This window comes from Rhinatrema bivittatum, unplaced genomic scaffold (genome assembly GCF_901001135.1).
Source record: "Rhinatrema bivittatum unplaced genomic scaffold, aRhiBiv1.1, whole genome shotgun sequence".
In the NCBI taxonomy this organism is placed as follows: domain Eukaryota; kingdom Metazoa; phylum Chordata; class Amphibia; order Gymnophiona; family Rhinatrematidae; genus Rhinatrema; species Rhinatrema bivittatum.
In genome coordinates this window covers 483,990-628,168 of record NW_021821488.1, presented here as the reverse complement: position 1 = coordinate 628,168, position 144,179 = coordinate 483,990, and the positions used below count along the sequence as shown (strand labels likewise).

Here is a 144,179-nt window from a genome sequence, read left to right as displayed (position 1 = left end):
AGGCAGCCTCAAACGTAACCAGGAGCATTGGGGAAATGATTGCCCTTGATGACCAGCCCTTGCAGCTAGTGCAGAACGTGGGTTTCAAGCGTTTCTTGAAGGTTGTACTTGCAAATTACAAAATCCCGTGCAGAACCACATTTAGTAGAAAGGTCATCCCCAGCCTGTACAAGCAGTGTCGCAGTCGCTTGCAAGCACTGCTAGGTAAGGCAGACGGAAGAGTGCATTTCACCTGCGATATCTGGACCACCATGAATGCTGTACACTCTTACCTCTCTCTGACAGCACACTGATGGGATATGGCAGAGGCAGGGGCAGCCAGCAGCTCTATTACTGAAGAAGTATCAGGGTGGAGGTGGGCTTTACTGCACACCCACCTGAAGGACCAGGCCCATACCGCTGCCAATATTCTAGCATGCATCAGAAAGATGCTGGAGGGCTGGCAACTACACCAGCGAGACAGGAAAACGAGGGCAGGGTTTTTTGTCACAGAACGGTGCAAACATGGTTAAGGCAATAAGCGATGGGCGGTTTAAGAACATCCGATGTTTTGCACACACTCTACATCTGGTAGTGAAGTCAGGTCTGGGCTTGGAGTCCAAGGACAAGGAGAATGAATACCTGCATAGGTTAATACAGAAGTGCAGGAACATAGCAGCATACTTCCACAGAAGTGACAAGGCGGGGCATGTTCTCCGACAAAAGCAGACTGATTTGGATATGCCTCACAAGCGTCTCATTCAAGACATTGCCACCCGGTGGAATTCCACCTTTATGATGCTGGAGAGGTTACTGGAGCTGCAGACACCCCTTCATGAACTTTCTGGTACAATAGACATAGGTGTGCAGAATCCCCTAGGGCATCACGATTGGTTAGTCATGAGTCAGCTGGTAAAAATCCTGCAGCCCTTCAAGGATGTCACGGAGGAGCTGAGTTCCAGAAGTGCCACCTTGGCTGACATCATCCCTATAGTTAAATTCCTGGATGACCATTTGGAGGCCTTTAAACAGCAAGAGGGAATGACTGCTGAGGTGCTGCAGTGTCTGGACGTTTTGCAGCAGCAAGTGAAAGACAGATTAAGGCCTTTAACAGACGACCGCACATACATGCTCGCCACTGTCTGTGATCCCCATGTGAAAGGTAAACTCACCCTACAGACCAATTGTTTGTCATTTGTGAAGGAGCTGCTGTTAGCTAAGGTCCATGAACAGGAGCGCCATAGCCGGAGACAGATTAGGCTTGAAGCAGAGGTGGAAACAGCAGGCACGTCACAGAGTTTTGCTGCTAGCTCAGGCTGGCTCAGCACTGTGTCAGTGACAGATAGTACCTCCTCCTTCATGGCAGAACGCCCAAGGCATGTTGGCCATAAAGATTCATCACTTGTGCAACGGGCGAGAGAGAAAGTAGCTGGACTGAGTGACTCTGAGCCCTCCCAAGCACAGGAGGAGACAGCAGCACAGCTGTCAGTGACACAGTATCTCTCAGAGCCAATAGAGAACATGCAGACAGATCCGCTGACATATTGGGCACACAAGTCCACTGTCTGGCCACACCTAGCCAAAGTGGCTGAACGATATCTGTCATGTCCACCAACCAGTGTGCCCAGTGAACGTGTCTTTTCAATGACAGGGGATATCATGAGCCATCACCGCTCAAGGCTGGCACCAGAGTTGATGGAAATGCTAGTGTTTTTGAAAGTAAACCTGCCTTTGCTTGGCTTTCCAAATTTTCCCTGTGAATGGCAAGATGAATAAAAGCTATTCAAAGCCTTGCAGCAGCTCCAATTTTGCCTCCTATGCTCCAGATAATGTAAACACTGCAGCACATGTTCCTGACATGAATCGCTGTGCCTGACCGTCTACTGTGCAGGCCTTGTGTTCCTACCAGTGTTTGACCTAGATAGCTGCGCCTGTTCATCCAGGCCTTGTGTTCCTAAAAGTGTTTGACCTTGATAGCTGCGCCTGTTCATCCAGGCTTTGTGTCCCTAGGTGGGATTGACCTCTATCCTCGACTGCTGCGCCTGTTCATCCAGGCCTTGTGTTCCTAAAAGTCTTTGACCTCCATAGCTGTGCCTGTTCATCCAGGCCTTGTTTCCTAAAAGTGTTTGACCTCGACTGCTGTGCCTGTTCATCCAGGCCTTGTGTCCTAAAAGTCTTTGACCTCGATAGCTGTGCCTGTTCATCCAGGCCTTGTGTTCCTAAAAGTGTTTGACCTCGACTGCTGTTCTTGTTCATCCAGGCCTTATGTCCCTAGGTGGGATTGACCTCTGTCCTCGACTGCTGCACCTGTTCATCCAGGCCTTGTGTTCCTAAAAGTGTTTGACCTTGAAAGCTGCGCCTGTTCATCCAGGTCTTGTGTTCCTAGAAGTGTTTGACCTCTACGGTACAAAGACAACATAGGTTGATATTGCAGATTTGGACTTGAGTAGCAGTATTCTTATTTCTGAGAGATCTTCCATTTCCTTTGTCATCAGCTGAAGTGTGTAAGTACAGTCGGAATTCACTAGACGCCAATGGAATTCACTAGACGCCAACGATATTCACTGGACGCCAATGTAAACACCGGGTACACCCAACTCTAGGGGCTGACCCGTTCCAGGGAGTCCTTCCCTGCACAAAGGAAAGGGAATTCTCTCCTGGGCCAGCCTGTCTTTCCCCTATCAAAACCACATGGACCAGACCAGACTACCTCCACTCTGCCAGCCTGTCTTGCCCCTATCAGCTTTCTGCCACTCTGCTTTGCTGCCATACACCAGATGACTCACTTAACTCCTTATGGTGTTCTTGCCACTCTCATGGTTCCTCAGAGTGTTGGTGCTAGTCTATCTGCTTGCTATGTTCACCGTTCATTGTGCTGTTGGATGTCAATGCCACTTGTCTTGCCGCTTTGCCTGTCGTGCTGCCTCTGATGGTTCATGCATCTGCTATCGGTGCTCTGTTTTGAAGCTGTGGTGTTTTTTTGACATTCTCACTGCTGCTTTGTGCCTCTGTTAAAGCACTCTTGCCACCTCTGGTACCCCATTGCACCTTTCCAGTGCCTTAGGCTATTCATGCCACTTAGGTGCCACTTTGCCACAGTCTAAGTACCTTGGAGCTCTTTTGTTGTTGTGATGATTGCTCCCCAGAAGTTTCATGAAAATTGATAAGAAAACCCCAATTCTGCAGCCAAAAATAGGCTGGAAATCCTTCCCCCATTGACTTTAATGGGACGCGGGAAACGTATCGACAGATTGGCAACTTATGGAATTCTCCATACTTCCATATTGAACGGAATCGACCCCCAACGAAAACGTATCACCGATTCAACGAAAACGTTTTGTCTGCACATCCCTAGACACAACAGCTTCCTATGTCCCACTGCATGGATTGGACCAAGCAGACATCTTTGTTCAGCCATGTGGCCCAGGTCCCAACACGGCAGCCTTGTTTCTTTGATAGCGCGCCTGGGCCCCTGCAAGCACCTTTGTTTCTTTTGCCACACAGCCTGAGCCCCAAAGCGGCAACTTCATCTCCTTCACTGTGTGACCCAGTCCCTGATGAGGTAGTTTCATCTCCTCTGTTGTGCAGCCTGAGCCCTGACACAGCAACTTCGTCTCCTCCATCGCACAGCCCAAGCCTGATGTGGTAGTTTCATCTCCTTCATTACACAGCCTAGGTCCAGACCCACTCAATAGCCTTCTCTGTGCAGCTGTACAGTCAGGGACTGATGCAGCATTTTCCCTTGTTCCATCGCGGGCCTGGCCAGGAATTGAAAAAACATTTGTGGGGCCAATGAGACTTGGGGCACGGGCCCTGTGTGCCTGAAGCAAATGATGCCACTGAGTTGAGAAATGGGAAAAATATAGATGTTAAATAATGTGTTGGGAAAAGCAGACCCCAGTGGGACCTCAGTAAGAAAGGGGAACTCGGATCATTTGGAAACATTTATATCCACCCTCTGAAATCGGTCTGACAAAAACTCATTTGACTTCCTGATCTACTTAGGCTCCAGCTATCCCATCAGCAGATACAATAAAGATTTGCTCTGAGGTATATCTAAACAGAAACAACCTTTATTTTCTGTTGTTAACAGCAGACAATGTTTACAACAATGTTTCAAAAATACTGATAAAATCAGAAGTTCATAGGCTTCTACAGTCAAGCTATAACAGTATATCCCTGTCTTCAATTTAGAGCCAGAATAAATGGGACACACGATCCCCAGGGCCAGTCTCTCTCCCCAGGGTACTCACTCCAATAGATCTCAGCAGGCAAGTTCTTGATTGTAGAAAGAGCAGGCAGGATGCTATACCATACCTTAAAAAATAATATCCAAGCCAAAATAGAAAAAATCATAAGAACACAAAGAAGAATGAAAACTCCAAGTGCCACAAATTATTTCTCCATCTATAACCTCTGAGTCAATGTCCCGTATCCCTTCCTGATGACAGGAAAGTAGAATAATATCTTGTCCAAAATAAGTAGGAATTTGGTGGTAAAAAAAAAAATTCCTCTCTTAAAAGAATAAAAAAAAATTCCTTAAAAAACATAGTTCTTCTTTCTCAGACACTACAGTCCCCATTTTCACTGGCGGCAGGACGAAGAAGCACTCGGGCAACTGCAGACCCCACTATAAGTGGTTGTAGAGAACAGAAGCCCAATGTCATTCCCCTCAGGCATGGGGTAACAACCCTCCTGAGCTGAGAGCACGTAAAAAACAAGCCAACTCTCTGAAAAGACAAAACATCTCTTCTTCTCTCAAAGGTCAGTACTACTTCCAGGTCTATGAAGGAACTGGCAATCAAGGCAAAATCCAGTCCCTCTGAGACAGGCTGTGAGGCCTGAATTTAGGGGACCTCCAAAACTCTCCTTCCTTAAAAGTTAAAGAAACCAGAGATATGTAATCACTGTGATTCTGGAACTAGGATAACATTCCAGAGACCATATCTCATATTTCTATTCAAAGGTGAACACTGTAGCTATTCTATTAGATTTATTTCCAGGGTTTTCTATGTGGGTAGAAAGTTTCGTTTCAAGGCTCTCACATTGCTCTTTACTTTTCCCATAGTTAAGTCTCTTGCACACAGCACTGATAATCTCAGCATTAGAGAATATTAAAGTCAATACTCAATAAGATACCTGAGGGTTGTTTGGTGGTTTCCAACATTTCTCTTTACTGATAAAGTACACTTATGTATTTAAAGTCTTTACAGCTGTGTATTTCATTTTCATAATACTTTCAGTAAACTTGTGACTTCTTAAAGTCTTTCTTAAATTCAGATGTTTCAACAATTTAATTAGTTCTTTTAGTTACTTGATTTCTTCTCTCTCATTGGGTTCTAGAGAATGCTTTTGTGCTGCCCTTCCAAAGTAGTTGAAGTATCAAAGATGTACTTTAATTCCTACTTCTTGTAGTATCAAGGGTGATGCTTCTTACTCCTATTTCTCCCAAACTTCATTAGATATTCATGGGCCCTGGATGTGCTCCATCTCCTCTCCTTCCCTCCCCTATCTCCTTCCTCTTAGGATGGCTGGAAGTCATCCTCTCTTTTGATTTTTATGATATCAGCTTCCTCTTGATAGAAGGAAGCCTCCTCCATTGTTTAGAAGAGAGAACTCAACAATTGTGCAATGGATCCTTCGCTTAGGTCATCCTTAAGGCCTGTATGAACCTTTAGTTCAGTTGGTGAGAGTGCAGGTTGGTATATGGGGGCCTGGAATGGCCGTCCCCTTGGAGGGTCTCTATAGCAGCTCTCTACAGAGAGCTTGGGAGGCAGCCCCTTTTGGTTTGCTGAAAGTTAGGAGCTATTTAGGAGTTTTGCTTGAGTTGGTTTTTCAAGCCCAGTTAGACGAGCTAGGCAAACTGTGCCTAGTGGTCCTGACCAGGGTTGGGAGGGGTTTCTTATTCAGTCCCTGGCTGGTTAGGATTTTCCCTCTGGGTCTATTTTTTCAGGTTTAAGATTTTAGATGATAGGAGCCTTGTGAAAACCTATACACCTCCTAGGCTCAGGGCATGGGGAGCCCTGTGTCTGAGGCTGTACAGGTTAGGGAAGAACTGCCATCCATGAAGAAGGAGGTGTCAGTAACCTGCTGATTTCAAGATCCACGAGGAAGTTTTGGTTGCCCTTCCTTCCTGTTTGAAGCAAAGAGAGCTGCTTGCTTCAAGGGGATCCCTCACATCAGGGATCCAGAAAGAAGAAATAAAGAGACTGTGTAAGAACCACAAAGATCCAGAAGATCTGCTAATCTTCAGTAAGGGAAATCTCAAATCACTGGGGACACCAATCCAGTGTTTTCACCACCCTGGGGAGAGAAAGAAGAGATACTTTCTATGCCATTGACCCTTTACCATTTTTACCAGATTGGGTTTTTGACCATGCTAAATAGACCCTGCCCTCCCTGGGAACTCCACTTAACCAAGCCTTGGAGGATGGATGTTTCCCCGGCCCTGGAATATGAGTCCTGCACAAATTGATGGAAAAAGACTATAAGAAAAGAAACAAGAGAATTCTGTGGTACTACAGTTGGAAGGACCGACAAGCGTCTGCGGGGAGGGCCCCCTTTAACATGGCACTTGCCGGAGGGGCACCCTCCCCTGCCTTCCCTGGTGGCGTCCTCATGGTACCCGCAGCGTCGGGCTGTTTTCCCCAGGAGAGGACCTGGGGAGGAGAAACGCGCGCGATGTGGTGACATCACCATGTTGGCGCGTCGAAGCATGGTGACGTCGGCCTCGTGTTTCTCGCAATGTCGAGGTCCTTAAAACCAAGGTGAGCATCGGGCCAGCCCTCTTTGCACAGCCAGCGTTCACGTTTAAAGGTGCGATCGGAGCTCGAGTGAAGAGGCCTACGTTAGGAGTCGCGTTTGGAGCACGAGGGCTCATCGGAGGACGGGAGGAGAAGGAAGGACAACAGGCCCAAGTGCGGGAGTAAAGAGGCAGGGAACTGCCTTTTTTGCCGCGAGAGGCTGCAGGCAACAGGCAGGCCGGCAGAAGGAGCTGGGGCACACAATGTGCCCAACAGAAGGCAGGCCAGGAAGAGGCCAGAAAGGATAGGGACCTTCCAGCACTCCCTCCCACAACCTGCCGAAATGTGAGTAAAAAAAAATAAATTTAAATTTTCCCCGCGATCGCCATAGAAGTAAAGAGATGGCTGAGGGAAGAGAAGATGCACGGGGGAGAGCAAGGCAGACCAGGGGAGAGAACCGGAAACCGAAGGAGGCAGAACCCCGAGAAACGCTGGCGGAATGATCCTCGCGTACGGGGGAGGGAGAAGAAGGATCCGGAAGGGGATGCAGACCAGAGAGAATGAGTACAAAGGGACGGGGAAAAGAAGGACCGGCCGCAAGAGGAAATAAGGCGCAGACGGGAAGGAGCAGGAATGGACAGAAAACGGCGGCAGGCAAAGGAAGCGTGATTGAACACGGACGTGACGGAGGGCAAACAGGAATGCAGCCAGACGCTGGGTGGTACGGTCCACCACAGTGGAGTTGGCCCATGTGGTCCACGATGGGACCGACAGGAACAGGATCACCAGCTCAAGGTCCGACCACGCACGGAGGATAGGAAGGAAATCTTTACAGTCCCGCCGCATGGCAAACAGCATGCATGCTCCCCAATTCCTCCGCATTGGCTTGTCTCCTGGGTTGCAGACCATTTGGTATATCCCTTGCTTCCTCATGTGCCAGCTCCTTCTGTCCTTCCGCACCCCTCGCCTTGCCACCTCCTGCAGCTGTGCTCCCTGCCACTGCTGTATACCACGGCGGTGGTACCTGCTGAAGTGAGCAATCTCCTTCTCCTCTACTACTACTACTATGTATAGAAAAAAAAAACCTGTGGACAATCTGATTTTGGTTGCAAATTTGTGATTCCAGCGTCTTGTGCGAGGCAGTGAAGAAAAAGCAGAGACATTTCATCAGAACAGCATGGCCAAGAAATCTGAACCAAATCTGTTTTTCCTGGGGCAGCCTAACGAAGATGATTAACGATGAAGCGTACACAGTACAGACCCTCGGAGGCCAGTGAATGAGTGATACAGTAGTACTCACCTGTGGACCCAGTCGTATTTTTGGGAAGAATTTGGTTTTCTGTCATTTTTACGAAATGTGCATTCTGAATATTTATATTGTGTACAGACCAGGAAAAATGCATTTGCTTTTATTCCTCCAGTGTTACACTGCTGGCAGTGTCTGGCTTTTTGGGTTTCCCAGTTCAGCTTTTGCCTACTTTTTCTGTTTCTGATTTGTGGTCAATTTTGTATTTGGTGAGGGTCTGTCTGCTAGCAGGTAGTTTCTGTGTCAGGATCTGTAGCAGTCCAACTTGTTCTGTTTTCCAATCTGCACTCCTACTACAAGGTAGGGGTGTGCATTCGGATTGACCGCATTAGTAAAACGCAACTCATATTTTTTTTTTACTTAAAAAATTGATTCGACATAAACGATTGGATTTCCCACATATCGAACATAGATATGTTCGATATGTGGGAAATCGCGATTGTTGAGCCAAAATAAAAATATAAACCCCCTCACCCTCCTTAATCCCCCCCCCCCCCGACTTACCACAACTCCCTGGTGATGGAGCGAGGAGTGAGGACGCCATTTCTGCAATCCTTGGCGAGAAGCATGTGACGTCGGCGGCACGTCGAGTGACGCCGGCGTCACGTGATTCCCGGCTCGTTCGCGCCGGACGGCTCGTTCGGCCCAAAAGAACTTTTGGCCAGCTTGGGGGGGCCTCCTGACCCCCCCAAGCTGGCCAAAAGTTCTTTTTGGGCCGAACGAGCCGTCCGGCGCGAACGAGCCGGGAATCACGTGGCGCCGCGTCACTCAGACGCGGCGTCACGTGATTCCCGGCAAGTTCGCGCCGGACGGCTCGTTCGGCCCAAAAAGAACTTTTGGCCAGCTTGGGGGGGCCTCCTGACCCCCCCAAGCTGGCCAAAAGTTCTTTTTGGGCCGAACGAGCCGTCCGGCGCGAACGAGCCGGGAATCACGTGACGCCGACGTCACGTGATTCCCGGCAAGTTCGCGCCGGACGGCTCGTTCGGCCCAAAAAGAACTTTTGGCCAGCTTGGGGGGGCCTCCTGACCCCCTCAAGCTGGCCAAAAGTTCTTTTTGGGCCGAACGAGCCGTCCGGCGCGAACTTGCCGGGAATCACGTGACGTCGCGTTTGAGTGACGCGGCGCCACGTGATTCCCGGCGAGTTCGCGCCGGACGGCTCGTTCGGCCCAAAAAGAACTTTTGGCCAGCTTGGGGGGGTCAGGAGGCCCCCCCAAGCTGGCCAAAAGTTCTTTTTGGGCCGAACGAGCCGTCCGGCGCGAACTCGCCGGGAATCACGTGACGCCGCGTCACTCGACGTGCCACCGACGTCACATGCTTCTCGCCAAGGATTGCAGAAATGACGTCCTCACTCCTCGCTCGATCACCAGGGAGTTGTGGTAAGTCTGGGGGGGGGATTAAGGAGGGTGAGGGGGTTTAAATTTTTTTTTTGCACATATGTACATATACCCAACTCATTGGATTTTTTTTATGTCCATATTGGCCGCAAGTGGGACCCCCTTTCGGACATAAAAAATATGAACATAAAATTTTGCTCTGCACATCCCTACTACAAGGGTGTATTATATTCTAGAGTAGTGAGCATGTGTGAGCCTGAGAGAGAGTGTGTGTGTGTGTGAGGGAGCCTGCGTGTAAGCCTGAGAGCATGCGTGAGTCAATGAGCATACCTGTGAGCCTGAGAGAGTGCATCTATATGAGAATGAACATGTTAGAGAGGGTGTGTTTATTTATACTTTTTTGGTATCTTTATTCTGTATTTGGTAAGGGTCTATGTTTTGCATGTGTGACCAAGGTAAGGCATTCTGAAAGTGGGCAGTTTCTGTGAAGGAATCTATATCAGCCTGGCTTGTTTTATTTTCTTAATAGGAAGTGATTTAGGGCCTGTTTGCTTTTTTGTAGATAGATTTGAGGTCAGGCAGTTAGTGCTATTTTGGAGGTTTCCTATATTGTAATTGTAATTCAGTTTACTCATGGCTTTCTGAGGGCCCAAATGACACACAACACATGTTACAATAGGCCTAATACCATATGGGTTCCAAGTATCTGCATTATTAAGTCAGTAAGAGCTCAACTGCATATTTTGATCACTAAATTTAATGTTATTTTAGCACATTAAAATTACCCAGCACTGCTTATTAATATTTGTAGGGGAAGCTGTATAGGCAGAATCTGCATATAGAGCTGTATAGGCAGAATCTGAGCACACAACCATACGGAGAACATCCAGGGCTCCTGGTTATATGGGGTTTATTTTTTTATGATTTTCTGTCTAAACTTTCCCACATTTTGTTTATAAGTACAGATTTCTATATCGCTCCACATATATTCCTTCTGACTGTCTCATTGGTGAAAATGTGCAAACCAGCTTGACCTTAACTCAAATCAGATAGATTTCAGACAAGTTTAAGGTTGACAAATTGAATTTTCCCCACCTATTCCGCAAATATCTGAGAATAAAGTAAAGGAAATCTGCCAATTTATATATGGGTTTGCCATATTGGAGGTTCAGATACCCATTGCCTTTGATGTGCTTGTTTGTACAGAAATAACTGTTATGTTTGTGGACCCTTGGGCCGGTTGGGACAGAAGGTGGAGTGCTGTGAGGACCCACAGCAAGAGTCCCAACCAGGAGGTGGTTTGGAGACCCGGATCAAGCTTAGATACTGGACTACGGTGAAGCCTTATGCGACCAAAGACTCCGTACCTACTGGCAGGATGGCTGACGTCAACCCCTGGTGATAGAAGAATCTTCACCCTGGATACCGGTACTCCCCCGGGAGGAGCCCTTAGGAGTCCGGCCACTGGGACTTTTGGAGATTCACCCTGGAAGCAGAAGTCCCCCCAGGAGGAGCCCGTAGGGACATGACCGCTGGGACTTAGGCAACTCCTTGAAGGTGGAAGGTGGTCCGGATGCAGGCGCCTCCTGCAGGTTGTGGGGTCCGGACGGCTGGCGCCTCCATCAGGTCGAAGGTAGTCCAAGGTCGATTCAGGAGTCGGATTCCAGAGACGGTCAGCAGTCAGTCCAGGGGTTCGTATCCAGCGAGCGGTCCGCAGCCAATCCAGGGGTCGTAGCCAGAACACGGTCCAAAGCCAGTCCAAGGGGTCAGAGCCAGAGCACGGTCCAAAGCCAGTCCAAGAGGTCAGAGCCAGAACGCGGTCCAACGCGGTCCAAAGCCAGTCCGAGGGGTCAGAGCCAGAAGAATCAACAGCAAGGGGAGCAGGCAGAAGTGGACGAAGACAACCAGGAACGCAGCAACCACAGGACAAGTCCAGGAGCCTTGTTGCAAGGCGTAGAAGAGAGCTAGTAGCAGGATATTAGTATCCTGAGGTGTCTGACGTCATCCTGGGTTCAGCTGAGGTTTTTCCCGCGCTGGCCCCTTGAAACTGGACTCCTCCCCACGCGCGCGTCAGGGGGCGGGGCCAGCCACGTCGGGACGTCGGCGTCTCTCCCGAGGAGAGCATTCTTCTGGCTTTTGCTATCGCCTTGTCGCATTGTTTCACAGACTTCATATCATAAGACACTATAACCCCCAGGTCTCTCTCCTGCTCCGTGCACATCAGCCTTTCCCCCCCCCCCCCCCCATCGAATACAGTTCATTCAGATTTCCACTCCCCATATGCATGACTTTCTTGGCATTGAATCTCAGCTGCCATATCTTCGACCACTCTTCCAGTTTCCTTAAATCCCGTCTCATTCTCTCCACTCCTTCCGGCGTGACCACTCTGTTGCAGATCTTAGTGTCGTCCGCAAAAAGACAAATCTTACCTTCTATGCCTTCCGCAATGTCGCTCACAAAGATATTGAACAGAACCGGTCCCAACACCGATCCTTGCGGTACACCACTTAACACAGCTCTCTCTTCAGAGAAAGTTCCATTTACCATCACACATTGTTTTCTGTCCGTAAACCAGTTTGCAATCCAGGTCACCAATTCGGTACTCACTCCTAAGCTTCTCGTTTTATTCACCAGTCTCCAGTGCGGAACCGTATCAAAAGCTTTGCTGAAATCTAAGTAGATGATATCGAGTTCTCTTCCTTGATCCAATTCCTTGGTTACCCAATCAAAAAAGTCAATCAGATTTGTCTGACAGGATCTTCCCCTGGTGAATCCATGCTGCCTCTGGTCCATCAATTCTCCAGACTGTAGATAGTTCACTATTCTCTCTTTCAACAGTGACTCCATTACTTTTCCCACCACCGAAGTGAGGCTAACCGGTCTGTAGTTACCAGCCTCCTCTCTGTTCCCACTCTTGTGAAGCGGGACCACCACCGCTTTTCTCCAATCACTCGGCACCACTCCCGTTTCTAGGGATCTATTGAACAGGTCACACAGCGGACCCGCCAGCACATCTCTGAGCTCCTTCAGTATCCTTGGATGAATCCCATCAGGTCCCATGGCTTTGTCCACTTTCAGATTCTTTAGCTCTTCCCATACATTTTCTACTGTAAAAGGGTTTTTGTCTATTCCACTTCCTTCCAGTTTCTTGTACTGTAGAGATGGTCCTTCTCCAGGATCCTCCTTAGTGAACACAGAACTGAAGTATTCGTTTAATATTTCTGCCATTTCTTCGTCTCTCTCTCCACGCATTGATCATATCCACCTTTTAATTTCACTATACCACTTTGAACTTTTCTCTTTTCACTGATGTATCTGAAAAATGTTTTGTTATCATTCTTTATCTCTGGCAATCCTCTCTTCCGCTTGACCTTTTGTCGACTTGATTAGTTTCTTCGTCTCCCTCAGTTGACTCAAATATTGTTCTTTGTTCTCATCGCTTTGGGATTTTTTATATTTCTTGAATGCTGTTATTTTAGCCTTAATTTTGTCAGCCACCTCCTTTGAGAACCAGATAGGTTTCATTTTTCTTTTGCTTTTCTTTACATTTTTAACATATAGAGTAGTTGCCTTGGTAATTGCTCCTTTTAGATTGGTCCACTGCTGATCCACATCTCTCTCGTTCTCCCAGCCTTTTAGTTCTTCCTCTAAGTACTTCCCCATTTCTTCAAAGTCCGTGTTTTTGAACTGTAAAACTCGGGTCTTTGTGCTTCTTTTCCATATTCTTTAATTGATATTAAACCATACCGTTTGGTGATCACTGGTGCTGAGGTGGGTACCCACCTGGACATCAGAGACATTATCTCCATTAGTGAGCACTAAGTGGGTTCAATTACCATTTGTTTGAACAAAGTTACTTGCATGGCATCCACTATCGCTCTACTATTTTTAGATTCTGTAGATGGGATTTTCCAGTCTACATCTGGCATATTAAAGTCTAGGGATGTGAATCGTTTTTTGACGATTTAAAATATCGTCCGATATATTTTAAATCGTCAAAAATTGTTAGGGCCACGATACAATACCAATTCCCCCGATTTATCGTCAAAAAATCGTAAATCGGGGGAAGGGGAAGGGCAGGAAAACCGGCCCACTAAAACACCCTAAAACCCACCCCCGACCCTTTAAATTAAATCCCCCACCCTCCCGAACCCCCCCCCCCCAAATGCCTTAAATTACCTGGGGGTCCAGTGGCGGTCCGTAGCTAAATCGGGGGAAGGGGGGGGCAGGAAAACCGGCACACTAAAACCCCCTAAAACTCACCCCCGACCCTTTAAATTAAATCCCCCACCCTCCCGAACTCCCCCCCCCAAATGCCTTAAATTATCCTGGGGTCCAGCGGCGGTCCGGAACAGCTTCCTGCTATTGAATCGTGTTGTCTTCAGCCGGCGCCATTTGGCCATAGACCAACACGATTCAACTGCAGGAGGTTGTTCCGGACCCCCGCTGGACTTTTGGCAAGTCTTGTGGGGGTCAGGAGGCCCCCCCAAGCTGGCCAAAAGTCCCTGGGGGTCCAGCGGGGGTCCGGGAGCGATCTCCTGCCGTGAATCGTTTTCCGTACGGAAAATGGCGCCGGCAGGAGATCGACTGCAGGAGGTCGTTCAGCGGGGGTCCGGAACCCTTAGTTCCTTGTAGGCAGTCGTACATGTATTGGACCATGTAGAACTGATGATGTTGAATACGCGCGTTCAACATTGCGTTGTGGTAAACTCGTTTTGCAAAGTCATCGAGACATTTATTATCCCTGCCTGGTGGGTTGGAAGCATGAGTCTTGGACCATTTAGACCTCTACAATTCCAATTCTACTACTATCGATTCGTGTGGTAATTGTGGCATTGAGTATGTTGAGGGTTTCTGAAGTTTGAATTTCAGATCTGTTTTCCTAGATACTGCTGGAAGTGCAAATGGAGTTTCCCAGGATTTTTGTAGAGCTCCATGTAACATGCTGTGTGGGGGTAGGGATGTCGGTTCACCTGGCATGTCAAATATTTTTAGGAGGCCCAAGGTTTCCGCTCTAGGCTCCGGTAACCTCTGTACCTCTAATTTCAAAATTGTTCCCATCTTTTCCACGCATTTCGGGTAAGATAGGTCTTGTGGGGTGAGATCTTGATCTCCCATCGATGGTGGTGGTTTCTCTGTGGTTTGTATGGGTTTCTCTTTGTCCTCTGGAGGCAAAGTGAAAGATGATTGCAAGGTCTCAAAGAATCCCGCCAGCGAGTGAGAGAGATCCCAGAAAGCTTTCTGTGTATTGGGTGGCATCGATCTACGGGTGCCCGAGTTGTCCGTAGGACCCGAGTGTGTGGGTGATGTCACTGGTCTGGGCGTGACCTTGTTCCGTCAAATTACTTGCCGAAGATTTGGATTCGGCTCTTGATGATGCAGTTGAGGAAACATGCATCGATCTGAAAGGGGAATGAATAAAGTCATCCTCTGAATTGGATGCTTTGGAACATGCGCTGTCCCTAGCCCGGTGCGAGGAATTGAGATGTCTCAGTGAATGTTGTCATTTGTCAGAAGACGTGATTCATCTAATATGCCTAGAGCTTTCCTTACTGTGGGATGTAAGACTATGGGACATCGAGTTTGACGTATTACGTGCATGAGAGGACTGAGTTTCATTCGAATGTTCTCTGCGTCGTTTGTGATGTCGATGCCCCTCATCATGTGTAGTTCTGTGTCTCCTTTTTCTTTCTAGCTTTGATCCCTCGGCACCGATTCTGGCGTCCCTGCATTCAGCGCCGACGTCGGTCTCTCCTTCGGCGCCGACCCCAGCGTCCGCTCCTTTGACGCCGCTTCCGGCGCCCGTTCTTTCTGCGCTGCTTCCGGCGCCCATGCTTTCTGCACTGCTTCCGGCGCCCGCGCTTTCTGCACTGCTTCCGGCGCCCGCTGTGTCGGCGGCGCTCCCGGCACCTGTGCTCTTGGCGCCGCTTCCGGCGCCCTTTCTTTGTGTGCCAATCCCTGCGCCGATTCCGGCGGTGTGATATTCGCCGCCGATTCCAAAAATTCTGAAGCGTCTCCTTGCGCCGATGGTGGCGTCCCTCTAAACGAATCCGAGCTCGATGTCCGTTGCGGTGCCGGGAGAGAGCGCTGTGAACTTTGTCAGCCTGTAGAGCGGTGTTTCGATTTTGAAACCTGCATCTCTGGCCTGACTTGAGTAGGTTCAGTAGACCTATGACACCGCCGTTTGTGCACTCTTGGTGAGGGCCCACGAACTTCTCTTTGGGATGCCTTACCTCCGTTTCCGGAGTTCGGTTGGCTGCATGAAGAAGATCTCCTTTTTAGAAACGATAACCTTGATTCCTGTCCTGGAGAGGAATGGGTCGTTGAAGGCCTATTAGTTAACGTTAACTCCATCATTCTGTAGGCCCGATGTCTTCTCGCTCGCGGGGACATGCGAGCACAGAATTGGCAGTCGTCTTGTTTATGCCTCGGTCCCAAGCAGCGGTAGCCGCGATCATGTCCTTCGGTAACGGACATGATCTTACCGCAGGGACAGGGCTTGAATCCAGACGTTTTCTTGCACATTCTTTTTTTATTTTTTACGAGGAGAATCGAGCTCCGCGTGCGTTCCCGTGCGCGGAAAAAAAACAGACTGAGGAGAATCTGTTACTTCCTGTGCGGGAACCCACGCGCAGCCGCAGAGAGAACAAAGATCTACTCTCTGCATTGTTATACAATACAAGAACTCTTTGCCACTATGCCAATTAGAATACTTGTGAAAAATCAGATTATTGGATTTGTAATTTGTTGAAATATATTGTAGGAAACCTTATTTTGAGCAGTGGAAGATCTGGCAGCTTTCCCTGTAAAACTCTTTTCCCGTCGATAGCAGGGCTGAATTAGCCATGCTGTCATGGGAAAAGAGTTTTACAGGGAAAGCTGCCAGATCTTCCACTTTGCTCAAAATAAGGTTTCCTACAATATATTTCAACAAATTACAAATCCAATAATCTGATTCTTCACAAGTATTCTAATTGGCATAGTGGCAAAGAGTTCTTGTATTGTATAACCATGCACATTAGTGCTTCAAAATCTTCTTTGAAAATATTATAGAACAAATGTTAGTAAGAGACCTCTTGTAAATTCTTTTACAGAAGATCTAGAGGAAGTCATGGGACAAGCTGATTTTGGATGTGTCATGGAGACACTGGAATACAGTGATATCGGTCAACAATTTACACTTTCAAATAATATAAGGACTAGGGGGCATTCCATGAAGTTAGCAAGTAGCACATTTAAGACTAATCGGAGAAAATTCTTTTTCACTCAACGCACAAGAAAGCTCTGGGATTTGTTGCCAGAGGATGTGGTTAGTGCAGTTAGGTCTCCCACAGAACGCTGGAACAGCGAATCCTCTGCTGGCTGTGCTGTAGTGGAAAGAGACTGAGAGTTATGAGTACACGATGAGAAGCATTCAGAGTCCCAGATAGAATTAGGAGAAGCTCCGTGACAGGGAGAGCAGGCCCTCGAGGAGCGAGTACCTTATCCCTTAGAGCAGAGATACTCAGTTGTATTGTACTCACATAGCAGTAACAGAAATTCCACTAGACGAGAGGTCTGGCACCGGAACAGAGGGCAGGCCCTCGAGAGCGAGTACCTGGTTCCAGTGAAGCAGTACTGTGGAATAGATGGTAGTTGCACTCACAGATGGAAACTGTTAGTGAAGTTTTCCAAGTAGAAAGGTTTGAAGATGCAGGCAGCGACTCAGGGAACATGGGCCCTTGAGGAGCGAGTACTGGTTTCCTGATAGCACCTGAAAGAAGCAGAAGAAGCCCCCGAGGAGTGGGTACCCCGTTAGCAACCCCAAAGGGTGTAAGAGTTCCAGATAGTGCTGGAGTAGCAGAGCAGCTTCGGTATGGAGAGCGAATCCCATCCTTAGAGTTACCGTTGCTAACTCGATGAGCTAGCAAATACTGTAGGCTTAAATATCCGGGCAGCGTGACGTCATAACAGGGGAACACCCCTGAGGTTCACGCCAATGTGGAAATAAAGATGAGGGCGGTGAGCGCGTGTGTGCCCTAAGGTACCTTGGAGGAGCATGGCGGGAGGCAGCACCAAAGCTGGTCTGGGGACGCCGGAGAGGATGGAAAACAGACGCCGCGGCAGCCAGTAGTCCAAGGTGAGTGGGAGGAGCCGCAAGGAGTGAGGGGTAGGCAGGGCAAAGCCGTCGAAGACCGACGGTCGCAACAGCATAGCACCTGTCAAAACAACATTTGACAAGTGCTGTATGCCTAGACTACTGACAGCCCTTTATGGCTATGGCAGTCCCTTGAGGTTGGGGCCACCAGTACACCTAAAGGGCTCTTAACTGCATTGTTTTGTCCTGTGGTGTTTGACGTGAGACAAAACAATGCTTGATAGAGCTGCAATGTTTTTGGAGGGAGAGTCCATACTATCGCGGTGACAAGTCTTGTGATAGTTGCACCCCTCCTATAAAAAAACATTGAGGTTTAATGAATCCAGATGTTAGCCAGATATAGTTCAAAATCAACTAAGTTAGCCGGATAACTAAACCCCTCCCAGTAACTCCCCATGCTATGTTGCTAAATATGGCAAAACTTGGCATTTATACAGATAACTTATGAGTTATCCATCTGAATGGCTTAGGAATATTGACTGCCAAAAGTGCTTGCTCCTTTTTGTACAGTTTTGTTTGTAATATCAAAGTTGTAATAATGGAAGTACCTTGTTATTTCTATGTTTTAAGTAATATTTCAGCATGAGTAATTTGCTGTTTCTCTCCCTGTGCTTTCCTCCTCTTTATCTCTTCTATCCTCAAGTTGCCTGTGTCAGAGGTCATTAGTTACCTTTCTTCTCATTTGTGAGCAGGTAAGATGCGCTGATTAACTTCTCTGTGTTCTTAGCATAAAGAACAAGGGAGTAGAGTTTTCTCCAACCTAAGTCTGGGTTGTACTTCCTTTCCCATCTAGCCAGAATTAACTCTGGGAGCTCAGAAAGTGGCATTATTTTAGCAGGCTGCATGGCTGCATTTCCATGGCTTGATTAGCAGGAGAAATGTATTATATTTTATTTGATTTGTTTTTAAAAAGTATACTATACAATCACTTGCTGTGGTTTTCCAGAAAAATTAAGATGATGTCAATTATTAAGAAGTTTGTTCTGATTTTTGAGCAGATTTCAGCTAATAAAATCCTGCTGACTGCAACTGATTGGGCTGGTGTTTGTGTGCATGAGACATGCTGCTGGTGTGTTGCTTAAAGCCATCCATTACAATAAGCAGAAGAAAGGAGGTAATAATGCCTCTGTGCAAGTCAGTGATGAGACCTCACTTAAAATATTGTATCTAAGTCTGGAGGCCATTCCCCAAAAGGATATAGACCGGCTAGAGAGAGTCCAGAGAATAGCTGCCCCAATATGCAGGATCTACACCAAAGGCTATATGAGATGAGACTTATGGGCCTAACTATACTCTAATAAAGAGGACTAACAGGGTTGATATAATAGAGACGTTTCATATACCTCAAAGATATAAATTAGGCAAAAGAAGAAAACCTTTTTCAGAAACAAAAATAAAACTTGAAGTCATGGTATGAATTTCCATGGGGGACCAAAATCAGGAACAATATCAGAACATATTTTTTCATAAAAAGGGTGATATATTGATGGAATGAATTCCCAGTGGAGGTGGTGGAGAGTGGTCCAATATCATGTGTGACATAAGAACATAGGAAGTTGCCATACTGGGTCAGACCAAGGGTCCAGCATCCTGTTTCCAACAGTAGCCAATCCAGGCTATAAGTACCTGGCAAATACCCAATCATTAAATAGATCCCATGCTACTGACAGGGAAACCAGTCCCATCACCAGTAAGACCTGGGTAAACCCTTGTTCTAGAGCAGTGATTCTCAACCGGTGTGTCGCAACCTACCAGTATACCACCAAGCATCGTCCCAGCTCCCAGTGTCTCACTGCCACAATTGTGCTTCCCTCCTCCCTTTTTCCTGCCCCTGCAGGCCACTGGAAAGCCTCCTTCCTTCTTCCTGCCCCCTCAGGACAATTGGAAGCCCCACCCTTCAATGGCAAGTAGAAGGGAGGAAGCCTCTGATTGGTGAGTGGGACAGGAAAAAGAGTGCATCCCATAGCCCACAGCAGAAGTAGAAGATGAAGAGGGCATGGCCTGATGAAGATGGAGGAGGAATTTTATGGCTGTCGGGATGCCCAAAGTAGGAGATTGCTGCCACTGGTAGGGAAGGGGAGTGTATGTGTGGGAGAATGCAAGGAATGTGAGCAAAGAAGTCTGTGAAAATGAGCACGAAAGTGAACATGTGAGTGTGTTAAGAGTAAGTGTGCAAGAAAAGATAAAGCTTATGCACAGGGCTGGCACTAGCCTGTCTGCTACCCTGTGCAAGACAAGCTGTGCCACCCCCTGCTGCCATGCCATCCCCCTGCCACTGTGTCCCGTCCCCCCGCCCGTGGCAGTGCAGGTAGCCCTCTCGCTGTCTTCGGCTGCCGGAAGAGGACAGAAGAAGGAGAGAACACTGCCACCAGAAGAGAGCTTATACCCTCTTCCGGTAGTGGTACTCTCTCCGTCTTCGCCACCAACCTGTCAGCCTGCGGCCTCTCTGAGTGTGCCACTTCATGCAATTGCACTGTCTGCACACCCAGTCATGCTGGGCCTGCTTGTGCGCATACCTCGGAGACAGTCCCCACCCCAACTAATGGATGAAATCTAAGGGTGACTGTAAATCAAAATTTTCCAAGTATGCTTTCCTGCTTCTCATCCCAAACGCGATTTCAGGACCTCTGACCAGTATCATAAACAGCCTTCTAACTCATGGAAGCTACCCAGACAATCTAAAAACCGCCTCACTCAAGCCCCTCCTCAAGAAACACAACTTAGACCCTAATGTACTAGCTAATTTCAGACCCATCTCTAACCTTCCATTCGTTGCCAAACTAACGGAGAAACTGGTAAACACCCAGCTTTCTGAATATCTAGAAGACCACAAGATCCTATACCCTTTGCAATATGGTTTCCGCAAATCACGCAACATGGAAACCCTCCTCATTTCACTTACAGACCATATTATTATGGGGTTAGACAAAGGACACTCCTTTTATTAGTCCTGTTAGACATCTCGGCGGCATTTGACACCGTCAACCATACCATCCTGCTGGATCGCCTAACAGATATCGGCATCTCCGGATCTGCCCACAACTGGTTCAAGTCCTTCCTCAGCAATAGGACTTTTAAAGTTAAAATCAACAATAAAGAGTCACCCTTAACAAAATCAACTCTCGGTGTACCACAAGGTTCCTCCTTATCTCCAACCCTCTTTAACATATACCTCCTCCCCCTCTGCCAACTGTTAACAGATCTCAACCTAATTCATTATCTGTACGCAGACGACGTGCAGATTCTAATCCCCATAACAGATTCAATCTCAAAAGCACTCACCCATTGGAACAACTGCCTTCTATCCATCACTAATTTACTCAACAGCTTAAACCTGGTACTCAACGCCTCTAAGACAGAGCTTCTCCACATCTCCTCAAATGAAAACAATATCGCCCCACCATCACCACACAATTCTCTCATTACCTGTAAGCAGGTTAGAGACCTTGGGGCAATACTAGACAATTGACTAAACCTAAAGGAAATGGTCAACACAACCTCCAAAGACTGCTTCTACAGACTACAGGTTCTGAAACGACTTAAACCACTCTTATTCCTCCATGACTTCAGGACAGTCCTCCAAGCACTACTGTTCGCTAAAATAGACTACTGCAGTGCCCTTTTCCTAGGCCTCCCCAAATCCACTGCCAAACCACTGCAGATGATACAAAATGCGGCAGCGAGATTGCTGACCAGTACCAACCGCGGCAAACACATCTCACCCATCCTCAGGAACCTACATTGGTTACCAGTGAATTTCAGAATTCTATACAAATCAATTACCTTAATTCACAAAACCATCCATCATCAACTTCATCTCGACCTAGAAATCCCATTCAAACTCCACTCCTCTAACAGACCAACTAGAGATATTCTCAAAGGCACTCTGAAATTTCCCCCCACTAAAGCCTCATGCCTCTCTATGACCAAAGACAGAGCTTTTTCGATAGCAGGCCCATCGATCTGGAATAGCATCCCATCAAACCTCAGATTGGAGCCTTGCCTTTTAACTTTCAGAAAAAGACTTAAAACCTGGCTCTTTCACCAAGCCTTCGCTGACCCACCAGACAACCACTAGATGTCCTTCACTCTGACCCGGTCTGGCATTTATACTCACGAACAATGGACTCTGACACTTCCAGGTTAAAGCACCTATTAAGCTTTTAACCCGTGCACTATATAGTAACATTTTATAGTTATTTCCAGCCTTATCTTCTTTCCAGCTTGTTGCAAGCTCCCAATTTCTCTTTCCCTGTTGATTGTAACTTTGACTTATTCCTACTTATTGTTATTTATCGTTTACTTGAATTATTACTCCAGTTATACCCTTGTTAAATGTAAACCGATCCGATATAGTTATTTACTATGAAGGTCGGTATAAAAAACTGTTAAATAAATAAATAAATAAATAAAATGTGCATAAAGTATTAGCATCAGCGTGGGCCCGGACCAAAATGAAGCACATCCGGTAATCAGTGATGGGAGAAAGAACAGAGTTAGCCCCCATAGCTGATGTGATTCTTTTTTCTTGGGCTATAAGGGCTGGAGGAGGAGGCTACTGCAGCTGCCATTTGTGCTGCCGGGGAGGAGGGGGGAGTTGTGAGTGAGAGTGAGCCAGAGGGAGAGACAGCATTTGTGTGTGATTGAGAGTTTGTATGTAAGATAGCATGTGTTTGATTGAGAGCATGTATGTGACTGAAAGAGAGACTGGTCAGGGAGGTAACTGGTGTGTGTGTGAGAGACAGAGGCTGGTTAGGGAGGTAACTGGTGTGTGAAAGACATAGACTGGTCAGGGAAGTAACTGGAATATGTGAGAGAGAGACAGACTGGTCAAGAAGGTGACTGGTGTGTGAGAGAGAGACAGAGACTGGTCAGGGAGGTGATTGGTATGTGAGAGACAGACTGGTCAGGGAGGTGACTGATATATGTGAGGAAGAGAGACTGATCAGGGAGGTGACTGATATGTGAGGAAGAGAGACTGGTCAGGGAGGTTACTGGTGTATGAGAGAGACTGGTCATGTTGTCTAATTGGGGTGAATGTGTGTGTGTGTGTGTGTGTGTGTGTGTGTGTGTGTGTGTGTGTGACTGGTCGTGGGCCCTAAGGAAGAGGACCATGAGGACAGAGCTTCAGCAGCCACTGCTGTTTCTGATGTGTGCTTTTGTCTCCAAGGGATAGGAGTAGGAGAGTTGCTAGAGAGTGTAAGTAAAGGTAGCTTTTAAAGTTTATTTGTCTTGATTGGCTGCCAATTTAATTATTGAGTTTTATGTGATGTCTTCTGTTTTGAAATATTTTATTGGTATTTGGACAATTTTTAATAATTTTTATGAGGTTTTTAATTTTTGGATGTAATTATGTTCATCAGCTGTTTTGTAACATTTATTAGCATAGCTTTACAATTATTTCTGTGTGGGGATCTATAGCAGCTTGGCTTGTTCTGTTTTCCTAATAGGAAGAGTATTAGTGTAAAACGTAAGTGTAATAGGATTCCCTTAAATGTGCTGTAGTCAAGCCTTTCCTAAAATAACCCCAACTCGACCCGACCATCCCATCCAACTATCAACCCATCTTGAACCTTCCGCTTTTGGCCAAGATCATCGAGAAGACAGTCAACCACCAACTATCAGAATTCCTGGAAAACCGCAAAATACTGGCCCCTGCTCAACACGGCTTAAAAAAAATCCCACAGCACCGAATCACTGCTACTCACCCTCACAGACACAATACTACGAGAGTTTGACAAAGGCACATCCTTCCTCCTAATCCTACTGGACATCTCCGCTGCATTTGACACCGTCAACCATAAGATCCTAATTCACAGATTTAGTGAAATAGGCATCAGTGGCACCATCCTCCAATGGTTTCAATCATTCCTCACCAACAGATCTTTCAAAGTAGCCCAAGGAAACACAACATCAGAAAGAATCCCTCTTTCACAAGGAGTCCCACAAGGCTCATCCCTATCCCCCACCATATTCAACGTCTATATGCTACCACTATGCAAATACCTAGACAAAACAGGACTCTCCTACTTTCTCTATGACATACAGATCTTGCTCCCCATCAGAGACAACATCAGCAACACCCTAAACTGATGGGAAGCATACCGGACAGACATAACCTCCATCCTCTCCGAAATGGCACTAATGCTCAACCAGAGCAAGACAGAAATTCTCCACCTCTCCAGAAAATCCCCAACACCCATCTCTGACCCCACAATCCTATCCAACTATAACATAGAATGTTAGGAATTATTAGGAAGGGAATGGTTAATAGAACGGAAAATGTCATAATGCCTCTGTATCGCTACATGGTGAGACCGCACCTTGAATACTGTGTACAATTCTGGTCACCACATCTTAAAAAAGATATAGTTGTGATGGAGAAGGTACAGAGAAGGGCAACCAAAATGATAAAGGGGATGGAACAGCTCCCCTATGAGGAAAGGCTGAAGAGGTTAGGACTTTTCAGCTTGGAGAAGAGACGGCTGAGGGGGGATATGATAGAGGTCTTTAAGATCATGAGAGGTCTTGAACGAGTAGATGTGACTCTGTTATTTACACTTTCGAATAATAGAAGGACTAGGGGGCATTCCATGAAGTTAGCAAGTAATACATTTAAGACTAATCGGAGAAAATTCTTTTTCACTCAATGCACAATAAAGCTCTAGAATTTGTTGCCAGAGAAGTTAGTTAGTGCAGTTAGTGTAGCTGGGTTCAAAAAAGGTTTGGAAAAGTTCTTGGAGGAGAAGTCCATTAATGGCTATTAATCAATTATACTTAGGGAATAGCCACTGCTATTAGTTGCATCAGTAGCATGGTTCTTCTTAGTGTTTGGGTAATTGCCAGGTTCTTGTGGCCTGGTTTTTGGCCTCTGTTGTAAACAGGATGCTGGGCTTGATGGACCCTTGGTCTGTCCCAGCATTGCAATTTCTTATGTTCTTATGTTCTTATTGTTAGAAACCTCGGAGTCACCCTGGACCAGGAACTGAACTTCAAACATCATATCAAAACTCTGAGAAAAGGGGGGTGCTCTTGAGCCGCAACCAAGATGGCCGCCTAGCTCCAGGGCTCTTGCCAGATTGCATCTCTGATCACGACGAACCTACCTTTTTTTTGGGAAGTTTGGATATCGAGTATCAACTCCCATTAGGGGAACATGTCTACTTCTAAATCGGGCAAAATAGAAGCAGCCTTTGCAGCCTCAGCTGGATCTAAACGGGCAAAACAAGACCCGCTCATGCCGGAGAAAACCCCTGCCTCTAAAAACATGGCGTTGGCAGAATTAGTTTTGCAAGAAATCAAACAGTTAAAGGATTTGATTCATCATAACATTGAAGCGACTACAGCTATTCGGGGCGACTTACATACCATGGCGCAACAGATCTCTGGATTTCAAGCGAGGCTAGACGATATGGAGTCTCAAACTTCTTCGCTCCTCATATCAACTGCGTCAATACCGCGTTTGACATCGGAGCTGGAAAACTTACAATTAAGTCTGGAAGATCTCTCCAATAGGAACCGCAGGAATAATCTCAGAATTTTGGGGATACCAGAAGGAGCTAAAGGCTCCAATTTGAACACCTTTCTAAATAATTTGATTTCTGTCTGTTTGCACATACAATTTTTTTTGTGAATTATGTTTATTGGTTTTAAACAGTGGCAATATACATATAATTGCGCGTAACAGTAGTGCAAGTAGTGCTCAAGACAAGTAGTGCAGACAGACAATCGCAAACAAGATGCACATTGACCAAGAACAGAGAAAAAACACCAATACATTTTAACATTATGATCCAGTACCAGAAAGTCTAGAAATTAAGCAGTGATTTGTAATAGAACCAACTTATGATAACACAATTTAAATAGCAAGTTGAAAACAAATTGAAATATACCAAATTGAAATATAACAGGCGTTAGCTTAATAACGGGCTAACCCGCATCTCTGAATACAAAAGGATTAAAGTTTCAGAGTAATACGGGATGTATATTCCTCCCTTATTTCCCTACCCCCCTTCCTTGCCCTCCCTTGTATCCCTTTCCCCTCTTCCCTTCCCATTTCCCCTGAGTGTGTATGTACTGATTGTTTTATGTGTGTTTCATCTGTGACACAAAAACCAGCCTATAGATCAGTCAGTTGTTACTCTACAGGCTCATAAGGCATGCACAGAGGATGTTACAGGCAGAGGACAGCTGCCCTTGCACCTAGCCCTGTCAAATGTCACCATGACAGGCAAGGCTTCAACAGACTGGCTGCTTCAACACCTACTAGCAGGTCTTAGGTGTCAGATAATCTGCTAGTGGTTTCCAGATGTTATTCAACTCCAGCTTTCTTTTTTCTGAAGCAACCTGTCCACTTGAATACTCCAGTGTGTATAATCGTATCAACAGTTTAAACCATTTTTCATAATTTGGACCTTCTGTAGATACCCAACATGCTAGTATAGATTTTTTCCCCGCCATGCTTACTTTTTGTATAAATTTTATGCTATGTTTGTTTTGATTGCTAGCAGATGACTTATTTACACCAAATAGCCACAACATAGGGTCCATAGGTAGTTTATTTATTTATTTATTTATAATTTTTATATACCGACATTCTTACATTAAAATGCAAATCATACCGGTTTACATAAAACAGAAAAAGCAGGAAAAAATATTTCCATAGTCAAATACAGAGAACATTTATAATAAAATTGTTAACAAAGGCATAAGGTAGGAACTTGAAAAAAAGGTTACTTAACAGAAAACGTAAAAGAAAAAATATTAAATGAAGCACAAAGAGTTGCACGAAGGGGTGCATAGAGGGGAGAGCCCCTTTGTCGCGTCACGCACGGCGCGCGGCGCCTGATGGTGAGGCGCTTTTCAACTGCCGCCGGAGCTCACAGTGACGTCGGGGGAGGGGCGTGGTCACACAACATAGGGTCCATAGGTAGTTGTGTTTGAAGCAGCTGATTACACTTGTTGACAATTTGTCCCCAGAATTTGCTGATTACTGTACATGACCAGAAACTATGAGTAAAAGAACCAATATCGGATTTGCACTTTAAACATTCCGAGGAAGGTGTTATGCCAACTATATGAGACATATCTGCCGCCAGATAGAACCGCCGTAGAAATTTGAATTGTAATTCTCTCTATAGTATGTTTTCTGACCACTCAGCCAGTTCTCCACAGCAGCGTCTATACTCACAATCTGTTAATTGAAAAGCCGACCATTGTCTCCATTTCATTAAAGCCTTATCAGTTGTGTCTTTCGCTATCGTGTTATGTAACATCTTGCTATATGTAGCAATAGTGGATTTGCTAAGATTTCTCGCTAGAACTATGCTATGTAATGTCCAAAATTGTTGGCTGGGGATTAAACACTTTCCGTGTGATTGCACAAAGCTCCTTAGCTGCATATATGCATATTGGTCGGTGGGGGAGATTAGATAGATTTGTTGCAGTTTAGAAAATGTATTGGGTTGCCCTGTCTCTTTAGAGAAACACTGATATATCCACACCAAACCCTTAGATCTCCATCTATGAAATACCGACATTGAAGCCGCTGGGGGAAAAAGAACATGATCACATATTGATAGAAAGGCAGTGGGTTGGGTAGGTAAACACACCTGTGTACACAAAAAAGCCCATGCCTTCCGACATGCTTGTATCAGTGGTTGCTGCCCCATTTGTGCGGATAAAGAGGCTCTCGGGATCTGAAGCAAAGGGTTCAAGGACCTATATCCCCACCACACCTTTGGGAGACTCTGGGGTGTATAGTAAGAGAAGTCACCTACGATATTTGTAATATGTCTCAGTAGACACGCCAGATTGTACCAGCGAATATTTGGGCATCCCAAGCCTCCTTTTGCCTGAACTTGCATTAAGGCCTGGAGGGAAATGCGCGCCCGACTCCCATTCCAAATAAATCTCCGAAAGGAAGCGTCTACCGCCCTACAGTCCTTCCTGGTAATCCACAAAGATGACATTTGCATTATGTACAGCCATCTTGGCAGGACTAACATTTTTATGATCTGTATTCTGCCTGTTATAGAGAGCGGCAATCCCCACCATTTCTGAAGTTTGTGCGCTGTATCCTGTAACAAGGGATCAATATTGAGTCTATAAAAGTCAGCAATGTCCGGTGGTATCTTGACCCCCAGATACTTCATAGCCGTGGTCACCCATTTCAAGGGGAAAGCTCCCTGCCAAGTCGGTTTTACCCTCCCCCCTACATCCAGAGCCTCCGATTTATCTTTATTTATACGTAGTCCCGCAAATCTCCCATATTCCTCTTGTATGTCCAGTAAAGGTTTTAGTGATTGTTGGGGATTCGTAAGATATATTAGGATGTCATCGGCAAAGGCCGCAATTTTAAATGTGTGGGGCTCTTCCCCGTATCCCTTAATCTCCGTCTTGGCTGCGATTTTCCAAAGGAGAGGATCAATGGCTAAGATGTATAGCAATGGGAAGAGAGGGAAGCCTTGGCTTACCCCTCTATTGATCTGAAAGCCCTCTGATTTGAAACCATTTGCTACTATATAGAAAATGGGATGCGTATAGTGCATAGAAATATATCTCAGGAAATTACCCTCCATCCCATATCTTTTTAGAACTGAGAATAGGTAAGGCCAGGAGACCCTATCAAACGCCTTCTCAGAGTCAAACCCTATCGCCAATGCTCCAGATTTTTGTGTTATAGACTGCGACATTGCCGTAACAAGTTTGATAATGTTAGCACATGCCGGTCTATTCCTGACGAAGCCCACCTGATGTTCTGAGATAAGCTGTGGGAGAATGGTGCTAAGTCTATCCGCTAATACCTTGGCTAAGATTTTTAGATCGCAATTAAGCAGTGATATGGGCCTATATGAACTAGGTATCAGTGGGTCCTTTCCCGGCTTGGGTAGCACTGTTATATAAGCCGAGTTAAATTGTACAGGGAGCGAGTGCTTCCGGACAGCCTCATTGAAAAAACTCGTTAAGTTGGGGTTATTTGGTTTTGTAAGATTTTGTAAAAATCAAATGAGAATCCGTCTGGTCCCGGGGCTTTCCCCACTTTGCTAGTTGATATAGCCGCGAGGACTTCTAATGGGATGATGGATCTGTTCAGAAAAGATAATTGAGTAGAGGATAAAGTAGGAATATTTAAGTTTTTGAAGAAGGCTTCCTCCTCTAGTGCCCCCCCTGTAACATCATCCGTATAAAGTTCTTCGTAAAAAAGGCGAAAAACCTCACATATCTCTTTCGTTGAAGTGACTGTCTTCACCGAAGTGGCTCTCATTGAGGGAATATGAGTCTTACCTTTATGTATTCGTACTAGGTTGGCCATATGTTTCCCCGCTTTGTTCCCATACTTGAAAAAGTTTCTATCTGCTACCTGAAATGCTTTTTGGGCCCTCTGATGTATGACACTGTTAAGGTCTCTCAAAACACTAAAATATTCCAATTGCTTTTGTGGGTTAGGGTGTGTTGCCAAAGCGTGCTTCAACTGTCCCAGCTTATCTTCTAATGTTAATATCTGAAGGTTTAACCTTTTCTTTCGGTATGCTATGTACGATATAACTTCCCCTCTGAGTACTGACTTAGCAGTTTCCCAATATAGTTGAGGGTCAGAAGAGTGTTGAGAATTGTGCATATCATATTCCTCCCATTTTTTTCTCAGAAACGCATGAAATGACGAATCCATACGCAGGTAGCTAGGGAACCGCCAGAACCTTTCCTCCGGCTCCCATTTTTGGAATCATAGCTCTACCCATATGATTGCATGATCAGATATTCCCTGAGTACCTATAACTGCTTTAGTGAGTGCATGCAACCCGTCTCTGGGAATTAAGATATAGTCTATTCTGGATAAGGAGACGTGCTCTAGATATGTGAGTAAAGTATTTTTCTGTGGGATGAAGTGTTCGCCAGGAATCTAACAGTGAAATTTCTGAACAGAGAAAGGGTACCCTCTTCCCATTCCTAGTGGCCACAGCCTGACCCGGGGGAGTTTTGTCTATAGTGGGGTCTGCCGGAAGATTGAAGTCTCCTGCAACCACCAAATATCCCTTCGTATGCGCTACTAATTGTGAGAGGATATATGTGTAAAAAACATGTGAGTAGGCATTAGGCGCGTATAAACAACATATGGTAATTTCCCTGCCGTTGAGGTTACCCACTACCATTACCATTCGTCCCTCAGGGTCATGCAAAACGTTCGCTATAGAGAAAGAGACGTCTTTGTGGATTAAAATAGCTACTCCCCCTTTTTTCTCAGTGGAAGGGAGTGAACAGTGGAGTGCCTCAGGGATCTGTATTGGGACCCTTACTGTTCAATATATTTATAAATGATTTGGAAAGAAATACGACGAGTGAGATAATCAAATTTGCAGATGACACAAAATTGTTCAGAGTAGTTAAATCACAAGCAGATTGTGATAAATTGCAGGAAGAGCTTGTGAGATTGGAAAATTGGGCATCCAAATGGCAGATGAAATTTAATGTGGATAAGTGCAAGGTGATGCATATAGGGAAAAATAACCCATGCTATAATTACACAATGTTGGGTTCCATATTAGGTGCTACAACCCAAGAAAGAGATCTAGGTGTCATAGTGGATAACACACTGAAATCGTCGGTACAGTGTGCTGCGGCAGTCAAAAAAGCAAACAGAATGTTGGGAATTATTAGAAAAGGAATGGTGAATAAAACGGAAAATGTCATAATGCCTCTGTATCGCTCCATGGTGAGACCGCACCTTGAATACTGTGTACAATTCTGGTCGCCGCATCTCAAAAAAGATATAATTGCAATGGAGAAGGTACAGAGAATGGCTATTTATTTATTTATTTATTTAAATTCTTTTAATATACCGATGCTCAAGACCAGGTCTTATCGTACCGGTTTACAATGAACTAGGGGGGAAAAACAGTTAACAATGAAAGCAAGAAATTACATTATAACAGGAAATGTGGAACTTGGTTGTTAGAGAAAAGGATAGGTTAAACAATTTCTAACTGGATAGGTTAAACAATTTCTAACTGGAGAACATAGCAAATAAGCATAAACGTAAGTGCTTACATGGTAAGCATTATATACAAATTTACATCGTGTGTAATATTAATCAAGTTATATTAATGTGCAGTTAGCCGGAAAACAAGTCCTTTTTTGAGTTGCTGAAAGAGGACGCAATCGCGGGGTATGTAACTGTGGAGGTGACCCTGCGGTTTCTTCAGGGGTATGCTTGGGCGAACAGCCAAGTTTTTAATTTTTTTCTGAAAGTGAAATGGCAATGTTCCTGGCGGAGATCTGGCGGGAGAGAGTTCCAGTGATGCGGACCGGCAGTTGATAGTGCACGTTTTTCAATGGTGTTGTGTAGAACGGACTTTTTTGGGGGAACCAGGAGGGAATCTCTGTATGCAGATCTGGTGGGTCTTGCTGAGGCGTGTAGTTTGAGGGTATGGTGAGTTGGAGTGAGGATTCCTGAAATAAGGTTTTGTGGATAATAGTAAGTGTCTTGAAGAGAATTCTGTAGCGAATGGGAAGCCAGTGGAGTATTTTTAGAATCGGGGCGATGTGGTCCATGCGGCGAGAGTTTGTGAGGATCCTGGCTGCAGCGTTTTGCAGCATTTGAAGAGGTTTGGTAGAAGAGGCCAGGAGACCAAGCAACAACGAATTACAATAGTCAATCTTTGAGAATAGTATGGCTTGAAGGACAGAACGGTAGTCGTGGAAGTGTAGAAGAGGTCTTAACTGTTTTAGTACCTGTAGTTTATAAAAACCTTCTTTGGTGGTGTTGTTGATGAATTTTTTGAGGTTCATTCTGGAGTCTAGGAATGCCCCCAGGTCTCTCACTTGACTTGTTAGTGGTGTGTTGGTATTGAAGGCTAGCGGGTTATTATCATTGGGGGAAATGATTAACAGTTCAGTCTTGGACGTATTGAGTACGAGGCAGAGACTTGTGAGAAGGAGGTTGATGGCGTGGAGGCAGCTATTCCAGAAGTTTAGGGTGTCTGAAACTGGATCCTTGATGGGGATTAGGATCTGCACATCGTCTGCATAGATGAAGTATGTGAGGTTGAGATTATTGAGGAGTTGGCATAGGGGGAGAAGATATATGTTGAATAGGGTCGGCGAGAGTGAGGAACCCTGGGGAACTCCTTGTTTGGCAGCTACTGGGTGAGACTCTTTGTTGATTATTTTAACTTTATAGTGTCTGTCGCTTAGAAAGGATTTTAACCAGAGGAGTGCAGCACCTGAAATGCCTATTTCCATCAGACGGTTGATGAGGATTGTGTGGTTAACTGTGTCGAACGCTGCCGAGATGTCTAGCAGTGCTAGTAAGTATGATTGACCTCTGTCGAGACCCAGGAGGATGTTGTCTGTTAATGAGAGTAGGAGAGATTCTGTATTTCTGCGTTTCCTGAAACCGAACTGCGATGGATATAATATGTTGTGGGATTCGAGGTAGTCAGTGAGTCTAGCATTGACCAGCTTTTCCATTAACTTGGCTATGAAAGATAGGTTAGCGATAGGGCGAAAATTTGTAGGATTAGATGGGTCCAAGTTGGGTTTTTTTAGTAATGGTTTCAGCGAGGCTGTTTTTAAAGCATCCGGGACAGTACCATTTGAGAGTGAACAGTTTATGATGTCGGCCAAAGGTTTGGCAATGATGTTAGGGATTGTGAGAAGGAGTTTGGTCGGGATTTGGTCTATAGGGTGCGAAGAGGGCTTCATTTTCTTGATGATAGATTCTATTTCCAGTACACTGTAGTTCCTATTGAATGTAAAGCTTGTTGCTGTGTTATTGTTTATTGTAAACCGAGGTGATGTTTTTAACGTGCCGCGGTATATAAAAAATCACTAAATAAATAAAATAAATAAATGTAGTATCAAAAGATTCTAGAGACCGTTTGTGTGTCAATGGGGCATGTTTTTGGTCAGGAGGAGGCTGGGAGTTGGGAATGGGGTTGGAAGATAGTAGCGGAATAAGTAAATTTTTTATTTTGTTGTCGAAGAAGACTGCCAGCTCGGAGGATTTGTTTTGTGCTTCTTCTTCCGGGATGACTGGAGGAATAGGGGTGGTGAGTGTGGCAACATATGAGAAGAGAGTTTTTGGGTCATATAGGAAGCCGTGTATTTTTTTGGCGTAGAAGTCCCTTTTGGTACGAAGAATAGTGGCCCTATAGTAGTTCATTGTGGTTTTGTAGGAGGCCCGTGCAGTGGTAGTGGGATTCTTCCGCCATTGTTGTTCTTTGAGTTGAAGGTTTTGTTTAAGTGTTCTTAATTCTGATGAGAACCAGGGTTTTTTGTTAGTCCGGGCAGGATTAATATTTTTGGAAGTCAAGGGACATATTTTATCCGCTGCTGCGTGGGTGAAAGTTAGCCAGGAGTTCATGGCGGTTTCTGCATTTGTGAGGTCCAGGTTAGTTAGTTCCTTGGAGAGCGTGTTGCTGAGCGCATCCATGAAGCATGTTTTTCTAAATTGGATCGTGGATTTGGATTTGGTGGTGTTGGTGGTGGGTTTTTTTCTTTATGGATATTTTGGTTTCAATAATCGAGTGATCTGACCAAGGGATGCGGGTGCAGGTAGGAAGAGAAGTGGTCAAGATCTGGTCATTTGTAAATATTAAATCTAGTGTGTGTCCTGCTTTGTGCGTGGGTTTGTTAATGATTTGTTTGAAGCCCATGGCCATGAGGGAGGAGAGGAGGGCTTCGCAGTTGGCTGAGGGGGATGGGGAATCAACATGAATGTTGAAGTCTCCTAGCAGGATCGCTGGTGAGTTGGTATTGATGTGTTTGGCTACAAGTTCTATGAGAGGCGATGGGTCGGAGTCTAGGAGCCCAGGCGGGGCGTAGATTAGGCAGATTTGGAGTAGATTGGATTTAAATAGCCCGATTTCAAGTTTGGTTGAAGTTTTAATTGAGTGCTTATCATTTTGGCTACCAAAATGATAAGGGGAATGGAACAACTCCCCTATGAGGAAAGACTAAAGAGGTTAGGACTTTTCAGCTTGGAGAAGAGACGACTGAGGGGGGATATGATAGAGGTGTTTAAAATCATGAGAGGTCTAGAACGGGTAGATGTGAATCGGTTATTTACTCTTTCGGATAGTAGAAAGACTAGGGGGCACTCCATGAAGTTAGCATGGGGCACATTTAAAACTAATCGGAGAAAGTTCTTTTTTACTCAACGCACAATTAAACTCTGGAATTTGTTGCCAGCGAATGTGGTTAGTGCAGTTAGTATAGCTGTGTTTAAAAAAGGATTGGATAAGTTCTTGGAGGAGAAGTCCATTACCTGCTATTAAGTTCACTTAGAGAATAGCCACTGCCATTAGCAATGGTTACATGGAATAGACTTAGTTTTTGGGTACTTGCCAGGTTCTTATGGCCTGGATTGGCCACTGTTGGAAACAGGATGCTGGGCTTGATGGACCCTTGGTCTGACCCAGTATGGCATTTTCTTATGTTCTTATGTTTTCCCCACTGCCGGGGTGTAGTGACAGGATCCCACCCAGTCTCTTTTTAATTTTTGACTTTCCAACGCAATTAAGTGTGTTTCTTGTATGCATGCTACCGTGGGATGGTAAGATTTAAGTTGCCTAAGGACCTTGTATCTCTTTACTGGAGAGCCCAGTCCATTTACATTCCACGAGAGAATTCTGAAATCACCCGCCATTGACATGTGAATGTTTATCATAGGTGCAGACCACTATATTTAAACGCCAGAGGAGATATTGAAGCAATAGCGTTAGAAAATACCATGTTGGCCCTTAACCACCTCCTTTCAATCCTACCTTCACAAAGTAAATTTCCCTTATTAGCATCATGTTCATGAACACTGTACCATAATGTGATTTACATAGTACTGCTCTTTTTCCCAAGAATTGTACACACGTTACTGATTCCTCATAGAACCCGCCCTGACCTTTTTGTATCACACACACATAACTATCACTCATGTTCCCCTCCCCATTCCCCCATCCCCCCCTTAAGTCTACTATCCCTATTCCCTAGTCCCTCCCATCCTCCTTGAACCCCCATCTCTTTCCGCCCTCCCCTTAGAGTTAAACCTCTGAGTTTACGCCCCTAATTTGGGGTAGAGATCACGTTACATGTGATCGGGTGCTCCGCTCCTTATGCCTAATACAGCAAGGAGGCAACCATGCAATTTTTTTTTCTTCGCTCTCCACAGCGGTCTTACATGGAGTACTTATATATAAAAAAGAGAGAAAAGGAGAATAATAATAATAATAATAATAATAATAATAATAATAATAAATAAGAGAAGAATAGGAAAGGATAAAAAGATATCTAAATAAAGAAAAAAGTGGAGAGAGGGGGATTGAACAAAGAGCAGTATGATATCTTGGCCTCTAATAATATGTAATACTGCCAACAGTAATTGCTTTCCTAGAGACCTCATCCCCTCTCACTATATGCGGCCTGTGCCATGTAGTGAGTCCATATAATAGAGAGAAATTACAAAAGAAATGATGGGATTTTTACCGCTCATTTAAAATTCGGTATCATTGCAATTAGTTATCCCTTCTAATGCCCCTCTCGTATGCAGATACTATAATAATAACTTTAAGCATATACAATGTACAGGAGATGAACCAACACTGAAAAAATGAAAGGAAGTGTTTCTAAGATTGTACCATCAAAGTTTGTGGAAAAAGGAGCCGAAAAAGAGACCCAAAATATTATAGAAGTAAACAACCCTAGGGAAAAATAAAATAAAAAAAAAGAAAAAACGAGAAAAATGTCATAAATCTAATTGGGTAAAAAAATTGTCCCTTCCATGTATTGCAAAGACACCACGTTGCTGAAAGTTGCTTGTAGTCGAAATCGCCGCTAAAACGAGAGATTAACCAGGCAAATGCTGCAATCCATTTACATGGTAATTTTCCAGTATCCACTTCAGCCATTTCGGCGAAAGAAAAGTTAATAAAGAAAACCATGCTGAAACTGTAAAGATAAACTCCAAACCTTTGTTTCTCCATAGCTCAAGTTAGGAGAATGAGAATCCACCAGACCCTGCTGCGCCATTCCTTTGTTCAAAAAATGACAAGATGGCCGACGATTCTTTTCTCTGTCATCCATTCACTTCACATTCGAAGCCATGAATTTCCGCGCTGCTTCTGGCTCATCAAAAACGGAGGTCTGGTTATCATGCCATATTTTAGTCGCGCTGGGAATTGAAGAGTAAATCGAACCTGCTTGTCATAGAGTGCTGAACATATGGGAGAAAAGCTTCTCCGGAGGCCTGAAACTTTAGCCGAATAGTCTTGGAAGATTCTTATTCTTTTACCCTCATATGTAAGATCTGGTATTTTTCTGTATGCTTGTAGTAGTGTCTGCTTGTGAGAGAAGTTTAGGATCTTTGCTATTACAAGCCGCGGGCGACTTTCACCTTCTTTGCGTTGCCCCAGCCTGTGCGCTCTTTCGACGTGAAAAGCTGGAGAGATTTCTGGCACATGCAGTGCATTAGGGAGCCAGGTTTCCAGAAAGCTGCTCAGATTATTTTCTACAAGCGTTTCTGGCAACCCTATCAGACGAATGTTGGAACGTCTGGCCCTGTTTTCTAAGTCGTCTATCTTGTTAGTTTGTGCCTCGACCTGTTTTTCCAATGCCATTATTTTACTCGTGAGAGAGAGATTATCGTCTTCCAGCAAGCTGACTCTCCCCTCAATCCTTTCAAATCTCGGGTTGATGTCATCTAAGGCTGTACGAACATCTGAGATTTGAGTTGATATAGCTGCTAGTTTCAAATCGAGGGTTTCCATAAGAATCGCCTTAAAGTTTTCCGTTGTCGTGGGAGTTAGGGCCATAGATTCAGTCAAAGTTTCACTCGCCGCCATTTTAGGTTCCCCTGTTTTCGGTTTTTCTCTCTCCTTCCTTCCAGCTCGTATTGGCATGCCGGGTGAAGAACGGTTCATATAATTAGTGATTGACATGTACCTTTGCGTTCCCCGAGAAGGTTGAGAAATTTTTTGCAGTTTACATATCGGGGTAATGGCGAATTCGGAGCGGGGCATCCGGACCTCTCCTAAACCCGACCACCTTCGCTCATCACATCACATGATCTCCCTGCACATACAATTTAAGCAATCTTTTGAAATCGAGAGGGCCCATAGGGTCCCAGCTAAACCGCTACGAAATGCTAAATACCCACGACCGATTATTCTCAAACTCCTCTGTTATCCTCAGGTAATGGAAATTTTAGCTACTGCGAAAGCAAAATCGCCAGTTCAGTTTCAAGGCCATGATATTATTTTTGTACCTGATTTCGCTAAGGCAACGGCACAGAAGAGGAAGGCTTTCCTGGCTTGTAGACGGAAACTCAGGGCTCTTGGAGCACAATACGGCCTATTATACCCGGCACAGATGAAGGTAACCTATCGGAGCCAAACTCACATTTTTCAACTGCTGGCGAAGTTAGAAGAATTTCTGCAATCAGTGGAGCAACCCTCTGGCATGATTACCTGAACATTTTCTCTCTCTCCCCCGGTTAGAGATGTTTTTTAATTCAGCGACTAACAGGCTCGCTTTTATTATCTCTTATTCAAACTAGTGCTGCTGGCTATCACGCATCTGGACGTCTATATCCCCATCCAAACTTATACACCTCTGTAATTTTACTTCACAACTTCGCTCCATTGGCACTCCATATTGGAAGAACAAGCTGATCATGTGCTATTTCTGGACTAGTATTTGCTTCTCCATTTTTAATTCTTATTGATGCTTATGGTGGTTCTATATAATAAATGCTTGGCTACTGGCTTGATCTCGGTGAGTAAGGCACATCTACTCCCTCAAGAGTCCTCATCTCCTATCCACTGCCTTTATGGCTTTCAATTTAATCTTGTTTAGACCCACTTTTTTCATATGTGGGTTTCTTCTTTTGCTGTTGCATCCTTTATTTACTCTCTCCTTAATGACATGCTGGCCACGTTGCTCTTTCTTTTTCCAGCAATCAATACTTCTGGGACCATCCTCTTTTTTCCTCCCTCAACAACTACCACATCCTAACATAGTTCTCTCATCATGGCGACCTCGATTACAAATATCAAGGTAACATCACTTAACGTGGGTGGTTTTTCAAATCCTATCAAGCGGAAGAACATTCTTACCTATCTACAATCTCTTCAAACGGACATTGCTCTCCTTCAGGAATCACATCTCACCGCTCTTGAAGCAGCAAAGCTTAAACAACAATGGATAGGATCAGTTCTTTACAGTCCTGCCATCCGCAAGAAAAGGGGAGTTGTCATCCTACTGCATAAGTGATTAGCTGCACAAGTCATTCATCAATCCTCTGACATGGATGGTCGCTGGATACTAGCTCAGATAAGAATAGCTCAAAAAACTTACACTTTTCTCAATATATATGCCCCCAATGCTGATGATCCTGGTTTTTTCTCTTTGGTTTTTACCCAGCTGCTAGCTTCACCTCCAACTGCTTGTATAATTGCAGGTGATTTCAATCAGCTATTGGACTCCTTTCTCGACAAGAAAACCACTGCTCGCCCTACTATTTCTAAATCTAGCAAACTGCTGAATCACTTGATGTCTTCAATTGGTCTTTATGATCCATGGAGGCTTATGCACCCCTCTGAAAAAGACTACTCCTTCTACTCATTTCCTCATTCTTCTTATTCCCGTATTGACTATTTTCTTGTGTCAAAGACTCTTATCTCTGCAATACGCGATGCCACCATTTGTCCCATTCTTGTCTCTGACCATGCTGCTATTACTCTCCAACTGGACTTATGTTACCCTATTGAGAATGACTACCAATGGCGCTTCAATCCCTCCTTGTTGCAGGACCCATCATTTCTAGACACCCTCAAGCTCAGAATTCAGGAATTCTTTCAGATCAACTCCACGCAGGAGGTCTCTGCTACTGCGGTTTGGGAAGCTTTCAAGGCGACCATTAGAGGTGAAATCATTAGTTTCACTATACACTCACGTCGCTCCCAAAAAGCTGTGCTGCGAGCTTTACATGATTATATCTCTACGTTGGAAAAATCTCATATTGCTTCTCCTACACCAGCCTCTCTAACAGCTCTTTTGAAAGCCAAATATCAATACAATTCACAGTTGAGCTCACAAGTACATTTGAGTCTATCCCGCACTAAAGCGTTGTATTATGTGGAAAATAACAAATGTGGCCACCTTCTGGCTACATACCTGAAGAAAAGAACGGAAAAGAAACGGATTACATCGATACGCGCTGCAAGCTCCAAAATCCTTACTTCAGATACGGACATTCTACGGGCTTTCCGTGATTTCTATGCTCAATTATATCAATTAGGGATGTGAATCGTTTTAGGACGATTAAAATTATCGTCCGATAATTTTAATATCGTCTTAAACCGTTATGGAACACAATACAATACAGATTCTAACGATTTATCGTTATAAATCGTTAGAATCGTGAGCCGGCACACTAAAACCCCCTAAAACCCACCCCCGACCCTTTAAATTAAATCCCCCACCCTCCCGAACCCCCCCCAAATAACTTAAATAACCTGCGGGTCCAGCGGCGGTCCGGAACGGCAGCGGTCCGGAACGGGCTCCTGCTCCTGCATCTTGTCGTCTTCGGCCGGCGCCATTTTCCAAAATGGCGCCGAAAATGGCGGCGGCCATAGACGAAAAAGATTGGACGGCAGGAGGTCCTTCCGGACCCCCGCTGGACTTTTGGCAAGTCTCGTGGGGGTCAGGAGGCCCCCCACAAGCTGGCCAAAAGTTCCTGGAGGTCCAGCGGGGGTCAGGGAGCGATTTCCCGCCGCGAATCGTTTCCGTACGGAAAATGGCGCCGGCAGGAGATCGACTGCAGGAGGTCGTTCAGCGAGGGTTCCGGCGCCTCGCTGAACGACCTCCTGCAGTCGATCTCCTGCCGGCGCCATTTTCCGTACGGAAACGATTCGCGGCGGGAAATCGCTCCCTGACCCCCGCTGGACCTCCAGGAACTTTTGGCCAGCTTGTGGGGGGCCTCCTGACCCCCACGAGACTTGCCAAAAGTCCAGCGGGGGGTCCGGAAGGACCTCCTGCCGTCCAATCTTTTTCGTCTATGGCCGCCGCCATTTTCGGCGCCATTTTGGAAAATGGCGCCGGCCGAAGACGACAAGATGCAGGAGCAGGAGCCCGTTCCGGACCGCTGCCGTTCCGGACCGCCGCTGGACCCGCAGGTTATTTAAGTTATTTGGGGGGGGGTTCGGGAGGGTGGGGGATTTAATTTAAAGGGTCGGGGGTGGGTTTTAGGGGGTTTTAATGTGCCGGTTTTTTCGATTTTTTCGATTTTTTAACGATTTTCACGATTTTTCACGATATTTTACCCCCCCCAAACGGCAACAATACGATTCCCTCCCCCTCCCAGCCGAAATCGATCGTTAAGACGATCGAGGACACGATTCACATCCCTAATATCAATCAGAATTCTCTACTTCTCCGGAGGTTGTTCAACATTTCCTCGCTGATCTCACCCACCCATCTCTAACAGCATCTCAAAGAAGATTCTGGAGACTCCTATCTCTTCAACTGAAGTTACATCGGCTATTAACTCTTTATCGAAGGGAAAGGCACCTGGACCGGATGGTCTAACCACTGACTTTTATCATGCATTTCAAAAGGAATTATCTCCTCATTTACATACCTACATTTCTTCACTACTTACTCCTTCCAATATGCCTTCTCATTTTACTGACGCATGTGTCGTAGTGTTACCAAAGCCAGGGTGAGATGCTACTAATGTAGCTAACTACTGCCCCATTTCTTTATTAAATGCTGACTATAAGATTTTTGCTAAAATTTTGGCCACTAGACTTTCTCATGTGATGAATACCCTGATCCACCCTGATCAGTCTGGTTTTATTAAAAATTGACTGAATACTAATAATGCACGCCTTTTTTTACAGATCCAAGATCATGTCTCTTTCCTTTTTGATCCGGTTGTGGCTGTTTCACTCTATGCAGAAAAAGCCTTTGACAGGGTTGAATGGCAATTTTTATATTCAACCCTCTCGTGGTTTGGTTTTGGCCCCAATTTTATTTCTTGGATCCGTTTTCTCTACTCCTCACCCTCTGCTTTTCTGTATATTAATAATAGGAAATCTCCTTCGTTTCCCTTACAAAGAGGTACCAGACAAGGGTGCCCGCTATCCCCACTACTATTCAACCTGGCTTTGGAACCTCTTTTGTTAGCTATCCGACAGTCTAATGATATCCAAGGCATATTGATTGGAGATAATACATTTAAACTGTCTGCTTATGCTGATGATGTGTTGCTCTTTCTCCTTTATCCAGAACCCTCTTTAAGAGCCCTCTTCAATCTTATCTCCACTTATTCTAAAGTTTCTGGCTATAAAGTTAATTAGCACAAAACTGAAGTATTACCCCTTAACTTCCATGGCTCACATATTGACCTTTCCCAATTCTCTCTCACCAAGGTCACTCATGGACTTAAATACTTAGGCATAAAATTATTTATCAACATAGACTCCACTATCACTAATTGTGAAAACATAATATTACAGCAAATACGTGATGACTCTCTTCAGTGATCTCCTTTGCATCTTACTTGGTGGGGACGCTTAGATACTATTAAGATGGTTCTCGCTCCCAGGATAACTTATGTATTATCTACGGTACCCATCTTCTTTTCCAAGGCTTTTTATAAACAACTGGACCAACTTCTTTCCTGCTTTCTATGGCATAACAGAGTCCCTCGGATATCTCTTTCTAAATTAAAATGTATTTCTCAGGAAGTTGGAGTGAATTTCCCTGATTTTTTTTTCATACCATCATGCATTCATCTTACAACAAGGACAATACTACTTTACTTATCCAGACAATTTATTTGATACACCAAGATGGATGGATCTGGAACGACATATATTGCATTCTTATCCTTCTGATTTTTTTCCGGTAGTGCCCTTATTACGCATACATTCCTCGAACCCTATTTTACGGTCCACCCACAAAGCTTTTTTGTTGTTTGACACTTATAAAGCTGCCGATCATTGCTCCTGGAGAACCTCTATTCTCCCCCCCATTTGGCGTAATCCACTGATTCTCGTAGATGGTCAATCAGTGAATTGGCCATTATGGCAAACCAAAGGGATCTGGTTCCTGTCTTCCATCCTTCAGGATATGACTATCCTACCCTTTGACCAGCTTCAAGCATGCTTTACCCTTCCAAAATCTCAATTCTATGCGTGGTTGCATCTACGTGCTGCCCTACGTAATTCAATGCCCTCAGGTCAGTTTCCTGACGCTCTACCATATCTGCTACTGAATTATCAGAAATACAGACCATTAGGTCATTTAGCCTCTCATCTATATACATTAATTAAATCCCGGTCTATTAAACAATCGCTTAAAGGGTTAAACTCAATTTGGGCCTTTGAACTATCTTGCTCTCCAAATCCGGCAGCCTGGAAATATGTCTGGCAGGTGTCCAATCGTATCTCCTTGTCATCAAGCTTGATACAGACTTCCTTTTTTCTCATGCACAGAGTGGCTTGGACTCCATGGAAGTTGCATCGTGCAGAGCTGATTTCTTCTCATGTTTGTTCGTCTTGCAATGCCGCTCCTGGAACTCTTTCTCATATGTTATACTACTGTCCTTATGTGTCTCTCTTCTTGTCTCAGGTGTGGAAAATCATCTCCAGTATACTCCATCTTTCCCAACCCATCTCTTACTCCATTAAAATTTTAAGAGGTGCTGACAGTTCCCTGAGTCTTCCGCTGGGCTCTCGTAAGTTACTAAACTTCCTGCTTCTTATTGCCATCCATAATATCATGGCTAACTGGAAGCATGGTGAGCGTCTCTCAGAACATCTCTGGTGGAACTCTGTGTGCATGTTCAGCAAATATGAGCAAACCATGGCCAATAAATCACACCGTCTGGGCAAATGGTGCAAAGTGTGGAAACCACTCACGGATTACTTACAATCAATATCGTAGGGTGTGGCAACTTTCCTTCTCCCCCCCCCCCCCCCCCCCCCCTTAACACTCAGTATACTTACTACAATGCAGGTCTTTCTTCTTTCCTTTCTTTTTCCTTCTATAAATCTCTACCCCTTCCCCTTCCCCTCCCTTTATTCCTCTATCTTTTTCTATACTTTTCCTATATATCTTGTAATCATCGCTATATTACGATTGTTTACATATGTGCATTTTGTTGTATTAAGCTGTTTTCAATGTTACATGTTTATACCCGTTGCTAGCATAATATGTTATCATGACTGTTCTGGATATGCACATGTTCTTGCATCTCCTTTAATAAAAAAATAATTCAACACAAAAAAACTCTGATAAAAGAAGGATTCTACAAACTCCAAATCCTGAAGAAACTCCAACCTCTACTTCATCCCCCAGACTACCAAACAGTACTGCAATCCCTCCTTTTCACCAAGATAGACTATTGCAACGCCCTCCTAACTGGCCTTCCTGCATCCACCCTCAAGCCCCTCCAGTTTCTACAAAATGCTGCTGCATGGTCACTACCGAATAAGAAAAAAACAGATCACATCATGCTCGCACTCAAACAACTCCACTGGTTGCCCATCCGGTTCAGATCCCAATACAAAACACTCATGCTCATACACAAAGCCATCCATAATGACAAAGCCAGCTGGTTACAATGACCTCTGACCCCCCTCAACCCCAATAGAAATCTCTGCTCAACCAACACAGGTCTACTCCCAATTCCCCCCACCAAGGAAGTACATCGAGTCTCCACCAAAGAACGCGCACCATCCGTAGCAGGCCCTCACCTCTGGAACACCCTTCCACCCGCTCTCAGAACTGACCCCTCTACACCCACCTTCCGAAAGAGCCTCAAAACCTGGTTCTTCCGGAAAGAATTCACAGCAGATACATAAATCCAACATAGCCCCCCCCCTTCCAATTAAAAGTCCCCCTCCAACCCTCCCTCTCACCCTGCCACTGTACAAAGTTCAATTCAATTCTTAATATGTTCAGTAAAAGTTATGCCTATATACACATTTTATTATGTCTTTCCTGTTAGATATGTATTTAGTAGAGATGTGAATCGGAACCGGAATCTGATCGGTTCCGGTTCCAGTTCAAAATCTTAAAACTTTTATCATCCGGCTCGATTTTTTTTTTATCGGCTGCACCCGATCCAATAACAAAAAAACCCACTGCCACCCTCCCAACCCTCCCAACCCCCCCAAAACCTTTTAAAATTACCTGGTGGTCCAGTGGGGCCACGGGGAGCAATCTCCCACTCTCGGGCCATCGGCTGCCACTAATAAAAATGGCGCCAGCCATCCAGTGCTCCTACCATGTGACAGGGGCCGGCCAATGGCACGGATTCCCTGTCACATGGTAAGGGCAAAGGGCCATCGGCGCCATTTTTATTAATGCAGCCGATGGCCCAAGAGTAAGAGATCGCTCCCCGCTCCCCCACTGGACCACCAGGTAATTTTAAAATGGTTTTTGGGGGTTCGGGAGGGTGGGGAGAGGCTAAGGGGGTCAATTTAAAGGGTTGGGTGGTTTGTTTTTTTTATCGGGCCATCGGTGCCATTTTTTTAGTGGCAGCCAAAATGGCACCGATGGCCCGAGAGCGGGAGATGATGCCGGGACCCCCCCCCCCCCCCCCCCGGACCACCAGGTAATTTAAAACATTTTGGGGGGTTCGGGAGGGTGGGGGTTTCATTTTAAAGGGTCGGGGTGGGTTTAGGAGTTGTTTTGGTGTGCCGGTTTTCCCACCGTCCCCCTCCCCTGATTTACGATTTTTCATGATAAATCGGGGGAATTTCTATTGTATTGCGACTCTAACGATTTTTGACGATTTAAAAAATATCTGACGATTTTTTTAAATCATCAAAAACGATTCACATCCCTAGTATTTAGCTAGTTATGCAATTAAGCTGTCACATTATATCGTCTCATATAAAAGTTATATGTACTTAGCCAGTTACTCAATTAAGCTGTTACATTGTATTATGTCATTATAAGGCCTGCCTTAGACATCTTGTTATATGTAAACCCATGTGATATGTCAAATTGAATGTTGGTATAGAAAAATAAATAAATAAATGAGTGTTTAGGGCCTGATTTAATATTTGTAGTGTTGCCTTTTCATAGGTGGGGTTGTTACTGTTTTGAGTGCATTCAGTAATGCAGATGTAACCTTGTGCGGATTAGTTTGTGTGCATTATTGCAGATCCTGGGACTACACTAGGTGCTATATTTCTCTTTCCATTTCTCCAGGTTTGCACTGCATGCAGAGTGGCTTTTTTGAGTTTCCATTCCAGTTTCTGTCTCCATATTTATAATTTGTGGTCTTTCTGAATTTGGTGAAGATTGGTTTTGTGTGTGTGACTGAGGTGAGATATTTTACTAGCATGTAGGCATTTATATCAGACTTATTTGCTGTGTTTTCTCAATGGGACAGGCATTGGTAGTAAATTATTGTCTTTTTATAATAAGGGCTATTGCACCTGGTAGTAGACAGAGTTTGTTTTGCTTTTACCGAGATGTCACCAGAATCAGAGAATCTTTTTTGTATGGTGAGTTGTATGGGTAATGACCTAGTTCTGTTCTGACCCATTGTTGGGGGTCAAGGGGATTCCGGTGGATGCAGAGTGTATGTTTACATTTAGCCCCATGATGGCCACATGTTCAGTGTGTCATGCATATGAGAACCATCTGTCAGGTGTACCCGCTGAAAAAAGGTTGACAACCACTGCTCTAGAAAGTGAGAGAATAGGTTAGAGTAGTGGGAGGTACCTTTCAAATACAGACCCTCTTGTGGAGTCTGGAATGGCCACCCCCCTGAAAGTCTATTTAGGAGCTCTCCATAGTAAAATCGGCAGGCAGTCACTTTAGGTTTTCAGAGTGTGCATAGGTGCAGAGACGTTTAGCTTTTGTTGTTTTTCCAGGCCCAGTCAGTACAAGAAGGCTAGCCCAACCTGTGGATCCTAACTAGGGTTGGGAGGGTTTTTTTTTTTCCAGACCACACCCTGACTAGTTAAGATTCTCCCTATGGACCTAATTTCAGGGATTTTGAGATTTTTAATAGAAGCCTCACTGGGCACTTGGCCTGTCTTACACAGAGAGAGGGAAGATACACCCCTGAAGTGGTGGTGACCTGCTGTGAGGAGGGAACTCTGCTGTTTAGTTTCTGCTCCTTTTTGGGGAAAGAACACTTTTTGTTAGAAGAGCCAGGAGGAAGTTTGGCTGCTCCTTTCTTCCTGTTCTGAAGCAAGAGAACTGCTTGTTTCAAGAGGATCCTTTCCATTAAGGATCCTGAGAGAGAGAGAGAGTACTGAAGAGACTTTGTAAAGTTCAAGCAGCTCCAGAAGATCTCCTGTGAATAAAGGTGCACTACACACTTGGGAGCACCTATCCACTGCTTCACCACCTTGGAAAGAGAAAGGGAGAATTAACTCTGTGCCTTAGACCTTTTGCCAGTGCATCTTGGAAGGGGTTTTGCCCAGCTTAAAAGACCCTGCCCCTCTGGGAGCTCTGCTTAACTTAATCAAAGAGAGAGGAAGTTTCCCTCTTCCTGACACAAGTGAGACCTGCACAGATAGCAGAAAATGACTGTAATAAACAGAGAAGAGAATTCTGTGGTTCTGCAGTTTGTACATTTCATCAACAGTATTAACATTAAAGATTTTTATTTTGGATACTAACCAAGTGACTCCAGGTTATTTCTTTTGCACTTACTGCACCCACATTAAGGACAGACATCTCCCCAGAAGAAGCATAAAGAGAATGTGTAAAAGTGTCACCCCTGTCACATTGGGTCTGGAAGTTTATCTTCCCTCCGACCTACAAAGGATCTGGTCATAGGAGAAGGAGTGCATGCTAAAGAGCAAAGCTGGAGAGGTTCCAGCCCTGAAAGGTGATAAATATATTTGTGTACCCACCCTTTCAGGATAGGCACACTGGGGTGGGGTTACACTACCAATGCCAGTAATAAACAGTGGCTATTCCCTAAGTCAACTTGATTAGTAGCAGTTAATGGACTTCTCCTCCAGGAACTTATCCAAACCTTTTTTTAAACCCAGCTACACTTTTTTAAACCACATCCTTCAGCAACGAATTCAAGAGCTTAATTGTACATCGAGTAAAAAAAGAGTTTTCTCCTATTTGTTTTAAATTTGCTATTTGATAACTTCATGGAGTGCCCCATAGTCCTTCTATTATCTGAAAAAGTAAATAATTGATTCACATTTACCCATTCTAGTCCTCTCCTGATTTTATAGACCTCTATCATATCTTCCTTGGGGATATGAATTGGTCCAGGTGTCCAATTCTGCCCTTAAATAGTAGCTCTGCCCTTTATAAAAAACAACAACAGTGTCTTCAGCTCATAGTGTGTCAGGGGTCTTGTAGTGCTCAAAGTATATCAGGAGTATGAGTTAGACCCTGCCCTTGTAGTGATGTTAGTGTATTGTCAGAATATTATGGAGGTGTACCTCTCCTCATTGGGAGGGGTTGTGAGTTAGTATTAAAATGTTTCAACCATCTGATGCAGTCAGAGGGTTAGAATCAGAAGGATTACAGGAGTTGGAGTTCTAAAGGCTTCCATCTCTCCACAGAGTGGTGCTAGTGGGTCTATCCCTCCACAGGGAAGGTTCGGAGAGCAGGAAGAGAGAAGTGTTCCTGCTCGTGGAAGGTGGCTTGGACTTGATCAGGAGGTTGAGTGGTCCATACTGGGAGGATGGAGAGTGGAGTGTGGGAGGGTGACGAACATGGATTCCAGTGAGCTCTGAGAAGGGTTTTGTGGAAAAACAAAATCCAAGGCTGAGGTGCGCAAGGAAAAGGGAAATTCTTCAGAGTCTGGTGGATTAGTGCAGGGGGGGAGGTGGAAGAAACAGCCTGCCCTGGGAAACTCCAAATGTTGCTGTCTGACCCAAAGAATCAGCCAGAGGCTCAACTAAGAGAGAGAGGTGAAAGAAGAGGTGAAGAGCTTCTTACTCAGAAAGTACTGGGAGGGCACAGGGAGGAAGGGTACCTTCTCCTAAGAGCTTATCTGTTTGAGAAGTGTGAGGTGAGAATAAAACAAGATTGAATCTGTTTGTTTGTGCGTTGGTTTTGTGTTACAGTACTGGGCAGTGTTCTCTGGTTATTTTGGACTTTGTAAAGACTTATTTTGAACAGCAGCTCTGAGTGTCAACCTGCTGATTTTTGCTGCACTGACAGGACTGCTGTGCAGAAGAGTCCCAGGGAGAGAGCAAACCCTAAGGGCCTTGAAAAGACCCTCTTCTCCCCTGTACAGGAACCCCGAGAGTTCATGGGGCCTTGTGTGTACCCCATGACTAAAAGCTGAACAGGACAGTGGCTACATGTGTTAGTTGCAAATTGAAAAATACAAAAATAAATTAAAGGGGACAGATTATGCTTGTAATAGCCACTTGTGAAAATTATGTGATTTCATCACGTGTATGAGTATTCCTCATAAGAGCACAGAGTATATCTGTATATTACCAAAAGAACAGGATTGTCTACTTTTTATATGTGATTTATGCTCAAGGATTCATTGGGTTTTGGAGTGTGACCTTTCTTATTTTAGTTCTACCCAAACTGATTAAAGCCATCAGCCTTTTACAAACTCATGTTTACCTTCATACAGGTAGAGCTGGATAAGAAACGATAAACATACTGATGGGTTTCTGTTCTAAAGGTTATGTTTTATTTTTGTCAGTCACGTTCCTGCTGCTGATACGTGTGACTTCCAGGAATCCCTCTCAGTGCAGCTGAAACGAAAGTGAGAGAACCAGGAAAGAGCTGCTTCACCCTTCAGATAGCAGAAAGTACCGTACTTTTTTCTTATGCACGACTGTGGTTAAAGGAACAACTGTAAACTGGTTAAGTAGGGAATAAGTAACACATGAGACTGCATGATTACAATGAAGCCAAAATCAGTAACAAAATTGAAAAACACATTGGTTAAGTAAACAACACAGGAGAGATCTGTCACCAGAAACAATGTGGGCAGCAACATTTTGTGCTAGCTGAAAAGCTCTTAATGTTGAATACAGTAGCCTGACATATAAGGCATTGCAATATTCAAAAGAAAAAACAACCAACTCATGCATAACACGACATGCACAAATATGCTTTTCTCTTCCAGGAATCTATAAGTAGCAGCAGTCTCCTCCAGAGCCCATGCACTCTCTTGCATATTTTCTCTCTCTCTCCCCCATATGTTCTTCTATACTCTCATTCTCATACACACAATCCACACATGGGCTCTGCCTCTTTCCCTGGAATATGTAGGCAGAAGCAGCCTCTTCCTTGAGCTCATACATACACACACACACACAAGCTTTTGCTCATGCTACTACTCACCCACACACACACAAGCTCTCACACTCTCTCTCACCCTGGAATGTGCAGACAGCAGCAGCCTCTTCTCTTTGGCCCCACGGCCCAGTCGACACAACTAGGGATGTGCATCCGTTTTCCACGGATTTGTAATCCGCAACTTATTTTTTGCAAACTGAAGAATACGTGGGGAGGCGCAACGCATCGCGACTCCCCACGTATTCAACATATTTCTGTTGAATACGTCGAACCGCGAGGCGCGCACTTTTCTTCGCCGTCATTAGCTGCGAGCTAGTACCCCGGATTACCACAAAATGGCGGCACCCCTGCGGTGACTCTCAGGAAAGGGTCGGACAGGTCAGCATGGATACCGGAACGCAGCGTATACGCGTTCACATTTTCTGAGCAGCACTGTCATTCAGTCATTCAGAGCTTTCTGTGGATTTTAGTGACGAGCCAGAAGTATATAAACAGCAGCACGAGGAGGCACGCAGTTATTTCCAGCGATTCTGTGGGGAGGTGGGCTGGCTGGCAGGCAGGCAGGCAGAAGCAGAACCAGAACCAGAAATGATAGAGAAGAGATACTAGGCTTAGGCTAGCAAAGGAAAGAAAAATGTTGTTTGTCTTGCTGTAGTGCCAGGGGTCAGCTACACGCTACAGTCACTAGTATTCCTGTTTCTTTCAAGCAGTCTAGTGGTCTAGTCAGCTAGCACTGACCACTATTTACCATTGAGGGTGTTGGGCTGGCTTGGAGAGAGATATTATTTTCAATGTCATCCATGTTTCTGGCGTGACAAAAATTCCTGCTTTATTAAATTCCAATTACTTAGTCTGTCAGTGCAGTGGGCATTTTTAACAGACTGAACATTGTCCTTGAGTGGGTCTGTGCATCTGGGCATTTTAAACAGACTGAACATTGTTCTTGAGTGGGTCTGTTCATCTGGGCATTTTTAACAGACTGAACATTGTTATTTATTTTATTTATTTTAATTTTTTCTATACCGGCAATCGTGATAACATCACATCAAGCCGGTTTACAATAAACAATGGGGTAATAACCGGAACCAAGAACAAATATGTAATATACATATTATAAATGCAGTTACAATAAACAAGGAAACATGCAACTGGGAGTAAGAAGAAGAAAAGATAGTAACTTTAACATGGTGTATAAACCTGTAGAAGGTAAAGTTTTCAAAAAAAAAAAAAAATAATTAATTGTATAATTTACAATGAGTTGTTCAGTTCAAAAATGCAGTTTTTAATAATAAAGAAGAAATCATAAGTAATGAAGATACTGGGTGTTTATAAAGTTTAGAAGAAGATTATCAGGATGGTTATAAAAGAAAATTGTTGCTTGGAATTTGAAAATCAGAGAGAATTATTTTTAGTCTGAGTCTGGGAAGGCTTGTTTGAAAAGCCATGTTTTGAGTCTTTTTCTGAATGTCAATAAGCAGGGTTCTTGTCTAAGTTCCGTTGGTATGGAGTTCCAAAGAGTGGGTCCTGCTGTGGAGAAAGCCCTATCTCTATAAGTTATGTGGAAGGAAGTTTTGGAGGGCGGTACCTGCAGAGACTCTAAGAACATTGTTCTTGAATGGGTCTGTGCAGTGAAGTGCCCGGGGGGAGTACTCTGCCTCTTTTGTGCTTACAAGCAAGCTAGTTCTGTGGGCACTGCACACACATTAGTGCACTGCCAGGCAGGCAGTGAGACAGTGGGCACTGGGCATTTTTAACAGACTGAACATTGTCCTTGAGTGGGTCTGTGCATCTGGGCATTTTAAACAGACTGAACATTGTTCTTGAGTAGGTCTGTGCATCTGGGCATTTTAAACAGACTGAACATTGTTCTTGAGTGGGTCTGTTCATCTGGGGATTTTTAACAGACTGAACATTGCTCTTGAGTGGGTCTGTTCATCTGGGCATTTTAAACAGACTGAACATTGTTCTTGAGTGGGTCTGTTCATCTGGGCATTTTTAACAGACTGAACATTGTTCTTGAGTGGGTCTGTTCATCTGGGCATTTTTAACAGACTGAACATTGTTCTTGAGTGGGTCTGTGCAGTGAAGTGCCCGGGGGGAGTACTCTGCCTCTTTTGTGCTTACAAACAAGCTAATTCTGTGTGCACTGCACACACATTAGTGCGTGCACTGCACACACATTAGTGCACTGCCAGGCAGGCAGTGAGACAGTGGGCAGTGGGCATTTTTAACAGACTGAACATTGTTCTTGAGTGGGTCTGTGCATCTGGGCATTTTAAACAGACTGAACATTGTCCTTGAGTGGGTCTGTGCATCTGGGCATTTTAAACAGACTGAACATTGTTCTTGAGTGGGTCTGTTCATCTGGGCATTTTTAACAGACTGAACATTGTTCTTGAGTGGGTCTGTGCAGTGAAGTGCCCGGGGGGAGTACTCTGCCTCTTTTGTGCTTACAAGCAAGCTAGTTCTGTGTGCACTGCACACACATTAGTGCACTGCCAGGCAGGCAGTGAGACAGTGGGCACTGGGCATTTTTAACAGACTAAACATTGTTCTTGAGTGGGTCTGTGCATCTGGGCATTTTAAACAGACTGAACATTTTCCTTGAGTGGGTCTGTGCATCTGGGCATTTTAAACAGACTGAACATTGTTCTTGAGTGGGTCTGTTCATCTGGGCATTTTTAACAGACTGAACATTGTTCTTGAGTGGGTCTGTTCATCTGGGCATTTTAAACAGACTGAACATTGTTCTTGAGTGGGTCTGTTCATCTGGGCATTTTTAACAGACTGAACATTGTTCTTGAGTGGGTCTGTTCATCTGGGCATTTTTAACAGACTGAACATTGTTCTTGAGTGGGTCTGTTCATCTGGGCATTTTAAACAGACTGAACATTGTTCTTGAGTGGGTCTGTGCATCTGGGCATTTTAAACAGACTGAACATTGTCCTTGAGTGGGTCTGTGCATCTGGGCATTTTAAACAGGCTGAACATTGTTCTTGAGTGTGTCTGTGCAGTGAAGTGCCTGGGGGGAATACTCTGCCTCTTTTGTGCTTACTAGCAAGCTAGTTCTGTGTGCACTGCACACACATTAGTGCACTGCCAGGCAGGCAGTGAGACAGTGGGCATTTTTAACAGACTGAACATTGTTCTTGAGTGGGTCTGTGCATCTGGGCATTTTAAACAGACTGAACATTGTCCTTGAGTGGGTCTGTGCATCTGGGCATTTTAAACAGACTGAACATTGTTCTTGAGTGGGTCTGTTCATCTGGGCATTTTTAACAGACTGAACATTGTCCTTGAGTGGGTCTGTGCATCTGGGCATTTTAAACAGACTGAACATTGTTCTTGAGTGGGTCTGTTCATCTGGGCATTTTTAACAGACAGAACATTGTTCTTGAGTGGGGCTTGCCTGGGGGGAGTACTCTGCCTCTTTTGTGCTTACTAGCAAGCTAGTTCTGTGTGCAATGCACACACATTAGTGCACTGCCAGGCAGGCAGTGAGACAGTGGGCAGTGGGCATTTTTAACAGACTGAACATTGTCCTTGAGTGGGTCTGTGCATCTGGGCATTTTAAACACTGAACATTGTTCTTGAGTGGGTCTGTGCAGTGAAGTGCCCGGGGGGAGTACTCTGCCTCTTTTGTGCTTACAAGCAAGCTATTTCTGTGTGCACTCCACACACATTGGTGCACACTACAGCCAGGCAGTGAGACAGTGGGCGGTGGGCATTTTAAACAGACTGAACATTATTATTGTGGGACAGTGGGCAGTGTTACCACTCAGTGACATAAAATCCATAATGTCAGGGAAAGAGAGATGTAATCGACTTATTGGGATTGGCAGCGGAGGCACCGCAAAAGACACTAGTGCAACACCACCAGTACAGCTAAAAAGGCAACTGTCACAATCTAAACTCTTTGTAGGGGATGGCATTTCCATGGCAAAAAAAACCGAAATCGGACCATGATACTTCGCCATCGCCACCACTTGTTTCTGGCCCTGTAGTTTTGGAGGAGAGGAGAGGAGAGTCATGCCCGACAAAATTTAGACACCCAAGAGCAGCAGGAAGACAGAAGTCTCCACTAAGACTTAGCGGTCACAAGGTAGCGCTGGCACTGTTAGCTTCTGATTCAGAAGAAGAATCTTCTTGGGTGGGAATCTCATCAGAAACGGAAGAAGTAATAGCTGACGAATCTTCGGTAGAATCAGTTAGTCCTGTCTTAGCCTCCACCTCCAGAATTGTGCAGCAGGGGAGAGATGACAGTGATATCGAGATGGAGGAAGAGCTGTCAGAAGGGAGCCAGAGGGTGACTGGTGCCCCCTCTGGCATTGCTTCTCATGGTGTACCCACTAATACCTCAACTCCAGTGCCAGCATCCACCCCAAAGGTGTCACAGAGAGGAGGATCACAAAAGAAATCTCCGATCTGGAAACATTTTACAGTGACAGAAGACCCGCGTTATGCTCGGTGTAATTACTGTGCCAGGGATATTAGCAAAGGCAAGCAAATGGGACATCTATCAAATTTTGGCATGAACCATCATATGAAGAGGCAACACCCAACAAGATTACTGCCATCTGGGGATGGTGGCATTTTCAGTCGGGGGACCCCTTCCAACCAGTGTGCAGTGGTAGGAAAGCAGCAGAGTCAGCCCACGCCCTCATACCCTTCTAGCAGTCAGGCGGCAGGCCAGAAACCCACTGACATGTGGCAGAAGCGACAATCCACCATGGAGGAAATGGGGTGGAGTGCGATAACGCTATCCCGGGGTAGGAGGCAGGCAGCCTCAAAAGTTGTAACTAGGAGCATTGGGGAAATGATTGCCCTTGATGACCAGCCCTTGCAGCTAGTGCAGAACGTGGGTTTCAAGCGTTTCTTGAAGGTTGTACTTCCAAATTACAAAATCCCGTGCAGAACCACATTTAGTAGAAAGGTCATCCCCAGCCTGTACAAGCAGTGTCGCAGTCGCTTGCAAGCACTGCTAGGTAAGGCAGACGGAAGAGTGCATTTCACCTGCGATATCTGGACCACCATGAATGCTGCACACTCTTACCTCTCTCTGACAGCACACTGATGGGATATGGCAGATAGGGATGTGAATCGTTTTTCAACGATTAAAATTATCGTCCGATAATGTTTATATCGTCTTAAATCGTTATAGAACACGATACAATAGAAATTCTAACGATTTATCGTTAAAAATCGTTAACTCGAGTTAGTGCGCACTAACTCCCCGTTAGTGCGCACTAACTCGATTTAGTGCGCACTAACTGAAAATGATACAAATAAACACTTTCCAGGTCACTGAAGGTCAGTTAGGAATGAATATGTGTTCCTATTGGCTGGCTGCCCTCTTATCTATTGATGTTACCAAGGTTACCACTGAGGTGATGGTTGGGGGGATGGGAAATGGAACTGGAAACTAACGAACACCAACAGAAAATGAAACAAAGTGTTCACACTTCCCAGGTCAGTAAAGGTCACTTAGGAATGAATATGTATGTATGTATTCCTATTGGCTGGCTGTGCTCTTATCTATTGATGTTACCAATATGGTTGGGAGGATGTGAAATGGAAACAGTTGGAAGCTTGACAAAAAAAGTAATGTAATGATCAGCACTCACGTGACTAGAACTTGTTTGTTTATTATTTTTGTTAGCAGGCACCTGAAATGCTAGTGCATGTTGAATTTGCCAATCACTGTGCATTTTAGAAAGGTGGTCCTGGCTGGAACTGTACACAGTTCAAATATATGTAATTGATTGTTGGTAAGTGTATTTTTTAAGTAGCCACACTGGCACCAGTATGTTTACTTTTCCTCCTACTTAACTCACTAGCTCAGCTTTGTAAGAAGGGCTTCTCTGCTTGTGTGTTGTTTTTGTTTGGTGTGAGGAGAGCAGAAACATCAGATCTTTATTCAATCTACTACAGTCATCTCTTACAGTGCCCTATCCCTATTAATACCAAGAGTGTTGTGATCTTCCTGCACACAGTGCCCTAACCCTGATACCAGTCTGAGACAGCTCCCTCCCTGCATTACTAGTGAGAGGCTGGCTTCACAGACAGGGGGGAGCTGCCTGACCCTCACTCCTGACTTCCCCCATGTCCCAGCTAGTGAATGGTGTGTGGGTGAGGGGGGGGGGGGGAGGATGGTGAAGTCTGAGACAGCTCCCTCCCTGCATTACTAGTGAGAGGCTGGCTTCACAGACAGGGGGGAGCTGCCTGACCCTCACTCCTGACTTCCCCCATGTCCCAGCTAGTGAATGGTGTGTGGGTGAGGGGGGGGGGGGGAGGATGGTGAAGTCTGAGACAGCTCCCTCCCTGCATTACTAGTGAGAGGCTGGCTTCACAGACAGGGGGGAGCTGCCTGACCCTCACTCCTGACTTCCCCCATGTCCCAGCTAGTGAATGGTGTGTGGGTGAGGGGGGGGGGGAGGATGGTGAAGTCTGAGACAGCTCCCTCCCTGCATTACTAGTGAGAGGCTGGCTTCACAGACAGGGGGGAGCTGCCTGACCCTCACTCCTGACTTCCCCCATGTCCCAGCTAGTGAATGGTGTGTGGGTGAGGGGGGGGGGGGGGAGGATGGTGAAGTCTGAGACAGCTCCCTCCCTGCATTACTAGTGAGAGGCTGGCTTCACAGACAGGGGGGAGCTGCCTGACCCTCACTCCTGACTTCCCCCATGTCCCAGCTAGTGAATGGTGTGTGGGTGAGGGGGGGGGGGGAGGATGGTGAAGTCTGAGACAGCTCCCTCCCTGCATTACTAGTGAGAGGCTGGCTTCACAGACAGGGGGGAGCTGCCTGTCCCTCACTCCTGACTTCCCCCATGTCCCAGCTAGTGAATGGTGTGTGGGTGAGGGGGGGGGGGGATGGTGAAGTCTGAGACAGCTCCCTCCCTGCATTACTAGTGAGAGGCTGGCTTCACAGACAGGGGGGAGCTGCCTGACCCTCACTCCTGACTTCCCCCATGTCCCAGCTAGTGAATGGTGTGTGGGTAAGGGGGGGGGGGGAGGATGGTGAAGTCTGAGACAGCTCCCTCCCTGCATTACTAGTGAGAGGCTGGCTTCACAGACAGGGGGGAGCTGCCTGACCCTCACTCCTCCGGGGTATTGTGATCTTCCTGCACACAGTGCCCTATCCCTGATACCAGGGGTGTTGTGATCTTCCTGCATGCAGTGCCCTATCCCTATTAATACCAGGAGTGTTGTGATCTTCCTGCATGCAGTGCCCTATCCCTATTAATACCAGGAGTGTTGTGATCTTCCTGCATGCAGTGCCCTATCCCTGATATCGGGATGTGTGCAAGAAGATCACAACACCCCCGGTATCAGGAATAGGGCACTGTGTGCAGGAAGATCACAACACCCCCAGTATCAGGAATAGGGCACTGTGTGCAGGAAGATCACAACACCCCTGGTATTAGGGATAGGGCACTGTGTGCAGGAAGATCACAACACTCCTGGTATTAATAGGGATAGGGCACTGTGTGCAGGAAGATCACAATACCCCTGGTATCAGGGTTAGGGCACAAGTTCTAGTCACATTGACTGATCACATTACTTGTTTTGTCAAGCTACCAACTGTTTCCATTTCCCATCCCCCATATACTGTCAGTAGGAAACTTGGTAACATGAATAAATAAGAGGGCAGCCAATAGGAATACATATTCATTCCTAAACTGACCTTAACTGACCTGAAAAGTGTCAAATTGTATCATTTTCAGTTAGTGCGCACTAACTCGAGTTAGTGCGCACTAATCGGAAAAAAACGATTTTTAACGATTTTTTAACTAAAAAATCGTGCCTAAGACGATTTTCTTGCCCTGCCACACGATTTCTATCGTTAAGACGATATGGAAAACGATTCACATCCCTAATGGCAGTGGCAGGGGCAGCCAGCATCTCTATTACTGAAGAAGTATCAGGGTGGAGGTGGGCTTTACTGCACACCCACCTGACGGACCAGGCCCATACCGCTGCCAATATTCTAGCATGCATCAGAAAGATGCTGGAGGGCTGGCAACTACACCAGCGAGACAGGAAAACGCGGGCAGGGTTTTTTGTCACAGAACGGTGCAAACATGGTTAAGGCAATAAGCGATGGGCGGTTTAAGAACATCCGATGTTTTGCACACACTCTACATCTGGTAGTGAAGTCAGCTCTGGGCTTGGAGTCCAATGACAAGGAGAATGAATACCTGCATAGGTTAATACAGAAGTGCAGGAACATAGCAGCACACTTCCAGAGAAGTGTCAAGGCGGGGCATGTTCTCCGACAAAAGCAGACTGATTTGGATATGGCTCACAAGCGTCTCATTCAAGACATTGCCACCCGGTGGAATTCCACCTTTATGGTGCTGGGGAGGTTACTGGAGCTGCAGACACCCCTTCATGAACTTTCTGGTACAATAGACATAGGTGTGCAGAATCCCCTAGGGCATCACGATTGGTTAGTCATGAGTCAGCTGGTAAAAATCCTGCAGCTCTTCAAGGATGTTACGGAGGAGCTGAGTTCCAGAAGTGCCACCTTGGCTGACATCATCCCTATAGTTAAATTCCTGGATGACCATTTGGAGGCCTTTAAACGGCAAGAGGAAATGACTGCTGAGGTGCTGCAGTGTCTGGACGTTTTGCAGCAGCAGGTGAAAGACAGATTAAGGCCTTTAACAGACGACCGCACATACATGCTCGTCTCTGTCTGTGATCCCCATGTGAAAGTTAAACTCGCCCTACAGACTGTCTGTCATTTGTGAAGGAGCTGCTGTTAGCTAAGGTCCGTGAACAGGAGCGCCATAGGCGGAGACAGATTAGGCTTGAAGCAGAGGTGGAAACAGCAGGCACGTCACAGAGTTGTGCTGCTAGCCCTGGCAGGAGGAGCACTGTGTCAGTGACAGATAGTACCTCCTCCTTCACGTCAGAACGCCCAAGGCATGTTGGCCATAAAGATTCATCAGTTGTGCAACGGGCGAGAGAGAAAGTAGCTGGATTGAGTGACTCTGAGCCCTTCCAAGCACAGGAGGAGACAGCAGCACAGCTGTCAGTGACACAGTATCTCTCAGAGCCAATAGAGAACATGCAGACAGATCCGCTGACATATTGGGCACACAAGTCCACTGTCTGGCCACACCTAGCCAAAGTGGCTGAACGATATCTGTCATGTCAACCAACCAGTGTGCCCAGTGAACGTGTCTTTTCAATGACAGGGGATATCATGAGCCATCACCGCTCAAGGGTGGCACCAGAGTTGATGGAAATGCTAGTGTTTTTGAAAGTAAACCTGCCTTTGCTTGGCTTTCCAAATTTTCCCTGTGAATGGCAAGATGAATAAAAGCTATTCAAAGCCTTGCAGCAGCTCCAATTTTGCCTCCTATGCTCCAGATAATGTAAGCACTGCAGCACATGTTCCTGAAATGAATCGCTGTGCCTAACCGTCTACTGTGCGGGCCTTGTGTTCCTACCAGTGTTTGACCTCGATAGCTGCGCCTGTTCATCTTGTGTTCATCTTGTGTTCCTAAAAGTGTTTGACCTTGATAGCTGCACCTGTTCATCCAGGCCTTGTGTCCCTAGGTGGGATTGACCTCTGTCCTCGACTGCTGCGCCTGTTCATCCAGGCCTTGTGTCCCTAGGTGGGATTGACCACTGTCCTCGACTGCTGCGCCTGTTCATCCAGGCCTTGTGTTCCTAAAAGTCTTTGACCTCCATAGCTGTGCCTGTTCATCCAGGCCTTGTGTTCCTAAAAGTGTTTGACCTCGACTGCTGTGCCTGTTCATCCAGGCCTTGTGTCCCTAGGTGGGATTGACCTCTGTCCTCGACTGCTGCGCCTGTTCATCCAGGCCTTCTGTTCCTAAAAGTCTTTGACCTCCATAGCTGTGCCTGTTCATCCAGGCCTTGTGTTCCTAAAAGTGTTTGACCTCGACTGCTGCACCTGTTCATCCAGGCCTTGTGTCCCTAGGTGGGATTGACCTCTGTCCTCGACTGCTGCGCCTGTTCATCCAGGCCTTGTGTCCCTAGGTGGGATTGACCTCTGTCCTCGACTGCTGCGCCTGTTCATCCAGGCCTTGTGTCCCTAGGTGGGATTGACCTCTATCCTCGACCGCTGCGCCTGTTCATCCAGGCCTTGTGTTCCTAAAAGTCTTTGACCTCCATAGCTGTGCCTGTTCATCCAGGCCTTGTGTTCCTAAAAGTCTTTGACCTCCATAGCTGTGCCTGTTCATCCAAGCCTTGTGTTCCTAAAAGTGTTTGACCTTGACTGCTGTGCCTGTTCATCCAGGCCTTGTGTCCCTAGGTGGGATTGACCTCTGTCCTTGACTGCTGCGCCTGTTCATCCAGGCCCTGTGTTCCTAAAAGTCTTTGACCTTCATAGCTGTGCCTGTTCATCCAGGCCTTGTGTTCCTAAAAGTGTTTGACCTCGACTGCTGTGCCTGTTCATCCAGGCCTTGTGTCCCTAGGTGGGATTGACCTCTGTCCTCGACTGCTGCGCCTGTTCATCCAGGCCTTGTGTTCCTAAAAGTCTTTGACCTCCATAGCTGTGCCTGTTCATCCAGGCCTTGTGTTCCTAAAAGTGTTTGACCTCGACTGCTACACCTGTTCATCCAGGCCTTGTGTCCCTAGGTGGGATTGACCTCTGTCCTCGACTCCTGCGCCTGTTCATCCAGGCCTTGTGTCCCTAGGTGGGATTGACCTCTGTCCTCGACTGCTGCGCCTGTTCATCCAGGCCTTGTGCCCCTAGGTGGGATTGACCTCTGTCCTTGACTGCTGCGCCTGTTCATCCAGGCCTTGTGTCCCTAGGTGGGATTGACCTCTATCCTCAACTGCTGCGCCTGTTCATCCAGGCCTTGTGTTCCTAAAAGTCTTTGACCTCCAGAGCTGTGCCTGTTCATCCAGGCCTTGTGTTCCTAAAAGTGTTTGACCTCGACTGCTGTGCCTGTTCATCCATGCCTTGTGTCCCTAGGTGGGATTGACCTCTGTCCTCGACTGCTGCGCCTGTTCATCCAGGCCTTGTGCCCCTAGATGGGATTGACCTCTGTCCTCGACTGCTGCGCCTGTTCATCCAGGCCTTGTGTTCCTAAAAGTCTTTGACCTCCATAGCTGTGCCTGTTCATCCAGGCTTTGTGTTCCTAGAAGTGTTTGACCTCTACGGTACAAAGTCAACATAGGTTGATATTGCAGATTTGGACTTGAGTAGCAGTATTCTTATTTCTGAGAGATCTTCCATTTCCTTTGTCATCAGCTGAAGTGTGTAAGTACAGTCGGAATTCACTAGACGCCAACGGAATTCATTAGACGCCAACGATATTCACTGGACGCCAATGTAAACACCGGGTACACCCAACTCTAGGGGTGGACCCGTTCCAGGGAGTCCTTCCCTGCACAAAGGAAAGGGAACTCTCTCCTGGGCCAGCCTGTCTTTCCCCTATCAAAACCACAGAGACCAGACCAGACTCCCTCCACTCTGCCATCCTGTCTTGCCCCTATCAGCTTTCTGCCACTCTGCTTTGCTGCCATACACCAGATGACTCACTTAACTCCATGTGGTGTTCTTGCCACTCTCATGGTTCCTCAGAATTTTGGTGCTAGTTTATCTGCTTGCTATGTTCCCCCTTCATTGTGCTGTTGGATGTCAATGCCACTTGTCTTGCCGCTTTGCTTGTCGTGCTGCCTCTGCTATCGGTGCTCTGTTTTGAAGCTGTGGTGTTTTTTTGACATTCTCACTACTGCTTTGTGCTTCTGTTAAAGCACTCTTGCCACTTCTGGTACCCCTTTGCACCTTTCCAGTGCATTAGGCTATTCATGCCACTTAGGTGCCACTTTGCCACAGTCTAAGTACCTTGGAGCTCTTTTGTTGTTGTGATGATTGCTCCCCAGAAGTTTCATGAAAATTGATAAGAAAACCCCAATTCTGCAGCCAAAAATAACCTGGAAATCCTTCCCCCATTGACTTTAATGGGACCCGGGAAACGTATGGACAGATCGGCAACTTATGGAATTCTCCATACTTCCATATTGAACGGAATCGACCCCCAACGAAAACGTATCATCGATTCAACGAAAACTTTTTGTCTGCACATCCCTAGACACAACAACTTCCTATGTCCCACTGCATGGATTGGACCAAGCAGACATCTTTGTTCAGCCATGTGGCCCAGGTCCCAACAGGGCAGCCTTGTTTCTTTGATAGCGCGCCTGGGCCCCTGCAAGCACCTTTGTTTCTTTTGCCACACAGCCTGAGCCCCAAAGCGGCAACTTCATCTCCTTCACTGTGTGACCCAGTCCCTGATGAGGTAGTTTCATCTCCTCTGTTGTGCAGCCTGAGCCCTGACACAGCAACTTCGTCTCCTCCATCGCACAGCCCAAGCCTGATGTGGTAGTTTCATCTCCTTCATTACACAGCCTAGGTCCAGACCCACTCAATAGCCTTCTCTGTGCAGCTGTACAGTCAGGGACTGATGCGGCATTTTCCCTTGTTCCATCGCGGGCCTGGCCAGGAATTGAAAAAACATTTGTGGGGCCAATGAGACTTGGGGCACGGGCCCTGTGTGCCTGAAGCAAATGATGCCACTGAGTTGAGAAATGGGAAAAATATAGATGTTAAATAATGTGATGGGAAAAGCAGACCCCAGTGAGACCTCAGTAAGAAAGGGGAACTCGGATCATTTGGAAACATTTATATCCACCCTCTGAAATCGGTCTGACAAAAACTCATTTGACTTCTTGATCTACTTAGGCTCCAGCTATCCCATCAGCAGATACAATAAAGATTTGCTCTGAGGTATATCTAAACAGAAACAACCTTTATTTTCTGTTGTTAACAGCAGACAATGTTTACAACAATGTTTCAAAAATACTGATAAAATCAGAAGTTCATAGGCTTCTACAGTCAAGCTATAACAGTATATCCCTGTCTTCAATTTAGAGCCAGAATAAATGGGACACACGATCCCCAGGGCCAGTCTCTCTCCCCAGGGTACTCACTCCAATAGATCTCAGCAGGCAAGTTCTTGATTGTAGAAAGAGCAGGCAGGATGCTATACTATACCTTAAAAAATAATATCCAAGCCAAAATAGAAAAAATCATAAGAACACAAAGAAGAATGAAAACTCCAAGTGCCACAAATTATTTCTCCATCTATAACCTCTGAGTCAATGTCCCGTATCCCTTCCTGATGACAGGAAAGTAGAATAATATCTTGTCCAAAATAAGTAGGAATTTGATGGTAAAAAAAAATTCCTCTCTTAAAAGAATAAAAAACATTTCTTAAAAAACACAGTTCTTCTTTCTCAGACACTACAGTCCCCATTTTCACTGGCGGCAGGACGAAGAAGCACTCGGGCAACTGCAGACCCCACTATAAGTGGTTGTAGAGAACAGAAGCCCAATGTCATTCCCCTCAGGCATGGGGTATCAACCCTCCTGAGCTGAGAGCACGTAAAAAACAAACCAACTCTCTCAAAAGACAAAACATCTCTTCTTCTCTCAAAGGTCAGTACTACTTCCAGGTCTATGAAGGAACTGGCAATCAATGCAAAATCCATTCCCTCTGAGACAGGCTGTGAGGCCTGAATTTAGGGGACCTCCAAAACACTCCTTCCTTAAAAATTAAAGAAACCAGAGATATGTAATCACTGTGATTCTGGAACTAGGATAACATTCCAGAGACCATATCTCATATTTCTATTCAAAGGTGGACACTGTAGCTATTCTATTAGATTTATTTCCAGGGTTTTCTATGTGGGCAGAAAGTTTCGTTTCAAGGCTCTCACATTGCTCTTTACTTTTCCCATAGTTAAGTCTCTTGCACACAGCACTGATAATCTCAGCATTAGAGAATATTAAAGTCAATACTCAATAAGATACCTGAGGGTTGTTTGGTGGTTTCCAACATTTGTCTTTACTGATAAAGTGCAATTATGTAATTAAATTCTTTACTGCTGTGTATTTCATTTTCATAATACTTTCAGTAAACTTGTGACTTCTTAAAGTCTTTCTTAAATTCAGATGTTTCTCCAATTTAATTAGTTCTTTTAGTTACTTGATTTCTTCTCTCTCATTGGGTTCTAGAGAATGCTTTTGTGCTGCCCTTCCATAGTATTGAAGTATCAAAGATGTACTTTAAAGTGTTAAAGTGTTAAGTCTATTATCTCCTACTTCTTTTTGTAGTATCAAGGGTGATGCTTCTTACTCCTATTTCTCCCAAACTTCATTAGATATTCATGGGCCCTGGATGTGCTCCATCTCCTCTCCTTCCCTCCCCTATCTCCTTCCTCTTAGGATGGCTGGAAGTCATCCTCTCTTTTGATTTTTATGATATCAGCTTCCTCTTGATAGAAGGAAGCCTCCTCCATTGTTTAGAAGAGAGAACTCAACAATTGTGCAATGGATCCTTCGCTTAGGTCATCCTTAAGGCCTGTATGAACCTTTAGTTCAGTTGGTGAGAGTGCAGGTTGGTATATGGGGGCCTGGAATGGCCGTCCCCTTGGAGGGTCTCTATAGCAGCTCTCTACAGAGAGCTTGGGAGGCAGCCCCTTTTGGTTTGCTGAAAGTTAGGAGCTATTTAGGAGTTTTGCTTGAGTTGGTTTTTCAAGCCCAGTTAGACGAGCTAGGCAAACTGTGCCTAGTGGTCCTGACCAGGGTTGGGAGGGGTTTCTTATTCAGTCCCTGGCTGGTTAGGATTTTCCCTCTGGGTCTATTTTTTCAGGTTTAAGATTTTAGATGATAGGAGCCTTGTGAAAACCTATACACCTCCTAGGCTCAGGGCATGGGGAGCCCTGTGTCTGAGGCTGTACAGGTTAGGGAAGAACTGCCATCCATGAAGAAGGAGGTGTCAGTAACCTGCTGATTTCAAGATCCACGAGGAAGTTTTGGTTGCCCTTCCTTCCTGTTTGAAGCAAAGAGAGCTGCTTGCTTCAAGGGGATCCCTCACATCAGGGATCCAGAAAGAAGAAATAAAGAGACTGTGTAAGAACCACAAAGATCCAGAAGATCTGCTAATCTTCAGTAAGGGAAATCTCAAATCACTGGGGACACCAATCCAGTGTTTTCACCACCCTGGGGAGAGAAAGAAGAGATACTTTCTATGCCATTGACCCTTTACCATTTTTACCAGATTGGGTTTTTGACCATGCTAAATAGACCCTGCCCTCCCTGGGAACTCCACTTAACCAAGCCTTGGAGGATGGATGTTTCCCCGGCCCTGGAATATGAGTCCTGCACAAATTGATGGAAAAAGACTATAAGAAAAGAAACAAGAGAATTCTGTGGTACTACAGTTGGAAGGACCGACAAGCGTCTGCGGGGAGGGCCCCCTTTAACATGGCACTTGCCGGAGGGGCACCCTCCCCTGCCTTCCCTGGTGGCATCCTCATGGTACCCGCAGCGTCGGGCTGTTTTCCCCAGGAGAGGACCTGGGGAGGAGAAACGTGCGCAATGTGGTGACATCACCATGTTGGCGCGTCGAAGCGTGGTGACGTCGGTCTTGTGTTTCTCGCAATGCCGAGGTCCTTAAAACCGCGATGAGCATCGGGCCAGGCCTCTTTGCACAGCCAGCGCTCATGTTTAAAGGTGCAATCGGAGCTCGAGTGAAGAGGCCTACGTTAGGAGTCGCGTTTGGAGCACGAGGGCTCATCGGAGGATGGGAGGAGAAGGAAGGACAACAGGCCCAAGTGCGGGAAAGCGGAGTAAAGAGGCAGGGAACTTCCTTTTTTGCCGCGAGAGGCTGCAGGCAACAGGCAGGCAGACCGAGCTGGGGCACACGATGTGCCCAACAGAAGGCAGGCCAGGAAGAGGCCAGAAAGGACAAGGACCTTCCAGCACTCCCTCCCCACAACCTGCCGAATTGTGAGTAAAAAAAAAAAAAGTACATTTTCCCCGCGATCGCCATAGAAGTAAAGAGATGGCTGAGGGAAGAGAAGATGCACGGGGGAGAGCAAGGCAGACCAGGGGAGAGAACAGGAACCCGAAGGAGGCAGAACCCCGAGAAACGCAGGCGGAATGATCCTCGCGTACGGGGGAGGGAGAAGAAGGATCCTGAAGGGGATGCAGACCAGAGAGAATGAGTACAAAGGGACGGGGTAAAGAAGGACCGGCCTCAAGAGGAAGTAAGGCGCAGATGGGAAGGAGCAGGAACGGACAGAAAACGGCGGTAGGCAAAGGAAGCGTGATGGAACACGGAAGTGACGGAGGGCAAACGGAATGCAGCCAGACGCTGGGTGGTACGGTCCACCACAGTGGAGTTGGCCCATGTGGCCCACGATGGAACCGACCGGAACAGGATCACCAGCTCAAGGTCCGACCACGCACGGAGGATAGGAAGGAAATCTTTACAGTCCCGCCGCATGGCAAACAGCATGCATGCTCCCCAATTCCTCCGCATTGGCTTGTCTCCTGGGTTGCAGACCATTTGGTATATCCCTTGCTTCCTCATGTGCCAGCTCCTTCTGTCCTTCCGCACCCCTCGCCTTGCCGCCTCCTGCAGCTGTGCTCCCTGCCACTGCTGTATACCACGGCGGTGGTACCTGCTGAAGTGAGCAATCTCCTTCTCCTCTACTACTACTACTATGTATAGAAAAAAAAAACCTGTGGACAATCTGATTTTGGTTGCAAATTTGTGATTCCAGCGTCTTGTGCGAGGCAGTGAAGAAAAAGCAGCGACATTTCATCAGAACAGCATGGCCAAGAAATCTGAACCAAATCTGTTTTTCCTGGGGTAGCCTAACGAAGATGATTCACGATGAAGCGTACACAGTACAGACCCTCGGAGGCCAGTGAATGAGTGATACAGTAGTACTCACCTGTGGACCCAGTCTTGTTTTTGAGAAGAATTTGGTTTTCTGTCATTTTTACGAAATTTGCATTCTGAATATTTCTATTGTGTACAGACCAGGAAAAATGCATTTGCTTTTATTCCTCCAGTGTTACACTGCTGGCAGTGTCTGGCTTTTTGGGTTTCCCATTTCAGCTTTTTCCTACTTTTTCTGTTTCTGATTTGTGGTCAATTTTGTATTTGGTGAGGGTCTGTCTGCTAGCAGGTAGTTTCTGTGTCAGGATCTGTAGCAGTCCAACTTGTTCTGTTTTCCAATCTGCACTCCTACTACAAGGGTGTATTATATTCTAGAGTAGTGAGCATGTGTGAGCCTGAGAGAGAGAGTGTGTGTGTGTGTGAGGGAGCCTGCGTGTAAGCCTGAGAGCATGCGTGAGTCAATGAGCATACATGTGAGCCTGAGAGAGTGCATCTATATGAGAATGAACATGTTAGAGAGGGTGTGTTTATTTATACTTTTTTGGTATCTTTATTCTGTATTTGGTAAGGGTCTATGTTTTGCATGTGTGACCAAGGTAAGGCATTCTGAAAGTGGGCAGTTTCTGTGAAGGAATCTATCAGCCTGGCTTGTTTTATTTTCTTAATAGGAAGTGATTTAGTGATTTAGGGCCTGTTTGCTTTTTTGTAGATAGATTTGAGGTCAGGCAGTTAGTGCTGTTTTGGAGGTTTCCTATATTGTAATTGTAATTCAGTTTACTCATGGCTTTCTGAGGGCCCAAATGACACACAGCACATGTTACAGTAAGCCTAATACCATATGGGTTCCAAGTATCTTTTTTACTTTCTTGCAACATTTTCTGATTGACACTGCAGCAGTGCATAAGTGATATTTTTACCTCAGAAGGCGATACCATGAATGTCGTTTTTCATATAAAATCTGTCATTAGTAAAGGACATAGGATGGAACTGGGGGAGGATCTAGGATGATGGGAGGAAAGGATCTAGAGCCTTTTTGTTTGGGATTAAACAAAATTAAAGAAAGCTAAATATCATTTTGTGTTACTTCTTGCCTTTGCAAAACAATATCACACTAAATCTTTCCAGATTTATACCACAGACACATCACTAGATAAATGTCACTATTTATCCTTTAGTCTCTCTTATTGGAATGTTAAATCTCACTCTTTGGGATGAAGGGGTGAGGGAGGAAGGAAAAAGTTTGTTGATTATATCAGGAAGGGATAGGGAAGAGGGAAAATTAGGCGATTATGCCAGGGAAGGGTTAAGGGTGGGAGATGGGAGATGGGAAACATGCGATAATGCTGGAGAAGGGGAGGATACTGTGCATTTACTGATTCCCTACTTAGAATATCACCGTTTGCCCCAGGAAGGGCGTGATTAAATAAGGGTGTGTTTCTGCACTAAGAGGGAGCTGTGAGAGAATCCAGAGCAGTAACAAGAGCGTAAACACAACCAGGAAGTGATTGCATTCGCCTCACAGAGAGATACAATTAATTTTCTCTCCGTACTTTAACGTAAATTTGTATTCATCGTATATTGGTATAAGAATGAGCACTACCATGAGCAAACCGGAGAATACTGCACTGAAATTTGTGCGTGGAAAGGATGATATCACAGGTAAGTGAATATGGTGTTTTTAACTTATTACGGCAGTTTCCTGGGATCCGGTAAATAATTAAACTAAAGCATCAGTTATTTTTCTAAACCTCAGAGAAGGAATGCAGAGGTTTAGTTCTTTATTGTCTCATCTGCATTATTAAGTCAGTAAGAGCTCAACTGCATATTTTGATCACTATAATTTAATGTTATTTTAGCACATTAAAATTACCCAGCACTGCTTATTAGTATTTGTAGGGGAAGCTGGATAGGCAGAATCTGAGCACACAACCATACGGGGAACATCCAGGGCTCCTGGTTATATGGGGTTTATTTTTTTTACGATTTTCTGTCTATACTTTCCCACATTTTGTTTATAAGTACAGATTTCTATATCGCTCCACATATATTCCTTCTGACTGTCTCATTGGTGAAAATGTGAAAACCAGCTTGAACTTAACTCAAACCAGATAGATATCAGACAAGCTTAAGGTTGGCAAATTGAATTTTCCCCACCTATTCCGCAAAAATCTGAGAATAAAGTAAAGGAAATCTGCCAATTTCTATATGGGTTTGCCATATTGGAGGTTCAGATACCCATTGCCTTTGATGTGCTTGTTTGTACAGAAGTAACAATGCATTTACTTATTAAAAATAAGGAATGTGATTTTTGTCCTTCACCATTCTTTGTTTTCTGTTTTTTAATGTGCAGTTATAAATGTTCTCTCACTGTCTCTCTCTCTCTCTCAATCACTTCCTTCAGTTACATCTAAGTAGAACCATTTTTCCACATTTTTTTTCTGGATAAAAAAAAAATATAATTGAAATTGAAACTTCTATAGAATTTTTATTCATCTGTAAAAATGGAAACCAGGAATCTTAAACACATCACACTACAGAGAGAATGTGGGTGACCTAGCAGCCAGAGGGATACAATGTGGAACAAGAAGTTACTATGGGCCTGATGTAATAAGTTGCATGCAGCAGAGCACACAGTTTAATCCACAATTGTGAACACTTTTTTTGTGTGCAAACTGTACTCCCAATTGTGTGGGAGTTTGTGTCAAAATATGTATGTGTAGAACTGTGTTCTCTGCTAAGTGCCCATTTGCGTGGAAGTCCCAAGCAAATGAAGGCATTAGTTACTATTCCCTTTGCAGAGAGGTGCACTGGCTTATCTGGTGGTTTTTAACTGCTGGAAATGTTGCTTCTGGTCTGAGGTGGAGTAAAGTTTCCAGCACTAGTATTGGTCTATGGGCAGAATTATTAGGAAGGGAATGGTGAATAAAACAGAAAATGTCATAATGCCTCCGTATTGCTCCATGGTGAGACCGCACCTGGAATACTGTGTACAATTCTGGTCGCCACATCTCAGAAAAGATACAGTTGAACTGGAGAAGGTACAGAGAAGGGCGACCAAAATGATAAAGGGATTGGAACAGCTCCCCTATGAGGAAAGACTAAAGAGGTTAGGACTTTTCAGCTTGGAGCAGAGACGGCTGAGGGGGGATATGATAGAGGTGTTTAAAATCATGAGAGGTCTAGAACAGGTAAATGTGAATCGGTTATTTACTCTTTCGGATATTAGAAGGACTAGGAGGCACTCCATGAAGTTAGCATGTGGCACATTTAAAACTAATCGGAGAGGATGTGGTTAGTGCAGTTAGTATAGCTGAGTTTAAAAATGTTTGGATAAGTTCTTGGAGGAGAAGTCCATTAACTGCTATTAATCAAGTTGACTTAGAGGTAGATTTTAAAAGGGTTACGTGCATAAGTTTATTTATGTATTTATTTATAAAAGTTATAAGTTATATAAGTTATGCGCGAAACCCTTTTAAAAACCCCCTGCGTGCGCCGAGCCTGTTTTGCATAGGCTCGGTGGCGCGCGCAAGCCCCGGGATGCGCGTAAGTCCCGGGGCTTCACTAGGGGGTGTGTCGGGGCCGCCGCGACATTCAGGGCATTCTGGGGGCATTCCATGGGGCATGGTGCCGGCCCGGGGTTGTTTCGGGGGCGTGGCCGAGGCCTCTGAAACGGGTCCCGGGCCGGGGAATCACACACCAGCAGCCCGCTGGTGCGCGCGAGTTACACCTGCTTCTGGCAGGCGTGAGTTTTAAATCACAGGTAGGAGTAGGAGGGGGTTTGGATAGGGACGGGGGGGGGGGGGGGTTAGGTAGGGGAAGGGAGGGGAAGGTGCAGGGAGGGGTGGAAGGAAAGTTCCCTCGGAGACCGCTCTGATTTTGGAGCTGCCTCGGAGGGAATGGGCAGCGCGCACAGGGCTCGGCGCACGAAAGGTGCCCAAATGTGCACCCCCTTGCGCACGCTGACCCCGGATATTATAAGATACGTGCGGCTACGCACATATCTTATAAAATCCTGCATACTTTTGTTTGCGCCTGGTGCACGAACAAAAGTACGCGTGGGCGTAGATTTATAAAATCTACCCCTTAGAGAATAGCTACTGCTATTACTGGCATCAGTAGCATGGGATAGCCTTAGAGGTAGATTTTAAAAGGGTTACGCGCATAACTTATGCGCGTAACCCTTTTAAAAAACCCCTGCACGCACTGAGCCTGTTTTGCATAGGCTCGGTGGCGCGTGCAAGCCCCAGGATGCACGTAAGTCCTGGGGCTTCGCTGGGGGCGTGTTGGGGGCGTGTTGGAGCCGACGCAAAATTCGGGGTGTTCCGGGGGCGTGTCGGGGGAGTGGTGCCGACCCGGGGGCATTTCGGGGGCGTGGCCGGGGCCTCCAAAACGGGTCCCGGGCCGGGGAATTGCGCGCCAGCAGCCCACTGGCAGGCGTAACTTTTAAAACACAGGTGGGAGGGGGTTAGATAGCACCGGGGGTGGGTTAGGTAGGGGAAGGGAGGGGAAGGTGCGGGGGGTGGAAGGAAAGTTCCCTCCGAGGCCGCTCCGATTTCGGAACGGCCTTGGAGGGAACGGGCAGCGTGCGCAGGGCTCAGCGCGCGCAAGGTGCCCAAATGTGCACCCCCTTGCGCGTGCCGACCCCGGATTTTATAAGCTATGCATGGCTACGCGCGTAGCTTATAAAATCCCGCGTACTTTTGTTCGCGCCTGGTGCGTGAACAAAAGTACGCACGGGCGTAGATTTATAAAATCTACCCCTTAGTGTTTCGGTACTTGCCAGTACTCGTAGCCTGGATTGGCCATTGTTGGAAAGATACCGGGTTTGATGGACTCTTGGTGTGGCAATTTCTTATGTTTTTAAGGAGGAGTTTCAGTGTTGGAATCTGAAATTAGTATTTTATGTGCAGAAAACCTGGTTTATGCACAAAAACATGTTTTCTGTGAATAAAATATAGTTTGTGCACACAGAAAAAGCTTTCTGTCCAGAAAGCTTTATAGAGGACTGAGTTGTTTTTCCTGAACTGTGGAACTGTATGGGCTTTGTTTTGTAACTACAATTTGTTCCTTCTAAGTAAACTTTTTCTTGTTTGGAGCACAAATTTGTGTGGAGTGTTTTTGTCAGAGGTAATCCCTTCTCGGTGGCCTTGCCCCCATTCCTCAGGACCCAGTACTTATTCCCCAGGCCAGCGCTGGGAAGGTGACATAAGGATAAAAATGTAAGATTAATTTCATTTTTTTTCTAACTGTGAAATCTATATTGTGGTACGAATTCTGTTTAATGCTTACAAATGTAACTTTCTCAAGGTAAGGCATAAAGATCTGGGAATCTATTATCTAATGGGTGGTTTCAAAGCTCAGTTTTCTACCTACAAATTGTACTGTGGGCCATACCTAATGATTAGCTGTTATCTCTTTGTCAGCAGGTCTTTTTTTAGTGCTTACTGTGTTCCTTACTTTTCAGGTGATGATGATGATCAGTTCCGGGTAGAAATGTCATGTGGACATGCTGCTGGTTCCTCTTCATTAACAGCATGGTGCCGGAGTCTACTAGACATGGTAAGGGGAGACCAAAATGAAAAGAACTGTATATGTCCCAGCAAGCCAAGCATAAAGTTAATAAACATCTGGAAATTTGACTGTTCTTATATTCCTTCCAAAAACAATGAGGCTGAACACAGAACCACTCAGCAGTTGAATAGAGCAAAGTTGGGAAGTAAGATTTTAAATAATGCAAAACCTGATGCAGGATCATATGATGTAGCTTAGGAATTTATTATTTTTTAATATACCAACATTTGATTGGAGATATCACATCGGTTTACATTTAGGTACGGTAGGTATTTACAATTTAAGTTGCTGTACCTGAGGATAAAGTGGCTTGCCCAAGGTCACAAGGAGTGACAGCAGGACTTGAACCCTGGTCTCCTGGTTCTTAGTCTACTGTTCTAACCACTAGGCTATTCTTCCTTCCTGATGTTGTAAGGTAAGAAAAAAAAGCAAAAGTTGCTTATGCTAAGGATTTGTTGATTTGTATTCATGTTTGAGTTCATCATTATAGCACCAGACCTTTGATTTTATGTTGCTGTTTTTCCACGTGTGGATGCCATCCTGTGTGGTGATCACAGTATTATTATTTATGTTTATTATATTATGGATGTCATTTGTAACTGGCCCAGAATGGTGGATGGGTGAGTAATAAATAGTTTTAATTAAATAAATCAATTTTCTGGTCTAATTAAGATATGGAAAATAAGGTGACCAAATAATTCCCTGTCATAAAACAATGGTTCTCAACCTGTTTTCCCATCGTGACACACCTGATGGACAATGCTCCCATGTGTAACATATCACTCACAGCAATCCACAGCTAAACTAAAAAACAGCCTCAGTATTACTTTTTTTTTGTAATATATTTATTAAATTTTTAACAGGTTAATACACATCTCTGAATTAGGCAACATTTTTACAACATTTTCTCCCCCTTGTATTCCCTCGCCCCCTCTTCCTCCCCTCCCCCCCCCCCTCTTATCTCCCTGCTCCAATCCTCTAGCATTTGCACCTGAGCAAACAGTACCTACAATGCATATCGTATCATATCATAGCATAACATAACATAGCAGATGAGCAGATAAGATATCTAAAGACTAGGATAAGGTTTAGGTAAGCTAAGATGAGTATTGCACCCTCTTTTGTAAATGGACATAGATATAGAAGATTCTTTAGCGTGTGTTACTGATAACCTGGAAGTATGGTGGACCTGCGTGGTAGGGTTGGTAGTAACAGTGGTGAGGTCAAAGCCTTCTTATCGAGTTTCTGATATTACAGGATCTCTAAGTTTGTGGCTCAAGCGGAGTTGAAAATCTTGTTGTCAATGCAGTTCGGTGTCAGTGTCTTAGAAGGGGAAAGATAGGTTAGACAGGGCGCCCATATTTGTTGGTTGTTGGTTAATTTCTTCGAGGATGTGGACCTGGCAATGGCATATTCCAGGGAACAAAGGTGTATTGTTTTTTGAAACCAATGTTCGTGGCTGGGTCCTTGTGGATCCATCCATCTAGCCAAAATAACTTTCTTGCCTGTCAGGCTGACTCTGCCCAGGAAAAGGCGCGTTGTTAACCTCAATTTTTGATGCTCCTGCTCACTGGAACCAAGAAGCCAAAAACCTGGGTCTAATGGTAAGGTGGTGTGAAGCAGTTTGGCGCAAGTGTCTCGAATTTTATCCCAAAACTCTAACACTAATGCGCATTCCCAAAAATAATGGAAAAAGGTGCCAGCGCTTTGATGGTACTTTGTGCAGAGATCAGTAGGGGTGAGTTTATATTGAAAGACATGGTATGGAGTAATATAAAGTTGCCATAGAAATTTATATTCAGTTTCACGGAGAAGAACGTTATCTGAGATGTTCGTAAGTGAAACAAACATGTTTTTGAAAGTTTTGTATAAAATAGAAAACTGAGGCCATTTCATCCATCGTGCATGAAGAGTTTCCAGGAAGTGTGGCTTCCTAGCTTTACCCAGAGTTTTGTAGAAGTAGGAAATAGTGGTTTGTTGAGTCTTTCCCAAATATAGGGCTGTTCACATCCGCTAGTTGGACTCTGACTCGTCATAAACCTTTGGGTTGCTATTGATAAAATGCCTAACCTGAAGAAATGGATAAAAGACCATTTGTAAGAGTCTGTATTGTTGTTGCAAGGCGGTAAAATCTAGTTTCTCTCCTGTGGCAGCTATGAACATTTGATATACATAGATCAGGCCTTGTCTGTGCCATCTGGTAAAGGTAGCCTCAGCAAGCCCTGGAGGGAAGGAAGGATTGCTGGTGATTGTTATTAGCAATTTCATGTGAGAGGGATGGTCATAAGTTTTACAGAATTGCAGCCAAGCCTTTTTACATGTGCGAAACAGTTCATGGGACCTGATGTGACTGGGGATTTTCTGCAGTTCTATTTGCAATAAAGGATTAAGTGAAGGGACTCCATACCAAGCCAAGAGGTTCTGATATGGGGTAAAAAAAGAAGATTGAAAAAGCAGTCCCAGATGTAACACAGGCTGCATGCCAGGTTGTACAAGTTTAGGTCTGGGCAGCCAACCCTGTCTCACCCCCCTTTGTATTTGAACATCATTGGAGATGATTTTATTCGCTACAATTCGCAAAATGAGTTTGTCATATAGAAGAAGCAGGTAGTTCAAGAAGTCTCCCCTGAACCCATATCTGTGAAGGATTGAGAAGAGGTAAGACCATGATACTAGGTTAAACACCTTCTCTGAGTCAAATCCAATGACTAGAGCTGGGATTTGTTGGGTTGACATATCTGCATGGCTGTGATTAGTTTAATAATGTTGGGATTCGCTTTTCTCCCTTTGACAAATCCCACCTGGTGCCTAGAAATTAGACTGGGCAATAAGAATTCAACCTCTCTACTAATATTTTGGCTAACAACTTGAGGTCGCAGTTGAGTAAGATTTGTCAGTAGGAGGCGGGCAGAAGCAGATCTTTACCGAGCTTGGGAGTACTGTAATATGTGCTAAATTGGAATATTTAGAAAGGCCATCCAGGTAAAATTTGATCAGAGGGGTAGCCACTTGGTGATGAAGTGTTTTGTAAAAGTCATAGGGAAAATCATCTGGGCCAGGGGACTTCCCGGATTGCACCATATTGATTGCCTGTAGAACTTCAATTATTTGTATGGGCCGATTTAAAAATTCTAATTGTGAGGCTGAGAGAGTTGGGAGTTCGACCTCCTTTAAGAAATGGTTTCCTCCTCTTTTCCCTCATGGGGATCCGCTGCATATAGGGCTTCATAAAAGACCCAGAAAACATTACACACCTCTCGCTTGCAGGAGACCGGGTCTCCCCTATTGTTTCTCATACGCGGGATAAAAGTCACGGGCTTAGTGGTGCACACTAAGTTGGTTAAAAGCTTCCCTGCTTTATTCCCATATCGAAACAGGTGTCGTTCGCCCATTTGTAGGTGGTGTTGTGCTCAAATGGAGTGAAGTATTTAATCTATTTAAGATGCTATAGAATGGTTTCAGTGCTTTGTGGATGGATCTTGTTGCATTAGGGCTTTCGCGTGCTTTAATTGGTTTGCTAAATCTAGGATATCCCGATGTAAGATTTTTTTGCGTGAGCTGAGGTACGAAATGATGTCACTTTGCCCATTTCCCAGAACAGCTGGGGCTCAGAGGCATGTTGTTGGTTATGAGTCATAAAATCCGACCATTTCTTTTGTAAATATTTTTGAAATTTAACGTCATCTGCCTGCCCTTCTGACCCTGCGAGGCGAAGAGCTGACTGCACCACCGCCACTCACACAAGGCCGCGAATCGTCCCTCTGCAGCCAACCTATCTTGCTAGGAGTTGCCCCTGCTGCCCTGCGCATTCAAGCTGAGGAAAACCTCCGACAACCCCCACAGGCCCGCGAGCGGACCTGCCGATCCTGCCCATCGCCTGCCTGATTTTGACTCCGCCCACCTACGATCTCATGGCGGCGACGTGGGACCGTGACGACGCGGGACAGGACATTTAAAAGCAGCACCGGTGAGCCTTTGGCGCCGCACACCATCGTTGCGCACCAAAAGAGCGTAACAAAGGGGCCTGCCCCTTAGCGTGCCCCTTTGCGCTACCTCCCTTTCCCCTTCTTCCTTTTCATCGTCTTTTCCACTGTCCCCCTCCTACCCCCTCACTGCCTTTAAACCACCCTCTTCTGTCCTCATGTATGTTCCTCAGTCCTGTTACCCCCTCCCACCCCCATCCAGCTACTATCACTGCACTCTGCCATGTCCTCCCCCACTCCCCCCTGCACCCTCTACCCACACATTGCTATAAAAAGATCCTATCTCCTTTTCAAGTCAACACACCTACAAATTTGCTTAGTCTCCGCTCCCCCAGGCCTCCTTGAGAACAACCCTTCTCCACTCATTGAATTCCTAACAGAAAACTTAGATTTGGATAGCCCCTCCATTATTCTCGGGGACTTCAACCTCCACGTTGACTCCATTCCCCTCTCATCCACATGCGACACCTTCCTCTCTTCGCTTAAAGCTATGGGTTTCAACCAAATTATTACCAACCCCACCCACAAAGCAGGCCACACCCTTGACTTAATATTCATAAACTCTCATCTCCTCTCCACAGAAGCCCCCTCCTGCACCCCTGTACCCTGGTCCGACCATGCACTTCTAGCAACCTCCCTCTCGATAATAAACAAACACCCTCCCCATCACACTAACAAAAAAACTATACAATTTAGAAAACCACGCAGTAGAGACAAACTTATCACCACCCTTTCCAACGCCCTGGAAAAACTTGACATCACTGATACTGAAATGGCAATCTTGTCCTGGAATGAGATCACCACTAACATTGCCAATTCCCTATGCCCCCAAACCACAAAAGTACTAAACACTTCCATCAACCCAAAAAAACCCTGGTACACAATAGAACTTAAAAAACTTAAACATGCCTTGAGATGCCAGGAAAAGAAATGGCACCAAAACCCCTTTCCATCCCTTTTGGCAACCTACAAATCCGCCCTATACACATACCACACTACCATTCTTAAAACAAAAAAAGACTTCTATGCCATTAGAATACATGACCTACAATACAATGCTAAAGCCCTCTTCACATTTGTCGCTGAGTTCACCAAAACTCCCCCCCCCCCGCCCGATGAAGACACCCAATCCAAATGTGATAACCTCACATTCTACTTCTACGAAAAAATCTCTAAACTCATACAGCACTTGCTGTCTACATCCCAGCCCACCACTCCCCCCCACAACAACCCCCCACACCCCTTTTAACATCTTTGAACTGACCTCTTCCACCGAAATGGAAGCTATACTAAAGAAAATGAAACCAGCACAACACCCTTCTGACACCAACCCTACTAAATCTCTCCTGTCCATCCCCAGTATAATTGTAAAACCTATCGCTGATATCATTAACTGTTCCCTTTCCCTGGGAAATGTACCTAATCCTCTAAAGCAAGCCACTGTCAAACCCCTACTCAAAAAACCTAATCTCGACCTTAATGACCCCTCTAATTTCCGACCCATCTCAAACCTACCCTTCCTAGCCAAAGTACTTGAAAAAGTAGTCAACACCCAGCTTTCAGACCACCTTGAAAAACATAATATCCTCTTCCCATCACAATTCGGCTTCCGCAGATTTTTCAACACTGAGACTCTCCTAATCTCCCTCACTGACACAATTCTAAAAGATTTCAATAAAGGTCATTCATACTTACTCGCCCTACTTGACATTTCCTCTGCCTTTGACACTGTAAACCACAACATACTCCTAATCCATCTCAAGGAAATTGGAATATCTGGAACCTCCCTCCACTGGTTTAATTCGTATCTTACCAATAGAGTTTACAAAGTTAGAATAGACGACTTTGGATCTAAACCTATACACCTCTCCAGGGTGTTACCCAAGGCTCCTCACTCTCCTCTACCCTCTTCAATATCTATCTACTGCCACTCTGCCAACTTCTCTCTGATCTTGATCTCGCTCACTTTATTTATGCGGATGACATACAATTACTCATCTCCATTACTGACTCTTTAGCCATCACCCTTAAAACTTGGGAAAACGCCCTATCATCGATAAATAGCCTCCTCACCAGCCTGAATCTTGCCCTTAACAGAATTGATTATCATCTCTCTACCTCATAACCCATTAAGTGCCCTGCCCCAAGCCATTAACTTTTCACAGTAAGTACAAGACCTCGGTGTCATTATAGATAATCACCTCAACCTTAAAATATTTATTGGCTTGACGATGAAAGAATGCTATTTTTAGCTTAACACCTTGAAAAAACTCAGTCCACTCCTCCACCTTAACGATTTTCGCACTGTACTACAAGCCACTATACTCTCCAGAATAGATTATTGTAACTCCCTACTCCTCGGTCTACCCAAAGCCACTATTAAACCTCTACAAATGCTTCAAAACTCCGCTACCAGAATTCTCACTAACACTCGCAAAATAGGCCATATCACCCCCATCCTCAGAGATCGTCACTGGCTCCCCATCTTCTACCGCATAATCTACAAAACACTCACCATCTTACATAAAACCCTTCACAACCAGAGCATGCGCTGGTTGAATGACTCCATACAATTCCACACCGCTAACAGACCAACTAGATCCTCTTATAAAGGCACTCTATACACCCCTTCACCTAAGCTATCCCACCTTAACACCACAAAAGAACATGCTCTATCCATTCCAGGTTCTTACTCCTAGAATACCATGCCTGCCGATCTCAGACAAGAGCAATGTACTCAGAAATTTAAGAAAAAACTCAAAACATGGCTCTTTAAACAAGCTTACCCTTAACCATTTCTTACTCATTCCCAACACATATGTCGCACAATCCAGTGTCTAATCCCATTCCATTGTATATGCCCTTATCATTGTTTTTTGCCCCTCCCACCTCTCATGCTCATTCCATTGTTTTGTAACTGCTCAATTGACTTCTCCATCTTCTATGTCCCCTAATACCATGTGATCATATTGTTATTTTTTTACATTCACCATATATCTTGAAATGCCTTTATTGTTATTTTATTGCATTTACCATATATCTTGAAATGCCTGTATCTCCTTAAATCCTTTGTTTCCACTGCCCTAGTTTTATGTAACTTCGTTTTCTGTTAACAATGTTCGATGTAAACCGGCATGATGTACTTACGAATGTCGGTAGATAAAAACCTTAAATAAATAAAATAAATAAATAAGATATCTAGGGAACCTCCATATGCATGTGGTAGCAGGATCGAGTTTCGAACTTATGAGTAGAGAGTCTGGAGCATGATCAGAAATTACTTACAGTTCTATAGTAGCCTTTACAATATCAGGGAAGGCAGTTTGGGACATAAGAATATAATCAATACGAGAGAAAAAGAGATGTGACCTTGAGATATGGGTGTAGTCCCGTTCTTCCGGGTGGAGGGACTGCCAGATATTAATCAGTTCCAGTTGGTGGCATAGAAATCCTATACCTTTCCCCTGTCCACCCCCTCTATGGGGTATTGGAGGGCTCTTATCTATAGTGGAATCATGCACACCATTAAAGTCTCCAAGAAGAAAAAGCGTGCCATATAGATTGCTGATAAGGAGATTGTGTAAATTGACAAAAAATGCATGTGAATATTCGTTAGGAGCATATACATTGCATATTGTGACTGGAGATCCATTCCATTCCCCCATCAGAATGACATAGCGACCATTGGTATCAGTAAAGCTCTTGATTATCTGAAAATTTGTTGTTTTATTAATAAGGTCACCCCTGCTTTCCTATCGTGATCTGCAGAGTATATGCAGGATCCCACCCATTCACGTCATAACTTCTCGCTTTCTACCAAAGATAAATGGGTTTCCTGAAAGCCCACTATAGCTACTTATAACTGCTTAAGATGAGATAATGCTTTTTTCCTTTTTATAGGTGATCCCAACCTGTTCACGTTCCAGGTTATTAATTTATTCATAGCATCCCAAGGGCTGTTGACTATTTATCAAGAGCTTATATATTCGTATATGGAGGAATGGAGAGGCCCCCAGCCTAGCCTCAGTCATTCTTTCACTGATCTTAAGGCCTGCCCCCAAGAGGACGAATTTTGTTATGTTCAGTTTCCCCTAGTAAATTTGCGTTTAGGGTGGGGAATATGTGAATGATCACCATCCTTGCAAGTAGATAGAAAACATCAGGATACATAAAATTGACTCGAAAGAACATTGGAGAAGAAGGATGTAGAACCCATACCTTTGTCCCTCCCCACCTTCCCTTACCCCTCCCTTATCAACTTCCATACCTTTAGTCCAAAACAAAGTCCTCTTTCTCCGAAGAGTTGGAGTCATCTGTGTATGTGTGTGAGTCAGTCTCCATTCCATAGTTTTATGAATTGCAGGATCTCAGTCAATGGGATGCGGGCACTTAGTAGGCTGGCTGTTCCAGTAGAGATGCTATAGTGAGCCTGGGGGTAGTTCAAATAAGTGGATCGCTGAGGATGACCAAGTCTGGACACTGATGTCAGTGTTTGTTGAGGAAGACAGCTACTGATGTGTGTGGGGAGTCCGGGCCAACTGTCCCCTTGGCTCATTATGCATGGACTCCCGCTCAGATCCATGAACAAACACGGGTCTGGGGTGTTATTACTGTTATTGTTACGAGGTTTGTGCCGCTCAGGCACCTGTTTGCTGTCTACGTCCCGACAACGCGGAGGTCTATTGCTGTATCTAGCAGTTGGAATGGTGATGGGTCCTGGTGAGATGCGGGCTTATTAGCTATAGTTAGACCCTGCTCCAAGTGGTTGTGTCCCAAGGTCGGCAGGTGCGATGGCGTTGCTTAGCCCTGTTGCGTGGTTATTAAGAGTCCTGCTCCGGGAGTTCCTGTCTCTATGTCGGCAGGCCAAATCCAGCGGTACAGGAGTAGAGCCTCGTTGGTGGGATCCAATAAAGTTCTGGAGCAGGCGGTCCATGTCCATGTTGGGGAATCATTACTTTGTCATAGCTGTTCTCAGATTCCCCCCTTTTTTTTTTTTTTTTTTTTAAATCTTCCCTTCCTGGCCAGACTGGTTCTCCGCAGCCCCCATACTATAAAGCTGCAGCTGGTAGTCAGAAAAACCCACTAGGCCCTCAAGGCTAAGATCAAGCAGTAACACAAAATGGTGTATACATCTTTGCAGCCAAGGTCCCTTTATACTGCAAACAGAGATGGCCGTTCACATGAAAGTGTGAGCCTTATAATTTTGCTAGAAATTTGCCAGCAGTCTCAGGGGTTTCAAAAGCATGCGATTGTTCATTGTGCCATATCCTCAATTTGGCCAGGAATTGCAATGAAAATTTTATTTGTTTTTGGTGGAGAAGCACACCTGAGAGAAGTCTTTACATGCCTCAGACACCCGGACCGAATAATCTTGAAATAGGCAAATCTGATGAGTTTCATAGGCTAGGTTTTGTTTTTTTTCGGAATGCTTACCAAATTTTCTGCTTGTGCTGAAAATTTAGAAATTTTGTGATGACAAGGTGAGGCCTCTACATGGTCTCCTTTTTTGCCCCAATTCTATGAACGCGCTCGACTGTGAGATGGCCTTGCAACTCGCGTAGGTCCAGTGCTGCGGGCAACCAGGTTTCTAATATCTGCCCTAAAGCCCGTTCATCTACAGCCTCCGGGAACCCTAAAAATCAGAGGTTGGAGCGGTGCTTCCTGTTTTCAAGGTCGTCTAATTTGTTTCCGAGGTCTGCAATCTGTTTTGCCTGTGCTGCCATCTTAGCAGTACAGGCTAATGATCCTCTAACACACTTATGCAGCCTTCCACCTGGTCAATGTGAGGATTAATTTCAGCAAGGGCAGATTGAACCTCGGTGAGTTGGGAGGCAATTCCAGCTAATTTCTCGTTTAATGCTGCACATTTTACATCTTTGATGTCCGTTATAGTTACTGCTGTAGCTTGTCTTCCTTTAGCAGAGTTGCTCCCGGGCGCCATTTTGGGATCGGGGCTGCATGGTTTATCTTTTTCCTTCTTACCTCCTTTCGCAGACATTGTAGGGGAGGCCCTCTGCATGTAATGCTCAATGGACATATGCTCTCAAGTTTTACGAGAAAAGATAAGTGGTTTCCCCGCGGGTTAGTGAGGATTGCAGATGATGAGAAGAGTGGACCCTCAGAGCCTAGGCAATTCCCTCCTGCCTGGCTCACCACATCATGTGACTCCTCTTTTCCTCAGTATTACTTTTATTGTTAAGAATGACACAAGGGAAAGAAAAGAGTAGTCTCTCTGAACAGAAATAATTTTTTGTACAAGCTACATTCTCTGTCCCCCTGTGGGACTATCAACCTTTTTTCTTCTGCTGTCACTTTCAGGCCCAGCAAGGGAAGATAGAATCAATTATCACTAGCCTGAAATAGAAAATAAATTGCCATTTCTCGCTGGGCTCTAGCAGGAATAGTGGACAAGAGCTGTGTCCTAGTGGGCAATATGTGAGTTGTTTGTAACATATTGGTCAAATTGGATCTTTCTGAGTGTGAATGAGTATGAATGCATATAAGTAGTATTTTTACAGATATTTGTATGACTAATACTGTGTAATTTCATTGTATCTTGATCATTTGAATTTATGTAATACTTTAAAATTATTTGTGTTTACTAATTAAAGATTTTTGTAATATAATTATAATGAATAGGCCTATTGTAACATGTTCTGTATGGGCTTAACACTCAGAAAGTAACAAGTAAAAGAATTATAACAATATAGTAAATCCTCCTTACTAAAACAATACTAACTGCCAGCATGCACAGTAACAACCCTACTTACGAAAAAGGTAGACATGCTAATATTACATCAGGCCCTAAAATACTAATACACCTCAAATTAGGAAAATAGAACAAGCCAGGCTGCTATAGATCCTTACACAGAAACTACATGCTGGCAGAATACCTCATCTCGATCATACATGGAAAATACATACTGTAAGTACGAATAGCAATTTTGCAGACAAAAACTGAACTGGAAACCACATCAGTAGAACAATGGAAAAATAGACTTGCCATTCCTCAATAAAAACAAATATATAAAATCAATAGTAATAAAATCATACTTCATAACAGCTGAAAAATAGAATTTCCAACAATTAAAACTCATAAAAATATTCCAAACACCAATAAAACATTTTAAAACAGCAGACCAAACATCCAATAATAAAAAAGACCCTGATCTCCATACCTGAGAACATTTGATTTCATGGTGCACTGAGATTATCTTGGATGAGGAAGATGAGGGGGGATGTTGCTCAAACCTTCTCCTCTCTCTCTCTTTCATATATGCACATACTGGCTCCCTCACTCACATGCTCAGTCTCACACAAATACATAGGCTGTCTCTCACTTGCTCTTGCTCAGTCTTGCACATGCGTACACAGAGACACACACAGGCTGTCTCTCACACAGGCATACACACATATACATACAATAGCTCTCTCTCACTCTCACATGCACAGTCTCACAAAGACACATGTACAGGTTGTCTCTCACTCTTGCTTAGTCTCACACAGGCACACTCACACCCTGCCTGACTCTCAACTCATATACTCAGTCTCACACCGGCTCTCACTCATGTGCTCAGTTTCACACAGACAAACACACCCACGGGGAATCTCTTACTCTGATATGCACAGTCTCACACACACACACATACACAGGCTCTCTCAATCACATAGGCATGCCTACACACAGGCTGTCTCTCAGCCTCACATGCTCAGTCTCACACAGGCACACACATGCTGACTCTTCTTTCAGAAGCACAACTATCAGCAGCTTGTTTAAAAGTTACCATCTTAAATTGTAAGCTCTTTGGAACATGGACTAATTGCACTTGAATTCAAAAAGAAAATTCTGTAAGCCACTTTGAGCAGTAGTTAAAAAGACAGGCTAAAAATCCCCAAATTACTTTAAATATAGTTTAACAAAATAGATATTTCACTTAGATTTAATGGGGTGGGTGGGCTTACCTAGTCCTGAATTTCCAATCTGAATCAAAAGATGAATATCCCCCCACCCACACAATAACAGATCTGTTCGGTCCATTTTCTCCCTCTGTCTTGTTAAATGCTCCATTCCCTGAACCCCTTGTTCGTGCTTTCACACCTTTAATTTTCCTTGCATGCTCTCTAATCCCTAGAACCCTTGCTTGCATCCCTCCAGCCCTTCTTGGTCACTTGCTCAACTCCCAGCCAACATTACTCACTCTTAACACCCCACCAGCTTCTCTTGCTCACTCTCCCTCACCCTCATTTTCTCCCCCTTTATTTTTGCTCCCCCCCCCCCCACACACACACACACATTATTTTTCCCTTTGCTCATTCTGGCCACTGTTCACTTTTTGGCCCACCTTTCTAATCTTCCCTTTGTGATTCTCCACTCAACAGGAGAAAAACAGAAGCAGCAATTCTTACATGTGATTGTCTGCTCCCTCCTATTCTGGCTCAATATGAAGTTTGATCTGTGCAGGCCTAGCAAGTCCCATAAGACTACAGGTCCTCACACAGCTCAAATGTAACAGTCAGTCAATAGAGGAAGAAGCAAGCAGCTGCAAGTAATAAATGCTGCCACTCTTTAACTCCTTCCAGCAGGTGGGCAGATGGTGCTGGGCAGAGGGGGGAGGGGATTAAGAAGGCAACTGTGAAGGATTGCATCGGGGAGAGTAGAGAGTGGCTGTCACAGCAGGGATTCATTCTCTTTTTTGGGGCCGCAGGGGCTGATGCTGTGCCTCTTCAAATTTGGCTTGCACTGATCCTTCTCTTGTCCCCTCGCAGATCCGCCTCACTTCCTCTTCCAGGCCATGCTGATAAGGAGGCCATACTGCCCACATGGCCCCCCACCCCCATGTATTTTTTCCAGACGGCCGCTTAGTGCTGCAATCAGCTCTGTTGCTAGCATTCCTCCTGGGCTTAAAAATGCTGACAGCCTAGGCAGAGGAGGAGATCTCCACATTCTGCTGGGGCAGAGGAGGGGGAGGGAAGATTAGCCAAATCTGCAGGAGACCAGGGAGCTCTGTATTTTGAAGCAGAGGCAGTGACACACCAGCTTGTGCTTTGCGACACAGTGGTTGAGAATCGCTGTCATCAAAGAAAGGTTGAGCTAATCCTGGTTTTGGCCCACTGCATCTATGGACTTGTAATTCCTGCTTTTCTTGAGATGTGAAATCACATGTTCATAGGTATAGTGGCTCAGCACGTCCCATTTCACACGAAGCTATTTGGGCACCTTAGTGAACGAGCTGTGTTCTCTTCTCATGGTCATTGCTGAAAATCTCTTGTTTCCTGTGGGAAAAAGAAAGGACTTGCAGATGGCCCAAAAGGCCTCGAGGCGCGAGGCCTATCTTCCGGTAGATTATGTACCACATTCTCATTGAGGGACTTGATGATTTGATCCAGGCCTTCTCCGAAGAGGAACTTGCCCTTAAAAGGAAACGACCCTAGGCGAGCTTTAGATGAGGCATCTGCCGACCAATTGCGGAGCCACAGGAGACGACGGGCCGAAACTGCCACTACCATGGAGCGCGACAAGACTCTGAGGAGGTCATATAGAGCGTCCGCCCCGTATGCCATCACAGCCTCAAGTCTATCTGCCTGCAGGGCCTCCGCGGGCGGCAGGGTCTGGGAGGTGAGGAGCTACTGCACCCAAAGAAGGCCCGCTCGCTGTGCCAGGGAGCTACAGATGGCTGCTCGCATTCCCAGCGCTGAGACCTCGAAGACCCTCTTGAGATATACCTCCAGCTTTCTGTCCTGGAGGTCCCTTAACGCGGTGCCGCCCGTAACTGGGATCGTGGTACTTTTTGTGACAGCCAAGATGGCGGAATCCACGGCCGGTACCTTTAGCAGCTCGAGAAAGTCCTCCAGGAGGGGGTAGAGTTTCTCCATCGCCCTTCCGACCCGGAGTGTGGCCTCCGGCGTATCCCACTCCCGGGAAATCAACTGTAAGAAGGTGGGATGCGTTGGGAAAGCCTTGGAGCGAGGCTTGAGCCCTGCTAGAAGCGGGTCTCCCTTCTTCGACCCGGGATCCTCTCCCACGGGCTCCGGGGGGGGATCGATGTCCATCTCCTGTAAAATGTAGGGGATAAGGTCATCCAATTCCGCCGCCTGAAAGATGCGGAGAACCCTCGGATCGTCGCCCTCCACCTGGGACGCCAGGGTGGGATCATCCCCCGCCAGGGGAGGGTCTCCCCCCTGGGGGGCCCAGTCCTCCGTAGCCCCAGGGGGATCCCTGGGGGGGCACGGCATCAGGGAGGATGGCTGGGCGCTGCCCTGTGGCTGTAGCTCCCCGAGGAAGGGTCCCGTGCGTGCCAGCTTGGGGGGAAGGGGCCCCATTAACAAGGGCGGTGAGAAGTTCCTGCTCTGCAGGAAAGCTTGATGCATCAGCACCATGAATTCTGGCGAAAACAGGGGTAGGCCCGACATGGGGCCTCCCGGGGTCCCCCCCCCCCCCCCCCCCCCCCCCCCCCCCCCCCCCCCCCCCCGAGGCAGCTCCCTGCTCCATAACCAGCCTAGCCAAGACCGGGTCCCCAGGATCCTGCTCCGAAGCGCCGGCAACAGGGCCTGCCACTTGCACGCCGCGCGGTCCTCCCCGCGAGCGTCTACACCATCCCCCAGGAGCGAGCTGCCCTCTTCGGCCGGCAGACAGCTGGTACAAAGTCCCTCCCGCGAGAGCTGGCTCCCCTGCCGACCGCAGGTGGAGCAAGGAGCTCTCGGCATCTCCCGGCAATGGGGGGGGTTAGCGGCAGAGAGAGGAGAGAAAAAAAAAAAAAGACGCGGCTCCAAGCCTCACGTGTCCTCTGAGCCGGCCCTTGTGCTCGCGGATCTAAGCCCCCCCCCCCCCACCCACCAGAAGGAGCCGCCAGGTAAAACAGAACTCCCAGCGGCTGGCGGCCCCAGGGAATGGGACGTCGCGGGGCCGCTGGTCGGGAGCGAGGGAGCAAGCGAGGGGGGGGGGGGGAGTGGCTAGTCCCACTAGCGTGCACCCCCAATGATCCGGCGCGGTCCGGGGGAAACAGCAAGCTGCAAAGGAACGAAACAGGAAGACTTACCCCAGAAGCCGGCAGCAAGGGGGAGAGAGAGAAAAACAAGCTGAGAGAAAAAAACAGGTCTGTCAGCAAGAACCCTGCTCCTGCGATCTCTCTTCACTCTTTGTTCCCTTTTTTTTTTTTTTTTTTGATTGATCCCTCCAGTGAGCCTAGAAAACTAAACTCAAGTGCTGGGGACAAGACGTCCCCTGCTCACATCTGCTGGAGTCAGACGATACTGAGGTCTGAGGTAAGGGCAGGAAGGTTATATAGGACCTCCTCCTCCTCGAGTTTTTTGGTCTGACTCCATCTGCTGGACGGGGGACATAACCCACCGTCTGGACTGATCCTGGTACGTACAGGGAACTGGATGCTTCCAAAAGCCCCAAGGGGTGAAGAATGACTTGGAATTAAAGTATGTGAAGAATAAGGCAGTGTTAAATAAGAGGTTTGGGGTTTGGAATTTGAACATATGAACTGTGGTGGTGGTGGTGGTGGTAGGGAAGGAGGCCTGTTCAGCCTAGGGCAAATAGGTACTGGCTGGTTATTTCATCACAGAGCTCAGGATTGACACATACCCAAAGGGAGGGGAGTGCAATATCCTGGATCTGCTCCTGATTGTGAGCTACTTCTGAAAAGTGAGTACTGAACTGTTGTGCTTTGGTAGAGAGGAAATATACTCCAGGGGTCCCCAAGGGTCCCAAAGAGTAGAGACCATGAAAAGAGACTTTGAAGTGGAAAAAGGGAGATAAAACTGGCCCTGAGGAACTGTGAAACTGCAGAGGTTCTGGGGTAACAGAGAAGAGTGATGGTGCAGTTTCTGTGAAGGAATAGAATTTGGACTGTGGTACTTAGTAAATTGAACAGTATGGACAAGAAATAGACTGTGAAAATGGACCACAATTATACTTTGAAACTTTCTCTACTGCTTCTTATGATTTTTTGGTGTTTTACAATAAATGCTTTATTTTATGGAGCACAAGAACCTTGCGGACAGTGAAGTTATTTTTGATGGTCCTCAGCCCAGTTTGGCCTTACAGGGAAGGCCATGCCCAGAGATAAAGTATATCTCACCTTGGAGGAGCTTCCCAGTGCTCCCCAAGGCTGAGAAGGTGACCCACAAGGAACAGGAGGTTACACAAAGATGTAAATGGAAGAAATAATAGCAAATACTGTAAAACAAGAGGACAATACTTTTTTTTAGATAATAGTGATAAGAGGAAGTGCAAAAGTGCCATTGTGAAACTCAGAGGTGAAAGGGCTGCATAGAGAGAGGAATATTGAGTAAGAAAAGGGAAGTGATTATCCCCTTGTACAGGTCCTTGGTGAGGCCTCAACTGGAGTACTGTGTTCAGTTCTGGAGACCGTATCTCCGAAGGGACAGAGACAGGATGGAGGCGGTCCAGAGAAGGGCGACCAAAAAGGTGAAGGGTCTTCATCGAATGACATACGAGGAGAGATTGAAGAATCTAAATATGTACACCCTGGAGGAAAGGAGAAGCAGAGGTGATATGATACAGACTTTCAGATACTTAAAAGGTTTCAACGATCCAAAGACGACAAACCTTTTCCGTCGGAAAAAAATCAGCAGAACCCGGGGTCATGAGTTGAAGCTCCAGGGAGGAAGACTCAGAACTAATGTCAGGAAGTATTTCTTCACGGAGAGGGTGGTGGATGCCTGGAATGCCCTTCCGGAGGAAGTGGTGAAGACCAGAACTGTGAAGGACTTCAAAGGGGCATGGGATAAACACTGTGGATCCATAAAGTCTAGAGGATATGAATGAAGTACGGGTGGCTCACGGGAATGACGGCTACTACCTGGAGATAATACCCTTATTCAATAAACATACACACGATTAATGCGACTCCAACATTGCTCCAAGCTTCAACGGCAAGAAGAAATGTGGAAAAGATTTGCATTCACAAAAAGCGGGGAGTAGCTTGCTTGTTACGGCGGTTACTACCCCAAACCAAATAAGCTTGATTCATCACTTTCAATGCATAACCAGCATAGCTCTCTGCTACAACGGCAGGGGAGGAAGTCTGATACTACGTGCATAACCAGCATAGCTCTCTGCTACAACGGCAGGGGAGGAAGTCTGATACTACGTGCATATCCAGCATAGCACTCTGCTTCTACGGCAGGGGAGGAAGTCTGATACTACGTGCATATCCAGCATAGCTCTCTGCTTCTACGGCAGGGGAGGAAGTCTGATTCTACGTGCATATCCAGCACAGCTCTCTGCTTCTACGGCAGGGGAGGAAGTCTGATAATACGTGCATATCCAGCATAGCTCTCTGCTTCTACGGCAGGGGAGGAAGTCTGATACTACGTGCATATCCAGCATAGCTCTCTGCTTCTACGGCAGGGGAGGAAGTCTGATACTTCATGCAAATCCAGCATAGCTATCTGCTTCAACGGCAGGGGGAATGAAGAAAAGTGGATCTATATACAGACAACAACCAACAGGGACTGAGTCGCATAATCTGGGTAGACAAATGGGCATGGGTGTAGCTTGCTTATTGCGGCGGTTACTACCCCTAACTAATTTAAGCTATATATTACACTTAGATGCAGCTCCAACACTGCTCCTTGCATTAATGGTGGGGGTGGAAGGGAAATTTAACCAAAGGGTTACTAAGAGCCAAGAGTAACAGATAAGTATGAGAAAAAAAAAAGTGCGAAGCTTGCTGGGCAGACTGGATGGGCCGTTTGGTCTTCTTCTGCCATCATTTCTATGTTTCTATGTTTCTATGTAGAGGTTGATGAGCAAAAAGCAAAATTACTTAAGAAAGAACACTTAAGAACACAAATAGGATTGGAAATGAAGTAAACCGCTATCAATTTTGAGGAAAGACTAAAGAGGTTAGGACTTTTCAGCTTGGAGAAGAGAGGGGAGATATGATATAGGTGTTTAAAATCATGAGAGGTCTAGAACAGGTAGATGTGAATAGGTTTTTTACTCTTTCGGATAATAGAAAGACTAGGGGGCATTCCATGAAGTTAGCATGTGGCACATTTAAAACTAATCGGAGAAAGTTCTTTTTCACTCAACGCACAATTAAACTCTGGAATTTGTTGCCAGAAGATGTGGTTAGTGCACTTAGTATAGCTGTGTTTAAAAAAGGATTGGATAAGTTCTTGGAGGAGAAGTCCATTACCTGCTATTAATTAAGTTGACTTAGATAATAACCACCGCTATTACTAGCATCGGTAACATGGAATAGACTTAGTTTTTGGGTATTTGCCAGGTTCTTATGGCCTGGATTGGCTACTGTTGGAAACAGGATGCTGGGCTTGATGGACTCTTGGTCTGACCCAGTATGGCATGTTCTTATGTTCTTATGTTCTTATGATGCATTAACTAACCATACTACTACTACTACTACTACTACTAATACTTAACATTTCTGTAGCGCTACCCGACATACGCAGCACTGTACAGACATACAAAAAGACAGTCCCTGCTAAATAGAGCTTACAATCTTAAGATAGACAAATTGGACAAGATACTCAGGGTATTTCATAAAGCAAGACAATGGTTAAAAAGAAAAGAAAGTTAGTTAGCAAGACTAAAAGCAGACAATCAGGCATAAGATTTAAAATCGGTTTCAAAAAGGTGGGTCTTTAGAAAGGATTTAAACATGCAAGAGAGGGAGCACAATGCACCAGTTCAGGAAGACTATTCCAAGCACACGGTGTAGCCAGATGGAAAGCATGGATCTGGGGAGTTGGCAGTAGAGCAGAAAGGCACAGATAAGAGTGACTTATCTGATGAGAGGGGTGTAGATAGAGAGAGGGGGCCAAATGGGATACACTGAGGGTTTTAAGGAAATTTAGAGACATTTTGGCAGCTCAGCTGGCTGACCTTTTCAATGCTTTTTTAGAGTCAGGAGTAGTTTAGTGGATTGGAGACAGGTGGATGTGGTCCTATTCATACAAGTGGAAAGTAAGAAGGAAACTGGAAACTACAGGCTGGCTAGTCTGACCTCTGTGGTGAGCACATTTTTGGAATGTTGCTAAAACAGGAGTTAGTATGGTTTCTAGAATCCAATGGATTACAATATCCAAGGCATCATGGCTTTACCAGGTGTAGTTTTTGTTGGATGAATCGGATCAATTTCTTTGATAGAGTGACCAGAGCAGAGAGTTTGATCAGGAGAGAGCCCTCAGGGGACAGGGAAATACCTACAGTTCCTGAATGTAATCCACTGGAAGTGCATGAAAGGTGAAATATAAATCAAATAAATAAATGTGTACTTTGATCTCAATATAGCCTTCAACATTGTTCTATTTAAGCAAACAATAAATTGAGCACCCTTGGCATGGACCCTAAAATGGGTTAGAAACTGGTTGAGTGCAGATGACAGAGAACAGTGATAAACAGGGGTGGGAAGAAGAAAATTTTTCATTTTGTTTTCAGGGGTTTGATTTTCCACAAATTTCATTTTGTTAATACCGAAAACTGAAGGAGATCTGGAACTAGAACTGAAGCTGGAACTGGAAAAGAAGGAGATCCGGGACTGGAACTGAAGCAGGAACTGGAACTGAAGCAGAAACTAGAACTGAAGCAGGATCTGGAACTGGAACTGAAGTAGGAACTGGAACTGAAGCAGGAACTGGAAAGAAGCACAAGCAGGTCCAGGAACCAACAAACAAGGACAGCCGAGCACAGCAACTAACTTCCAGTAAGGAACCTCGTTGCAAGGCGTCTGACTGAAGCAGACGCCGACCTTAAATACTTGCCGGCATCTGACGTCACACTGAGGGGCAGTCCATGGTCTGGTGGGAAAAGCCCTTTAAATTGGGCTTCTTCGCGCGCACATGTGCCTAGGAAGGGAGGGGCTGGATTTGGAGGCCTGGCAGCGTCTCCCTCGTGGAAACGCCAGGGCGAAACGGGCAGAACAGGCCCAAACGCCCGCAGACCATCTTCCTGGTCTGCCGACCCAGAGCGCGGCGGCCCAAGTCGAGGATCCCGCCAAGGAAGCCCCGTGGAGAGAGGTAAGGACCTGGTCGCAGAACCTGTGACCGGGACCGCAACAGTACCCCCCTCTTACAAGGACCAGGTTTACCAGGGTGACTGAGATGAAACTGCTGGAGCAAAGACTTGTCCAATATGTTACGGGCAGGCTCCCATGTGTTCTCCTCTGGACCACACCCTTCCCATGCGAGCAGATACTCCCATCGCCGCTGGTGGAAATGGGACATCAAGCACCTCCCGGACTTGATAGATAGGGTATTCTTGAATGGACGTGTCCTTAGGGTCTGGGACTTGGTGATGGTACCTGGACAGAATGAGAGGTTTCAGTAAAGAGACATGAAACACATTGTGAATGCGCATGGAAGAAGGCAAGCATAGCCGGAAAGACACCAATCCCACACGCTCAGCTATCCGAAATGGACCACAATATTTTGGAGCCAGTCTTCTGGACGGGATCCGAATGTGAATATTTTTGGTGCTGAGCCAGACTCGGTTACCGGGGAGAAAGACAGGTGCGGGTTGGCGGTAACGATCTGCCCATCTTTTAGTAGCATTGGCTGCCTTGGAAAGCTTCTTCTGAATGGAGAGCCACAAAGCTTGCAACTGTAGAGCTGAGTGTTGAACCACAGGAGTGGCACTGGTCACGGGCAATGGCAGGGGCAGGCGCAGCTGTTTGCCAAATACTGTAAGAAAAGGTAAAACCCCGGTGACAGAATTAGTATGGTTATTGTAGGCGAATTCGGCCCACGGCAGGAGTCTTGTCCAGTTATCTTGTCTTTCGTTGGCAAATGTGCAGAGGAACGTTTTCAACGAACGATTGGTACGCTCTGTTTGCCCATTACTTTGGGGATGAAAGGTGGTAGAAAAGCTAAGTTGCACATTAAACATTTTGCACAGTGCTTTCCAGTAGCGAGTGGTGAACTGGGGTCCACGATCTGATACGATATCTTGCGGAAGGCCGTGGATCCGAAAAACATGTAGGGCAAACAGCTAGGCCAGTTCAGGTGCAGATGGCAATTTGGGCAGTGGAACAAAATGGGCCATCTTGGAGAATCGGTCTACAGTCACCCAGATGACTGTATTTCCTTCGAAAGCCGGAAGGTCTACCACAAAATCCATGGCGATGTGTATCCATGGCTCTACCGGTATAGGCAGTGATTGCAGCAGCCCCCAGGGTTTCCCAATTCGTGGCTTTTGTATAGCGCATGTGGGGCAAGAACTAACGTCTTGGAGTGAGCCCATGACTCCCTTACTGGAGGTCATGCTGGTCGCGAAAGAACACTTGACTTGTTGAATCGTTTTTACTGGTGGCCTACCATTTGGCAGGCCATCCGTCTTCACATGGACAGCCAAGTAGTGTGGAGCTACATCTACAACCAGACAAAAAGGTTTCATGTATACGCTCAGCTCTGGGATTCAACCACCCAGATCTGTTTCAACTGTGGAACCAACTTCGCAGGAACCTGTAAACAGTTGAGCATTATATCCGTCACACCTTTGACGCAAAAGACTATGAACATTCCGATACCTCGCGGGAACTTGACGGCGGGGAGCTCCACAAGCATCAATGGCAACAAACCCAACATACGAGAAGGGGACCTCGTTCTTCTCAAAAATGGTCAAACGCAACAGCTGGCCCCTGGGGCTCGGCATCAAGACTCACCCCGGAAACGACGGACGTGTTCGTAAGATCGAAGTAAAGATTACGAACCAAGGGACAGCCAAGATCTTCTACAGGCCTGTCAGTGAAGTGGTACTCCTCATGCCACGTGAAGAAACCTGAACTTTGTGGACCGTTGTCCACACCAAAGACTCTCTCTCTCTCTTTGTGTTGTCTGTCTTTCGTTTCAGCTTGGCAAAACTCCTTGAGGAAGACACCATCCACCGCCTAGATGACTGGATGACCGAGATGACTGCGAACTTCCCTGAACATCGAAAGATCCAGTTATAATGAACTTTACACTGTTGCATGTTGATATGAGAACTGATATTGTGGTATCTGGTGATACCAGACGGGGAGTGTTCTGTCCCCATTAAAGGGTACATGTTTGTGTATGTATAAAGTGCAGCCCACATGTGTTTACCACATGTGGGCTGCACTTTATACAGCCCCTCCTTCCTAGTACTTTCGACACTTTCTGTAACCCAGCATAAAAGTCTGAGAGCCCTGCCTTTAAAGGGAGTGTGCCTTTAACAGAAGCCCCCTCCCTTCATGTTCCCTCCTGTGTCACTTGGGTCCTGGGCTCTCTGCTATTGGTTCTCGCCCCTTACCTCAGCCTGAGGAGATTTCTCCTGTAACACTTTCCAAGACGGTGGGTCAGTCTCAGCTAGGCCAGTAGAAGACTCACGTGCCTGTAACCTTTGTTACACGAACAGCTTTTTACGTTCCTCCTACCGCTTTAATTATAAAGACTAATCAGCTTCAACCCCTCGTTCTCTTACCCTGTGTCCCAAGAAACTTCACCTCCCTTCCCCTGCCTTTCTCCAGCCACAAGGATCTCTGCCAGAGGCATAGACGTTTGAAAGCAACACTTGTAAGTAATAAGAAATTATCTTTACAATAAATGACTTCAAACATAAAGATCTTTGTTTTGAAGACTGATTAGGTGGAATGTTAGCTGCTTTGGATGAGGAAACTTGGGAAGTTTCTGTGAGACAAAACAGTAAAAAAGCTGTACAGTAAAAGCTGTACAGTAAAGAACTGTACAGTAAAGAACTGTACATAAGAACATAAGAAAATGCCATACTGGGTCAGACCAAGGGTCCATCAAGCCCAGCATCCTGTTTCCAACAGTGGCCAATCCAGGCCATAAGAACCTGGCAAGTACCCAAAAACTAAGTCTATTCCATGTAACCATTGCTAATGGCAGTGGCTATTCTCTAAGTGAACTTAATAGCAGGTAATGGACTTCTCCTCCAAGAACTTATCCAATCCTTTTTTAAACACAGCTATACTAACTGCACTAACCACATTCTCTGGCAACAAATTCCAGAGTTTAATTGTGCGTTGAGTAAAAAAGAACTTTCTCCGATTAGTTTTAAATGTGCCCCATGCTAACTTCATGGAGTGCCCCCTAGTCTTTCTACTATCCGAAAGAGTAAATAACCGATTCACATCTACCCGTTCTAAACCTCTCATGATTTTAAACACCTCTATCATATCCCCCCTCAGTCGTCTCTTCTCCAAGCTGAAAAGTCCTAACCTCTTTAGTCTTTCCTCATAGGTGAGTTGTTCCATTCCCCTTATCATTTTGGTAGCCCTTCTCTGTACTTTCTCCATTGCAATTATATCTTTTTTGAGATGCGGCGACCAGAATTGTACATAGTATTCAAGGTGCGGTCTCACCATGGAGCGATACAGAGGCATTATGACATTTTCCGCTTTATTCACCATTCCTTTTCTAATAATTCCCAACATTCTTTTTGCTTTTTTGACTGCTGTAGCACACTGTACCGACGATTTCAATGTGTTATCCACTATGACACCTAAATCTCTTTCTTGGGTTGTAGCACCTAATATGGAACCCAACATTGTGTAATTATAGCATGGGTTATTTTTCCCTATATGCATCACCTTGCACTTATCCACATTAAATTTCATCTGCCATTTGGATGCCCAATTTTCCAGTCTCACAAGGTCTTCCTGCAATTTATCACAATCTGCTTGTGATTTAACTACTCTGAACCATTTTGTGTCATCTGCAAATTTGATTATCTCACTCGTCGTATTTCTTTCCAGATCATTTATAAATATATTGAACAGTAAGGGTCCCAATACAGATCCCTGAGGCACTCCACTGTCCACTCCCTTCCACTGAGAAAATTGCCCATTTAATCCTACTCTCTGTTTCCTGTCTTTAAGCCAGTTTGCAATCCATGAAAGGACATCGCCACCTATCCCATGACTTTTTACTTTTCCTAGAAGCCTCTCATGAGGAACTTTGTCAAACGCCTTCTGAAAATCCAAGTATACTACATCTACCGGTTCACCTTTATCCACATGTTTCTTAACGCCTTCAAAAAAGTGAAGCAGATTTGTGAGGCAAGACTTGCCCTGGGTAAAGCCATGCTGAGTTTGTTCCATTAAACCATGTCTTTTTATATGTTCTGTGATTTTGATGTTTAGAACACTTTCCACTATTTTTCCTGGCACTGAAGTCAGGCTAACCGGTCTGTAGTTTCCCGGATCGCCCCTGGAGCCCTTTTTAAATATTGGGGGTACATTTGCTATCCTCCAGTCTTCAGGTACAATGGATGATTTTAATGATAAGTTACAAATTTTTACTAATAGGTCTGAAATTTCATTTTTTAGTTCCTTCAGAACTCTGGGGTGTATACCATCTGGTCCAGGTGATTTACTACTCTTCAGTTTGTCAATGAGGCCTACCACATCTTCTAGGTTCACTGTGATTTGATTCAGTCCATCTGAATCATTACCCATGAAAACCTTCTCCATTACGGGTACCTCCCCAACATCCTCTTCAGTAAACACCGAAGCAAAGAAATCATTTAATCTTTCCGCGATGGCCTTATCTTCTCTAAGTGCCTCTTTAACCCCTCGATCATCTAACGGTCCAACTGACTCCCTCACAGGCTTTCTGCTTCGGATATATTTTAAAAAGTTTTTACTGTGAGTTTTTGCTTCTACAGCCAACTTCTTTTCAAATTCTCTCTTAGCCTGTCTTATCAATGTCTTACATTTAACTTGCCAATGTTTATGCTTTATCCTATTTTCTCCTGCTGGATCCTTCTTCCAATTTTTGAATGAAGATCTTTTGGCTAAAATAGCTTCTTTCACCTCCCCTTTTAACCATGCCGGTAATCGTTTTGCCTTCTTTCCACCTTTCTTAATGTGTGGAATACATCTGGACTGTGCTTCTAGAATGGTATTTTTTAACAATGACCATGCCTCTTGGACATTTTTTACTTTTGTAGCTGCTCCTTAAAGGTTTTTTCTAACAATTTTTCTCATTTTATCAAAGTTTCCCTTTTGAAAGTTTAGCACGAGAGCCTTGGATTTGCACACTGTTCCTTTTCCAGTCATTAAATCAAATTTGATCATATTATGATCACTATTGCCAAGCGGCCCCACCACCGTTACCTCTCTCACCAAGTCCTGTGCTCCACTGAGAATTAGATCTAAAATTGCTCCCTCTCTCGTCGGTTCCTGAACCAATTGCTCCATAAAGCTATCATTTATTCCATTCAGGAACGTTATCTCTCTAGCGTGACCCGATGATACATTTACCCAGTCTATATTGGGGTAATTGAAGTCTCCCATTATTACTGGTTTATATTATTACCCAGTCTATATTGGGGTAATTGGGGTAATTGGGGTAACTGGTTTATATTATTACCCAGTCTATATTGGGGTAATTGAAGTCTCACAGACTATAAACAGTTATGTTCAACCACAACGAATACAAATCTCACTGAAAAGACGTCGGGTAATTGTATTTTTCCTATATTTAATGTGCTACTACTGTTATTTATAGAGCCATCATAACACCTGCAGGCATACCAGCATATTTTGCTTAAAGGTTTTGCCACCGTGTTATTCTTGCTGGCGTCTGAGCTCAGACGCCAGCAAGAATAACACGGCGGCAAGGTTGGAAGGCTAGAAGCAAGCCAAAAAACAGCTGAGTAACGAGGCAACTTCTCCGTTGATAATAATAACAGCGGAGAATCTGTGTTTCAGTCCCTGAGGAAGCAGAGTTACTTCAAGGAATACTCTAAGGAATACAGAATTTTACAAAAACAAAAAACTAACAAAAATACGTTGAAGAATAAAGGACTTGAGCCAATGATTAAATACGACCTGAAGTGGCAAAACCTTTAAGCAAAATATGCTGGTATGCCTGCAGGTGTTATGATGGCTCTATAAATAACAGTAGAAGCACATTAAATATAGGAAAAATACAATTACCCGACGTCTTTTCAGTGGTAATTGAAGTCTCCCATTATTACCACCCTCTCCCCCTTGTCACTTGTTTTTCAATTTTTGCTACACAGCCCTCTATCCAGCTCGCCACAGTTGTTCCCCCCTGTCCCCACCCTAACTCAGTTCTCTGCTAGGGTGCCCCAGTGACTGTTTTAGTTACCAATCTGTTTACCAAGTTATTTAAGTTGTATAAGATGTTATTTTTGTTTAAGTTACCAATTGGTCACCACTATGTATAAGTTGTTATCCTGTAAACCGGAGTGAAGGCATCCCGCTATACTTCGGTATAAAAAAGCCTCGAAATAAAAAATAAATAAATTACTGCACTACCAATTTGGTTAGCTTCCCTAATTTCTCTTAGCATTTCACTGTCCATCTCACCATCTTGACCAAGTGGACGGTAGTATACCCCTATCACTGTAGACTTCCCTGACACACAAGGGATTTCTACCCATAAAGATTCAATTTTGTATTTAGTCTCATGCAGGATGTTTATCCTGTTGGACTCTATGCCATCCCGGACATAAAGCACCACACCTCCTCCCGAGTGCTCCTCTCTGTCATTCCGATATAAATTGTACCCTGGTATAGCACTGTCCCATTGGTTATCCTCTTTCCACCATGTCTCTGAGATGCCAATTAAGTCTATGTCATCATTCACTGTTATACATTCTAATTCTCCCATCTTACTTCTTAGACTTCTGGCATTAGCATACAAACATTTCAAAGTTTGTTTTTTGTTTGTATTTTCATTCTGCTTTTTAATTGATAGGGATAAGTTAGAATTTTTTTGCTCAGGTGAGTTTTTAGTTCAAGGCACTCGGACTACTTTTCTAATTATTGGAACCTCACTGTCGGGATGCCCTAATTTTAATGCATCATTAGTATCCTTTGAAGATACCTCTCTCCGAACCATGCGCTGCTGAGTGACTGTCGGCTTTCCCCTTTGTTCTAGTTTAAAAACTGCTCTATCTCCTTTTTTAAAGGTTAGCGCCAGCAGTCTGGTTCCACCCTGGTTAAGGTGGAGCCCATCCCTTCGGAAGAGACTCCCCCTTCCCCAAAAGGTTCCCCAGTTCCTAACAAAACTGAATCCCTCTTTCTTGCACCATCGTCTCATCCACGCATTGAGACTCCGGAGCTCTGCCTGCCTCTGGGGACCTGCGCGTGGAACAGGGAGCATTTCAGAGAATGCTACCCTGGAGGTTCTGGATTTAATCTTTCTACCTAAGAGCCTAAATTTGGCTTCCAGAACCTCCCTCCCACATTTTCCTATGTCGTTGGTGCCACATGTACCACAACAGCAGGCTCCTCCCCAGCACTGTCTAAAATCATATCTAGGTGACGCGTGTACAGGGGTAGATTTTATAAAGTTGCCCACGGGCGTCCATGTGCATGTGCTAACCAGCACGCACACATGGACATCCAATTTTAAAACATTCGCGTGCAGGTGCGCACATATTATAAAATCGGAGGACGACGTGCGCAAGGGGGTGCACGCCGATGCCCGCTGATGCCTGCAGCCTTCCCCAGTTACCTGCCAGGCCGCTCCAATTTCGGAGCGGCCTGGGAGGGAACTTCCCAACCCCCCTACCCTAAGCTCCCTTCCCCTATCCCTGTCCTAATGCCCCCCAAAAAATTATTTTACCTGCTGTGCCTGCCAGCACCTGGCCGGCTTGCAATCCTCTGACACAGCGGCAAATGGTCGCTGGGCCGGAGGCCTCTGGCCCCACCCCGCCCCGGACCTCCCTGCCCCTTTCCTGAAGCCCCAGGACTTAGATGCATCCTGGGGCTTTACGTGCGTCGCCAGGCCTTAGTAAATTAGGCCCGGCATGCGTAACCCCACCTATGCGTATAGGGGCGGATTTTCAAAGGCCCGCGCGCGTAAATCCTTCCGGATTTACACGCGCAGGGCCCTCGCGCGCCGGCGTGCCTATTTTGCATAGGCCGCCGGCGCGCGTAAAGCCCCGGGACGCGCGTAAGTCCTGGGGCTTCCTGTCGGGGGCGTGTCAGGGGGCATGTCGGGGGGCGTGTCGAGATGACGCACCGTTTAGGGGGTGGGGTGCGGTGTTTTGGGGGCGGCGACGTGGGCGTGGTTTCGGCCTGGGGGCATTCCAGGGGCGTGGCAGCGGCCTCCGGAGCAGCCCCCAGGACCGGACCACGGAGCGGGGCACCTGGCCAACATGCGCAAATTTACGCCTGCTTTCAGCAGGCGTAACTTTACCGACAAAGGTAAGGGGGGGTTAGATAGGGCCGGGGGGGTGGGTTAGGTAGGGGAAGGGAGGGGAAGGTGCGGGGAGGGCGAAGGAAAGTTCCCTCCGAGGCCGCTCCGAAATCGGAGCGGCCTTGGAGGGAACGGAGGCAGGCTGCGCGGCTCTGCGCGCGCAGGCTGCCGATTTTGTGCAGCCTTGCGCGCACTGACCTCAGATTTTATAAGATACGCGCGGCTACGCGCGTATCTTATAAAATCAGGTGTACTTTTGTTCGCGCCTGCTGCGCGAACAAAAGTACGCACTCGCGCAACTTTTTAAAATCTGCCCCATAGTGCTTTTAAAATCTACCTCAAAATGTTTTTAGGACAACTCAAAAATGGGATAACATTTTTGGCTAGAATCATATTCTGAAAATAGGTGCCATCCCAAGGTTCCCCATGTTCTATCATTACCCACAACATTTTCTTTGATATGAAAATGACAAAAAGACCATTGCAAGTAAGGGTTCTGACAATTTGGCAATAATGTTCCTCGTCACTTGTTTCATTCAAAGGTTTTGAACAAACGATCATTTTAAAAATTTGGTTTTATATTGACCACATGAAAAATTTGTTGGAGGGTGCTAAATGAAGGAAATCCTGTTCATTCCAATTTCATAACCAATTTGCCAGCCAGAGTCTGTCTTGGATAAGGGTTTTGGTTTTCAATGGTCTCAAAATAACATGAAACACCTGGATACCGGCCTTGACTCGATAACAAACTGTTCCTCTATTGACCTTTTTCCTCCTCTCATCCAAAATCATTTGTGCCACCTGGTAACAACTTTTTTTCGACTTGTTGCAAAAATTTTAATTTTTTTTGTCTTTCTTGAGACAACGTTAGCAGTCGACCTTCACCAAATTCTGCAAAACACTCATCAGCAGTCTTACCCCATATCCTCTGAATCCAGCTTTCGCTTCAACCTAATTTTTCAGCAATCCACTTTTTTGAATTAAAGGTGTTTTTCAAGAACGACTCTGATATCTCTTTTCTGTTACTTCTCTTTATTATTTCTTTATATACTGCGTATCAGCAATGGTGTACACAGGAAGCAAAAGTAAAATATACTCACATAATGTACATAGCACATGTTAGTCTCGTAGTCTCAGGATCATTTTGCTTAAAGTTTTCTACGTGCAGGCTCTACTTATATAGTTTACTTTTAACAAGCCATCTGGCTTCTACTACGCATGTTTCACACCACAAATGTATTGAGCTGTCTGCTAAACGCAGCTGTTCTATGTTTCCCCTTATCTTATCGCACACAGTCCTTCTCACAGATTATCCTTCGTACCCTCGGTGTGTTTATAATTGTTGATTCTGCTAAAGTTTGTGAATTCTCTCAACACTGGTTCATGCTGGCTTCATCTTCAGAGCCTGGTTTGTATCGAGGTCTCTGGTATTTTTCCATCAGTATAGTCTACAATCCTCCCTTGAGCCAGGCAGACTCCTGGCTCACACTGGTCTCACACTGGTATCTCGATTCTTCACACAGGGGACTAGCATAGAGACGAGGGTCGTTCTTCTTTCTGTGGAAAGATGGTCCTTAACACTTAACACCTCCCTTTTAACTACTCTCACTCTCCTCATCCCTTCTATCTCCTACATGGTTTGTGGTTTGTTTCATGCAAGCAGTTTCCAGATTGATGCGATTGTATGCTATTACATTTGTATTCACAGTCTTTTGTATTGGTAGGGACTTCGATACACCATTTCATCTGTATAGTTTGATTTTGCTCATTCACCCATTCACCTAATAATTCGGGTTGCCAGGTCATGTACAATTGGGGAAATAAAATATTGACATACCATCCTTGGATATGAGGCGCTGGAATCGTGTGTTATTTATTACTTTGGTCAAATTTATGGATGTTTGATTAGTAAAAAGACATTAACAAATCTTCCAGGTCATTTAATAATGTTTTCTTCTGTATATTCCGTAAATGTAAATCTGGGATGATAGGTAACCATTGTCCCATTATCACTTGCTGATTATATAGTTGGTTTCCTAAATTGTCTAACTTATTATATAGGGTCTCTGTGTCCGTTGTATTGAGAATGCCTAAACCACTCCCTACACCCCCTGGTGGTGTCACAAAAAAAGGAAAACAACAAAAATTACTGTTTCAAAAATCTAGTCTAGGTCTGAACCATTAACACAGAGAAGAGCAACTACAGAGCAATAAAACTGCAGCAATTCAAAAGGTATCATTAATGTGAGAATCAAAATAATAACAATTGCAAGTAACAGTGTGACTAGGTACTACTGAGTGTACTACTGAGTGTATCACAATCATATTTCATCATAATTATCAGTTATTACATCTCAAAGAGATATACATATTACTTAAAAACATTGTCTAAGTAAGGCCACCCCCACAGAACAAGGAAATTCTGAGCACTTCAGTCCATAAAATGAAAGATTCAAGGTATCTTCTGTGGCAAAGGTGGGATGACTTCAAGTTATGAGGTCAGTGACAAATGAAGTGAATATGTCTTGCAGCACAGCACTCTGGAAGCTGTCCTCGAAGTACAGCAGCTGCACTCCCAACACTAATTCAGATGTTTGTGTATATGGATTAATACCTGATATAAGATGAATAAAAAACCAAAATAAGAAACTCTACAATAAACATCAATAAATTCCCATATGCAATAATCCCTATATACACTATTCATATGGATATCCAATATTATGTTATCATAATCCCTTTTTTGTTTCCCACTTTTCTATAAAGTAACACAATATTCAGACAAAAGCAACCCAGATGCTTGGACATCCTTTCACTCCAACTGTCACACATCTATTCATTGCACAAAAGACAAAACAACAATTAACACATATTGTGAGCTCAAAAATCAAATCAAAAAGTAAAGTTAATCCAGAAAAAAAACAACTGGAAAATATTGGAATTGGCCAGGGTAAAACAAAAATCAGAATTCTGTTTAAAAGTGGAAAAGAAAATAACCTGGAAAAATCCGGAAAAAATAAAGATATCAGTCTTACTTTTTTCATGGCAGGAAGGCTGTCGACCTGGAAGGCGTTACTACAAGGCACTACAAGGCACTCTAACTTGGCCTCGGTCTTAGCAGGGACAGCTTTCTTCTTTGCCTTAGGAGCCACTGTGGAATAATACCAATTTTTGTTAGTCAGCAGGAACTCTGAGCGACAAGGATATCTCTGCCCTCATTGTTGAAGAGAAGGAAAAAAACAAAACCTGTACTTCTGTGAAACATAATAAAAGCAATTGGAATTTGCAAGGAAAAGCTTGTGGGGTTGCCGTACTGGCTAGACCCCCCTTCAAGCCTGCTCGGCTTTTTTATAAAAAAAACATTTTGCTGACAGTGTCTACGGGGAAAGGCCCCCCTTCTCGGAGTGGAGAATTACTAACAGCAGCACTTGAACCTTTACCTAAACAAAATGGGAAAGTACTGTTATCTAGTATACTAGGCCTTGACTGGAGACAGCTCTGCAAAACAAGCTGCGGCCATGCCGACTCATAGTAGGGAGGACAAATACATTCCATTCTTCCATTCTCTTGGGTAAAACTATACTTGCAAGTAAACAAAGGCAACGGGGAAGAAATAGAAAAGGAAGAAGAGAATCACCTTTTAGCATAATATACTCTAAAACATTATTAAAACATTTTGTCCATAAAACTTTAGCAGTGACTGCTTCACTTAAATGACGTCAGAAGCTATTGTGTATTCAGTGCACTTTTCAAAAAGTAGGCCTTTTAAAAGTAAAAACAAAAATCTTTGGATCTAAAATTAAGCAAAAATCAGAGTTTTTAAAACAGATCTGTTCAGGAAAAACAAAATCTAGGAGAAAGAAAAACCCTCAGCTTCCTGTACAGCAGCTTTTATTCTTGTAAATCTGTAAATGAGAAATCTCACATGCAAGGAGAGGTTAATTCTAATCTTTTAAATCACATTACAAAGTATAAGTAAAAAGCACTACTTTGATTAATCATGGTTACATTCCTTCAAGTTTAGTCATGTGAGATAGATGGGAAAAAGAAAAACAAAGTTTAGTCTCTCCCTGCTTCTGAAAATCTTTTAGCTAAATCTATAGCTGCACAATTAAAATATTACAAGCTTTTCATTAGGTTATCAGCTGAGGCCACATAGGGGCCTGCCGGGAAGGGAAGGTAAATACTGAAAGCAAAATCCAGGGGTTTGTGACAATTTTTTTTCTGTATGTCCTTTTCTCAATAACAAATGTCACAAAACTTCTAGGCTTCCCTTTAACACTCTGTCACAGATGTATGCAATGGCGGATTTTCACTCCCCCCTCTTCAGGATCATTTGCTCCTCTGTTCGCAGTGGTGTTTATATTAATCAGAGGAGGATTTGATTTTATGGTGTTCCCAAAGGATTTCTAGGTCTCACTTAAATCAGTCTTACACTGCTCATAGCGTTGTATATCTGTTGCCAAATGGGCAGGGAAAAGGGAAAAAAGAAAAAATAATTTTTTTTTCTCCAGTTTTTAGCCAATTTACAATTTTCTTAACAATAGTCATATGAAAGCTGTGCTCATTTTTGAGCATTGTGGCATGGATATACTTCACCAAAAGAATTTGTCTGCTAAGGCATTAGAATGCCATGGATTCTTCCCACATACTGCTGCTCTAAAAAGTGCTTTTTCCTAGTTGCTGCTTTTAATTCTAGTTTAGTGTCCTTGTGATTCCTAACAAATGACACCTTCTATTGTCACATAATGATAAAGTTAAATACACACAGAATGGGATACATAATCATGACACATTTGTGTAAGAGCGGTAGAGCAAAAAAGTGTTCTACTACTGCAAAGAAAGGAATCATAGGGGCATTAACATGTAACGGAGTGTTGCCAGGCACTCCCCTTTTCCTAAACTTGGTATTGTGTGTTACTGGGGTATTGTGTGCCACTGGGGCATCTACCCTATCTGCTGTTGTCTCACGACACCTTTTCATTCTGTCTCTCAATTGTTCTTAAACACTTTTCTAAAGGTTTTAAAGAGGCTGGGTCATTATGCTGATAGCCACAGGCTCCAAATGTTTCATTAATCTGTTCACGGGCTGGGGAATTTAATTCTATAACGGGAGTACAATGAACTCTGTTCGTGATATCAACCCTAGCGGAGTTCCCTGTAGGCTGATATCCAGCTGCCTTTAAAGGCTGGTCACTAACTTTCTGTGTCTGTATAGCGGGAAATTCATGCCCCATTCTATCTTGCTGTATGAAATCTTCTAACACTTGGGTAACCTCCTGTTCTACTGCTTGCCCATTTGTCCTACGCCGAACAATAGGGCATGCTTGTTCGACAGTATTTATTTTTGACAGGGATTCTACTTCTGCCTCCTCTGCACTGTCTGTATCTGTGGAATTCCAAATATCCCCGTCTCATGTTTCGGGATTCCATTCATTTTTCATTTTATTCACTTGTCTACGCTTTCGATATTTATGCTGTGCCACTGACTGATATTGGTCTGCTTTTTGGAAAACTGTTTCTAAGTGGCATCGCAACATAATGTTGTCTTTTAGCAGACCATCCATTTCATTTTCTAGTTCAGCTAATTTCAGTTGCAAGCTGTGCTTTTCTTCGTGACACTTTCTGTATCCTGTCAATAAAAGCCAGCCACGTCTTCCTACTGCCTCTAGTTCCTTCCCTTTTTCTACTGGGACCTCTTGTAATTTGTCTACAATATTTACAGGCTCGCTACCTACATCCCATGCTTCTGCCAATCCCATATTCATTGCCCATTCCTGTGCCAGCACAGAGTAGGGAGTTTTTTCCCATCCTGGGATTTTAACATCCACACGCTAATATCAAACCACACAATAAATACAAGAAAAATAGCAATTACTGCAGCGTTAAAACCCTTGGCGCCTTTTTCAAAGTTCTCACCGAGATTCACACAGGACTTGGCTTATAAATGACTACTCCTTGACCACGGTTGATCACTCCGAGCCAAGGGAATCACCGAGAAAGTGAATCTTCTACACTTCACTAGAAACAATCAGAGTTGTTCCCGCAAACACATGCCAAACACCCGCAGTCCTGCCGTGGTCGCCAGATGTTTTTCAAGAACGACTCTGATATCTCTTTTCTGTTACTTCTCTTTATTATTTCTTTATATACTGCGTATCAGCAATGGTGTACACAGGAAGCAAAAGTAAAATATACTCACATAATGTACATAGCACATGTTAGTCTCGTAGTCTCAGGATCATTTTGCTTAAAGTTTTCTACGTGCAGGCTCTACTTATATAGTTTACTTTTAACAAGCCATCTGGCTTCTACTACGCATGTTTCACACCACAAATGTATTGAGCTGTCTGCTAAACGCAGCTGTTCTATGTTTCCCCTTATCTTATCGCACACAGTCCTTCTCACAGATTATCCTTCGTACCCTCGGTGCTGTCTCATGCTCATCCTGTGACTCACTTGTTGATTCTGCTAAAGTTTGTGAATTCTCTCAACACTGGTTCATGCTGGCTTCATCTTCAGAGCCTGGTTTGTATCGAGGTCTCTGGTATTTTTCCATCAGCATATTCTACAAAGGTTCCTCCAGCATTACGTGCCTCATGAAATGCAATACACTTAATACGGTCAACCTGACGCTGTTTGTCACTATTGTACATTCTGGTCATAAATAATAAATTTAAGTAATGTGTAAGGTACTGTTAAATTTCAAATTGAATAGCCTTCAAAATGGTACAAAAATTATATTAGTGGGATAATCCAGTGGGGCGCTCGGGGGGAGGCAAATGTTAAGCAACACCCGGTTGCAATAATAATCATGCCAGTTCTCCTCATTTGCAGGGTTATGTCAAATTCCATTGTCCTGCTGATGTTGATGGTGAGAAATGTGGCAAGGAATGGCCCTATGTGGAGCTTCGTAGGCATGCACTGCTGACGGAAGAAGAGCAGAGGGACTTTGAAAAGAAAATTGCTTCCATTGCTGCTAAACAGTATCATGATTACAAAGAGGTGAGCATACCCTGGCAATCTTTCTCAGCTCTCTTTTTCCTTGGTATAATGCACTAACTGCTCAACTGGCGGAATGATTTCTAACCTCTAATATTTTTATCCCTCCTATTATAGGTGCACACATTTTCAACCAGACAATGGAAACATATTAGGAGTCTTATTAATAATTGTCCCATTTTGTTTCTGGGGAAAAAGAGAGAACCGGCGGTTGGGGGGGGGGGGAGGGGGGGATGGATAACTTTCAAATCGTCCAGGAAGATGTAAAGTGTGTGAATACTTTTTACCTCCAGACTTTGTGTCAGTTTTCAGAGAAAGTACCTGCACAGACTTGCCCGTGCTATTTTTGTGGTACGGTTTCTGGCAACATTCACTTGCACACTTTCTGAAAGTTTAAAGTATGTGCATAAATCTGACTCCACTCCAAGAATGCGCCTCTCAATGCACTTCTCTTTGCACGTATAATTGATGTATCCGCATATTGATGTTTCCCCCCTCCTCCTACTCTTTCCATCTTTCTTGAGGCCATTGCTAGTCTAGGCTGGGAGCAATTGATTAAAAAACCCTTGCATAAACATGGTTATAGTCTTGACCTTGTCTTTATCAATTCTAGATCTGGTCATTTATCTTTAGATCATTTTTTTTATTTCTATATGTTGTACAATTAATAGTAAGAGTTCCAATGAATCAATCAATACTCAAAAAATACTAAAAAGAAAAAAGGTTGAACCAGCTTAATTCATTACTGCCTTTCTCTCAGTTATATCAGATATAACTACAGAAAATATTGACACTACTGTCTTGGTGGAACACCTCTATTGTTAAGACATTGGATTCAATTGCTCTTGTAAAATCCATCAATATTAACCATAAACATATGCACCTTGGTTTACTTCTCACTTAAAAAATTTGAAAAGAAATTTAAGGTGCCATGAGTAACACTGGTGAAAGAACCCATTACCTGCACATAAAAACATTTATATGGCCTTCTTAGCTAAATACAGAAAACAGGTTGACATAGCAAAAAAATCATACTACTATGAGAAAATTCAGTCAGCAAATGGCAATCCTGCCATTCAACATCGTTAAGTCACTAATATTATTAAGAGAGGATACTCTTCATAACAGCGATAATAACTTTGCTTCCTACTTTAAGGAGAAAGTGACTAATATTTTTCCTGAATTTTCCCACTCCCCATACCTAAATCAAATGCTTCAATGTTTCTGTGCACTTGGGGCACCTTCCAAGAGGTTGGTTCATTAACGATTTCTCAAATACTAACTAAAATGAAATCTTCATCGAGTCTTTAAATCCATGTCCAATCTATTTACTAAAAGCAGCTCAGGATCACATTTCTCCAATGTGTCATTTAGTGAGTCTGTCTCTCAGATCGGGTGTGTTTCGTGACATTCTGATATTGCCCAATCCTAAAAAGAACACAGCTGATCCAACTGACTTTACAAACTGTCAACCAATTGCTGCACTTACCACTTTAGCTAAAATTATAGAATCTATAGTCCTATATAAACTGACGGACTATATCAATGAGATTTCAATTCTAAATCTAAATCAACATGGTTTCAGACAAGGCCATGGCACAGAAACTCTGCTCCTATCATAGTTCAACTCTATCATATGAGGTTTTAATTCAAACACAGATTACATTCTAGTTTTATTAGATATATCTGCAGCATTTGATATTCTGGATATATCTGCAATATTTGATACCCTGGATCATAAAATTATCCAATGCTTCACCTCTTACCTACTCAACTGCCCTCAACAAATTAATAGGGTCATTCATCAAAATGTGTTATGGCATTAATGCATGCGTTAAGAACAATAACGCACAGTGCGAATGCAAATTTTTTGGAGGTGCAAGATCAGGGAGGAGATTGGGTGGGATTTAGTAAAATGAGGGGCAGTATGACACCGTGCGATAGCATAATGCAAGCTATTGCGTTTTTAACTACAACTTTTTTTCTGGCATTAGGCTGTGCAATATGCCTGAAATGGCCATAACACAACATTTTGGCCATTTCTGGGCTTGGGGGGGGGGAGGGAGAGAGAGAGAGAGATCATGCCTCTGGTGAGGGCCTCACAGTGTGCAACTATTTATATCTCATAAGAACATAAGAAATTGCCATGCTGGGTCAGACCAAGGGTCCATCAAGCCCAGCATCCTGTTTCCAATAGAGGCCAAACCAGGCCTCAAGAACCTGGCAATTACCCAAACACTAAGAAGATCCCATGCTACTGATGCAATTAATAGCAGTGGCTATACCTAAGTAAACTTGATTAATAGCCGTTAATGGACTTCTCCTCCAAGAACGTATCCAAACCTTTTTTGAACCCAGCTACACTAACTGCACTAACCACATCCTCTGGCAACATATTCCAGAGTTTTATTGTGCGTTGAGTGAAAAAGAATTTTCTCCGATTAGTCTTAAATGTGCTACTTGCCTGGAATGCCCCCTAGTCTCTATAGGAGAGCCATCTAATAGGTTGAGGTGAGGTATGGGTGGAGGTTTAGGGGCCAGTTTCGCATGTAGAGTGAGATGTAAGAACAGCACAGTACACCTTGGAGAAGATTTGACATCATTTAGATAGAGGAAAGTCTCACAAAGATGAAATTTTGTAGTATGTTATCTCACTCTAGCTTGATGGTAGAGATATAAATATTTCACTACTAGGAGGGTCTTGTAGAGAACCTTTCTCTCTCTCTCTCTTTCTCTCTCATTAGTGTGATACTACTGCATGGTGTGGTAATTCTAAAATTTTCCAAAACATGTCATTTTTCTTAACGCTGGCATTATCAATGTGTTATTAATGCATTTTTATGAATCTAGGGAAAAGATCAGCTCATAGAACTCAATTTGGTATTTCATTACTTCAGGTGTCCCACAAGGCTCCTCTCTCTCAGCCTTACTTTTTTTTTTTATATTTAACTTTTTATTTGAAATACAATCATTAATACATATGCAACACATCATGAACAGACAGCTGTGTCATCCAGACAACCTGGTATTTCAATGAAACATTTTAATACATCCCCTCCTGACCACCCCCCCCCCCCCCCACACCCATAACAATGCATAAAGAGAGCCATATTTCCGAGAGTGAACATAATACCGAGAGTGAACATAATACCGAGAGTGAACATAATATTTCTAATCCCGCCATAACTCATAGGATCTGTGGTAAACAAGCACACTGGCAACAAGATAATGCAAAAAATACTGCTAAACTATACAGGCTCAACCCCTTTTCCCCCCCTCAGGAGCAAAAAGACTGTCTCCACTCGTCAAAGGTTTCCAAATAGTCTCATACCGTGAAATCACATTCCTACGGTAAGCCGCTATTTTCTCCATAGCTTGGATGCCTCTGAGCCTATGGACTACAGCAGCAATAGGAGGCGCCTCGGGCCGTCTCCACCACCGAGCGACTACCAGATGTGCTGCGACAGCGAGGTATCGTAATAACCTCACTTTAAATACCTGTTGCCCTTCATCCCAGAGGCCTAACAACCACGACTCGGGCCGTTGAGCCAATTCCATGCCCAGCATATCTTTGGCCCACTGCTGTATGCCCTTCCACCAGGGTTGGAGCACCGGACAGGTCCACCATATATGCAAAAATGTACCCTCATCTTGTTTGCAGCATCAACATTTGTTGGACAGGTGAGGATATCTCTTTGCCAAAATTGCCGGGCATAAATACCACCTGTATAGCAGTTTATACTCATTTTCCACCATAGAGGTGGACATGGAATGTCTTCCCAAGCCCAGTAAACAGGAGTCCCATTTTTCCTTATCCCACTCACCTCCCAAATCACGTTCCCACGCTCTCATGTGAGACGCTTGATAAATGTCCGTATCTTCCAATAATTTATATAGTTTGGACATCAATTTGGGAGGTTTCCTGGTGGCAATACAAAACCCTTCCATTAACGATACTCCTAGTTTAAGATCTCGGGATACATCCTTCTGATGGAGAAAGTGACGTATCTGTGCATAGGCCAAAAAGTCCCCCGCAGCCAAATTATATTCACCCTGCAGGGAAGTGAAGGATTTTACCCCACTCCCTCCCAAAACTGCTGGATTCGACACAGCCCTTTGATCTCCCACGTCTGAAAAGTCTGGGATGTAACGCCAGCGGGGAAATCAGACATACCAATTAGCCTAGTGGGAAAGAAGTACTTATACTTCCCCGTCAGTCCTGTCCTCCATTTGTACCACACTGTCAACGTACACTGCATGGACGGCAATAGAGAAGGAACCTTGAGATTAGGCTTTTGTTTGGCCCAGAAAAAGGACTCCAAGGAGTCCCTACCCAACCAGGTTTGTTCAATTGACATCCATTGTTTCCTACCACGTAACATGTGGCATTCCACAACTGCCTGTACTTGAGCGGCCACATAATATTTCTTGAGATGTGGGACCCCCAGCCCCCCTTTTAATCGAGGTCTATACATAACCGTGCGTGCTACCCGGGGAGGCCTCCGTTTCTAAATATAGGAAAAGAGTTTCCGCTGCATATCCCGGAACCAACCATCAGATAAAAAGCAGGGCAAAACCTGGAAGAGATAACTGAGGCGGGGAAAGACATTCATCTTCACCACTGCTATCCTCCCCAACCAAGATAAGCTGAATCTATCCCAGTGCAACATGTCTTTCTTGAGAGCTCGCAGTAATGGCTCATAATTCGCCTGGTAAAGGTCATGAAAATTTTCCACTAAATTGACGCCCAGATATCGTACGGGGCCTTTAGTCCATCGATAAGGGAACAGTTGTTCCAACTGCGATCGGCTTTCCAAGGTAATGCCAACTGGAAGTATTTCGGACTTATCCATATTAATCCTGAAACCAGACACCGCCCCAAATCGTGCTATAAGATCTGTAAGAAGGCGTAACGATACTGCTGGATCCGTTACCGTAAAAATAATATCGTCTGCATATAACGAGATTTTATATTGGACCGACCCCATCAGAATTCCCCTTATTCCCGGTGTAATTCGTACTAATTCCGCTAGGGGTTCCACACTCAAGGCAAATAGCAGAGGGGAGAGGGGGCACCCCTGTCTGGTCCCTCTATGGATTGAAAACATCGGAGTGTATCCACCATTGATTTTTATACAAGCCCTTGGGTCTCTGTATAACTCTTTTACCCAGGTTAAATAGTAGCCCCCCAGTCCCATTTTGTCCATCACCGCAAATAAGAAGGGCCAGTGCACCCTATCAAACGCTTTTTCTGCATCTATTGTCAGAAAAACCGAGGGTTGTACACTAGATTTAGCCACAGACAGCAGATCTATTATCTTGCGAACGTTATCTGAGGTAGATCTACCAGGCATAAATCCCGCCTGATCATCCTGCACCAACTCTAGAATTACCCCTCGTAAGCGCGTAGCCAAAATTTGGCCAACAACTTAAGATCAATATTGATTAATGAGATAGGGCGGTAAGACCCACATAACTGTACATCCTTACCCGGTTTTGGGAGAATAGTTATCCCCGCGATATTACCATTTGGTAGTAGCCGCTGACCGTCCCTTAGGGCATTAAAGAGTTCCTGGAGAGGAGATGCTAAAACCCCAACAATGGTTTTATAGAAGAGAGGAGTAAAACTGTCTATGCCAGTGGCCTTCCCTACTTTTAAGGACTTAATTGCCATTTGTACTTCAAAAACTGTAATAGGTGACCCTAATATATCTTGTGCTTGTTTGGAAACACTGGGGAGAGGTATATTGCTTAAAAAATGGGTAATATCATCCTCCGTTACCTCATGGTCCGTAGAGTACAGGGTCTCATAAAACTTCAAAAAACAATTTGAAATATCCTTCAGCTTCATTTGCAATTCCCCCTGGGTATCTTTGATCGCATGGATATGAGATTGAACTCTCTGCCCTTTCAGCTTACGAGCCAGCAACCTGCTAGGTTTGTCCCCCTCTCATAATAAATTTGCTGCACTAACTCTAATTGGTGGGCTCTACGATCAGCGTCTAAATCTTTCAACTGTTGGCGTACCTCATCTAATTTCCTAAGTGTATTGGGTCTCTGATCCTGTTGATGTAACCGTTCTAGGTCTGCGATTTGAGAAAATAATCTAAGCCGCTCCTGCTCTTTTTGTCTCTTGTGATAAGAACCCATTCCAATAAGATGGCCTCTCATCGTAGCTTTCAATCCTTCCCAAACCGAAACTGGAGAAATCCCCTTGTCACCATTGAAAAGCAGATATTCCTCAGGTAATCTTGCAGTTTGGTAACGTTTGCTTTATTCTTAAGTAAGCTATCATTCAGCTTCCAGTAATGTGTCCCCTGTTCCCCAGTCGGGACATTCACTTCCCACCAAATTAGAGCGTGATCCGACCACGTGATAGGGTCTATCTCAGCTTTAAGCGTATGATCACTCAGAGTTTTATCTATTAAAAAATAGTCAATTCTTGTATAGGTATTATGGGGCCTCGAGTAAAATGTGTAAGACCTACTTTTTGGGTATTTGATACGCCAAATATCAAGCAAATGCCAATCCGCCCCCAATTTTTGCAAGGCCCTTCGGTCCCTTTGAGTCGCCCCACCTGCCCCCAATGATGTGTCGAGCCCCACTGTAGGAGCTACATTGAAGTCCCCACCCAACACCACGTATCCCTCCCCTACTCTTTGCAGCTTTTCATTAATCTCTGCTAATAAAGATCCCTGTCCCTGGTTAGGACAATATACATTTACCAGGGTGAATTTGCAATTCTGAATCTCTACCACGAGAATGAGATATCTCCCTTTAAGTCCAGTCACTGTTTCCAAAATTTTGACTCCCAAATTATTAGCAAAAAGAATACCCACCCCCCCATACTTGCAATCAGGAGTGCTGGCTGAATAGTATCTATGTGGTTATGAACGAGGTCTGAGTAAGTATTCATGTTTCCGTCTTAGGTGAGTCTCTTGGATAAAGACCACGGATGCACGGTGCCTGTTTAGCTCATTACACAACAATTGCCTCTTCATAGGGGAATTTAAGCCCTTCACATTAAGGGACACAAACTTAATAGGTATCATACCGTGTTAGATACCCTTTCCATACCAGCCCTCCTGAACACCCCACATCCCATGCAGGAAAAATTTATCAGAAACACTCTCAGCATACATTCCCCCATATCCCTTCTACCCACCCCCCTCCACCCCTTCCCCTCTCACATACTCAAAGTCTCCCTTCATGAGGCAGACCCCTAATGGAGGAAGCTACATTCCCCCACCCCACTCCCCTGCCCAACAAACATCAGAACCGCATCACTCTGAACCCAAACTTAACTGAAAAATGTATACAACTGGGTTTCAAATGCCACACAATTAGTTAGCACTGTAGCTGGCTTAGCCACCAGTGAGAAACACACCCGTGGCCCGCCCCAGCCATGAATTCCACTCCCAGGAAGTTCACAGATATCCTTCATGTAGGGGCCACAGCCTGATCACTGCTATTCCCAGGCATGTGCCCTCTCTCCACGGGATCCGAGGTCCTCTTGAGCCGTCTGCCGCCTTTCCCCATCTTCCGCCATTTCGCCGGTTCCATAGCCGAGCGAGTCTGAGTCGTCTGCCCCGCCACGTAGGGGACCTCCAGGCCCGCCTCCTGTAGAATAGACACCGCCTCAGCTGGATTTCTAGCTCTCGAAGAAGTCCCATCAATGGTAAAAGCCAGCCCACACGGGTATAGCCACCGGTATCTGTAATGCGCCTGCCGAAGAAACGCAGTTACCGGCTGGAACTCACGTCTCCGTTTCAGCGTCGCCGGGGCCAGATCATTATAAATGGCCAAAGCGTGGCCTTCCCACTGAAAGGCATCCATTTTTCGAGCAGCTCTCATGATCGCCTCTTTCACCTGGAAGCTGTGCAGGCAGATAATAATGTCCTGGGGAGCGTTACGGGAAGCCGCCCCCAATGCCCTATGAGCCCGCTCCACATGGATACTTTCCGGGGGATCTTCGGAGCCCTCACCATGGGATTGCCCCACTGCCACCAACAACGCTCGGCAAATGCGTTGAACCACGTCGGAGATATTATTATAGGCTGCCTCTTCAGGAAGGCCTCGAATGCGTAAGTTGTTCTGACGATTACGGTTTTCTAGGTCCTCGAGTTTCAGCTCCGTATCTTCTTGCTGTTGTCGCAGGCTGGCTAAATCGGAGGTCAGTGTCGATATTTTCTGCTCCTGATCATCCATACGGGTTTCTCCCTCCTCAACCCGAGTCCCCAATTCTTTGATATCGGAGCGTAAATTAATGACTGCATCACGGAACTCTTCTGAAAGAGTTTTTATATCTTTTTTCAGTTCTTGAAACCAGTTTATTACATCCGTCTTGCTTATAAAGTCAGCACTTTGATCTGCTGCCCTGGTTTCCGGGTTAGATTTTGTGCCTGCGCATGCAGGGCCGTCAGGGCCATCCCCCCCCCCCCCCCGCTGCCTCGCTCAAGGCTGCAAAACGGGAGCCACTCGCATCATACGAAAATTGCTGTAAGTCTACTGCTTTTTTCCTCGTAGCCATGACCACTGTGAGCTAGACAGCCGAAGTATGCAGGAATTATCGATGTTCTCCGTCTGGATGCGGCACAATTATCAGATAAATCTGTGGGGAGAGAGGGAGAAAGAATCTAAGCCGCCATCTGCAGCTGATGATGTCACTTCCCCCAGCCTTATTTTTAACATATATTTATTTCCACTTTGTCGTCGTCTTTCTTGGTTGGGCATAAATTTCAAAATATATGCCAATGATGATCACTTTTCATCATGGTTTAATATCCTATTCATTATTTCACTATGCATAGGGACGGTAACTTTAAACAGCCATGCAGGTATACATGAACACACGTATGCCGGCTCATGCCCATGGATGTGGCCTTTTATAATGTGCATGTATACGCGTGCAACATATAAAATTGTCTGGACGTGTGTAAAAATGCACACCATTTTATATGGATGTGTGCATTTGCTGCTTCTACTGTTTAAGTGGGGGGATTTTAATATACATGCACACGACACAATTACCACTTAAACCAGTTTGTTCCCACTTTGCCCAGTTACAGGATAGGACTTCCTAACCCCACTAGCTAACTAAACTCTCTTTTACCCTACGTGCTCCAAGCCTTAAAACCCCACTGACTAGCCTAGTTTTTTTGTTTTATAACTTATATGCCATCTATAGTAGAAGTAAAGTTATGCAGTAGAGGACTCCTGTGCATGCTTGTTCACTTAAATACTTATGCGCTGGTTTCCATTCAGATTCCCAGAGCGCCCATGGCCCGCCCAGACCACTCCTGCACCCCTCCCCATTTTTGGACTTCATCTTTTATGCGATTACCGGGAGATATGTACATCCATGGATGCTTCTTAAAATAGCACACTGTGCGCTGGCCTGAGAGACACATGCATCTCCCTGATTTGATGTGCATAGGACTTTTAAAATCTACCCCTAAAACTGTTAACATTTGGTTATCTCATAATCGCTTAAAACTTAACACCTCTAAATCTGAAATTATGCACCTATCCACAATACCAAATTCATTTCATTGTCCCCCAAACACTATAACATTTCATGGTCATGGTATCTCCATAATTTAAAAGGCCCGAAATCTCGAAATAACACTGGACACAGAATTGGCAATGACTTATCAGATATCTTCAGTTGTTAAATCTTCATTTTATATGATTCATCTGCTTAAACTCCTAAAGCCTCTTCTCAATTCAATCTATTTCCATTTAGTTCTACAAGCATTAATTCTCATAGATCTAGACTATTGTAACACAATCTGCCCATTGTAATTAACTCAAAATGCAGCAGCGCATATCCTGTTCAGTTCTAATCACCGAAAAGATATAATACCTGTTCTTTACTCCCTGCATTGGATAACTGTTTCTTTTCATATTCAGTATAAAATTCTTACAATGATCCATATTTATTTATTTATTTATTTATTTATTTAACATTTTTATATACCGACCTTCATGAAAGAAATTCATATCAGATCGGTTTACAAATAACACGAGGGGAATAACAAAGTCAAACCATATAACAAGAGATGAACGTTACATATAACAAGGGGTATTAACCTGGAGGGCTAGGATAGCCGGAGCGATAGAAGGCATAACTGAACAAATTAGATAATACAATAATATGAAGAGAAGAGGCATAAGTGTATTGACTACACTTGTAGGAGTGTTTAGTTAGGAATCAGTGTCTGAACTAGTGAGGAATTGCTGGATCTGTAGGCTAGGGGAAGGCTTGGATGAAGAGCCATGTCTTAAGTTTTTTACGGAAGGTAAGCGGGCATGGTTCTAATCTGAGTTCTGTGGGCATCTTGTTCCAGATGGCTGGGCCAGCTGTAGAGAAAGTTCGTTCTTTGGTAGATGATAGGCGAGTAGATTTCATTGTAGGGGGTTGCAGGGTGCCTTTATATGCTTCTCTGATCGGTCTGTCTGATGAGTATAATTTGAGAGGGATCTGGAGGTCTAGTTGCTGTTGGTTGTGAATGACTTTGTGAATTATAGTGAGGGCCTTGTGTAATATTCTATATTTTATTGGCAGCCAGTGAAGGTTCTGTAGTATGGGAGTGATGTGTGTTCCTCTGTTGGTATTGGTCAGGATTCTTGCCGCAGCGTTTTGGAGCATCTGTAATGGTTTGATAGATGAAATGGGGAGCCCGAGGAGAAGAGAGTTACAGTAATCTGTTTTGGAAAAGAGCGTGACTTGCAGCACAGTCCTGAAATCTTGGAAGTGGAGGAGGGGTTTGAGCCTTTTCATGACTTGTAATTTATAAAAGCAATCTTTGGTAGTATTATTGATGGCTTTCTTAAGATTCAGACGATTATACTTCACAATAACTCCTCCATCTGGTTATGTATAACTCTTCATATTTATAAACCTGGAAGCCATCTCTGCTCTGCTAACTAAAACCTATTGGACATTCCCACTGCTAATATAGCCAGTCTTGATCTCACTAGAAAGCTTGCTTTTTCAATTACCAGTCCCACTCTCTGGAACGTACTATCTGACTCACTCCGCTTAATATCTAATAGGGATGTGAATCGTTTTTTGACGATTTAAAATATCGTCCGATATATTTTAAATCGTCAAAAATCGTTAGAGCCGCGATACGATAACAATTCCCCCGATTTATCATCAAAAAATCGTAAATCGGGGGAAGGGGGAGGGCGGGAAAACCGGCACACTAAAACAACCCTAAAACCCACCCCGACCCTTTAAAATAAATCCCCCACCCTCCCGAACCCCCCCAAAATGCCTTAAATTACCTGGGGTCCAGCGGGGGTCTGGAACGACCTCCTGCAGTCGAATCGTGTTGTCTACGGCTGGCGCCATTTTGCAAAATGGCGGCGCAAAATGGCGCCGGCCGTAGACAACACGATTCGACTGCAGGAGGTCGTTCTGGACCCCCACTGGACTTTTGGCAAGTCTTGTGGGGGTCAGGAGGCCCCCCCAAGCTGGCCAAAAGTCCCTGAGGGTCCAGCGGGGTTCCGGGAGCGGTCTCCTGCCGCGAATCGTTTTTCGTATGGAAAATGGCGCCGGCCATACGCGTATGGCCGGCGCCATTTTCCGTACGGAAAAACGATTTGCGTGCAGGAAGTCGTTCCCGGACCCCCGCTGGACCCCCAGGGACTTTTGGCCAGCTTGGGGGGCCTCCTGACCCCCACAAGACTTGCCAAAAGTCCAGCGGGGGTCCGGAACGACCTCCTGCAGTCGAATCGTGTTGTCTACGGCCGGCGCCATTTTGCGCCGCCATTTTGCAAAATGGCGCCGGCCGTAGACAACACGATTCGACTGCAGGAGGTCGTTCCGGACCCCCGCTGGACCCCAGGTAATTTAAGACATTTTGGGGGGGTTCGGGAGGGTGGGGGATTTATTTTAAAGGGTCGGGGTGGGTTTTAGGGATGTTTTAGTGTGCCGGTTTTCGATTTACACGATTTTCACGATATTTTAAAAACCCAAACGGCGACGATCCGATTCCCTCCCCCTCCCAGCCGAAATCGATCGTTAAGACGATCGATCACACGATTCACATCTCTAATATCTAATACTATAGAGTTTAAGAAAAATTTAAAAACGTATTTCTTTAAAAATGTTTTGTACAACATGGCTAGTATATTATATTCTCATGTTATTGATAGAACTAAACATCTCCTTACACTTTGGGAAAATTATAGAGAATTAGTTAAAAAGTGGACCAGAGGAGGTCATGTGATGAGGTGAGCAGGGAGGACATTCCACTTTGAGCTCCGGGTGCCTTCCCCCTGTGTATCCCATAACAGGATATTAGAACCCTTCTCACCTGTTTTTGTGTCCTCCACTTGCCTTTCATTTCACTCAGGGAATCCAGATTAGTAAGGGAAGCCCAACTATGGGATAACAACATGGCTCACCAGAAAGGAAAAAGAGAAGCTGTACATACCTGAAGACAAAATGGCTGCTGTGCCAACCCTGATCCCTGCTAGCACTTTGAATGACTCCACTGTGGCGACCCTAACCACAATGGTTGTAGCTGTATTGAATTCTCGAATCTACGAGTTGTCGGCTCAGATGGCAGAGGTTAAAGCCTTGCTATCCGATTACAACTCTCGCACTGATACATTGGAGGGTCGGGTAAGCATGGTGGAGGACGATACCATGGCCCTCCAGATCAAACTTGCCTCACTGGAAAAATTAGTGGCTTCCCAAGACGCAAAGTTAGAGGACCTAGAAAATAATTCTAGGAGGTCTAACCTCTGGTTTATGGGGTTCTCGGAACAGATTTTGGATGCCAAGCTACAAGATCTCCTTGAGAACTGATTACCTTTGAAATTAGGCCTGCCAGCCCTGGTCGACTGCCTCAAAGTGAAGCATGTGCACCTCATGGGTGTTGCAGTGGCAGGCACTAAAAAAGACGCAGGTTGTAGTGGCGAAACTTCTCAACTATGCTCACAAAGTGCTTTTAATGCAAGCCTATCACAGGAAGCGTGATCTGGGTTATGAGAGGCAACGTCTACTGATTTTTCAAGAGTTTTCCCCCATGGAGTCGTTGCTGCGGAGAGCCGTCACGCCGATCTGCTCAAACCTGGTTAAATGGCAACTTTGTTTTTCACTTTTTTTCAGTCCAGATCGTTTAAAGATCTGGGCTAAGGAGGACATTCGGTTCTTTGATTCATCCAAGACAGCAGAGGACTTTCTTAGTGAGCTTCCTCATCTGGGGGCCTGAGCTGAGGCTGGAGTACAACTGCATCATCTTGTCCTTGCCAGCTGAATAAAGGTTCTGTGCTCAGTGCTCAGTACTTTGTGCAGCACTGTTTATTAATTTGGTTTCTTTTTCACTTTTTGTCGTCTTTTTTTTAATTTTCTCATCTGGCTTGATGGATTGTTTTTTGTGGTCTGGGCTGTGAGCTTGCTGGGGGTGCCTTATTTATCGATGGACCATTTGCTGAACCATTACTGGACTACTTTTGTGACCGCTTTTTGGATTTTTCCTTTCAACCTGGGTCCCTGATAACTCTCTTTGGTGTGGTCTCTGTGATCAGCTCTGAGTCTATAGCATAATGGAACTTGCTGACCATCTGTTTATTTGTGATCTCATGGCTTTTGTTTTTTCTGTGGCCCATCTGACATTTAACTTGACTTGTTGCAGTTATATTTTTCCCTGTTTCTTGATAGCCTTGTATAAACCACTATTCTTATGTTAGAAGAGTGAAGATGGGGGAAGGCACCTGTGTGCATCAATAGTATCTTCATCTCTCTGTTAGCAGGGAGTATGTTTCTTTAAACAGTTGGATGGTTAGGGAGGCATTGGGGGGTGTGGGAGTGGGTGGGAGAGGGGTGAAGGATTGGGGCTATGGTAGATGGGAGTAATGGGTTTCAGGAGCCGCAGTCCTTCTTGTACAATATTTTAGTAGTGGAAGGTGGTTTAGATTTTCAGATTTATGCTATGGTCATAGGCAAGCTACATACCATCCCAGCACAGCATATATACTTCTATCTTTATGGTATCCTTTGCTACTAGAGTTGCCTGTTTATATTTTGCATAATGGGTAGTGTGCTTAAGTTTCTTACATGGAATGTGGCGAGCATTGGGCACCCCTGTGAAAAGGGAAAAAGTACTCTCCAACCTTAATCGGCTTAAAGGGTCTGTGGTTTATTTGCAGGAGACCCACATGACTACTAAAGCACATCTCAAATTGAAAAAGAAGGGGTTCAATGAATTACTTATGGTGCCAGGTACCTCTCATAGTCGAGGGGCTGCCATTTTAATTCATAAGCCCGTTTCATTTTAAAGGCAGTTGTCCATAGTGGATCCCAAAGGGCACTATATCATTGTGGTGGGACTTCTTTTTGGAAAGCCTATTATTCTGCTATCAATTTATGGGTGAATCAGTATGAGCATGGTTTCTTCTCTTATTTGGTGACTCAAGTGGTTTCTCTGGACAGAACATCTTTTGTACTTGGGGGAGACCTTAGCTGTGTGGCAGATCCTGCTCTGGACCATCAGTCACAATCTGTGAATAAACCACTCAGTAGCACTAAAGGGGTGTCATTTTTTTGTGACTTCCTACAGGTTATTGACACTTGGAGATTGCTAAATCCCTGTTCAAGGGACTTTACACATTATGCACATTCTGCTGATTCTAAATCTAGACTTGATTACTTGTTGATTTCTGATTTTTCTCTTCCCTCCAGCTGTAAAGCTCAGCCATTGAATCTATGGTGGTGTCTGACCACTGCCCAATGACTTGTGATTTATGGAGCCCGAGGTCAGAATGTGACTTTTTTCATTTGCAAACGTCTTCCTGGCTAATGCAGGATAAAGCCTTTAAGGATTTTTTGTTGTCCAGATGGCAAGATTATGAGTTGAATAACTTGAAACATCAATCCGATCCCATTCTTTTTTGGGAAACTGCCAAAGTAGTGCTTTGTGAGAAAATTATTGGGTACTCTATGCAACGTAAACAGGAGTTTGATAAGGAAAGTTTAGAACTCACTAATCAGTTGACTCAATGTAAGAGGGATCTTAATCTCAGTCCGACTCCTGACCTCCAACTCCGGTTCATTTTTTTGTGGAAATCTTTGAATGATTACCTGCATAAGAGAGCAACATCTTCTTTGTTCTCATTGAAACATAGATTGTTTCTTTTTGGTAATAAATCTGGTAAGAATTTAGCTAATTTAATGAAGGGGGAAGAGAAACCTGTATTTGTCTCTACTTTTTGGGGGAGTGATGGGAAAGTAGCTACCTCTGCTGAAGATATTGGTGCTATTTTTCAATCTTATTATCGCCAGTTATATACTGCCGAAGCAGAGGATTTGACTGCCAGGACTCATTTTATGGAGTAGATCTTTTTCCCAATTTTGACACCAGAGCAGGTAGATAGGTTGAATGAGCTGTTTAGTGTAGAGGAAATTGCAGCAGTGATTAAAGACACTAGGCCCTGATGGATTACCATCTTTTGTTTATAAAGTACTGAACCTGAACCTGAAGTCTGCAATCCTTGTTTGATGCAATGGTGGTCAGAGGTGAGATGCCCGATACTTTACGTATGGCCAATATAATTATACTTCCTTAACCTGGTAGGAATCCCACTCAGCCATCTGCTTATTGACCGATTTCTCTGTTAAATGTTGATATTAAGATTTATGCTAAGCTTTTGGCCAAATCACCTGGCAGTTATCCTTCCATCTTTGATTTCTCTGGGGCAAGCAGGGCTTGTGAAGGGGAAGCACTCCAGTGTGAATATCAGACTTATCTTCCCTTTGCTTGATCTTTGCAAACATGACCATTTTGTTGACTCTGTCCTGGTGGGGTTTGATGCTGAGAAGGCATTTCATGGTCCTATTTCAAATTTGTTTTGGATAGATTTGGGTTTTCAGGGTTCTATTTTCAGGCTATTCAGGTGTTATATACTAACCTGGGGGCCTAAATTTGGGTTAACAGTAGACTTTCAGCTCCTTTCCCTCTGTCTAGGGGCACTCGCCAAGGCGCTACAACCCAAGAAAGAGATCTAGGTGTTATAGTGGATAACACATTGAAATCGTCGGTGCAGTGTGCTGCGGCAGTCAAAAAAGCAAACAGAATGTTGGGAATTATTAGAAAAGGAATAGTGAATAAAACGGAAAATGTCATAATGCCTCTGTATCGCTCCATGGTGAGACCGCACCTTGAATACTGTGTACAATTCTGGTCGCCGCATCTCAAAAAAGATATAATTGCGATGGAGAAGGTACAGAGAAGGGCTACCAAAATGATAAGGGGAATGGAACAACTCCCCTATGAGGAAAGACTAAAGAGGTTAGGACTTTTAAGCTTGGAGAAGAGACGACTGAGGGGGGATATGATAGAGGTGTTTAAAATCATGAGAGGTCTAGAACGGGTAGATGTGAATCGGTTATTTACTCTTTCGGATAATAGAAAGACTAGGGGGCACTCCATGAAGTTAGCATGGGGCACATTTAAAACTAATCAGAGAAAGTTCTTTTTTACTCAACGCACAATTAAACTCTGGAATTTGTTGCCAGAGGATGTGGTCAGTGCAGTTAGTATAGCTGTGTTTAAAAAAGGATTGGATAAGTTCTTGGAGGAGAAGTCCATTACCTGCTATTAAGTTCACTTAGAGAATAGCCACTGCCATTAGCAATGGTTACATGGAATAGACTTAGTTTTTGGGTATTGCCAGGTTCTTATGGCCTGGATTGGCCACTGTTGGAAACAGGATGCTCGGCTTGATGGACCCTTGGTCTGACCCAGTATGGCATTTTCTTATGTTCTTATGTTCTTGAGCCCTTGGGGCATGCCCTTCAAGATCTTCTTCAGGAACATATGGTGTTTAATAAATTTGTTTTTCAGAGTACGTTTCTATTTGCTGATGATATTCTTCTTTTTCTCCCTTGGGTGCAGTCTTCTTTCTCCTGTTTTGGATATTTTATAGATGTTTGGCTCTTTTTCAGGCCTTAAGTTAAATCTGGATAAGTCTGAGGTATTGGACATTTGGGGACTCTTGCTCGATTCATGGCCAGACTTCCCCTTGTATTGGGAAGGGAACTTGATTAAATATTTGGGCATCTATCTTCATAAAGATACTGCTCAATGGTATAAAGTCAACATCCCACCGTTGCTTGGGGACATTCATAAGCACACTATGGGGTGGTTAAAGTTGCCTTTAACTCTTATAGGCAGGACAGCTCTGTTTAAAATGTCGCTTCTTCCTAAACTACTTTATACCTTACAAATGCTGCCTCTTATCCTTACCTCCTTGGATCTTAAGAGTTTACATCCTGTTTGCTCTCAGTTTGTTTGGGGGAGGCATAAAGCGTGGGTATCCCTTGGCAAACTAATGGTGCCTGTTGCAAGGGGGTTTGGGGGTTTTCCTAATTTGCAGTATTATAATTTAGCCTGTGTATTAAGGGCTTTAGGGGATTGGCTTCTAGGTAGTCATTGTTTTGCAGGTGTGACATCTCCCTTTGATTTGCGGTTTCTGCTCCATGCGAGTTCTACGGACCTATCCGTTCATCTCTCCCAGACTCTCCTGGTGAAATATATGCAGTTTGGGTGGAAATCTGTGAGATGGAAGATGTCGCTCTTGTGGCAGACTTCTCCCTGCTTGCCCTTGAGTGGTAACCCTCGGTTTCGGATAGTAAATTTTTTATACAGTTAGTCCATGTGGGTTATAATACATTTCATGTTTTTATCGATTATCACACCTAATGTATTTATCCCTTTCCCAGATGCCAAGAATTATTGGGATTTGCACCCAGTCAAGTGTTTCATTATTGCCAAATTGCTAGTTTTATTTCCAAACACTTTGGGCTTCATCAGGCTCCTTTATCATTGGCCCCTTTCAAAAACTTTTGTCCTTATTTCAGGAACGGAAGCAGTCTTTGGCAGGTTTATATAAATTTTTTCATTTCATCACCTCGTTTAAAGTGTTTGGAGTATTGGTGGTATTACGTGCCCCGCCCGCAGACATCCCATGCACGGGACCGCTCACCTTCGGGCTCCCATGCCAGGTCCCAGTGCTGCCTCCCTCGCGGCCCTCGCTAGTCCGGCTAGGCCACGGCATCCCGCAGCAGCGGTCGCCGGGTCTTCTTCTGCACGCAGGGCCTCATGCCGAGCCCCAGCGTCTCCTGTTCTCCAAGCCACACCTCTAGGCACGCGCCGTGGACCAGCCGCGCTGATGTAGGAACCAGGGCGGGGCCTAGCTCCGTGGCACGCCCTGATTGAACCCCTGTTAAAAGGAAGTGATTGCCTTCACTTCCTTGCCTTGGCAATCGGGTTGATTTTCTTCCTGAGATTGTCATTGCGTGTTCCTGCTTGCCTGTTCCTAGTCTTGTTCCAGGATCCTTCCGTTCCAGTTCCGTTCCTGCTAGTTCTTGCTTCCAAGTCCTGCTTGTTCCTGTTTCCAAGTCCTGCTTGTTCCTGTTCGTCTGTTCGTCTCCCTGGTCTTACCTCGGACTGTCTTACTGGTAAAGACCTCAGCTTGTTCTTGACCTGCCTGCTGCCTGCCAAAGACCTAGCTTGTTCCTGACCTGCCTGCCTGCCTGCTGTCTGCCAAAGACCTAGCTTGTTCTTGACCTGCCTGCCTGCCTGCTGCCTGCCAGAGATCTCAGCTTGTTCCTTGCCTGCCTGCCGCCTGCCAAAAACCTCAGCTTGTTCCTGATCTGCTTGCCTGCCTGCCGCCTGCCAAAGACCTCAGCTTGCTCCTGATCGTGTTGAACCTCCAGCTCCTGACCCTTGCTTCGTTGACCACTCCTCGGACTGACATCTGGACTTTGACTTTGCCTGCCTGACTACGTCTTAGATCCTGGCTCTGGTCCTAGCCTTGTCTTCACCATCCCTATTCTGGTTCTCTCTGCTGCCACCTGTCTTCAGTCTCGAACCCAACAGCGCTCCCCTAGTTCCCGTGGGCACATCAGACTTCCATTACCTTAGGAGACCTTGCGAGGCCCACCTAAGTCCAAGCGGCCCAGGTCCCTACGGGCTCCTCCTGGGGTGACCTTGGGCTTCCAGTGGTGAAGCTCGACTCTGCCTCTTTCTCCCTCAGTTCTCTGCCCCCTGGGACAGTGCCTGCGCTGTTCCAGGACAAGGGTTCCACCCCCAAGCACAACAGGTGGAATCATGGAAATTGGATTTGGGGTTGGAACTCGAAGATGAAGATTTTTTGGATGGCATTACAGATTTTTATAAAGCAATCCCTTTGGATGGGTTGCAGGAACAGTATTTATGGGTGGTTCATAGATTAGTTCTCTCTCCTATTAGGACTTACCAGATAAAGCTTATTGCTTCCCCACAGTGTCTTAAATATTCTGAGTCCCTTGCCTCTCTCAGTCATGGGCTTTAGGAGTTCCCTCCAATTTATTTTGGGAAGCTGTGCTGCAATATTTGTCCACATTGTTGAGGGTGTACATTCCCTGTACATGTCTCTATTTGGGTCTTGGGCATTCTCACTGATGATGTAAGTTGTAGTGTCATGGCTTGCAAACTCTTGAATAAAGGGGCATGCATTGCTCGGAAATGTATATTGCATAAGTGGATCTAGAGTGATGCTCTGACGTTTGACTTCTGGTTTACTGAAATGTTGGAACTTTTGAATTTGGACCATCAGTCATGGACTATGATGAAGAGGCGTAGGCACTCTGCCTTTCCCAGGAATTGATAACCATTTATTCAACAACTCCCAGTTGCATGGCAGACTCGATATACACAAGTTGTACCAGTGGGTATTCCCATATGATCTGTTAGTTGATTGACTATTACTCTTCAGCTGAAAATACTACCTCTGTTCTATGGCACATTTGAACTTACAGAGACACAGAGCCCTTTTGGAGAATCCATGCCATGCTTAAAAAAAAGCCAACAAATAAATAAATAATAATAAAAAATAAAAAAAACTGTTGGGTTCTTAAATAATAATAAAAAATAAAAAAACTGTTGTACTGTTCAGCGGAAAAGAATTGGCACCAAGTACATTATCTTCTTGTCACATCCATAATCACAGCAATAAATCAGATCATAAATGGTTTGTGTCTGTAGATCAAGGATCTTTTCCCAGGGGTCATCTGTCTTCCTGTGGATAGGTTCCTTAAGTTGCACTAGAAATGGTTCTCCTATCCTGTAAGGATCTCACTTGCACAATACCTGGGGTGCACTGCTTGGTCCTTCCTTCTCCAAAAACCTCCTTTCCCATTCTTCTCAAGGAAATTCTGGTGTGGGCTTATAGTTTTTGCCTCTTTCTTCCCAGCTGTGGATTCCAATTTGTATCCTATCTTTTTCTCCACAGCTCTTTTACCCCTGGATTCATGAGAGCGAGAGAGAGAGAGATGTAGTGAAGTATTTATTAGGGATGTGAATCGTTTTTCAACGATTAAAATTATCGTACGATAATTTTAATATCGTCTTAAATTGTTATAGAACACAATACAATAGAAATTCTAACGATTTATCGTTAAAAATCGTTAAATCGTGTTAGTGCGCATTAACGGGAGTTAGTGCGCACTAACAGAAAATGATACAAATTGACACTTTCCAGGTCAGTAAAGGTCAGTTAGGAATGAATATGTATTCCTATTGGCTGGCTGCCCTCTTATCTATTGATGTTACCAAGGTTCCCACTGAGGTGATGGTTGGGGGGATGGGAAATGGAAACTGTTGGTAGTTCACAAAAAAAGTAATGTGATCAGACAATATGACTAGAACTTGTGCCCTATTCCTGATACCAGGGGTGTTGTGATCTTCCTGCACTCAGTGCCCTATCCCTGATACCAGGGGTGTTGTGATCTTCCTGCACACAGTGCCCTAACCCTGACACCAGGGGTGTTGTGATCTTCCTGCACACAGTGCCCTAACACTGACACCAGGGGTGTTGGGATCTTCCTGCACACAGTGCCCTAACCCTGATACCAGGGGTGTTGTGATCTTCCTGCATGCAGTGCCCTATCCAGCCTGCATTACTAGTGAGAGGCTGGGTTCACAGACAGGGGGGAGCTGCCTGACCCTCACTCCTCCCCTCCCCCATGCCCCAGCCAGTGAATGGTGTGTGGGTGAGGGGGGGAGGATGGTGAAGTCTGAGACAGCTCCCTCCCTGCATTACTAGTGAGAGGCTGACTTCACAGACAGGGGGAGGCTGCCTGACCCTCACTCCTCCCCTCCCCCATGTCCCAGCCAGTGAATGGTGTGTGGTTGAGTGGGGGGTGGGAGGATGGTGAAGGCGGAGACAGCTCCCTCCCTGCATTATTAGTGAGAGGCTGGCTTCACAGACAGGGGGGAGCTGCCTGTCCCTCACTCCTCCCTTCCCCCAAGTCCCAGCAAGTGAATGGTGTGTGGGTGAGGGGGCGGGGAGGAGGATGGTGAAGGGTGAGACAGCTCCCTCCCTGCATTACTAGTGAGAGGCTGGCTTCACAGACAGCAGGGAGCTGCCTGACCCTCACTCCTCCCTTCCCCCATGTCCCAGCCAGTGAATGGTGTGTGGGTGAGGGGGGGGGGGAGGATGGTGAAGGCAGAGACAGCTCCCTCCCTGCATTACTAGTGAGAGGCTGGCTTCACAGACAGGGGGGAGCTGCCTGACCCTCACTCCTCCCTTCCCCCAAGTCCCAGCAAGTGAATGGTGTGTGGGTGAGGGGGGGGAGGAGGATGGTGAAGGGTGAGACAGCTCCCTCCCTGCATTACTAGTGAGAGGCTGGCTTCACAGACAGGAGGGAGCTGCCTGACCCTCACTCCTCCCTTCCCCCATGTCCCAGCCAGTGAATGGTGTGTGGGTGAGGGGGGGGGGAGAGGATGGTGAAGGCTGAGACAGCTCCCTCCCTGAATTACTAGTGAGCTACTAAGGAGCTGTTTCAGCCTCACCATCCTCCCCCCCCCTCACCCACACACCATTCACTGGCTGGGACATGGGGGAGGGGAGGAGTGAGGGTCAGGCAGCTCCCCCATGTCTGTGAAGCCAGTCTCTCACTAGTAATGCAGGGAGGGAGCTGTCTCCGCCTTCATCATCCTCCCCGCCCCCCACCACTCACCCACACACCATTCACTGGCTGGGACATGGGGGAGGGGAGGAGTGAGGGTCAGGAAGCTCCCCCACTGTCTGTGAAGCCAGCCTCTCACTAGTAATGCAGGGAGGGAGCTGTCTCACCCTTCACCATCCTCCTTCCCCCCCCCTCACCCACACACCATTCACTGGCTGGGACATGGGGGAGGGGAGGAGTGAGGGTCAGGAAGCTCCCCCCTGTCTGTGAAGCCAGCCTCTCACTATTAATGCAGGCGGGATAGGGCACTGCATGCAGGAAGATCACAACACCCCTGGTGTCAGGGTTAGGGCACTGTGTGCAGGATGATCACAACACTCCTGGTATTAATAGGGATAGGGCACTGTGTGCAGGAAGATCACAACACCCCTGGTGTCAGGGTTAGGGCACTGTGTGCAGGAAGATCACAACACTCCTGGTATTAATAGGGATAGGGCACTGTATGCAGGAAGTTCACAACACCCCTGGTGTCAGGGTTGGGGCACTGTGTGCAGGAAGATCACAACACTCCTGGTATTAATAGGGATAGGGCACTGTTTGCAGGAAGATCACAACACTCCTGGTATTAATAGGGATAGGGCACTGTGTGCAGGAAGATCCCAACACCCCTGGTGTCAGGGTTAGGGCACTGTGTGCAGGAAGATCACAACACCCCTGGTGTCAGGGTTAGGGCACTGTGTGCAGGAAGATCACAACACTCCTGGTATTAATAGGGATAGGGCACTGGGTGCAGGAAGATCACAACACTCCTGGTATTAATAGGGATAGGGCACTGTGTGCAGGAAGATCACAACACCCCTGGTATCAGGGTTAGGGCACTGTGTGCAGGAAGATCACAACACTCCTGGTATTAATAGGGATAGGGCACTGTGTACAGGAAGATCACAACACCCCTGGTGTCAGGGTTAGGGCACTGTGTGCAGGAAGATCACAACACCCCTGGTATCAGGGTTAGGGCACACGTTCTAGTCACATTGACTGATCACATTACTTTTTTTGTCATGCTACCAACTGTTTCCATTTCCCATCCCCCATATATTGTCAGTGGGAACCTTGGTAACATGAATAAATAAGAGGGCAGCCAATAGGAATACATATTCATTCCTAAATTGACCTTAACTGACCTGAAAAGTGTCAAATTGTATCATTTTCTGTTAGTGCGCACTAATCGGAAAAAACAATATTTTACTAAAAAATCGTACCAAACACGATTTTTTTCTCCTGCCAGACGATTTCAATCATTAAGACGATAGGGCACATGATTCACATCCCTAGTATTTATATCTCAATAGAAGGGCCATCTAATAGCTCGAGGTGAAGCGTTAGTGGTGGTTTAGGGGCCAGTTTCTCATGTAGATTGAAATGTACGAACAGCACAGTACACCTCAGTGAAGATATGACGCCATTTGGAGTGAGGAAAGTCTCATAAAGATGCCATTTCTACTATGTTATCTTACCCTAGCTTGATGGACTCACTCCAAATGGCGTCAAATCTTCACTGAGGTGTACTGTGCTGTTCATACATCTCAATCTACATGAGAAACTGGCCCCTATCCTAAAGCAAAAATTTATCACGAATTGCATTATGGCCATTTTGGGCATTTTGCGCAGCCAGTCAGGAAAAAAGGTGTAGTTATTTCCAGTGTTAAAACCGTGCGACAGCATGTGTTATGATTTCGCACGGTGCATTATTATTATTGCGTTAATGGCATAATGCATTTTGATGAATGACCCTGTCAGATGGCACTGGGATCTTTCAGTCTGAAGGATTCAAAAAATACCACAAACAGGGAAAAATCCATTTTTTCTCCTTTCCATTTGGGCAGAAAGGGTGGTTTAACAATTTCCTTCCAACAAAAATCACATATACTTAGAGCACATAAAAATCACTGAGACCACTGTCACTAACCACTGGATGTGGGGCAGCAATTTGCTATTTTTGTCTTCCTAGATTTTTCAGCAAAAGGGTTGAAGCAATACTGACAAAGAATAGGAGAACAACAAAAAAATGACTTCCTCTTTCAAATTCCAAAACAAAATGCCACACTGAATCTAGGGGTCAACTGGAAACATGCAAGTAAGAATGATCCATTGCAACTATCGCCAGTTTGGGATGCTGTGGCAAGATGGTTTGTCCTACAATACTTAGTCTTAGCCATAACTGGGAACTCTCCGGATTTCACTAAGACTTAAGAATTCTAAAAGAATTGCTGGGTCTCAGGGACAATACCACAAACTGAAGGTGGACTGCAGAATTGGGCCCGCACAGCTCTGGAAGAAGTCACTTATGGCAGGAAAGAGGCAGAGAGTCAGCTGCATGGCCAGAAGGAGGAACAGCATCCACCCACATTATGGAAAAGGAAGGTATGTTATTGGTCCACTCAGCCCCGGAAGATGATCCTCAGACCACGCAGTGTAGGAAGGAGGTGGAGAGTCAGCTGCATGTAGTTCTGTGATAGAAGGTGGTCTCCCATCGGTCCATGAGGCCCGAAGAAGCAGCAGGCTTCTTAGTTGCATGGACTAAATGTTAGGCTTGTGGATCTTGTGTTGGGGTGAGGTTGGTTCAACCTACAAGGTAGGCTCTGTAGGTCCTCACTGTCAACTGATAGAACAGTCGGTATGGAGACTGAGCTGGAGTTTTGCCTGTACTAATCCCTTTCCCCTCAGGTTGAGCCTTTGGGTTCTGGGGACTGGCAGGCTTAGGTGGCAATCTCTATAAAACTCATAGAGAAGATATGAGGCCAGGAAGAAGTTGAAGGCAGGTGGCAGGCAAGAATATCGAGAGTCCAAGCTGTGGTTAATGTCAGGCAGCAGGCAGGAATATTGAGAGTCCAGGCTAAGGTCAGTTACCAGTAATCCATCCAAGGGCAGGGAAGAGGTAACTGGGTAAGGCAAGAGGGACAAAGGGAAGGCTGAGCTGGCTGAAGAGATGAAGGCAAGGCTGGAATGCTGAAGACAAGGCTGCAGAGATACAAGGCTGGAAGGTTGAAGGCAAGGCTGGAACAGCAACTCACCTTACTAAGGCAGTAGTCAACCCGTTGCTGAGGCGTCTTAACATTGCACGGCCGGGGCTTAAATACCCAGCAATGTGATGTCCTCAGAGAGCGCCAGTGGACTGAGTTCCTGCCACAAGGCCCTTATTTGTTGGTGCATGCCACGAATGCATGCCTAGGAGGCAGCCCAAACATGGAGGGCAGTGGCATTCCCAGATGCATGGAGCAGCAGTATCCTTGGCCGCCCAGAGCAGCAGTGCTGGGCCGGTCTGGTTGCATTGGGTGAGTGAGCCGGCTCATGGGGGCAGCCCGCGAGCCGGGAAACATAACACTCAAAAGAAGAGGCTGCTGCTGCTACCACCACTGCCATCACCAGAACCCAGCAGGCCCAACAAAAAAGGAGGAAGAAGCTGCTGGTACCACCCTGCAGGTCCAAGCAAAAAGGAGAAGGAAGCTGCTGCTTCCTTGCAGGCTCATAAAAGGAATAGGTTGATTCCTGGTGCGTTTGAGGTGGGAGAGAGAATGAGTGAGCATGTGTGTGTGTATGGTAGAGGAACACAATTGAATAAATGAGCATGGGCATGAGAGAGAGAGAATGGAGTGTGAGTGAGCATGGGAATTTGTGAGAGTGCTTATGTGAGTGAGTGGGCATGTGTGTATGGAAGAGGGAGATAATAAAGTGAGTATGTATGTGTGAAAGATTGTATATGGCAGGGTTTCCCAAACTTTTAGTCAATGTAAACCTATTTTAGCACTTGAAAATTCACATGAGCCCCAAATAATGAGCGAAACAAATAAGCAGGGATGCGGTCCCTCTCCAACAATCATTCCTCACCCTCTCTGAATTCCAGTTAATTCCCTCTCTTGACTTCCATTCCCTCAGCGGACCCCTCCTCTCTTGACCTCTGTTTCTCTTATTTCCCCAGCCAATTCAGTACTTTTCACATCTCTCCAGCTGATCCTTTCCCCCCCCAAGCACATCTTATAACCTCCAGCTAATCCTCTTGTTATCCCCTCCCTTTTACCCCATTTCTCTTTTCCTCCTCACTCTCATCCCCCATCCCTTCTCTCATCTCCCAGTGTCAACTCCTCTCCTGACCCTTCTCTCACATTCCATCTAGCTTATTCCTTCTTATCTCTCACCTCCTTGTTCATCCCTCAGGTGATCATTCCCCCCACCACCACCCTCCACAGCCAATTGCTCTTCACCTTATCCAACCCTCTCCTGCTTCTCATCCATCCCTTCAAACAGCCCCTTCTCCAAACATTTCCATGTCCAGGCTCAGTGGCAACATTTTCCTTTGGCTCCTGGGCCATAGAAGAATGACAACTGATGGAAATAGAGGGCAGACAACATTTTATTCTTGGGTAGGATTCACTGAGTGCTTGAAGAAAAAGAGGAGAGAGAAGCAGTGGCAATCTCCTTCTCCACCCTCATGGCTGGTCCCAAGCCCAACTAATCTGCAAGCAGCCGAATTACTAATGAAAGTCAGCATGGGCCTGTGATCTACTGCAAGCTCCAGGGCTTGAAGCAGCCTTGATCCCTCCTTGTGCAGGGCTTTCTGTTACCACAGAAATTCATGCAAAGGCATTGCCACTGCAGGGCCTTTAAGTATGCACTCACTCACAGACCTCATACTGACTTCCACTACTATTGCTGTTGACACCTGAAGAGTGCTGACATTGTGACGCCAACTGAAAGTTAGGGGTCCCAACTCACAGTTTGGGAAGCTCTGGTATATGGGGTGTGTGAGACCATGAGAAGAATGAGAGTGAGAATGTGCATGTATGTGTATGAAAGTATGAGAGTGTTAGAGAGAGTATGTGTGTGAGAGAAAGAGTCTGCACAAATGTGTGTACATGTGCAACCTCTCCCCCACCCCACAATTAATCCACAACAATCTCAGGGTGACTGGAAATCAAATGTTCCCAGGTATGGTCTTAGCCACTAAACCAAATTCCCTTGCAGAGATTCCAATAGAGCTGTACAATAGAATCACAGGAATAGGGCTGGAAGTGATTTCAAGAGGTAATTTATTCCATTCCTCTGCCTCTAAGCAAGATCTTTTCTACCTATATCATTGCAAATAAATGTTTGCCAAACTTCCAGAAACTTAAATTCCAACACTTCCTAGGTAACTTTTTCTAGTACATCAAACTATCCTTAGAAAGTGCTTCGTAATCTTTAACCTAAATCTCCCCTACTGTAAACCCATTGTTTCTTGCCCTTTCCTCAACACAGAGGTGGAACAATTGAACATCATCTTCACTGCAACCCTCCTTTCTAAAGATTGCTATCACATCACTACACAGTCTTTTCCAGACAAATCTAGTTTCTTCAGACTATCCTCATACATCATGTTCTCTAGGCCTGTAATCATTGGATATATCCAATTTTTCTACATCCTTCTTGTAGTTTTGGATCAGAAATTAGCACAGTTCTCCAACAATGGCATTAGCAGTATTGACTTATAAATTATATCTATCTATACAAAAATGATTGATTATTAAAAAATTATTAATGAAGAAATTGATAGTTTCATATATAATGAAGATTGTTACCATGAGTAATCAGTACCACTTTGTATAATCATTAATCACCAACCACCTTCCTCCCTATCTAATTCATATTTTTTTAAACAATTTTTTCTTAAATACAAACAAAAAAAGTTCTTATAAAAAATCTTCTTGAAAAACATTCTTGAAAATAGTGCATTCAAACCAATCTAGTGTCCCATTGATACCTGTACCCAAAGATTTTTTTAAAAAATCACATCTGCAAAAATGAAACCAAGGCTATATCTTACTGTCCTCCCAACGAGGCCGACTGTAGGCTCCTTCATCAGGAAAAGTACTCTCTCTATGCATTTGCCTCTTGATGTGGAGAAAATTTTGTATGAAATGGAACATAATCGGCACAATATATGAGAGAGTAGTTTTTCTGATGAAGGAGCCTATAGTCGGCCCCGTTGGGAAAACAGTAAGATATTGTGATGAGATGCCTTGGTTTCATTTTTTGTCGATGCGATTTTTAAAAAACATCTTTGGGTAAAGGTATCAATGGGACACCAGATTGGTTTGAGTGTACTTTTTTTCAAAAATATTTTTCAAGAGGATTTTTTATTAGAACTTTTTTTGTTTGCATTTGCTAAACTATCACAATTCCGGGATTATATATATTACATTAACACTCTTGTTTTATCTATAATGTTTTAAAAGATAATTTATGGAATATATGCCTGATTTATTTCTCTCTAGTGCCCTGGATGTAAAAGTTTTGTGGAACGTGAAGACCTAACAAACCTGAGCGTGCGCTGTATTATCTGCACAAGAATCAATGGGAGAGTCTATGAGTTCTGCTGGCAGTGTCTGAAGCCTTGGAAAGGTGATCGTCGTTCCTCTGTGAAATGTGGTAATGAAGACTGCAAAAATCCAAAGCTTGAAACTTTAGCAAATTGTGCTCTGAAAGACCTTCCAGGAAGTGAAGTTAAAAACTGCCCATCTATCCGAGCCTGTCCAACCTGCGGACAGCTAATTGAGCATATGGAAATGTGCAAATATGTTATTTGTAATCAGTGTAGCATTGAGTTCTGTTTTGTTTGCCTTCACACTGCTCGAGATTGCAAAGCTGAAAAATCAGGTGCTTGGTTTAAGGTCTGTGCTAAGCCTTTAGCGCCAAAGCAAACAGAGATTCCTGTGTGGTCCCAGAGAACCCAGCAGTCCCAGCCTGAAGAACCCCAGCTATCACAGACCCAAGAATCCCAGAGAACCCAGCAATCCCAGCCCCAGCAATTCCAGACTCAAGAATCCCAGAGAACCCAGCAATCCCAGCCCCAGCAATTCCAGACTCAAGAATCCCAGAGAACCCAGCAATCCCAGGATCAGGGATCCTGGTGTACAATTTTATAATTTTGCTGTAGCTGTTAGCTTTGATTAGCAGGCTGCCAAATGAGCCTTCCTCTCAGACCTATACTTCATCCCCTTTCTCTTCCTTACCTGGAGAACAAAGGAGAAAAAATACACAATAGTGCCAATGACTAATTCAAATTACAGAGTACAGAATGGTTTATAGTATGGGCAACTACCAGATTCTGGCATTGTTCTGCATTGTCTTTGGTCACGGCATAGAAAGCTGGTGTTCCATGACTCTATTGACCATTACCCTGAGGAGAACAGTCCTCTGCTTCTTTCTCTGACCCTCCCCTGCCCTTCCAGACAGTGGCCTGCAGAGATCAGAGGGGAGGGGTAATACTGGAGCAGGGAACAGAGCAGAGAAGAGCTAGCCCTTCCCTCCTCTCATTTTCCATGGTTGATGCAGAAGCAGAAAAAAAGCCCTGAGAGACCGAATACCTGTACAAATTTCTTGAGCTACAATATGAACTTCATTCTCTTCAGCTTTCACCTCAGTTATAGTCTCAGTCCCAATCTGACAGAAGCAGGTGTGCAATTTTGCAACATTGCTCTGATGATTACTGTTTTATTTAAAAAATAAAAAAAAAGATAATTCTGTCAAAATTACATATAACAGATAGTACTTTTTAACATAAAGTAGAAAGTTACCAACATTTCAGTTCACGCATGACTTTCATCATCAGTAAACTGTCACAGGTAAGCAGCTTGGCTTACTTTTGCCATCATTCACCTGACCAGTAGGGCTGTCTGTGGGTACTTTGTACCCACAGGGGTAGATTTTTAAAGTTATGCACGGGCGCAACCCGGCGCGAACAAATCTACACCCGATTTAATAACATAAAATCCAGGGTCGGCACGTGCAGGGGGGTGCACAATTGTGCAACCTGTGTGCGCCGAGCAGCCTGCCTCCGTTCCCTCCGAGGCTACTCTGAAATCGGAGTGGCCTTGGAAGGAACTTTTTTCCAGTCCCCCCACCTTCCCCTCCCTTCCCCTATCTAACCCACCCCCAGTCCTAACTAAATCCCCCCCCTGCCTTTGTTCAGAAAGTCATGCCTGCCCGAGGCAGGCGTAACTTGCACCCGCTGGCCAGCTTCCGGCGCGACATTCCCCAGCCCAGGGGCATGTTTGGAGGCCTCGGTCACGCCCCCGGGCCGGCACCACGCCCATGGCCCCACCCCCCTGCAGTGCCGCCCTGACACGCCCCCGATACGCCCCCCAGCAAAGCCCCGGGACTTACGCGCATCCCGGGGCTTTGCACGCGCCGGCGGCCTATGCAACATAGGCGTGCCGGTGCGCAAGTCCCCTGCGCGCGTAATTCCGGCTGGATTTACGCGCGCAGGGCTTTTAAAATCTGCCCCAGAGATTTTAGCCCAAATCTTAAAAGCAGATGTATGTACTTATATTGATTTTGAAAATTTGCAGATGTGCACAGAAGCCTGCTCAAAGCCTGCTCAAGAGCAGAATGGAGACTGCCCTGTTGGCTTTAACAAATGATCTCCGGAGAAGATTAGATGCAGGGCAGGACTGTATTTTGATCTCCCTTGATTTATTAGGGGAGGAGGAATAGCCTAGTGGTTAGAGCAGTGGGCTACAAACCACAAGACCAGCATTCCAGTCCCACTGTCACTCCTTGTGACCTTGGGCAAGCCACTTTACCCTCCATTGCCTCAGGTACAAACATAGGGCCTCATTTTTCAAAATGCGGTACGGCGTTTTTGCATGCGTTAAGGGCTTAACGCATGCGAAAAGCCCCGTTTTCGCATGCGATAGGCCTGTAACGCATGCGAAAACGTGTTTACCGCATGCGATGGCACCATATCGTGTGGTGCGATGCAAATTTAAAAAATGGGAGGGGTAGGGGCGGTGAGGGGATGCAAATCCAAAAACTGGGCGGAGAGTGGGCGGGGTTAGGCTGCCTGCGAAGAGGTATCGCAGAGCCATAACGCCAATTTTAACAACACCTCTTTCAAATGCGTTAGGCTCTGCGATACCTCCCGGGACCTTGCGGTGAGTACCTTCGGCATTTGCGATGCGGTCCCTTTGCATACCCCACGCCCCTTTTCCTATCGCATGCGGTAATTACCGCATTGTGATAAATCCAGCCCATAGATTGTAAGCCCTCTGGGGATAGAGAAATACCTACAGTACCTGAATGTAAACCAATGTGATATCTCAGATCAACTGTCAGTATATAAAAAAATAATAAATAAATACATTTGCTGCCTTTGACACCAACACTGTGGGTCATGAGATATTGTTAACATATTTAAGAGCTATTGGTGTCAAAGGTACTGCATACACCTGGTTTCCTCTTTTTTGTTAAACAGAAGCCAAAAGATTTGTTGGGGAAAGAGTTTTTCCCAGCCTTGGGAGTTAACATGAAGGGTTCCTCAGGATTCCATTCTTTCCCCTATATGTTGTTTAATGTCTATATGTCTCCCCTTGCTCACTTGACTGAAGCTTGTGACTTATCCTATTATACCATGTATGCAGATGATAAACAAATCTATTGCTCTTTGGGTATAAACTGAGCTGATTTTATATCTCATGTAAATCGTTATTTACAAGATGCTGAGTACTGATTAACTTGTAATTAGTTAAAGCTCAACCATAATAAAACAGAATTATGGTTGAATGTCCATATTCACAGCTGGTCATGCCTCAAATTTAATTTGAAATTTCATGTCATTTCTTTCAGTCCTGATATCAAAATTCTAGAAGTGTGGTTAGACCCTCCCTATCAGTAAAAAAGCTTGTCAGTGCTATAGTAAAAATCTGCTTCTTTTGTCTGTGGAATATATGCTACTTTCATCTCTATCTAGATAAGGATGATTTGTGTCCTTTAGTCCAGGGAATTATTACAACACAAATCAATTATTGCAATTCTCTGCTAGCAGGACTGCCTAAATATCAGCTACATAGGCTGCAGATGGTACAAAACATCATGGCCTGTCTAATTAGTGGGACAAAGCTTTATGAACAGGGGCAAATTGGCCTATCGGGGGATCGGGCATCCCCCAATGGGCCGGTCGCTCTGGTCACGTGGTCTGCCAAGCGCGGCCTTGACAGAGCCGCATTCGGCAGACCACGGGGTATCTTATGGGCCGGTTTTGGGGAAAATCCACAAGCCAATCTTTACCCGGAATCATCCCCTGTTTATGAACATAACCAACCAGTGCTCAAGGCTCTTCATTTGTTGCCTATACTGTAAAACAAATTTTAAACTATTATGTTTAATACATTGTACTCTACATGAGCATATTTCATCTTATCTTGTGGAAAATATTTGTTCCTACCAGCTAGGTTGGGATTTATGCTTTTCCAACAAGCTCTGCCTAAAATCTCAAATGTTAAATTATCTGGGACTAAGTAGAGGGCATTTTCTTGTGTAAGTCCTTATGGAATGCAATACATCTGGTTTTTACTTTAACAGATGATTACTTTACATTTCAGAAATCCATGTAAAGCATAACTTTTCTCTCCTGCTTTTAAATGATATTATTATACAGTTTGATTAATTAATGTCTGTTATATGTAAATTTTTGTTAGTGTTTGTATGCTGCTTTGTTACCTCACCGGGAGAGGTGGTTTATGAATTTAAAAAAGATTAAATAAATTAATAAATACATAAATACCTGGGATTAATTTGTGTTAACCTCATTTCTATATTAATGAGCTGTTTTGCATTGATTTTCAGAATATTTATATATTTATTGTGTCATTTTCTGTTAAATCTGTGTAAATATTAATGTGAACTAACACAAAAGTATATTAATAGTAATGTAGCATTAACACATACTAAACATGCAGTTTGCATGCAATAATGCTGCATTACCATTAACAATATTTTAGTGCATTGGACCAAAAATGGAGTATTCATTGATCAAAACAGAGGTTACAAGATGGGTTGGTTAGACTCTGCAAAATGCTTTAAATGTGAGGCAGCTCCTGGTACACTGATGCATGATTTTATAGAATATGATTTAAAATATACTTTTGGAAAGAAATTATACCATTTGATAAGCTCTTATTGTTATTGGGTGACAGAGCCAAAAGGATAAACATAAAATGGAGCATTAAAAGGTGGATATAAATGGCCAACTAATGGCTAGAAAAGCAATTCTTTTTCATGAGTCAATTTTAAAACTAAACATTGGAACATAAGAACATAAGAAAATGCCATACTGGGTCAGACCAAGGGTCCATCAAGCCCAGCATCCTGTTTCCAACAGTGGCCAATCCAGGCCACAAGAACCTGGCAAGTACCCAAAAACTAAGTTTATTCCATGTTACCGTTGCTAATGGCAGTGGCTATTCTGTAAGTGAACTTAATAGCAGGTAATGGACTTCTCCTCCAAGAACTTATCCAATCCTTTTTTAAACACTAACCACATCCTCTGGCAACAAATTCAAGAGTTTAATTGTGCATTGAGTAAAAAAGAACTTTCTCCAATTAGTTTTAAATGTGCCACATGCTAACTTCATGGAGTACCCCCTAGTCTTTCTACTATCCGAAAGAGTAAATAACAGATTCACATCTACCCATTCTAGACCTCTCATGATTTTAAACACCTCTATCAAATCCCCTCAGCCGTCTCTTCTCCAAGCTAAAAAGTCCTAACCTCTTTAGTCTTTCCTCATAAGGGAGCTGTTCTATTCCCCTTATCATTTTGGTGGCCCTTCTCTGTACCTTCAATTATATTCAATTATATTGCAATTATATCTTTTTTTGAGATGTGGCGACCAGAATTGTACACAGTATTCAAGGTGCAGTCTCACCATGGAGCGATACAGAGGCATTATGACATTTTCCGTTTTATTCACATTCCCTTTCTAATAATTCCCAACATTTTGTTTGCTTTTTTGACTGCCGCAGCACACTGAACCGACGATTTCAATGTGTTATCCACTATGACACCTAGATCTCTTTCTTGGGTTGTAGCACCTAATATGGAACCCAACATTGTGTAATTATAGCATGGGTTATTTTTCCCTATATGCATCACCTTGCACTTATCCACATTAAATTTCATCTGCCATTTGGATGCCCAATTTTCCAGTCTCACAAGGTCTTCCTGCAATTTATCACAATCTGCTTGTGATTTAACTACTCTGAACAATTTTGTGTCATCTGCAAATTTGATTATCTCAATCATCGTATTTCTTTCCAGATCATTTATAAATATATTGAAAAGTAAGGGTCCCAATACAGATCCCTGAGGCACTCCACTGTCCACTCCCTTCCACTGAGAAAATTGTCCATTTAATCCTACTCTCTGTTTCCTGTCTTTTAGCCAGTTTGCAGTCCACGAAAGGACATCGCCACCTATCCCATGAATTTTTACTTTTCCTAGAAGCCTCTCATGAGGAACTTTGTCAAACGCCTTCTGAAAATCCAAGTATACTACATCTACCGGTTCATCTTTATCTACATGTTTATTAACTCCTTCAAAAAAGAGAAGCAGATTTGTGAGGCAAGACTTGCCCTGGGTAAAGCCATGCTGACTTTGTTCCATTAAACCATGTCTTTCTATATGTTCTGTGATTTTGATGTTTAGAATACTTTCCACTAATTTTCCTGGCACTGAAGTCAGGCTAACCAGTCTGTAGTTTCCCGAATCACCACTGGAGCCCTTTTTAAATATTGGGCTTACATTTGCTATCCTCCAGTCTTCAGGTACAATGGATGATTTTAATGATAGGTTACAAATTTTTACTAATGGTTCTGAAATTTCAGTTTTTAGTTCCTTCAGAACTCTGGGGTGTATACCATCCAGTCCAGGTGATTTACTACTCTTCAGTTTGTCAATCAGGCCTACCACATCTTCTAGGTTCACCGTGATTTGATTCAGTCCATCTGAATCATTACCCATGAAAACCTTCTCCATTACAGGTACCTCCCCAACATCCTCTTCAGTAAACACCGAAGCAAAGAAATCATTTAATCTTTCCGCGATGGCCTTATCTTCTCTAAGTGCCCCTTTAACCCCTCGATCATCTAACGGTCCAACTGACTCCCTCACAGGCTTTCTGCTTCTGATATATTTAAAAAAGGTTTTACTGTGAGTTTTGCCTCTACAGCCAACTTCTTTTCAAATTCTCTCTTAGCCTGTCTTATCAATGTCTTACATTTAACTTGCCAACGTTTATGCTTTATCCTATTTTCTTCTGTTGGATCCTTCTTCCAATTTTTGAATGAAGATCTTTTGGCTAAAATAGCTTCTTTCACCTCCCCTTTTAACCATGCCGGTAATCATTTTGCCTTCTTTCCACCTTTCTTAATGTGTAAAATACATCTGGACTGTGCTTCTAGAATGGTATTTTTTAACAATGACCACGCCTCTTGGACATTTTTTACTTTTGTAGCTGCTCCTTTCAGTTTTTTTCTAACAATTTTTCTCATTTTATCAAAGTTTCCCTTTTGAAAGTTTAGCACGAGAGCCTTGGATTTGCACACTGTTCCTCTTCCAGTCATTAAATCAAATTTTATCATATTATGATCACTATTGCCAAGCGGCCCCACCACCGTTACCTCTCTCACCAAGTCCTGTGCTCCACTGAGAATTAGATCTAAAATTGCTTCCTCTCCTGTCAGTTCCTGAACCAATTGCTCCATAAAGCTATCATTTATTCCATCCAGGAATATTATCTCTCTAGCGTGTCCCGATGATTCATTTACCCAGTCAATATTGGGGTACTTGAAGTCTAAACACAAAAGTGCAGAAAGGATTTAGTCCAAACCACGGAGTAGTTCAAAAAGCTCTACAGAGCATGAAACTTTTATTCATTTTTCAAGCGGCAACTCCACTGACTTGCAAACACATCAATTTAGACCGCGTCCCCCGACACGGTCCTGTGTTTCGCCAAGGGCTGCATCGGGGGGAGCAACAGAATTATCAAAGGTCACTGTAAATAAACATACAATGGTTAGGACATAGAGCTGCAAAATGCCGACACATCAATTCTATTACAATTTCATTACATACCTGAATACAAAACAGTTTCAAAATTGGCAGGGAGCGCGTCCATCTTGAACAGAGACAGGTATTTAAACCTACTGGAGTGAGCGCGAAACTCAGGTTGACAGGTCACATGGTCAGAAGGGGCCAATCATAGCGGCCCCCATTCCTGAGGCGCAACTAGCAGTGCAAACAGCAAGTCATCTCTGGTGACCCCACACGAATTATGTAAAAAGATGCCACTCGAGTTCCCGGTTAAGCCCTTTCGGGGCTACTGTGTCAAGATGAAAAATCCACCTTTGCTCAATGCGTCCCAACTGCTCATTGTAGTTGCCTTCCCGAGAAGGACGGGGGACAACCTCAATGATGCAGAAGACTAAGTCGGCAAGAGTGTGTGACTGTTGCACCCAATGGGTGACTAAAGGTTCATTCTCACGAGAGTTACGTATATTCGAGCAATGCTCAATAATGCGAGTTTTAATCATTCTAACAGTTTTTCCCACATAAAGGACAAGGACAGGTAATAGTATAGATCACACCTTTTGAGGTACAGTCCGTGGAAGCCCGGAGTGGGAAAACTTCTTGTGTAATAGGATGTATAAAAGACGTACAGGTTACAGTGTGTTGACACATAATACAACGCCCACAGGGTTGATGTACAGCTGGAAATGAAGGAGCCCCCCATTCAGGATTTAAGTCCGCATGGATCAATCTATCACGGAGGTTACGGCCCCTGCGATAGGTGAACCTTAGTGGCACATGAATTGAGCCAGTCAAAGAAAAGAAAAAACTGTATATCAGTACCTTGCCATATTAAAAAATGTTTTTTCTTTTCTTTGACTGGCTCAATTCATGTGACCCAAATATACAATTTAATTTTACAATACACTCACACCAAATTTCGTTTTTGGATATACTGATATCTGTGCATGATAATCATTTTATCACTACTATCTACCGCAAAGAAACTGATCGGAACACTTTACTTTCATTTCAGAGCTGTCACCCGCGTAATTTACGTCATAACATTCCAACTGGGCAATTTTTCCGTTTGCGTAGACTTTGCTCGACTCGGGCGGAATTTTTATCCCAAGCCAAGTTAATGACTGGTAGATTTTTGTCAAGGGGTTACCCCCCTCAAGTAATAAAGAGTGCTTTTAAACGGGCCTTATTTGTGAATCGGGACTTGTTATTTCTCCCCCGATCCCAACCATCTGAGAGTATTAACAACTGCATTTTACCTTTTTCCACTTTGAGCCGTCAGGTCACTAGTATTATTCGTAGACACTGGCAGTCCCTTTCCTTGAATCGCCTTTTTCAGGGTCCACTAAGGTTCACCTATCGCAGGGTCCGTAACCTCCGTGATAGATTGATCCATGCGGACTTAAATCCTGAATGGGGGGCTCCTTCATTTCCAGCTGTACATCAACCCTGTGGGCGTTGTATTATGTGTCAACACACTGTAACCTGTACGTCTTTTATACATCCTATTACACAAGAAGTTTTCCCACTCCGGGCTTCCACGGACTGTACCTCAAAAGGTGTGATCTATACTATTACCTGTCCTTGTCCTTTAATTTATGTGGGAAAAACTGTTAGAATGATTAAAACTCGCATTATTGAGCATTGCTCGAATATACGTAACTCTCGTGAGAATGAACCTTTAGTCACCCATTGGGTGCAACAGTCACACACTCTTGCCGACTTAGTCTTCTGCATCATTGAGGTTGTCCCCCGTCCTTCTCGGGAAGGCAACTACAATGAGCAGTTGGGACGCATTGAGCAAAGGTGGATTTTTCATCTTGACACAGTAGCCCCGAAAGGGCTTAACCGGGAACTCGAGTGGCATCTTTTTACATAATTCGTGTGGGGTCACCAGAGATGACTTGCTGTTTGCACTGCTAGTTGCGCCTCAGGAATGGGGGCCGCTATGATTGGCCCCTTCTGACCATGTGACCTGTCAACCTGAGTTTCGCGCTCACTCCAGTAGGTTTAAATACCTGTCTCTGTTCAAGATGGACGCGCTCCCTGCCAATTTTGAAACTGTTTTGCATTCAGGTATGTAATGAAATTGTAA

At 44.8% G+C, this 144,179-nt stretch overlaps 1 protein-coding gene across 1 annotated transcript; it reads left to right on the top strand.

The window, feature by feature from the left end:
• Nucleotides 1–66,960: 66,960 nt before the first annotated feature.
• On the top strand, nucleotides 66,961–136,011 carry LOC115082697 (uncharacterized protein DDB_G0292642-like). The gene is made up of 4 exons (XM_029586893.1): nucleotides 66,961–67,158; nucleotides 70,964–71,058; nucleotides 106,047–106,214; nucleotides 134,490–136,011. The coding sequence occupies exons 1-4, from the start codon at nucleotides 67,089–67,091 to the stop codon at nucleotides 135,138–135,140; spliced, it is 984 nt and encodes a 327-aa protein (XP_029442753.1). The 5' UTR covers nucleotides 66,961–67,088; the 3' UTR covers nucleotides 135,141–136,011.
• Nucleotides 136,012–144,179: the final 8,168 nt, after the last annotated feature.

Excerpts from the sequence above, each read along its gene's own strand:
- LOC115082697 (XM_029586893.1), top strand. The coding sequence starts at position 67,089 with ATGAGCACTACCATGAGCAAACCGGAGAATACTGCACTGAAATTTGTG. Across the intron at positions 67,159-70,963 it reads TGGAAAGGATGATATCACAG|GTGATGATGATGATCAGTTC; the intron begins GTAAGTGAATAT and ends CTTACTTTTCAG. Across the intron at positions 71,059-106,046 it reads GCCGGAGTCTACTAGACATG|GGTTATGTCAAATTCCATTG; the intron begins GTAAGGGGAGAC and ends CCTCATTTGCAG.